Source organism: Staurois parvus, unplaced genomic scaffold, assembly GCF_062004578.1.
Source record: "Staurois parvus isolate SC_StPar_1 unplaced genomic scaffold, SC_StPar_1.0 ptg001335l, whole genome shotgun sequence".
In the NCBI taxonomy this organism is placed as follows: Eukaryota; Metazoa; Chordata; class Amphibia; order Anura; family Ranidae; genus Staurois; species Staurois parvus.
Genome location: NW_028319131.1, coordinates 81,797 through 225,975, shown reverse-complemented (window position 1 = coordinate 225,975; position 144,179 = coordinate 81,797). Strand labels below are relative to the sequence as shown.

The following is a 144,179-nucleotide window of genomic DNA, read 5'->3' as shown; positions in this document are numbered from 1 at the left end:
GATGTGCCAAGTAAATACACACCTAAGATGTCCCACGTGAAAATTGCACTTGGAATGGCAACAAATTACGGAACCTAAAAGTCTCCATCGGCAATTCTTTAAAAGCCCTTTACAGGTTATCAGTTTAGAGTTGCAGAGGAGATCTGGCGCTGGAATTATTGGTCTTTCTATATTGTGATACCTCACATGTGTGGCGTGTTTACTTTTTGCGTGTGTGAACTACATTATGCGTTCGCCTTTGCAAGCAAACATGAGGGGCGGCGGCACTTTATTTTTTTTAATGACTATTTTATTTAAACATTTTTTACACTGCCTCTACATTTTTTAATCAACTTTATTGCTATCACAAGAGATGGAAAACATCACCTGTGATAGCATGAGCTATGACAGGTCCTCTTTATGGAGAGATATGGGGTCTATTAGACCCAAGATCTCTTGTCTGGCCTCAAAAAGCAGCCGATCAGATACAGATCAATCTGACCAACTGCTTCACAGGCCAGTAAGGGCCTGAAACCAGAAGTGACAAAATACTTGTTGTATCTGGTTTCTTAGGCCATAGGGATGATCGGGGACATTCTAGTCCTCAGTCATCTCTATGGTAAGCCGGTGGAACTGCCAGCTTTAGTCCTGGGCTCCATGGTGGAGCAGGAGAGCCCAGGAAGGTAGTGGGAGGGAGGACCCCCTTCCACTTCATGTAAGAGCAACCCAGCAGCTATTTTGCTGCTCGGATTGCTTTTACAGTTTTCAGCATTGCCAGTTGAAAACACTGATACGGGGCCATGGCTCTGGCATGCCCACTTCAACCAGAAGCGGTAGTCTGGTCACATGATCCAGCAGCTCTGGCTCTCCTGTGCCAGGAAGCAGCTGCTGCAGTGGAGAGGAGGGAGCACCGACAATGGATGAACCATGGGAACCTACAGTGCCTGGAAAAAGTCTTCCTCCCCCTTAGAAATGTCTCCCATGTTGTCATGTTACAACCAAAACCGTCAATATACTTCATTGGGATTGGATGTGATGGACCGACACAAAGTGGCACATAATTGTGAAGTGGAAGGAAAATGAGAAATGGTTTTCAACATTTTTTTTTTACAAATAAATATGTGAAAAGTGTGGCGTCCATTTGTATTCAGCCCCCTTTACACTGATACCCTAACTAAAATCTAGTGGAGCCAATTGCCTTCAGAAGCCCCCTAATTAGTAAATAGAGTCCCCCTGTGTGTCATGTGATATCAGTATAAATCCAGCTGTTCTGTGAAGCCCTCAGAGATTTTTTTAGAGAACAATAGTGAACAAACAGCATCATAAAGGCCAAGGAACACACCAGACAGGTCAGGGACAAAGTTGTGGATAAATTTAAAGCAGGGTTAGGTTATAAAAAATCTCCCAAGCTTTGCCCATCTCATGGAGCACTGTTCAATCCGTCATCCGATAATGGAAAGAGTACGGCACAACTGCCAACCTACCAAGACATGGCCGTCCACCTAAACTGACAGGCCGGGCAAGGAGAGCATTCATCAGAGAAGAGCCAAGAGGCCCATGGGAACTCTGGAGGAGCTGCAGAGATCCACAGCTCAGGGGGGAGAATCTGTGAGGAGACCAAAATGGAACTTTTTTGTCCTCAAAGCAAAACACTATGTGTGGGGGAAAACTAACACTGAACATCACCCTGAACACACCATCCCCACCGTGAAACATGGCGGTGGCAGCATCATGTGGTGGGGATGCTTTTCTTCAGCAGGGACAGGGAAGCTGGTCAGAGTTGATGGGAAGATGGATGGAGCCAAATACAGGGCAATCTTAGAAGAAAACCTGTTAGAGTCTGCAGGAGACATGAGACCAGGGCGGGGGTTCCCCTTCCAGCAGGACAACGACCCGAAACATCCAGCCAGACCTACAATGGAATGGTTCCGATCAAAGCATCTTCATGTGTTAGAATGGCCCAGTCACAGTCCAGACCCAAATCCAGTGGAGAATCTGTGGCCAGACCTGAAAATTGCTGTTCCCAGACGCTCTCCATCCAATCTGACAGAGCTTGAGTGACTCTGCAAAGAAGAATGGGCAGAAATGTCCCTCTCTAGATGTGCAAAGAGACATCCCCAAAAAGACTTGCAGCTGGAATTGCAGCCAAAGGGGGTCCTACAAAGTATTGACTCCGGGGGGCCGAATACAAATGCCGCCACACTTTTCACAGATTTATTGGTCACAAATGTTGGAAACCATTTCTCATTTTCCTTCCACTTCACAATTATGTGCCACTTTGTGTCGGTCCATCACATCCAATCCCAATAAATACATTGATGGTTCTGGTTGTCACATGACAACATGGGGGACATTTCAGGGGGGAATACATTGTAACATGACAACATGGGGGACATTTCAGGGGGGAGGGGAATACATTGTAACATGACAACATGGGGGACATTTCAGGGGGGAGGGGAATACATTGTAACATGACAACATGGGGGACATTTCAGGGGGGAGGGGAATACATTGTAACATGACAACATGGGGGACATTTTGGGGGGGAATACATTGTAACATGACAACATGGGGGACATTTCGGGGGGGAATACATTGTAACATGACAACATGGGGGACATTTCGGGGGGGAATACATTGTAACATGACAACATGGGGGACATTTCAGGGGGGAGGGGGAATACATTGTAACATGACAACATGGGGGACATTTCAGGGGGGAGGGGGAATACATTGTAACATGACAACATGGGGGACATTACAGGGGGGAGGGGAATACATTGTAACATGACAGCATGGGGGACATTTCAGGGGGGGGTGGAGAATACATTTTAACCAGGGGCGGACTGACCATTTGGGGACCCGGGCACTGCCCAAGGGCCCTGGGTCAGTAGGGGGCCCTATGAGATGCCCCTGGTACCTTTTTCATAGGCTTTTTTGAATGTGGGTGAGGACACGGGGGCCCAATGATCCCCTATTGCCCGGGGGCCCCTGATTGTAACATGACAACATGGGGGACATTTCAGGGGGGAGGAGAATACATTGTAACATGACAACATAGGGGACATTTCAGGGGGGAGGGGGAATACATTGTAACATGACAACATGGGGGACATTTCAGGGGGGAGGGGAATACATTGTAACATGACAACATGGGGGACATTTCAGGGGGGAGGGGAATACATTGTAACATGACAACATGGGGGACATTTCAGGGGGGAGGGGAATACATTGTAACATGACAACATGGGGGACATTTCAGGGGGGAGGGGAATACATTGTAACATGACAACATGGGGGACATTTCAAGGGAGTTGAAGACTTTTTCAAGGCACTGAATGGGTGATGTAACTGCTCCAGGAATTCACAGCCGCCATCGAGCTCTCCCTTACACAGGGGAGCCAGACCTATTGGGTCATGTGACCAGACTGGATTTTAAAAAAGATCTTTTTTTACAGGCTTTGCAGGATAGGTAGGAGGAGGGGGGAGGGAACATTTTTAAGAACAATTATAGTTAGCCTTTACTACCACTTTAAGTCTTCATAGCAGACTCTGGGCTCTTTTCTTTTTCTTTTTTGCACATCAAAGACTGGAAATCATCCTCTGTCCTGTTCCTTAAGTAGTATAACTGCATTGGATTCAACTTTTGTGTATTAAGAGAGAGTTAAGCTGTCTGTGGATTGTGCTGAATCAGCAAGAAATTATACTTTCAGGACAAACTGGGATCTGTGGAGGTTTGTCAATGCATTCAGTTTGAAACAGAACAGTTTTCATTACATGACAAGACTGAAGGAAAAGCTGGAGTTCATGTTTAAAGCCCAACTCCAGGAAAAAAGGTTTGCCCTTGCAGTGGGGTTGTAAGGGTTAACTGCTCGTTTTTGCCCTGGGGGTTTGAGAAGGTAGGTATACTTACCTAGTCCTCCGATCCTCTCAGCACAAGACTGGTCCATGTGGCTGCTACCCCCTTCCCCCCACGATCTAGCGGTCGCTTGCAGCGGACTGTTCCTGACTTCATCACTCCCATAGACTGGCTTTGGACATGAAGATCAGGAAGAGTCCACTGGCTCGATCACAGGGGAGTGCTGTTTGCTGGTGGAGAGGAGGATCAGGTGAGTATTAGCTTTCTGTTTGCCCCTGGGCCCAGTGCTGGCACGGAGTTGGGCTTTAAACACTCGCTTTAACTACTCCAGCCTGTTCACAAACTAGCCCCAAAACGTCGTCAGTGTACGTATTTAGTACATTCCAGTTTTCAAACGTAAAGTTTTTTAAATCAATTTTCTTGCTTAAAAATTGTTTATGGTGTCACTGCAGCAACTTTTTACTGAATCTGGTTTCAAACGCAAATATGGGCTCCCCTCCCCCTTCCCAGTTGCCCCCCAGCATGGATGTTATGTATATTTATACCGGTCACATAATGCGCAGGATCTGCCCCCCCCCCCCTCCTTTTGTCAGCGTCACTCTTTCTGATCCGTTGTAGGTGAGCTCAGGGTGCCATGGTGAGATTATTCTCCGGCTTCTGGGTCGAATCACTGAAGGGACAGGGGCGAGGAGGTGAACTTTGCGTCCAAAGCTGTTTTTTTTTTTCTTTGAACCCTTAGAACAGGGGCGGACTGACAACTCATGGTGCCCCCCAGGCAATAGGGAATCATGAGGCCCCTATGTCCTTGCCCAAACTCAAAAAAGCCTATCAAAAAGGTACCAGAGGCATCTCATGGGGCCCCCTACTGACCCCGGGCCCTTGGGTAGTTCCAAATGGTCAGTCTGTCCCTGCCTTAGAACAAGGCAGAGATTGGATGCGACTTTAGTGAATTAGGCGGCTTGTCTTCCGACTTTTCTGACCATTATTCCAAACAAAGGGCATGGTACTCCGCTGCCATCTAGTGGACTAAATGCTAACTGCGCAGTCCAAAAATCCTACCATGTAACAAGGGAGCATGGTTCCATAGACTTGCAGTCTGCACAAGCGGAGCGGACATTGACTTGTGATCAGCGGACAGATCCCTCGCTGAGCTCACAGAGTCCGCTCACGAACTACACCCGTGTGAACGGTGCCTAAGAGTTGAAAGAGCTGCAGTTCTAAATAATTTTGTACATTTGCAGGCCTTGTGTCCTAAATAGGTCAGTTTGTTGTTGTTAGCACTCCATGGCTTCATGACTTCAGGCTCAGTTAACACTCGTACGGGTGGAAGCCGCTGCAGGACCCGCACTTCGTCCTACAGCTGCAACCACTGGGACTCACAGGTGGGTGCCATTATTCCTAATGGCACACTGCCCGTACTGGGAACTGCACTGTAGTGTGGCTCCCATGTGGGCTGCAATTTCTGGAAAGATGCAGGGACCCCCTAAGTGAGGGTAATAATACCAATCAGTGAGTGGTAATGATGTGCAGAAACCTCTAGAAACCAGTCAGTGAGTGGTAATAATGTGCAGAAACCTCTAGCAACCAATCAATGAGGGTAATATTGTGCAGTAACCTCTAGTAACCAATCATCAAGCAGAAATTATGTGCTGTAACTTCTAGCAACTAATCAGTGAGCCATAATGTGTGCAGTACCCTCTAGCAACCTATCAGTGAGTGGTGATGATGTGCAGTAACCTCTAGCAACCAGTGAGTGGCAATGATGTGCAGAAACCTCTAGAAACCAGTCAGTGAGTGGTAAAAATGTGTGGAAACCTCTAGTGACCAGTGAGTGGCAATGATGTGCAGTAACCTCTAGCAACCAATCAGTGAGCGGTAATGATGTGCAGAAACCTCTAGAAACCAGTCAGTGAGTGGTAATAATGTGTGGTAACCTCTAGTGACCAGTGAGTGGTAATGATGTGAAGTAACCTCAAGCAACAAATCAGTGAGTGGTAATGATGTGAAAATCCTCTAGAAACCAGTCAATGAGTGGTAATAATGTGTGGTAACCTCTAGCGACCAGTGAATGGCAATGATGTGCAGTAACCACTCGCAACCAATCAGTGAGTGGTAATGATGTGCTGTAACCTCTAGCAACCAATCAGCAAGCAGAAATGATGTACAGTAACCTTTAGCAACCAATTTGTTTGATAGTGATTGGTGTAGCATGAATACTCCAGCATCAGCTCCGAGCGGTGATAGATCCCCTTTCACAGAAACGTGTTCCTGTGCGATTCACATGTGATCCGAGTGCAGTGCGGTGCAGTGTGATTTCAGCACAATCATTTCAAATGGGCTGAAATCACATGCACTGCTTTTGGAAATGCACTGCAACTGGTAACTGGCAATTCCATGTGATCTGGTTCGGGCAAACACGCTGCAATTCCATCCTGCATTCGGGGTGTCCTGAACGTTGCACTGACACTCGCTGCAGATTGCAAGGGCAGTGCGTTTGGAATGCATTGTGGGAAATGTGCATGGAACGCGGGTTTCCCGCACTGCTCCCTGAGAGAGTTCCCTGCTCCACTCAGGGCTATGGATAAGGGGGTACCACTGGTCCTCCTGTATGGGGCCCAGGCAGCTGAGTGACTCGAATGTGGGCAGGGAGGGTGGTCAGTGCAGAGTGTGGAGGAGCAATTACTGGAACCGATCCCCTGTATGGCTCTCTCTGTAGCAGCTGGAAGTTGGCTTCTTCCCTCTCCCTCCCGCTGGCTTTCAGCTGCTGCAGAGAGAGCCATACAGGGGATCGGGTCCAGTAATTGCCCTCCTGCTGCCCAGGGCCCCCCCTGTGTGCCTCCACTCCAGCAGTGCATCCGGCTTCCCTTCTCTTCTTGCCAGCGGCAGCTGCAAGCACACAATAGGATTCATCAGGATGGAGAGTGGGGGGAGGGTCACATTCACTAGCCCCTTTCATTCCCGAATGAACACAAGGAGTGATTGGTACCAATGACTCACTGTGCTAACTCATAACTGAAGCATAGTAAACGTTTTTGTTGGGGCCCTGTCAGGTTGGCTGTCAGGGGCCCAGTGGTTTCTAACAGCAGCCCTGGCTCCACTATCCTGGGTGTTGAAGGGGGGGGGGGGGCGGCTTACAGGTTGGCTGTATGGGGCCCTGTGTTTTCTAACAGAAACCCTGGCTCCACTATCCTGGGTGCTGGATGGGGGCCCCGTCAGGTTGGCTGTATGGGGCCCTGTGTTTTCTAACAGAAACCCTGGCTCTACTATCCCAGGTGCTGGATGGGGGCCCTGTCAGGTTGGCTGTATGGGGCCCCGTGGTTTCTAACAGCAGCCCTGGCTCCACTATCCTGGGTTGCATAGGACTGCTTCACGGTTTCAGGGTCTTTCACACGAGAATACGGTGCCACGTTCCTGCGCAGCTCCCCGCACTGCATGCCAGTTGCACTGTCCTTGCAAACTGCTACGGGTGTCAGTGCAAAGGTAACGATACCACAAACACAGGTTGTAAAAATCATTGGGGGGGGCGGGGTGACACCAACCCTAGTGACGCCACTACATATTCCTGATCTGTGGCTGCTGTCCCATGTACTTGTATGAAAAGAAGTCTCCTGTTCTCTTTGTATTGCTTCCTATGTGCGATATTCCTGGTGTTCCTGCCAGTCCCTCTGCTTTCCTATTAAAAACTGACCACACTGGGCATGAGAGCACAACATGGTCAGTTTGCTGGCTGTGCTGAGAACCTGCTCTCTTCCAATAATTGTAAGGTTTACATGTACTTTAACCCTTACCGCCATACTTAGGTGTCCGTGTATAAACCGTTTACTGTGCACTGCAGAACCGACGAAGTCACAGCGAGAATTCCCCAGATTTTCTCTAATGCATGCAGTTCTTGTATCATCAGCGCCATCTGGGTACTTTTTACGGAAATTAATATTATTATTATACAGGGTTTATATGGCGCCATCAGTCTGCGCAGCGCTTTACAAAATGGTTGGCTGTATGTAGCTGGAGGCGAGCATGGGAGGAGGTGACACGGGAACTAGAGAGCAGAAGGTCTTGGGAGGATGAGGGGTGGAGGACACTGAGTGGAAGCCAGTGGAGGGATTGGCAGAGAGGGGTGGAGGACACTGACTGGAGGCCAGTGGAGGGATTGGCAGACAGGGGTGGAGCACACTGAATGGAGGTCAGTGGAGGGATTGGCAGAGAGGGGTGGAGGACACTGAGTGGAGGCCAGTGGAGGGAATGGAAGAGAGGGGTGGAGGACACTGAGTGGAGGCCAGTGGAGGGATTGGCAGAGAGGGGTGGAGGACACTGACTGGAGGCCAGTGGAAAGATTGGCAGACAAGGGTGGAGGACACTGACTGGAGGCCAGTGGAGGGATTGGCAGACAGGGGTGGAGCACACTGAATTGAGGTCAGTGGAGGGATTGGCAGAGAGGGGTGGAGGACACTGAGTGGAAGCCAGTGGAGGGATTGGCAGAGAGGGGTGGAGGACACTGAGTGGAGGTCAGTGGAGGGAATGGAAGAGAGGGGTGGAGGACACTGAGTAGAGGCCAGTGGAGGGATTGGCAGAGAGGGATGGAGGACACTGAATGGAGGCCAGTGGAGGGATTGGCAGACAGGGATGGAGCACACTGAATGGAGGTCAGTGGAGGGATTGGCAGAGAGGGGTGGAGGACACTGAGTGGAGGCCAGTGGAGGGATTGGCAGAGAGGGGTGGAGCACACTGAATGGAGGCCAGTGGAGGGATTGGCAGAGAGGGGTGGAGGACACTGACTGGAGGCCAGTGGAGGGATTGGCAGACAGGGATGGAGCACACTGAATGGAGGTCAGTGGAGGGATTGGCAGAGAGGGGTGGATGACACTGAGTGGAGGTCAGTGGAGGGAATGGAAGAGAGGGGTGGAGGACACTGAGTGGAAGCCAGTGGAGGGATTGGCAGAGGGGGGTGGAGGACACTGAGTGGAGGCCAGTGGAGGGATTGGCAGAGAGGGGTAGCAGACACTGAACGGTTGGTAAGGTGGATGAGCCTGGCAGCAGCATTCATGATGGACTGGAGGGGGTGTGGCCTATTTAAAGGTCATCCAATGAGGAGGGAGTTGCAGTAGGCGAGGCGAGAGATAACCAGGGAGTGAATTAGGAGTTTTGTGGTATCATTGGTTAAGAAGGGGCGTATTCTGGAGATGTTGCGGAGGTTGAGGCGACATGATTTGGACAGGGCTTGGATGTGGACCTGAAAGGATAGTTCAGGATCCAGGGTTGCCCCTAGCACCTTGGTATGCAGGGATGGGTTGATGGTGGTGCTATTGATCCTGACTGAGAAATCAGGGGAAGAGGAATGTGGGGGAGGAAATATTATGGGTTCAGTTTTGGATAGATTGAGTTTTAGGAAGTGGAGTGACATCCAGCCTGATATGTCTGTTAGTAAATCGGTGATACGTGAGGAAACTGATGGGGCAAGCTGAGGAGTACAGAGATAGATTTGTGTCATCAGCATAGAAATGGTATTGGAAATCATGGGAAGCTATCAGCTGACCCAAGAAAGAAGTGTAGATCGATAATAGACAAGGTCCAACGACAGAACCTTGGGGGACCCCGACAGTAAGAGGAGGAGGACAGGAGGAAATAGAGTTGTAAGTGACACTAAAGGTGCGGTGAGATAAATAAGATTCAAACCAATGGAGAGTACAGTCACGGAGGCCAAGTAAATAGAGTTTTTTGAGGAGGAGGGGGTGGTTAACTGTGTCAAAGGCAGCGAAGAGGTCCAAGAGTAAGAGTACGGAATAGTGACCCTTGGTTTTAGTGGTTAGTAAGTCATTTGTGAGTTTTAGGAGAACAGTTTCTATGGAGCCAAATCCAGACTGAAGGGGATCAAGAAGGTTATTTTCAATAAGGTGGCAGCTCAGCAGGTTGTAGATTAGACGTTCAAGGAGTTTGGAGGCAAAAGGGAGTAAGGAGATGGGTGTTACGTTGCCAAGATTGGCAGGGTCCAGTGAGGCTTCTTTAAGTATGGAGGTGACTAGCGCATGTTTTAGAGTTGGGGAAGATGCCAGAAAAGGGGAAAGATTGAAGATATGAGCTAAAGAATGAAGGATAGAGCCAAATGGTGACCGTAGTATTTACGAAAGAACAGGGTCCAGGGGGCAGGTGGTTAGGTGGGCTTTAGAAAACAGTTTAACAACCTCCTCAATAGCTGGGTTACACAAGGGAAGTATAGATTGTGTAGGTGGACAAAGAGTGTAGGGTGAGGGAGATGTCTGGGGGACAAGGAGCGTAGGGTGAGGGAGATGTCTGGTGGACAAGGACGTAGGGTGAGGGAAATGTCTGGTGGACAAGGAGCATAGGGTGAGGGAGATGTCTGGGGGACAAGGAGCATAGGGTGAGGGAGATGTCTGGTGGACAAGGACGTAGGGTGAGGGAAATGTCTGGTGGACAAGGAGCATAGGGTGAGGGAGATGTCCGGTGGACAAGGAGCGTAGGGTGAGGGAGATGTCTGGTGGACAAGGAGCGTAGGGTGAGGGAGATGTCTGGTGGACAAGGAGTGTAGGGTGAGGGAGATGTCTGGTGGACAAGGAGCGTAGGGTGAGGGAGATGTCTAGTGGACAAGGAGCATAGGGTGAGCTAGATGTCTGGTGGACAAGGAGCGTAGGGTGAGGGAAATGTCTGGTGGACAAGGAGCATAGGGTGAGGGAGATGTCCGGTGGACAAGGAGCGTAGGGTGAGGGAGATGTCCGGTGGACAAGGAGCGTAGGGTGAGGGAGATGTCTGGTGGACAAGGAGCGTAGGGTGAGGGAGATGTCTGTACAGTGGAGATCTCGTCACGAATTGTATCAATCTTATTTTTGAGGTGATTAGCGATCTCCTGGGCAGTGAGCGAGTTAGTGGGTGGAGATAGAGAAGGATGAAGTAGAGAGTTAAAGGTAGAAAAGTGTTGATGGGGATTATCTGAGAGGGTGTTAATGAGAGGGATAAAATAGGTCTGGTTGGCAGTGTGGAGACAAGAATTGTATTTTTCCAAACTGAGGACATACCTCAGTTTGGAAAAAAAACACCTTAGATTGAACCCCTAGCCTTCCTACCTATTTTTTTTTTTTATTTTTCATTAAAAATTCCAATTTTAAGCTTGATACAGCGCCTTGAAAAAGTCTTCCTCCCCCTATGAAATGTTCCCCGTGTTGTCATGTGACAACCAGAACCATTAATGTATTTTATTGGGATTGGATGTGATGGACCAACACAAAGTGGCACATAATTGTGGAAGGAAAATGAAAAATGGCTTTCACTATTTTTTACAAATAAATCTGTGAAAAGTGTGGCGGCATTTGTATTCAGCCCCCTTTACTCCGATACCCCTAACCAAAATCTAGTGGAACCAATTGCCTTCAGAAGTCACCTAATTAGTAAATAGAGTCCCCCTGTGTGTCATGTGATCTCAGTATAAATGCAGCTGTTCTGTGAAGCCCTCAGAGGTTTGTTAGAGAACATTAGTGAACAAACAGCATCATGAAAGTCAAGGAACACACCAGACAGGTCAGGGATAAAGTTGTGATAAGTTTAAAGCAGGGTTAGGTTATAAAAAAATCTCCCAAGCTTTGACCATCTCACGGCGCACTGCTCAATCCATCATCCGGAAATGGGAAGAGTACGGCACAACTGCCAACCTACCAAGACCCATCGCACCCATCCAAAGTTCCATCAAAGTCACATCAAAGTCTCACCCATCAAGTCAAATCAACCCAAATGTTTCCTCAAATTTCAAAGTCGCACCCATTCAAAGGTTCATCCCAGTCGCAAAATTGCAACTGACTGTGTTTCACTAGTTTTGCATTTGGCTCGGGTCAGTGTCACTACTGGTAGCATGAGGCCATACCTGGACCCTACAGAGGTTGCACAGGCAGTCCAACTTCTCCAGGATGGCACATCAATACGTGCCATTGCCAGAAGGTTTGCTGTGTCTCCCAGCACAGTCTCAAGAGCATGGAGGAGATTCCAGGAGACAGGCAGTTCCTCTAGGAGGGCTGGACAGGGCCGTATAAGGTCCTTAACCCATCAACAGGACCTTATCTGCTCCTTTGTGCAAGGAGGAACAGGATGAGCCCTGCCAGAGCCCTACAAAATGACCTCCAGCAGGCCACTGGTGTGAATGTCTCTGACCAAACAATCAGAAACAGACTTCATGAGGGTGACCTGAGGGCCCAACGTCCTCTAGTGGGCTGCCATTTTTCTGCACCCCATTTCCTACGTCTTCCTGCATAGGATGTGGAAACAAGGCTAAGTGACTCAACTAGGCACGAAAAACAGTAGGAACTTCAGCCACTAGAAACTTGGAAAACAATGACTATGGCCACTAGATGGTGCCAGGTATCATGATACATAGAAAACAATGACTATGGCCACTAGATGGTGCCAGGTATCATGATACCTAGAAAACAATGACTATGGCCACTAGATGGCACTAGGTATCATGATACCTAGAAAACAATGACTATGGCCACTAGATGGTGCCAGGTATCATGATACATAGAAAACAATGACTATGGCCACTAGATGGCGCTAGGTATCATGATACATAGAAAACAATGACTATGGCCACTAGATGGCGCTAGGTATCATGATACTTGGAAAACAATGACTCTGGCCACTAGCTGGCACTAGATTCCATGATATTTAGTGCCATCTAGTGGACAAAATGCATGTTTGCAGTTTTAAATCAATTGAAAACATTTGACCAGCACAGGGAACAGCCTAATAAAACGTTATTTTTTGCCTCGTTCGCACAGATTGTAGGTGGACTTTCAATATGCAATTTATTTCTCTTTTAAATATAAATGCACCCAGAAAAGTTTACGTGTTTTTTGTTTTTTTTTACTTTTATCTTTTTTTCTGGCTTCCCCTGCACAGCAGAAATCAGACTGTTAGTGGGAGGTTTTGCTCTGTCAGCCAAACAGGCTTTCCTGTAATAGACAATTCTGCCCGTCTAACATGTTTCAGGTACTGGGATCTGGCAGGAGGGGTGTGTGTAGCTTACAGGAGAGCTTCAGCATCTGAATGATTCTCTTTCATGAAGCAGTAAGGGGAGAAGTGAGGCAGGAACAGGGGCAGACTGACCATTTGGAACTCTTCAAACAAAGAAATGACATTATCTGCAGCACAGGAATACATATGGTGTGGCAGCACCCAAATATTGCAGAATTCCGCTTTAAACTCTAACACTTCCAGCAGCCTCTGTTTGCAAAAGCAAAGTCACCAGCTCACTCCCCCCCCCCCCTTGTTTCCTGTGAAGTAATGTGTTCCAGCTGAAAGCTGGCAGCTGGTATTCAGGGCCATATACTGCACAGTTTAGAAAGTTGTCTGAATGTACAGAAAGTGAAAGAGGAAAAATATGCATTGTGACGTAATTGTTAATATGTATACCCTGTGAGTTGTTTGTGAAGGCAATTAGCTTTGCAGACATGAGTCTGGCTAAGTCTCAACCAGCGCTGGTTAAATAAAAAGTTCGTTTTCCTCGAGTTAGTGTCCGGAGTTTACCTGGTATCCCCAAAGTTGCCGCTACAATGGTACAACTTCTAAACATACCGGGGCACAGTCCCTTTAGATCAGGGGCCTCCAAACGTTCTAAGCAAAGGGCCAGTTTACTGTCCTTCAGACGTTAGGGGGCCGGACTGTGGCCATTAGGAGTAGAAAACGTCCCAACATCAGTGAAAATAGGCAATACTCCATCTTTGGTGCCAGTGGGAGGGATAGTGCCCCATTTTTGGTGTCAGTCTGGGAAGAATTGCTACCCGTTGTGTCAGGGGGAGAAACTGTGCCCCATAGTTAGTATCATTAGGAGGAATAGTGCCCCATCGTTGGTGTCATTGGAAGGAATTGTGCCTCATCATTGGTGTCATTGGAAGGAATTGTGCCCCATCATTGGTGTCATTGGAAGGAATTGTGCCCCATCGTTGGTGTCATTGGAAGGAATTGTGCCCCTTAGTTGGTGTCATTGGGGGGAATTATGCCTCATTCGTGGTATCAGTGGATGAAATAGTGCCCCAAGGGCCAGATAAAAGCAAGCAAAGGGCCGCATCCAGCCCCTGGGCTGCAGTTTGGACACCACTGCTTTAGATGCACAGGGATGTACATAGTGTGGCTTGTAATCAGGGGCGGACTGATCATTTGGAAACTCAGGCACTGCCCGAGGGCCCGGGGTCAGTAGGGGGCCCCATGAGATGCCCCTGGTACCTTTTTCATAGGCTTTTTTGAGTTTGGGCAAGGACACAGAGGCCCCATGATCCCCTATTGCCCAGGGGGCCCCATGAGTTGTCAGTCCGCCCCTGGGCAGGAAGCTGGTAAGCTGGAGGCATGAATGATGGTGCTGCTCTCCAGCTGTGCCATGTAGTAGAGAGCTGCCAATCACAGGACTGGATGAGTTCAACTGTGAATGTGAAGTCGGGTCAGGCGGTCCGCATGGATGGATCTCCCGTCCTCCCATGTGATCGGAGGTGCCGGATCTCTCTCTATAATTGTATCTTTTGTGCTGAGCTTTGCACGTTGTCACTGGAGGGCGACGTTTATATTTGTGCAGCTGCTGAGTGATGATTTGGGCCCCAGACATGATTTCCTCCACCCTTTATCTGATTGGATGGGATGGCAGTCGAAGTGAACTCAGCACAGGGATGGTGGGAACCCCTCATAATGGGCACAGCGGGTGTACAGACCCGGGAACTCGGCACAGGGATGGTGGGAACCCCTCATAATGGGCACAGCGGGTGTACAGACCCGGGAACTCAGCACAGGGATGGTGGGAACCCCTCGTAATGGGCACAGCGGGTGTGCAGACCCGGGAACTAAGCACAGGGATGGTGGGAACCCCTCATAATGGGCACAGCGGGCGTGCAGACCCGGGAACTCAGCACAGGGATGGTGGGAACCCCTCATAATGGGCAAAGCGGGCGTGCCGCCCCGGGAACTCAGCACAGGGATGGTGGGAACCCCTCATAATGGGCACAGCAGGGGTACAGACCCAGGAACTAGGCACAGGGATGGTGGGAACCCCTCATAATGGGCACAGCGGGTGTACAAGCCTTGATGAAGAGTCTGATACTCTGAAATGTGTTGGCTGTTGTAATATTGCTCTTTATTCACCATATATATGTTTTTGTACAATCAGATTGTAAGATGTGTGCTGAGTTTAGAGGTCCAATCTCCTTTAGATCTCCCAGCAGGTATGTGACACACCGACCCGCCTGGACACTGATTGGATGGTTTAGGTAGGTCCTCCTATTACATTGTGTTTGTAGATGTAAGGGGCTTGTATGGGGAGCCTCAGGGGTGTATTTATGGAGAAATGTGCAGAGCTGTGCGGCCTTCCATGTCAGTTCTGTGTGAATAAAGCAAGATCGAACGTTTATAGACTGTATTCTCTGCAGATCGAACGTTTGTAGACTGTATTCTCTGCAGATCGAACGTTCCTAGACTGTATTCTCTGCAGATCGAACGTTCCTAGACTGTATTCTCTGCGGATCGAACGTTCCTAGACTGTATTCTCTGCGGATCAAACGTTCTTAAACTGTATTCTCTGCAGATCGAACATTCCTAGACTGTATTCTCTGCAGATCGAACATTCCTAGACTGTATTCTCTGCAGATCGAACATTCCTAGACTGTATTCTCTGCAGATCGAACATTCCTAGACTGTATTCTCTGCGGATCGAACTTTCCCAGACTGTATTCTCTGCGGATCAAACGTTCCCAGACTGTATTCTCTGCGGATCGAACGTTCTTAAACTGTATTCTCTGCAGATCGAACGTTCCTAGACTGTATTCTCTGCAGATTGAACGTTCCTAGACTGTATTCTCTGCGGATCAAACGTTCTTAGACTGTATTCTCTGCGGATTGAACATTCTTAGACTGTATTCTCTGCAGATTGAACGTTCCTAGACTGTATTCTCTGCGGATCGAACGTTCTTAGACTGTATTCTCTGCGGATTGAACATTCTTAGACTATTCTCTGCAGAACGAATGTTATGTATTGAAAAAGTGTGAATGGGGACAATACTGCAGTATGGCCACCAGATGGAGCTGAGGAGCACACTTTTTCCTCCGTTACTCAGCACCATCTAGTGGCCACAATGCAGTATTGTCCCCATTCACACAGAACATTCCACCTGCAGAGAATAGAACCTCCTATATAGGACAGACTTCCAGACCATTTCATTGGATGATGGATTTGTTTTCTTTGGTTTTTTTTTTTTTATAAATCCACCCCCTTATTTCATTGGTCGGGCACTCCTATCAGACTTGGAATATGTGGATTCCCAATGGGCCCCCCAAATCTAACCCTCTCACTGCCATTGACAATTGTCAGACTTGCACTGCAGACTGGAAGGAAGACTGACAACCCATCACCCAATGGGGAGGAATCTCCTGCTGGATCTCTATACTGACATGGACGGGGGATGGGTGAGGAACGTAAGGACGCCCCATCGTTTGATGGAAATGATCGACCTACAGAGGACTGAATTCACAGACACCCCGAAAATCAAAGTGAAGAAATGATGCAGCAGGAGAGTCCATGTTGGTGAAATGTCATTGCAGCAACTCAGAATGGTCCTCAGTAGTCTGTGTGCCCCCCATGTGCTTGTCTGCATGCCTGACAACGTCGGGGGAGGGTCCTAATGAGACCACGGATGGTGTCCTGGGGGATTTCCTCCCAGATCTGGACCAGGGACATCACTGAGCTCCTGGACAGTCTGAGGTGCAACCTGAGGGCGTCGGATGGACCGAAACATGACATCCCAGAGGGGTTCTATTGGATTTAGGTCAGGTGAGCGTGGGGGCCATTCAGTGGTATCAATTCCTTCATCCTCCAGGAACTGCCTGCATACTCTCCCCACATGAGGCCGGGCATTGTCCTGCACCAGGAGGAACCCAGGACCCACTGCACCAGGAAGAACCCAGGACCCACTGCACCAGGAGGAACCCAGGACGCACTGCACCAGGAGGAACCCAGGACCCACTGCACCAGGAAGAACCCAGGACCCACTGCACCAGGAAGAACCCAGGACCCACTGCACCAGGAGGAACCCAGGACCCACTGCACCAGGAGGAACCCAGGACCCACTGCACCAGGAGGAACCCAGGACCCACTGCACCAGGAGGAACCCAGGACCCACTGCACCAGGAGGAACCCAGGACCCACTGCACCAGGAGGAACCCAGGACCCACTGCAACAGGAGGAACCCAGGACCCACTGCACCAGGAGGAACCCAGGACCCACTGCACCAGGAGGAACCCAGGACCCACTGCACCAGGAGGAACCCAGGACCCACTGCACCAGGAGGAACCCAGGACCCACTGCAACAGGAGGAACCCAGGACCCACTGCCTCAGGAGGAACCCAGGATCCACGCACCAGGAGGAACCCAGGACCCACTGCACCAGGAGGAACCCAGGACCCACCGCACCAGGAGGAACCCAGGACCCACTGCACCAGCGTAGGGTCTGACAATGGGTCCAAGGATTTCATCCCGATACCTAATGGCAGTCAGGATGACATTGTCTATCCTGTAGAGGTCTGTGTGTCCCTCCATGGAGATGCCTCCCCAGACCATCACTGACCCACCACCACAACGGTCATGCTGAACCATGTTACAGGCAGCAGAACGTTCTCCACGGCTTCTCCAGACCCTTTCACGTCTGTCACATGTGCTCAGGGGGAACCTGCTCTCATCTGTGAGGGGGAACATGCTCTCATCTGTGAGGGGGAACCTGCTCTCATCTGTGAGGGGGAACCTGCTCTCATCTGTGAGGGGGAACCTGCTCTCATCTGTGAGGGGGAACCTGCTCTCATCTGTGAGGGGGAACATGCTCTCATCTGTGAGGGGGAACCTGCTCTCATCTGTGAGGGGGAACCTGCTCTCATCTGTGAGGGGGAACCTGCTCTCATCTGTGAGGGGGAACCTGCTCTCATCTGTGAGAAGCATGACAGAGTGACCTCCAGCCTTGTCCTCGTCCGCACTGACTCCGGTGTCACCGGGAGAATCCCCAATGGTGTCAGCTGGTCTTCTCTGCCAGGGCTGGGGATTCTGAGGGATTCTGCAAACAATTGGAAGTCATGTGATCGCTCTTCATGACATTCCGGAGCGGGTGACAATTGGAGGCGGCGGGTGTCATTCTCCAAACGTTGGGCCCCGGCTGTATATATGGGGCTCTTGTCACAGTTCAGACACCTCCAACACTGAATGGGATGCTGGAGGGTCTATTGTTGCTGGGGGTCTATTGATGGTGGAGATCTAAAGTTGCTGGGGGTCTTTGATGGTGGAGATCTATTGTTGCTGGGGGTCTGTTGTTGATGGTGGAGATCTATTGTTGCTGGGGGTCTGTTGTTGATGGTGGAGATCTATTGTTGCTGGGGGTCTGTTGTTGATGGTGGAGATCTATTGTTGCTGGGGGTCTGTTGTTGATGGTGGAGATCTATTGTTGCTGGGGGTCTGTTGATGATGTAGATCTATTGTTGCTGGGGATCTGTTGATGATGGAGATCTATTGTTGCTGGGGGTCTGTTGTTGATGGTGGAGATCTATTGTTGCTGGGGGTCTGTTGATGATGTAGATCTATTGTTGCTGGGGATCTGTTGATGGTGGAGATCTATTGTTGCTGGGGGTCTGTTGATGTTGTAGATCTATTGTTGCTGGGGATCTGTTGATGATGGAGATCTATTGTTGCTGGGGTCTGTTGATGGTGTAGATCTATTGTTGCTGGGGGTATGTTGTTGATGGTGGAGATCTATTGTTGCTGGGGGTCTGTTGTTGATTGTGGAGATCTATTGTTGCTGGGGGTCTGTTGTTGATTGTGGAGATCTATTGTTGCGGAGGGTCTGTTGATGGTGTAGATCTATTGTTGCTGGGGGTCTGTTGTTGACGGTGGAGATCTATTGTTGCTGAGGGTCTGTTGATGGCGGAGATCTATTGTTGCTGGGGGTCCGTTGATGTAGATCTATTGTTGCTGGGGGTCTGTTGATGTTGTAGATCTATTGTTGCTGAGGGTCTGTTGATGGTGGAGATCTATTGTTGCTGGGGGTCTGTTGACGTTGTAGATCTATTGTTGCTGGAGGTCTGTTGATGGTGTAGATCTATTGCCGCTGAGGGTCGGTTGATGGTGTAGATCTATTGTTGCTGGGGGTCTGTTGACGGTGGAGATCTATTGTCGCTCGAGGGTCTGTTGATGGTGTAGATCTATTGTTGCTGGGGGTCTGTTGTTGATGGTGTAGATCTATTGTTGCTGCGGGTCTGTTGTTGATGGTGGAGATCTATTGTTGCTGGGGGTCTGTTGTTGATGGTGGAGATCTATAGTTGCTGGGGGTCTGTTGTTGATGGTGGAGATCTATAGTTGCTGGGGGTCTGTTGTTGATTGTGGAGATCTATTGTTGCTGGGGTCTGTTGGTGGTGGAGATCTATTGTTGCTGGGGGTCTGTTGGTGGTGGAGATTTATTGTTGCTGGGGGTCTGTTGTTGGTGGTGGAGATCTATAGTTGCTGGGGGTCTGTTGTTGATGGTGGAGATCTATAGTTGCTGGGGGTCTGTTGTTGATTGTGAAGATCTATTGTTGCTGGGGGTCTGTTGGTGGTGGAGATCTATTGTTGCTGGGGGTCTGTTGTTGATGGTGGAGATCTATAGTTGCTGGGGGTCTGTTGTTGATGGTGGAGATCTATAGTTGCTGGGGGTCTGTTGTTGATGGTGAAGATCTATAGTTGCTGGGGGTCTGTTGTTGATTGTGGAGATCTATTGTTGCTGGGGGTCTGTTGGTGGTGGAGATCTATTGTTGCTGGGGGTCTGTTGGTGGTGGAGATCTATTGTTCCTGGGGGTCTATTGTTGATGGTTGTAAAGGATCTTGTGTGAAGGTGGACAGGGGGCAGAGACAAGGCGTCACCTGTACGGGGCCCGGTACACACACTGTATAATCTCTGTATATCTACAATTGCCATGTTTTCTCCTTTATTCCCCTTCTGCTGATCTCCTCCGGCCCTTTTCAGGAACTTCTTGCTTGTAACTCCAGCATTGGAAGCATATCATTGGATGGTGACACGACTTGATCACGGGTGTCTGCGAATCATCCTCCTGCATCACAAGCAGGGGGCGTGTCTGGAGATGACCCTCCTACATCACAAGCAGGGGGCGTGTCTGAAGATGACCCTCCTGCATCACAAACAGGGGGCGTGTCTGGAGATAACCCTCCTACATCACAAACAGGGGGCGTGTCTGGGAATAACCCTCCTGCATCACAAGCAGGGGCGTGTCTGGGAATAACCCTCCTACATCACAAGCAGGGGGAGTGTCTGGGAATAACCCTCCTGCATCACAAGCAGGGGGCGTGTCTGGAGATAACCCTCCTACATCACAAACAGGGGGCGTGTCTGGGAATAACCCTCCTGCATCACAAGCAGGGGCGTGTCTGGGAATAACCCTCCTACATCACAAGCAGGGGGAGTGTCTGGGAATAACCCTCCTGCATCACAAGCAGGGGGCGTGTCTGGAGATAACCCTCCTACATCACAAGCAGGGGGAGTGTCTGGGAATAACCCTCCTGCATCACAAACAGGGTGTGTGTCTGGGAATGACCCTCCTGCATCACAAGCAGGGGCGTGTCTGGGAATAACCCTCCTGCATCACAAGCAGGGGGCGTGTCTGAAGATAACCCTCCTGCATCACAAACGGGGCGTGTCTGGGAATAACCCTCCTGCATCACCAGCAGGGGGCGTGTCTGGGAATAGCCCTGCTATAGCACAAGCAGGGGGTGTGTCTGGGAATAGCCCTCCTATAGCACAAACAGGGGGCGTGTCTGGGAATAGCCCTCCTATAGCACAAACAGGGGGCGTGTCTGGGAATAGCCCTCCTATAGCACAAGCAGGGGGTGTGTCTGGGAATAACCCTCCTCTGTATTTTCTATATGACTGCTATTCCCAGGACTGAATGTAATGGGTAGAAAACCAGTTGTCACCAGAAGAGGATATGGGGGAAATCTTCACATGGGGACACCTGTCATGATTCAATTTGCTCCAGTGGTGGAAAGAAATTTCTGATTCCCCCGAAAACAAACATTCTCTGGATCAACCAGCCTGATGTCACGTCCTCTACAGATCAGTATCCAGATATATTCTGTGTATTATGTAGCAGTGCATTTAGGTCCAGCACTGAGAAGGGTATCAGTGTCAGTCCATTATGTATCAGTGTATTGGGCACTGTAATCAGTGTCAGTCCATGATGTGTCAGTGGATTGGGCACTGTAGTCAGTTTGTGTCAGTCCATGATGTGTCAGTGTATTGGGCACTGTAGTCAGTGTCAGTCCATTATGTAGCAGTGGATTGGGCACTGTAATCAGTCAGTGTCAGTCCATGAGGTGTCAGTGGATTGGGCACTGTAATCAGTCAGTGTCAGTCCATGAGGTGTCAGTGGATTGGGTACTGTAGTCAGTGTCAGTCCATTATGTGTCAGTGGATTGGGCACTGTAGTCAGTCAGTGTCAGTCCATTATGTGTCAGTGGATTGGGCACTGTAGTCAGTCAGTGTGAGTCCATTATGTGTCAGTGGATTGGGCACTGTAGTCAGTGTCAGTCCATGATGTGTCAGTGGATTGGGCACTGTAGTCAGTCAGTGTCAGTCCATGATGTGTCAGTGGATTGGGCACTGTAGTCAGTGTCAGTCCATTAGGTGTCAGTGGATTGGGCACTGTAGTCAGTGTCAGTCCATGAGGTGTCAGTGGATTGGGCACTGTAGTCAGTGTCAGTCCATGAGGTGTCAGTGGATTGGGCACTGTAGTCAGTGTCAGTCCATGAGGTGTCAGTGGATTGGGCACTGTAGTCAGTCAGTGTCAGTCCATGATGTGTCAGTGGATTGGGCACTGTAGTCAGTCAGTGTCAGTCCATGATGTGTCAGTGGATTGGGCACTGTAGTCAGTGTCAGTCCATTAGGTGTCAGTGGATTGGGCACTGTAGTCAGTGTCAGTCCATGAGGTGTCAGTGGATTGGGCACTGTAGTCAGTGTCAGTCCATGAGGTGTTAGTGGATTGGGCACTGTAGTCAGTGTCAGTCCATGAGGTGTCAGTGGATTGGGCACTGTAGTCAGTGTCAGTCCATGAGGTGTCAGTGGAATGGGCACTGTAGTCAGTGTCAGTCCATGAGGTGTCAGTGGATTGAGCACTGTAGTCAGTTGGTGTCAGTCCATTATGTGTCAGTGGATTGAGCACTGTAGTCAGTGTCAGTCCATGAGGTGTCAGTGGATTGGGCACTGTAGTCAGTGTCAGTCCATGAGGTGTCAGTGGAATGGGCACTGTAGTCAGTGTCAGTCCATGAGGTGTCAGTGGAATGGGCACTGTAGTCAGTGTCAGTGGAATGGGCACTGTAGTCGGTGTCAGTCCATGAGGTGTCAGTGGATTGGGCACTGTAGTCAGTGTCAGTCCATGAGGTGTCAGTGGAATGGGCACTGTAGTCAGTGTCAGTGGAATGGGCACTGTAGTCGGTGTCAGTCCATGAGGTGTCAGTGGAATGGGCACTGTAGTCGGTGTCAGTCCATGAGGTGTCAGTGGATGAGTGTGAGCTCTTTGTGGCTGCACTCCGGCTCATTGAGGAATGTTGGGTTGGGGGAGGTTGGGGAGGAGAGGGGGAGGTGAGGCTGGGAGGGGGGAGGCTCTATAAATCTGCTCTCAGTGACTCTCTCTATATAACACTTACTGGCTGCTCAGTGCTGTGAGTCTGTGCGGAGCTGTCAGTGCCATGTACCTGTGCCCATTACTCCTGCTGGCCTCATGGCTCTGCCTGGCATCCCCGGCCCCCCACACCAGCACTGCCAGCACTGTGACCAGCACAAACAGGACTCCCACCAGATCCAGCAGCCCCAGAGCTACTCCGGGAGCCAATGGGACCACTCAGCCTCCGGACTATGTGAGTGAGGACCTGGATGAGCCAATACCCCGGGACCGCAGGATGAGGATATCAGAGGAGAAGACCAAAGACAAGACAGGTGAGGATCACCATCACTGCTCACTGCATTCCTGGCTGCCAATTACTTCTCTACCTGACCTGGCAGTGTGAGGGCATCTGGGTCCACCAAGCCTGAGTGGAGGCTGTGTGCAGGAACAGGGTCTACAGGGGGACTGTGTGCAGGAACAGGGTCTACAGGGGGACTGTGTGCAGGAACAGGGTCTATAGGGGGACTGTGTGCAGGAACAGGGTCTATAGGGGGACTGTGTGCAGGAACAGGGTCTACAGGGGGACTGTGTGCAGGAACATTGTCTATAGAGGGACTGTGTGCAGGAACAGGGTCTATAGGGGGACTGTGTGCAGGAACAGAGTCTATAGGGGGACTGTGTGCAGGAACAGGGTCTACAGGGAGAGTGCGTGCAAGAACATTGTCTATAGGGGGACTGTGTGCAGGAACATTGTCTATAGAGGGACTGTGTGCAGGAACAGGGTCTATAGGGGGACTGTGTGCAGGAACAGAGTCTATAGGGGGACTGTGTGCAGGAACAGGGTCTACAGGGGGACTGTGTGCAGGAACAGGGTCTACAGGGAGAGTGCGTGCAGGAACAGGGTCTACAGGGAGAGTGCGTGCAAGAACATTGTCTATAGGGGGACTGTGTGCAGGAACATTGTCTATAGAGGGACTGTGTGCAGGAACAGGGTCTATAGGGGGACTGTGTGCAGGAACATAGTCTATAGGGGGACTGTGTGCAGGAACAGGGTCTACAGGGGGACTGTGTGCAGGAACAGGGTCTACAGGGGGACTGTATGCAGGAACAGGGTCTACAGGGAGAGTGCGTGCAAGAACATTGTCTATAAGGGGACTGTGTGCAGGAACATTGTCTATAGGGGGACTGTGTGCAGGAACATTGTCTATAGGGGGACTGTGTGCAGGAACAGGGTCTACAGGGGGACTGTGTGCAGGAACAGGGTCTACAGGGGGACTGTGTGCAGGAACAGGGTCTACAGGGGGACTGTGTGCAGGAACAGGGTCTACAGGGGGACTGTGTGCAGGAACAGGGTCTACAGGGGGACTGTGTGCAGGAACAGGGTCTACAGGGAGAGTGCGTGCAAGAACATTGTCTATAGGGGGACTGTGTGCAGGAACATTGTCTATAGGGGGACTGTGTGCAGGAACAGGGTCTACAGGGGGACTGTGTGCAGGAACAGGGTCTATAGGGGGACTGTGTGCAGGAACAGGGTCTATAGGGGGACTGTGTGCAGGAACAGGGTCTACAGGGAGAGTGCGTGCAAGAACATTGTCTATAGGGGGACTGTGTGCAGGAACATTGTCTATAGGGGGACTGTGTGCAGGAACATTGTCTATAGGGGGACTGTGTGCAGGAACAGGGTCTACAGGGGGACTGTGTGCAGGAACATTGTCTATAGAGGGACTGTGTGCAGGAACAGGGTCTACAGGGGGACTGTGTGCAGGAACAGGGTCTACAGGGGGACTGTGTGCAGGAGCAGGGTCTATAGGGAGACTGTGTGCAGGAACATTGTCTATAGGGGGACTGTGTGCAGGAACAGGGTCTACAGGGGGACTGTGTGCAGGAACAGGGTCTACAGGGGGACTGTGTGCAGGAACAGGGTCTATAGGGGGACTGTGTGCAGGAACATTGTCTACAGGGGGACTGTGTGCAGGAACAGGGTCTACAGGGGGACTGTGTGCAGGAACAGGGTCTACAGGGGGACTGTGTGCAGGAGCAGGGTCTATAGGGGGACTGTGTGCAGGAACATTGTCTATAGGGGGACTGTGTGCAGGAACAGGGTCTACAGGGGGACTGTGTGCGGGAACAGGGTCTACAGGGGGACTGTGTGCGGGAACATTGTCTATAGAGGGACTGTGTGCGGGAACAGGGTCTACAGGGGGACTGTGTGCAGGAACAGGGTCTATAGGGGGACTGTGTGCGGGAACAGGGTCTATAGGGGGACTGTGTGCGGGAACATTGTCTATAGGGGGACTGTGTGCAGGAACAGGGTCTATAGGGGGACTGTGTGCAGGAACATTGTCTATAGGGGGACTGTGTGCAGGAACAGGGTCTATAAGGGGACTGTGTGCAGGAACATTGTCTATAGGGGGACTGTGTGCAGGAACATTGTCTATAGGGGGACTGTGTGCAGGAACAGGGTCTATAGGGGGACTGTGTGCAGGAACATTGTCTACAGGGGGACTGTGAGCAGGAACAGGGTCTACAGGAGGACTGTGTGCAGGAACATTGTCTATAGGGGGACTGTGAGCAGAAACAGGGTCTACAGGGGGGACTGTGTGCAGGAACATTGTCTATAGGGGGACTGTGTGCAGGAACATTGTCTATGGGGGACTGTGTGCAGGAACAGGGTCTATAAGGGAGACTGTGTGCAGGAACATTGTCTATAGGGGGACTGTGTGCAGGAACAGGGTCTATAAGGGGACTGTGTGCAGGAACATTGTCTATAGGGGGACTGTGTGCAGGAACATTGTCTATAGGGGGACTGTGTGCAGGAACATTGTCTATAGGGGGACTGTGGGCATGAACAGGGTCTATAGGGGGAGTGTGTGCAGGAACATTGTCTATAGAGGGACTGTGTGCAGGAACAGGGTCTGTAGGGGGACTGTGTGCAGGAACAGGGTCTACAGGGGGACTGTGTGCAGGAACAGGGTCTATAGGGGGACTGTGTGCAGGAACAGGGTCTATAAGGGGACTGTGTGCAGGAACATTGTCTATAGGGGGACTGTGTGCAGGAACATTGTCTATAGGGGGACTGTGTGCAGGAACATTGTCTATAGGGGGACTGTGGGCATGAACAGGGTCTATAGGTGGAGTGTGTGCAGGAACATTGTCTATAGAGGGACTGTGTGCAGGAGCAGGGTCTGTAGGGGGACTGTGTGCAGGAACAGGGTCTACAGGGAGAATGCATGCAAGAACATTGTCTATAGGGGGACTGTGTGCAGGAACAGGGTCTACAGGGAGAATGCATGCAAGAAAATTGTCTACAGGGGGACTGTGTGCAGGAACATAGTCTATAGGGGGACTGTGTGCGGGAAGAGGGTCTATAAAGAGACTGTGCTCAGGAACATGATCTATAGAGAGAATGTAGGAACAGGGTCTACAGGAAAATGCAGGAACAGGTTTTATAGGGAGAATGCATGCAAGAACAGGGTCTACATCCATTATGTGTGCAGGAACTGGGTCTATGGGGGACTGTGTACAGGGACAAGGTATATAAGGTGACTGTGTGCAGGAAGAGGGTCTATACAGGGAATGCATGCAGGAAAATGGTCTATAGGGGAACTATATGCAGAAACAGGGTATATAGAGTAACTGTATACAGGAACAGAGTCTATTGAAGGAATGTGTGCAGGAATATGGTCTATAGAAGGACTGTGTGCAGGAACAGAGTCTATAGAAGTACATAGTACCTTAGTCTATCTTCTATAGACTATCTTTTATAGACTTTTTTTCTGCACACAGTCCTTCTATATACCAAATTCCTTCACATAGTCCTTCTATAGTCTCTCTTCCTGCACGCAGCAGGAAGAGAGTCTGTAGAAGGGCTATGTGCAGGAATTTGGTCTATAGAAGGACTGTGTTCAGGAACAAAGTCTATAGAAGGACTGTGTGAAGGAACAGAGTCTATAGAAGGACTGTGTGCAGCAACAGATTCTATAGAAGGACTGTGTGCAGGAACAGAGTCTGTAGAAAGACTGTGTGCAGGAACAGAGTCTACAGAAGTACTGTGCGCAGGAACAGGGTCTATAGAAAAACTGTGTGCAGGAACATATTCTATAGAACTGTGTGCAGGAACATATTCTATAGAAGGACTGTGTGCAGGAACAGAGTCTGTAGAAGGACTGTGTGCAGGAACAGAGTCTATACAAGGACTGTGTGCAGGAACAGTCTGTAGAAGGACTGTGTGCAGGAACAGATTCTACAGAAGGACTGTGAGCATCAAAATAGTCTGTAGAAGGACTGTGTGCAGGAACAGGGTCTATAGAAGTACGGTGTGCAGAAACAGATTCTATAAAAGGACTGTGTGCAGGAACAGAGTCTGTAGAAGGACTGTGTGCAGGAACAGGGTCTATAGAAGGACTGTGTGCAGGAACAGATTCTTTAGAAGGACTGTGTGCAGGAACAGAGTCTGTAGAAGGACTGTGTGCAGGAACAGGGTCTGTAGAAGTACTGTGTGCAGGAACAGGGTCTGTAGAAGGACTGTGTACAGGAACAGAGTCTGTAGAAGGACTGTGTGCAGGAACAGGGTCTGTAGAAGGACTGTGTGCAGGAACAGATTCTATAGAAGGAACAGTGATCTCCTGTAGTATTTATGTAAGAAGACCGTGGACAGCGGGGTGCACATGGAATCTGCAGAAAAGAGGAAGGAACGGAACATTCACAGAGTCTGTATGCAGGAACGGTACATTCACAGAGTCTGTATGCAGGAACGGAACATTCACAGAGTCTGTATGCAGGAACGGAACATTCACAAAGTCTGTATGCAGGAACGGAACATTCACAGAGTCTGTATGTAGGAATGGAACATTCACAGAGTCTGTATGCAGGAATGTAATGTTCGCAGAGTCCGTATGCAGGAACAGAACATTCACAGAGTCTGTATGCAGGAAGGGAACCTTCACAGAGTCTGTATGCAGGAACGGAACATTCACAGAGTCTGTATGTAGGAACGGAACATTCACAGAGTCTGTATGCAGGAACGGAACGTTCATAGAGTCTGTATGCAGGAATGTAATGTTCGCAGAGTCTGTATGTAGGAACGGAACATTCACAGAGTCTGTATGCAGGAACGGAACATTCACAGAGTCTGTATGCAGGAAGGGAACCTTCACAGAGTCTGTATGCAGGAACGGAACGTTCATAGAGTCTGTATGCAGGAACGGAACATTCACAGAGTCTGTATGCAGGAAGGGAACCTTCACAGAGTCTGTATGCAGGAACGGAACATTCACAGAGTCTGTATGCAGGAACCAGGGGCGGACTGACAACTCATGGGGCCCCCAGGCAATAGGGGATCATGGGGCCCCTGTGTCCTTGCCCAAACAAAAAAGCCTATGAAAAAGGTACCAGGGACATCTCATGGGGCCCCTACTGACCCCGGGCCCTGGGGCCGTGCCCGAGTTTCCAAATGGTCAGTCCACCCCTGGCAGGAACGGAACTCTCAGAGCAGCTGCAAGCAGGATTGTCCCCAGGAACGCTTCCTGCAGGAACAATGTCCTCGGGGGGGATATTCGGCACATGAGAATCTTCAGGTTGAACGGAGTGTTTGGGTGAATTACTGCGGATCCATTGGTTGCGTTTCATGCAGGAGCAGAGCGGGTCCTAGTGTCAGAACTGCACAGCTGTGTAAATACAATTCCTTTCTTCTGGTGTTTGTATTGCTTGGCCCCCGGGGGCGGGACTGTCTGCCGGAAATCGCTTTATCTGCAGCTCGGCTGGAAGACAATGCGATTATTTCAGCGCACTGCACAAGTGTTGGTATCATTGCTCCTTTCATTGCACCGCATTCCTCTGCAGATCACATGATTTGTGTGTGCGGTGCGATCGGAGCCGTACATTTTGTATATTTAGTTTATATAGTGAATGTTTGACTTTGTAAAGAAGAATACAAACACTGCCATTTTTTTGAACCGTCTAATATTCACTTTTCTTCCATTTTTTTAGAGGAACAACACAAATTTGATGTATTTTTCTTCATGTTGTGATTTGGAATAGAATGTGTCGTGTTCCCAATGCATTTGTGTGGATGGAAATAAAAGCTATTAGAAGGATTTTCAGCTTTATTCACTTTTTTCAACACACTGCTATTATTTTGAACACAACTGTACATAACTATATAACTATATAACTATGTAACTATGTAACTATATAACTATGTAACTACCGTATTTGCCGGCGTATAAGACGACCCCCCTACTTTTCCTGCTAAAATGTAGTGTTTGGGCTATACTCGCCGTATAAGACTTCCCCTCTTCCAATGCACACCAGTGGGAGGAATAGTGCCCCATCATTGGTGTCAGTGGGAGGAATAGTGCCCCATCATTGGTGTCAGTGGGAGGAATAGTGCCCCATCATTGGTGTCAGTGGAAGGAATAGTGCCCCATCATTGGTGTCAGTGGGAGGAATAGTGCCCCATCATTGGTGTCAGTGGGAGGAATAGTGCCCCATCATCGGTGTCAGTGGGAGGAATAGTGCCCCATCATTGGTATCAGTGGGGGGAATAGTGCCCCATCATTGGTATCAGTGGGAGGAATAGTGCCCCATCATTGGTGTCAGTGGGGGGAATAGTGCCCCACCATTGGTATCAGTGGGAGGAATAGTGTCCCATCATTGGTGTCAGTGGGAGGAATAGTGCCCCATCATTGGTGTCAGTGGGGGGAATAGTGCCCCATCATTGGTATCAGTGGGGGGAATAGTGCCCCATCATTGGTATCAGTGGCAGGAATAGTGCACCATCATTGGTGTCAGTGGGAGGAATAGTGTCCCATCATTGGTGTCAGTGGCAGGAATAGTGTCCCATCATTGGTATCAGTGGCAGGAATAGTGCCCCATCATTGGTGTCAGTGGGGGGAATAGTGCCCCATCATTGGTGTCAGTGGGAGGAATAGTGCCCCATCATTGGTATCAGTGGCAGGAATAGTGCCCCATCATTAGTATCAGTGGGAGGAATGGTGTCCCATCATTGGTGTCAGTGGGGGGTGGAATAGTGCTCCATCATTGGTGTCAGTGGGGGGTGGAATAGTGCCCCATCACTGGTGTCAGTGGGGGTGGAATAGTGCCCCATCATTGGTGTCAGTGGGAGGAATAGTGCCCCATCATTGGTGTCAGTGGAAGGAATAGTGCCCCATCATTGGTGTCAGTGGGAGGAATAGTGCCCCATCATTGGTGTCAGTGGGAGGAATAGTGCCCCATCATTGGTGTCAGTGGAAGGAATAGTGCCCCATCATCGGTGTCAGTGGGAGGAATAGTGCCCCATCATTGGCATTAGTGGCGGGAATAGTGCCCCATCATTGGTATCAGTGGGGGGAATAGTGCCCCATCATTGGTATCAGTGGGAGGAATAGTGCTCCATCATTGGTGTCAGTGGGGGGAATAGTGCCCCATCATTGGTGTCAGTGGGAGGAATAGTGCCCCATCATTGGTGTCAGTGGGAGGAATAGTGCCCCATCATTGGTGTCAGTGGAAGGAATAGTGCCCCATCATCGGTGTCAGTGGGAGGAATAGTGCCCCATCATTGGCATTAGTGGCGGGAATAGTGCCCCATCATTGGTATCAGTGGGGGGAATAGTGCTCCATCATTGGTGTCAGTGGGGAGGAATAGTGCCCAATCATTGGTGTCAGTGGGAGGAATAGTGCCCCATAATTGGTATCAGTGGGGGGAATAGTGCCCCATCATTGGTATCAGTGGGAGGAATAGTGCCCCATCATTGGTGTCAGTGGGAGGAATAGTGTCCCATCATTGGTGTCAGTGGCAGGAATAGTGCTCCATCATTGGTGTCAGTGGGAGGAATAGTGTCCCATCATTGGTGTCAGTGGGAGGAATAGTGCTCCATCATCGGTGTCAGTGGGAGGAATAGTGCCCCATCATTGGTATCAGTGGCAGGAATAGTGTCCCATCATTGGTATCAGTGGGAGGAATAGTGCCCCATCATTGGTGTCAGTGGGAGGAATAGTGCCCCATCATTAGTATCAGTGGGGGGAATAGTGCCCCATCATTGGTGTCAGTGGGAGGAATAGTGCCCCATCATTGGTATCAGTGGCAGGAATAGTGCCCCATCATTAGTATCAGTGGGGGGAATAGTGCCCCATCATTGGTGTCAGTGGGAGGAATAGTGTCCCAACATTGGTGTCAGTGGGAGGAATGGTGTCCCATCATTGGTGTCAGTGGGGGTTGGAATAGTGCCCCATCATTGGTGTCAGTGGGGGGTGGAATAGTGCCCCATCATTGGTGTCAGTGGGGGTGGAATAGTGCCCCATCATTGGTGTCAGTGGGGAAGGGGAATAGTGCCCCATCGTTGGTGTCAGTGGGGGGGGGAATAGTCCCCCATCGTTGGTGTCAGTGGGAGGAATAGTGTCCCATCATTGGTATCAGTGGGAGGAATAGTGTCCCATCATTGGTATCAGTGGGAGGAATAGTCCCCCATCGTTGGTGTCAGTGGGAGGAATAGTGCCCCATCATTGGTGTCAGTGGGAGGAATAGTGCCCCATCATTGGTGTCAGTGGGAGGAATAGTGCCCCATCATTGGTATCAGTGGGAGGAATAGTGCTCCATCATTGGTATCAGTGACACCAATGATGCGGCACTATTCCTCCCACTGACACCAATGACACTTGCTGACCCTGTTCTCGTATGGTGCTGCTGCAGCCAGCATATGTGGTTACAGCAGCACCTCTACACTGACCACTTACCTGCTGGTCCTGCACTCGATTTTCGCGGGGCCGCTCGGCTCCGCCCCCTCTCCGGTGATTGGCCGCCTGCGTGCCTTTCCTGAGCTACAGTTCTGGCGGCCAATCACCGGTGAGGAGGCGGAGCCGAGCAGCCACGCGAACATCCAGTGGCCGAACTGAAGGAGCAGCCGCGCTTCCTGGACCGGATCGTCGTGGGACCGGAACCAGGTAATAAACAGCCCCTGCCCACCCCTGTACTTAGTGTCTCTTCCGTTGGAAGGGGGAGGGGGCGGCGGCGCCACCGCGCCGCCCCCCTAAAAAGTGTCAGTATGCCGTATACCGGCGTATAAGACGAAGCCCGACTTTTGAGAAGATTTTCAGGGGTAAAAAGTCGTCTTATACGCCGGCAAATACGGTATGTAACAATATAACTATATAACTATATAACTATATAACTATGTAACAATATAACTATATAACTATATAACTATATAACTATGTAACAATATAACTATATAACTATGTAACTATGTAACAATATAACTATAACCCTACACCCACAATTGATCCAGACTCCTCTAAAAGGGAGAACTCACCATGTAAATACGTCGTTTTCCTCCTGTGCATGCAGCAAAGTGCAATTCCCCGCATCCTCTACCCAGGACAGCCTCATGTCCCCCAAACTCGGAGCTCTGGCACCCCCCCTCCTAGGAGGAGAACTGAGGACCCATTCATACACCATCAGGAGAAAATATTTTTACAGTTTCAGACCACAACCTATAAAGTATGGGACCCCCATGTATGGAACGGCCGCTCCCGCGTTCTGCACTGACTCTAGATATATATATACGAGGTGTGACCATTTCATTCCCGGAATGGATTGTACGGAAGAAAAGTTTGCCTACCTTTACACTAGCAACTGTTGTCACCTTCAAAGTAGTCTCCTTGTGAAGCGGCACACTTTTCTAGACGACTGTGCCACTGCCAGAAACATCCTGGAATTTGTTTTCTGGAACGCTGCGCGGTATCTTTGTCGCGGTGCCCCGCATGTCCCGAATGCCATCAGATTTGTGTCCTTTTACGGCATTTTTTAGTTTTGGAAACAGCCAAAAGTTACAAGGTGCTAAGTCAGAGGAATAAAGTGGTTGGTCAAGTTTGGAATGGATTTCTAAGCCGGTAACTAGGATACTTAATGCGTCATGTGCAGGAGCATTGTCATGGTGGAGCATCCACTTTTCAGGTCTTTTATCCCAAACAGATTCCCGTAACTTTTTCATTTTCTACATTGACGTCTTTTGGCTGCTGACTGCCATCGTGGACATCTTCCCACCACTACTGCCTATGGCATTCACAAATACTTTACTGAAATGGGAGAACTGGTGCAGCTCTGCATAGAAACCAATCAGCTTCCAGGTTTTATTGTCAAAGCTTAGGTGAACAAGCTGATTGGCTGCCATGCACGGCTGACCCAGATTCTGCACTCTCCAGTTTTAGTAAACCTCCCCCTTTCTTCATGAGCCGGTTGTAACAGAACTAAAGTTTTCACTTTTGCCAATTTTGCTCAACGCACACGCGTGTTATTTCTTCTACTACTCCGTAAAGACCGAGTTCACTGGTCTGCAACCCAGGAGGGTGCAAGTCAGAACATGCAGAACATGCTGGAGTGTGGATGGCCACCATAGTGCGATGCTGCGGCCATTTTGGGAATTATGTCTGGACACTTTCACCCCCTTCCAGTCCGGACACTTTCACCCCCTTCCAGTCCAGACACTTTCACCCCCTTCCAGTCCGGACACTTTCACCCCCTTCCAGTCCGGACACTTCCCCCCCCTTCCAGTCCGGACACTTCCCCCCCTTCCAGTCCGGACACTTTCCCCCCCTTCCAGTCCGGACACTTTCCCCCCCTTCCAGTCCGGACACTTTCACCCCTTTCCAGTCCGGACACTTTCCCCCCTTCCAGTCCAGACACTTTCCCCCCTTCCAGTCCGGACACTTTCACCCCCTTCGAGTTCGGACACTTTCCCTCCCTTCCAGTCCAGACACTTTCCCCCCTTCCAGTCCGGACACTTTCCCCCCTTCCAGTCCGGACACTTTCACCCTTTCCAGTCCGGACACTTTCCCTCCCTTCCAGTCCGGATACTTTCACCCCCTTCCAGTTCGGATACTTTCACCCCCTTCCAGTTCGGATACTTTCACCCCCTTCCAGTTCGGACACTTTCCCCCCCTTCCAGTCCGGACACTTTCCCCCCTTCCAGTTCGGACACTTTCCCCCCCTTCCAGTCTGGACACTTTCCCCCCCTTCCAGTCCAGACACTTTCCCCCCCTTCCAGTCCGGACACTTTCCCCCCCTTCCAGTCCGGACACTTTCACCCCCTTTCAGTCCGGACACTTTCCCCCCTTCCAGTCCAGACACTTTCCCCCCTTCCAGTCCGGACACTTTCCCCCCTTCCAGTCCGGACACTTTCCCCCCCTTCCAGTCTGGACACTTTCACCCCCTTCCAGTCCGGACACTTTCACCCCCTTCCAGTCCGGACACTTTCACCCCCTTCCAGTCCGGACACTTTCCCCCCCTTCCAGTCCGGACACTTTCACCCCCTTCCAGTCCGGACACTTTCACCCCCTTCTAGTTCGGATACTTTCACCCCCTTCCAGTTCGGACACTTTCCCCCCTTCCAGTCCGGACACTTTCCCCCCCTTCCAGTTCGGACACTTTCCCCCCCTTCCAGTCTGGACACTTTCCCCCCCTTCCAGTCCAGACACTTTCCCCCCATTCCAGTCCGGACACTTTCCCCCCCTTCCAGTCCGGACACTTTCCCCCCCTTCCAGTCCGGACACTTTCCCCCCTTCCAGTCCGGACACTTTCCCCCCTTCCAGTCCGGACACTTTCCCCCCCTTCCAGTCCGGACACTTTCCCCCCCTTCCAGTCCGGACACTTTCCCCCCCTTCCAGGCCAATTTTCAGCTTTCAGCGCTATCACACTTTGAATGGCAATTGCGCGGTCATGCAACACTGTACCCATATGAATTGTTTTGCATTTTTTTGAGACAGATAAAACTTTATTTTGGTGGTATTTATTCACCACTGGGATTTTTTTTTCTTTTTTGCTATATAAAGGAAAAAGTCCAAAAATTTTGAAAAAAGTGTTTTTCTTATAAAATTGTGCAAATAAATAATCTTTCTTCAGAAATCTTGGCCTAAATTTATTCAGCTATCTTTTTAGTAAAAAAAAAGTAATAAAAAGTTAGTTTATAACCAAAAATTATAATCTTTCAAATTTTTTTTTTTACATTTTTATTTTATTTTTGATATTATTATTATTTATGGGTCGTTGTTTTTTTTTTTTTTACATACTGTCACCCTAGCAGTACAATGTCACCATAGTGACACTGGACTACTTGTGGAGGGTGATGAAGATTTTATAATTTTTGCTTTTTTTACACTGATTGCTTTTACACCCATAAAGGCTGTAAAAGCAATCATTTCTCCTTCTCTCTGGTTGCATTTCTGCAGCCATTGAGAAATACTGTGAGAGCTGTGATTGGTCACAGCTTGTCACATGGTACAAGGTTGTTGTGAATGGCCCTGTACCATGTGACCTCTGTGATCATTCACAGATTTCACACGTAGTAAGCAATGATGTCAGAAGTGACATCTTGCTTACTACTCTGCATGTGATCACTGATTGGCCAATCAGTGATCACATGATCAGGACCTTGCACAGAGGTCCCGTACTGGATCGTGGTGCCATGCAGTCCCAGGGAGCGCACACAGGCTGTGAATGCGGGCGCCGTTTATGTACACGGGCTGGACAGGAAGAGGTTAAATTGTCACTATCTATATATATACACAAACTGAGAATGGGGGATAAATACATTCTGTGTATATTGTGGCAAAAATAATTGTTTTTATTAAAGGTGAACTCCGGGCACAAAAAAGTATTCAAATATATTCATCAAAAAATCAAAAAGGATGTAAGTCTGTTTTTTTGTGCACCAAATTCATTTGTAAAGCCAGATATTACCTTGTAAAAGGAGCTGTGACATCATCATTGTGCTGTACATAGGCTGTACAGCGAACAGAGCTGTAGAAGGGGCCCGGCAGGCTCCACCCACTACAGGCTGCCTTCAGAAAACTATAGGAAGGGCGAAGACAAGACCAGTCCCCCTGCACAAGGAGAGAGGGCAGCAGTGAGCGGTCTTTATTACAGGAAGTGTCACCCTGAATTACTGCCTGGAGGAAATACACAGAGCACACCGAGGTTCAGGAACAATACACAGAGCACACCGAGATTCAGGAACAATACACAGAGCACATCGAGATTCAGGAACAATACACAGAGCACACCGAGATTCAGGAACAATACACAGAACACAGCGAGATTCAGGAACAATACACAGAGCACACCGAGATTCAGGAACAATACACAGAGCACACCGAGATTCAGGAACAATACGCAGAGCACACCGAGATTCAGGAACAATACACAGAGCACACCGAGATTCAAGAACAATACACAGAACACAGCGAGATTCAGGAACAATACACAGAACACAGCGAGATTCAGGAACAATACACAGAGCACAGCGAGATTCAGGAACAATACACAGAGCACACTGAGATTCAGGAACAATACACAGAGCACACCGAGATTCAGGAACAATACACAGAGCACACCGAGATTCAGGAACAATACACAGAGCACAGCGAGATTCAGGAACAATACACAGAACACACCGAGATTCAGGAACAATACACAGAGCACACCGAGATTCAAGAACAATACACAGAACACAGCGAGATTCAGGAACAATACACAGAACACAGCGAGATTCAGGAACAATACACAGAACACAGCGAGATTCAGGAACAATACACAGAGCACCGCGAGATTCAGGAACAATACACAGAACACACCGAGATTCAGGAACAATACACAGAGCACACCGAGATTCAGGAACAATACACAGAACACACCGAGATTCAGGAACAATACACAGAGCACACCGAGATTCAAGAACAATACACAGAACACAGCGAGATTCAGGAACAATACACAGAACACAGCGAGATTCAGGAACAATACACAGAACACAGCGAGATTCAGGAACAATACACAGAGCACAGCGAGATTCAAGAACAATACACAGAACACAGCGAGATTCAGGAACAATACACAGAGCACAGCGAGATTCAGGGACAATACACAGAGCACAGCGAGATTCAAGAACAATACACAGAACACAGCGAGATTCAGGAACAATACGCAGAACACACCGAGATTCAGGAACAATACACAGAACACAGCGAGATTCAGGAACAATACACAGAGCACAGCGAGATTCAAGAACAATACACAGAACACAGCGAGATTCAGGAACAATACACAGAGCACAGCGAGATTCAGGAACAATACACAGAGCACACCGAGATTCAGGAACAATACACAGAACACAGCGAGATTCAGGAACAATACACAGAACACAGCGAGATTCAGGAACAATACACAGAACACAGCGAGATTCAGGAACAATACACAGAGCAAACCGAGATTCAGGAACAATACACAGAACACAGCGAGATTCAGGAACAATACACAGAACACAGCGAGATTCAGGAACAATACACAGAACACAGCGAGATTCAGGAACAATACACAGAGCACAGCGAGATTCAGGAACAATACGCAGAACACACCGAGATTCAGGAACAATACACAGAGCACACCGAGATTCAAGAACAATACACAGAACACAGCGAGATTCAGGAACAACACACAGAACACAGCGAGATTCAGGAACAATACACAGAACACAGCGAGATTCAGGAACAATACACAGAGCACAGCGAGATTCAGGAACAATACACAGAACACAGCGAGATTCAGGAACAATACACAGAGCACAGCGAGATTCAGGGACAATACACAGAGCACAGCAAGATTCAGGAACAATACACAGAACACAGCGAGATTCAGGAACAATACACAGAACACAGCGAGATTCAGGAACAATACACAGAACACACTGAGATTCAGGAACAATACGCAGAGCACAGCGAGATTCAGTAACAATACACAGAGCACAGCGAGATTCAGGAACAATACACAGAGCACAGCGAGATTCAGGAACAATACACAGAGCACAGCGAGATTCCAGGAACAATACACAGAGCACACCGAGATTCAGGAACAATACACAGAGCACACCGCGATTCAGGAACAATTCACAGAGCACACCGCGATTCAGGAACAATACACAGAGCACAGCGAGATTCAGGAACAATACACAGAGCACACCGAGATTCAGGAACAATACACAGAGCACAGCGAGATTCAGGAACAATACACAGAGCACAGCGAGATTCAGGAACAATACACAGAACACACCGAGATTCAGGAACAATACACAGAACACACCGAGATTCAGGAACAATACACAGAACACAGCGAGATTCAGGAACAATACACAGAGCACAGCGAGATTCAGGGACAATACACAGAGCACAGCGAGATTCAAGAACAATACACAGAACACAGCGAGATTCAGGAACAATACGCAGAACACACCGAGATTCAGGAACAATACACAGAACACAGCGAGATTCAGGAACAATACACAGAGCACAGCGAGATTCAGGAACAATACACAGAACACAGCGAGATTCAGGAACAATACACAGAACACAGCGAGATTCAGGAACAATACACATAGCACACCGCAATTCAGGAACAATACACAGAGCACACCGAGAATCAGGAACAATACACAGAGCACACCGAGATTCAGGAACAATACACAGAGCACACCGAGATTCAGGAACAATACACAGAGCACACCGCAATTCAGGAACAATACACAGAGCACACCGCAATTCAGGAACAATACACAGAGCACACCGAGATTCAGGAACAATACACAGAGCACACCGAGATTCAGGAACAATACACAGAGCACACCGAGATTCAGGAACAATACACAGAGCACACCGAGATTCAGGAACAATACACAGAGCCACCGAGATTCAGGAACAATACACAGAGCACACCGAGATTCAGGAACAATACACAGAGCACACCGAGATTCAGGAACAATACACAGAGCACACCGAGATTCAGGAACAATACACAGAGCACACCGAGATTCAGGAACAATACACAGAGCACACCGAGATTCAGGAACAATACACAGAGCACACCGAGATTCAGGAACAATACACAGAACACACCGAGATTCAGGAACAATACACAGAGCACAGCGAGATTCAGGAACAATACACAGAGCACACCGAGATTCAAGAACAATACACAGAACACAGCGAGATTCAGGAACAATACACAGAGCACAGCGAGATTCAGGAACAATACACAGAACACAGCGAGATTCAGGAACAATACACAGAGCACAGCGAGATTCCAGGAACAATACACAGAGCACAGCGAGATTCAGGAACAATACACAGACAAATATTTACTAACTGTGGAGTTCAGCTTTATCTTCTGTCTCCCGGCAAATCATTTCTCTTTTAGTTTTGAAGGATTAGAACCCCTGTCAGGTTTGTATTGCTCTGTCCCTATTGGGGAGATTCACCCTTCTGTTTTGTACTGGTGACTACTGAGAGTGATGGGAAATCCAAAGCTTTACAGTTGTCCCCAGAACAAGAGGTAAGCAGAAATTGTCCATTGAGGACACCTGTTCCGGGGCAATGGCGGCCATACACGTAACAATCTGATTGCACAATGTGTTTTTTTCTATTTTACGTAAAGTTTTATTTGATGTTTTTTATTTGTTTATTTTTATAATTATTTGTGTATTATGCAAAGTTCCACCTAAAGTTATTATTATTATTATTTTTTGTTTTGTTTTTTAAGATTTTTTTTATTTTTATTATTTAATCATTTATTTATATTTTAAGAAAAGTTTCACTTTATTAATTTTTTTAAATTATAATTCATTTATTTAGTTACTTCTATTTCATGCAATGTTCCTCTTTACATTATTATTTATGTATTCATTTATTTGCCTTTTTATCTATATTTTATTTAACCAATAGCCGCCCGGCTAATATCCGTTTGACGGCCGGGAAAAGGCTGTAGATTTCCGGGTTTTCGCGCTTGCAGAGCCGCGCAGCTGCGCGATCTGTCACCGGACGTGTGACTCGGACACGGCTGATGACAGATCTGAGTACTGGCCCCCATTGCCGGTACCATGTGACCTGCTGTGACCAATCACAGCAGGTCACATGACAGTTGTATACAATGGATGGCTTCATTCATGCCATCCATTGTATACTAGTGCCTAGCTGTGAATGGTCACAGCAGGTCACATGCACATGTCATGTGATTAGCTGTGGCCAAATCACAGCTAAGCACAAAAAAAAAAAAAAAAACCCTGAATGAATCGATGTCATTCAGGTAAATGCTTGCTTATAGCAAAGTAATTCTTTGCTATAAGCAAATTGTGTAAAAAAAAAAAAAAAATACTGATCCCTTCCCCAAAGTAGTACAATGTTACTATGGTAACATTGTACTACTTTGGACATAGTAAAATTTGAAAAAAAAATCTTAAAAAAAAAGAAAACAAATGTAATAAAAAATAATAAAAAAATTAAAAAAAAATTAAAAAATATATATTTTTTTTTTTTTTTCATACTGACACCAGTCAGTGTCCCTGATCACCACCATGCCAGTTATATGATGACGCTGTACTGCACTGGTGACAGGATGTAAAAAAAAAGTGAAAATAATTTTTTTTCATTTTTTCATTTTCCGAAAAATTATGACAAAAAAGTTCCACTTTGTATTATTTATTTCTTTTTTCTTTTTTTAGTTTTTATTTATTTTTATGAAATAACGTATTTATATCTTATGAAAACTTCCACTTTATTATGATTTGTTTATTTTTATTTTATGTAAAAATCCACTTTAAGTTATTTATTTGTTTATTTATTTTTATCATTCTTTATTTATGTATATTTTATGTAAAGTTCCACTTTCCGTATTTTATTTTATTTATTTATTTTTAATCAGTGTTTATTTATTAAATTATTTATTTAATTTTATTTATTAATTTATTTATAGTTTATGTTAAGTTCCACTTTAAGTTATTTATTTATTTGTTTATTTTTATCATTATTTATTTATGTATATTTTATGTAAAGTTCCACTCTCGTTATTTAATTTTATTTATTTATTTTTAATCATGATTTATTTATTTAATTTTATTTATTTATTTTTATTTTATGTAAAGTTTTTTTATTTTATGTAAAGTTCCACTTTAAGTTATTTATTTGTTTATTTATTTTGTTTATTTTTATCATTATTTATTTATGCATATTTTATGTAAAGTTCCACTTTCGTTATTTTATTTATTTATTTTTAATCATTGTTTATTTATTAAATTATTTATTTAATTTTATTTATTAATTTATTTATAGTTTATGTTAAGTTCCACTTTAAGTTATTTATTTATTTTTATCATTATTTATTTATGTATTTTTTATGTAAAGTTCCACTTTCATTATTTTATTTATTTATTTTTAATCATGATTTATTTATAAAATTAATTATTTATTTAATTTTATTTATTTATATTTTATGTTAAGTTCTACTTTAAGTTATTTATTTATTTATTTTTTTATCATTATTTATTTATGTATATTTTATGTAAAGTTCCGCTTTCCTTATTTTATTTAATTGATTTATTTAATTTTAATTATGATTTATTTATTTATTAAATTATTTATTTAATTTCATTTATTTCTATTTTATGTAAAGTTCCACTTTAAGTTATTATTTATTTTTATCATTGTTTATTTATGTATATTTTATGTAAGGTTCCGCTTTCCATATTTTATTTATTTATTTTTTATGATTTATTTATTCAATTTATTTATTTATTTATAGTTTATGTAACATTCCACTTTTTTTTTACATTTATTTATTTATGTATTTATTTTTAAGCACTAATGTAAAAGTAAAGCTACATTCAGAGAAGTTTTGCTGTGCTTGAACGCCCATTTTGTCCGTTGGCTTTGTTCCGTATGTTGGATCGCAGGGGGTGGCTGATGCGTTTTGCACCCAGCTGTATAATTTGTACTGCCTGCGTCTTTATCTGATCTCATATCACGCATGTGTGCTGCATCCCGTCACGTCTTCTCTGCATCGCATGTGCAGGTGATGTAGTGGACGGGGATCTGTGGGGCGTGGAATGGGGTGAAGGGTCCCACTGATGTGTAATATAATGACATTCACTGCCACATGTGCTGTACACCCTGTATAGGGGCCCCCGGAGATCTGCATGATGTCATCAGACACCCACACCATCACCTGCTACTGCCTACTGGTGCATGTCACCTGCCTGTACATGTGTGTATGTATATATGTGTATGTGTGTGTGTATGTGTACACACGGAGTGTATGTAGCGTGTCCTCTCCTTCTGCCCCAGTTGGTACTTGTTGGCAATGATTGGACATTAATATGACAGCCAGGAGATGCTTTGCGAATACAGGAATTGTAGAAGTTACTGCTATCGAAACATTGGACCATCCAGACACCAGATAGAGAGATACAAAGTAACATTGTTTATAAACATCGATCAGACGGGAGATAGAGAGATACAAAGTAACATTGTTTATAAACATCGATCAGACGGGAGATAGAGAGATACAAAGTAACATTGTTTATAAACATCGATCAGACGGGAGATAGAGAGATACAAAGTAACATTGTTTATAAACATCGATCAGACGGGAGATAGAGAGATACAAAGTAACATTGTTTATAAACATCGATCAGACGAGAGATAGAGAGATACAAAGTAACATTGTTTATAAACATCGATCAGACGAGAGATAGAGAGGTACAAAGTAACATTGTTTATAAACATCGCTCAGACGGGAGATGGAGAGATACAAAGTAACATTGTTTATAAACATCGATCAGACGGGAGATAGAGAGATACAATGTTAATAAACAATGTTACTTTGTATCTCTCTATCTCCCGTCTGATCGATGTTTATAAAGAAAAAATCCCAGCGGTGATTAAATACCACCAAAATAAAGTTTTATCTGTCTAAAAAAAAATGTTAAAACATTCATATGGGTACAGTGTTGCATGACCGCGCAATTGTCATTCAAAGTGATAGCGCTGAAAGATGAAAATTGGCCTGGGGGCAGGAAGGGGGAAAACGTGTCCGGACTGGAAGGGGGGAAAGTGTCCGGACTGGAAGGGGGGAAAGTGTCCGGACTGGAAGGGGGGAAAGTGTCTGGACTGGAAGGGGGGAAAGTGTCCGGACTGGAAGGGGGGGGAAGTGTCCGGACTGGAAGGGGGGAAAGTGTCCGGACTGGAAGGGGGGGGAAGTGTCCGGACTGGAAGGGGGAGGAAAATGTCCGGACTGGAAGGGGGGGAAAGTGTCCGGACTGGAAGGGGGGGAAAGTGTCCGGACTGGAAGGGGGGAAAGTGTCCGGACTGGAAGGGGGGGGAAAGTGTCCGGACTGGAAGGGGGGGAAAGTGTCCGGACTGGAAGAGGGGAAAGTGTCTGGACTGGAAGGGGGGGAAAGTGTCCGGACTGGAAGGGGGGGGAAAGTGTCTGGACTGGAAGGGGGGAAAGTGTCCGGACTGGAAGAGGGGAAAGTGTCTGGACTGGAAGGGGGGGAAAGTGTCCGGACTGGAAGGGGGGGGAAAGTGTCTGGACTGGAAGGGGGGGAAAGTGTCCGGACTGGAAGGGTGGGAAAGTGTCTGGACTGGAAGGGGGGGAAAGTGTCCGGACTGGAAGTGGTTAAAGCAACCAGAAAAGTAAAAAAAAAGAAAAAGTTAGTTTTTTTAAATAAACAGTCTGAGAGATAAAAGGGGTAAATATTTCGGGGCAAAGAGGTCGGGCCGGTCAGCGGACCATCTGGTCTATTTCTGCCATCACTTGCTGTGTTTCTATAAGGATTCCTCAGAGCCAGGGGATGGATGGGGCAGCCAGACAACTGGCATTTCCAGCAGGGACAGCCTTAGTGTTTGTGAATGGTAAGGATGAGGCCACACAGAAGGGAGTGCGATGTATCGGGTTACTCCGGCTTGCACTCTGTTTATATACGGCCGGCGCACGCTCGTTAAACGCCAATTTTCTTACATTTGGAGGCGGACTTGGAACCGATCCATGCCTTGTGAGCGGAGATCCGGGCTGCGGAATGCACTGGAACACCCACATGGAGCAGGCTCTGTATATTGTGTACAAATCTATCGATATTAAAGGGTGACCCCGGCTGCCGGTCACTATGGCTCCATTCATATCTGAGCGCAGCATTTTTGGGCATTTTTTTTGCCGTGTTTGCAAACGCTTGGGCGCAATTTGTTCAGGCGTTTTCAGGCTTTTTGAGTTCTGATGTTTTTGTATTAGCCAATAGAGAACATTTTCATTTGCAACGTCAATTGTCGCCATGCCAAAAAACCGCTTTTGGTTGCAAGACAAAATGCATGAATACGCGTGATTTGCGTATTTCTATGGGAATAAAAAAAAACACGCCAAACGCGCATGAATCTGCCTGAACGGAGCTCCAAAATGCTTTTGAGCTTCAGGTGACTTGGAGTGGAGATGTGTCTACATAGAGGAAGTTTGATTTTTTTTTTCTTTTGGAGCTTCACGCTGCAAAACGCTCAGCTGTGAATGGGACCTTATCCAATAGAGGCACTGCAGGCAGCGAGTAAACCATTTAACCCCCTCCCATCCGGCCCATGTATGTAAACGGTCGGATGGTGGCAATGCAGGGGCGGGTTGCCGTTCATAAACGGCGCCCGCCATTTTGGATTGTGCGCACTCCCTGGGAGTTTGCAGCATCGCGATCTGGTGCCACTAGACACAGCAGAACACCGATCGCTGTACGGGACCTCTGTGTGAGGTCCCGATCATGTGATCACTGATTGGCCAATCAGTGATCACATGAATAGGTGTAAGCAAGATGTCACTTCTGACATCATTGCTTACTACATGTAAAATCTGTGAATGATCACCGAGGTCACATGGTACAAGGCCATTCATAACAGCCTTGTACCATGTGACAAGCTGTGACCAATCACAGCTCTCACAGTATTTCTTAATGGCTGCAAGAATGCAGCCAGAGAGAAGGACAGATGATTGCTTTACAGCCTTTATGGGTGTAAAAGCAAACAGTGTAAAAGAAAAAAAAAAAAAAATCTTCATCACCTCCCACAAGTAGTCCAGTGTCACTATGGTGACCCTGTACTGCTAGGGTGACAGTATGTAAAAAAAATAAATAAATAATAATATGAAAAAAAATAGAAATGTAAAAATTTTTTTTTAAAATTATAGTTTTTGGTTATAAACTAATTTGGGTTATTTATTTTTAGTAAAAAGATAGATGAATACATTTTGGCCAAGATTTATGAAGAAAGATTATTTATTTGCAAAATTTTATAAGAAAAACACTTTTTTTCAAAATTGTTGGACTTTTTCATTTATATAGCAAAAAAAAATAAAAAAAAAAAAAATCCCAGAGGTGAATAAATACCACCAAAATAAAGTTTTAGTTGTCTAAAAAAAATGCTAAAAAATCCATATGGGTACAGTGTTGCATGACCGCGCAATTGTCATTCAAAGTGTGATAGCGCTGAAAGCTGAAAATTGGCCTGGACAGTAAGGGGGTGAAAGTGTCCGGACTGGAAGGGGGTGAAAGTGTCCGGACTGGAAGGGGGGGGAAAGTGTCTGGACTGGAAGGGGGGGAAAGTGTCCGGACTGGAAGGGGGTGAAAGTGTCCGGACTGGAAGGGGGGGAAAGTGTCCGGACTGGAAGGGGGGGAAAGTGTCCGGACTGGAAGGGGGGGGAAAGTGTCTGGACTGGAAGGGGGGAAAGTGTCCGGATGAAGGGGTGGAAAGTGTCCGGACTGGAAGGGGGGGAAAGTGTCCGGACTGGAAGGGGGGAAAGTGTCCGGACTGGAAGGGGGGAAAGTGTCCAGACTGGAAGGGGGGGGAAGTGTCCGGACTGGAAGGGGGTGAAAGTGTCCAGACTGGAAGGGGGTGAAAGTGTCCGGACTGGAAGGGGGGAAAGTGTCCGGACTGGAAGGGGGTGAAAGTGTCCGGACTGGAAGGGGGTGAAAGTGTCCGGACTGGAAGGGGGGAAAGTGTCCGGACTGGAAGGGGGGAAAGTGTCCAGACTGGAAGGGGGGGGGAAGTGTCCAGACTGGAAGGGGGTGAAAGTGTCCAGACTGGAAGGGGGTGAAAGTGTCCGGACTGGAAGGGGGGAAAGTGTCCGGACTGGAAGGGGGGAAAGTGTCCGGACTGGAATGGGGGTGAAAGTGTCCGGACTGGAAGGGGGGGAAAGTGTCCAGACTGGAAGGGGGGGGGAAGTGTCCAGACTGGAAGGGGGGGGAAGTGTCCGGACTGGAAGGGGGTGAAAGTGTCTGGACTGGAAGGGGGGGAAAGTGTCCGGACTGGAAGGGGGGAAAGTGTACGGACTGGAAGGGGGGGAAAGTGTCCGGACTGGAATGGGGTGAAAGTGTCCGGACTGGAAGGGGGGGAAAGTGTCCAGACTGGAAGGGGGGGGGGAGTGTCCAGACTGGAAGGGGGGTGAAAGTGTCAGGACTTGAAGTGGTTAAAGAGAACCTGTCCTGAACTTTTAAAAAAAAATTGTAGAGAAGGACACAGAAAAATCCCGAAAATGTTGGAATGCTTACTTTCAGTGATTTCCTTTCCATCGATGTTTTGCTCCCTTGCAATGTACTTGCTAGTAAATGTGACTACTCAGTTGCCGAGCGCAGAATCCTTCCTCCCTGCACAGCATAGCCCTCTCCTCTTCTGGGAGTGTCCAATTTCTATCTATGCTGGCCCAGCTCCTCTGTCGCTTCCATCACCTCCCTACATAACATTTTAGGCAGTAGGGTACAGGAAATTAGAGTCGGCTGAATGAGTCTGCTCAGGGGCATCCCTAGGGTTGGTGTCACCCGGTGCGATAACACTTGGTGACACCCCCTCCGACGATCCCCGCAGAATGGATCAATTCTGCAGATTGAGCATAATGGATTGGACTCCGATCCATAATGCTCAATCCACAGATCCCATCCATCCTGCAGGGATCGTCGGCTTTCTTTACAATTTACCTTTTTTTGGAGTGGGTCTGGTGTCACCCCCGTGCGGTTGGTGTCACCCGGTGCAGAGCGCACCCCCCGCACCTGCCTCAGGACGCCACCAAGTCTGCTGGACTGCCGAGATGCAGCAGTCTCAGGGCTTCTGGATGTCTGGAAGGGAGGAGTTTACGGGTAATAAAATATACAAAATATGTTGGATACACATAGAATCTCATAGGAAGATTGTTGTTGAAATGAATGGTCTGGTGACAGGGTCTCTTCACCGCCCAGCTCCACCCACAACTTCATTCTCTAAGTCTTCCCTACTATATCTAGAACTGATGTTTTATTACTGCCTGTGACCCCGCCGACATGATTCCCCCTACTTCCTCCTCCTGTGACACCAGCACCACAAATGAAGGCAATGGGCCGTAACACTGGCAGCAATAAAAACCGGACAGAAGACATATTGTCTCCCCAATTCTCTATAACAAATTGTTAATGTCTAAGCCTCCAATCACATTGAAGCGTGTCCCATCACTTCCTATGACACCACATATCTGTGCTGTAGTGACAATAAAGCCGATGTCCATATAGTACTGCTACAGGACTTGACGTAAGAAATTCACCTTGATTTGAAATTTCTATCATTTCCCATGAGATCCGCTGCAGCCAGAGTAAGCAGGGCTTTCACAGTGCTCATGGGCAGTCGGCTCCTTGCAGTGGCTTCTGGTGGTGTGTAACGCTCCCGCCTCAGCGATCTACCTCTGTGCATAGGCTGCAGAAATCAATTCCGGAATGAGCTGGAGCTGCTCAGAAAAGTGCCCCTTTCTGGTCGGCGTGATTTCAAGCTCAGAAATGGGGAGTCTCGATGTGAGATGTTTTGCCGTTTGTTTACATTGCAATGGCAGTGAATGTGTGGTGGTGGTACATACAGGTGAAACTCGAAAAATGAGAATATGGTGTAAAAGTTCATTTATTTCAGTGCAGCAACTTAAAAGGTGACACTAATATATGAGACTCATTCCATGCAAAGCAAGATAGTTCAAGCCGTGATTTGTCATCATTGTGATGATTATGGCTTACAGCTCATGAAAACCCCAAATCCACAATCTCAGAAAATGAGAATATTCCATGCAATCAATAAAACACGGATTGTACATAGAACAATATTGGACCTCTGAAAAGTAGAAGCTGCATATGTACTCAGTACTTGGTTGGGGCCCCTTTTGCAGCAATTACTGCCTCAATGCGGCGTGGCATGGAAGCTATCAGCCTGTGGCCCTGCTGAGGTGTTATGGAAGACCAGGATGCTTCAATAGCGGCCTTCAGCTCTTCTGCATTGTTCGGTCTCATGTCTCTCATCTTTCTCTTGGCAATGCCCCATAGATTCTCTATGGGGTTCAGGTCAGGCGAGTTTGCTGGCCAATCAAGCACAGTAATCCCACGGTCATTGAACCAGGTTTTGGTGCTTTTGGCAATGTGGGCGGAGCCAAGTCCTGCTGGAAAATGAAGTCAGCATCCCCATAAAGCTCGTCTGTGGAAGGAAGCATGAAGTGCTCCAAAATCTCCTGGTAGACGGCTGCGGTGACCCTGGACTTAATGAAGCACAGTGGGCCAACACCAGCAGATGACATGGCTCCCCAAATCAACACAGACTGTGGAAACTTCACACTGGACTTCAAGCATCTTGCAGTGTGTGCCTCTCCATTCTTCCTCCATACTCGGGGTTCTTGTGCCTCTCCATTCTTCCTCCATACTCGGGGTCCTTGTGCCTCTCCATTCTTCCTCCATACTCGGGGTCCTTGGGCCTCTCCATTCTTCCTCCATACTCAGGGTCCTTGGGCCTCTCCATTCTTCCTCCATACTCGGGGTCCTTGTGCCTCTCCATTCTTCCTCCATACTCGGGGTCCTTGGGCCTCTCCATTCTTCCTCCATACTCAGGGTCCTTGGGCCTCTCCATTCTTCCTCCATACTCAGGGTCCTTGGGCCTCTCCATTCTTCCTCCATACTCGGGGTCCTTGTGCCTCTCCATTCTTCCTCCATACTCAGGGTCCTTGGGCCTCTCCATTCTTCCTCCATACTCGGGGTCCTTGGGCCTCTCCATTCTTCCTCCATACTCGGGGTCCTTGTGCCTCTCCATTCTTCCTCCATACTCGGGGTCCTCGTGCCTCTCCATTCTTCCTCCATACTCGGGGTCCTTGTGCCTCTCCATTCTTCCTCCATACTCGGGGTCCTCGGGCCTCTCCATTCTTCCTCATTACTCGGGGTCCTTGGGCCTCTCCATTCTTCCTCCATACTCGGGGTCCTTGGGCCTCTCCATTCTTCCTCCATACTCGGGGTCCTCGTGCCTCTCCATTCTTCCTCCATACTCCGGGTCCTTGGGCCTCTCCATTCTTCCTCCATTCTCGGGGTCCTTGGTTTCCAAATGAGATGCAACAGTTGCTCTCATCAGAAAAGAGGACTTTAGACCACTGAGCAGCAGACCAGGTCTGTTTTTCTTTAGCCCAGATAAGACGCTTCTGACGTTGTTTGTTGTTCAGGAGCGGCTTGACAAGAGGAATACGACATTTGAAGCCCATGTCCAGGATCCGTCTGTGTGTGGTGGCTCTTGATGCACTGACTCCAGCCTCAGTCCACTCCTTGTGAAAGTCCCCAACACTTTTGAATGGCCTTTTCCTGACAATCCTCTCCAGGCTGCGGTCATCCCTGCTGCTTGTGCACCTTTTTCTTCCACACTTTTCCCTTCCACATAACTTTCTATTAATGTGCTTTGATACAGCACTTTGGGAACATCCAACTTCTTCTGCAATGACCTTTTGAGGCTTTCCCTCCTTATGGAGGGTGTCAGTGATGGTGTCAGGTCAGCAGTCTTTCCCATGATTGTGATTCCTACTGAACCAGACTCAGAGACCATTTAAAGGCTCAGGAACCCTTTGCAGGTGTTATGGCTGAATGAGCTGATTAGAGTGGGACACTTTGAGCCGAGATTATTCCACCTTTTCACAATATTCTCATTTTCTGAGATTGTGGATTTGGGGTTTTCATGAGCTGTAAGCCATAATCATCACAATGATGACAAATCACGGCTTGAACTATCTTGCTTTGCATGTAATGAGTCTCATATATTAGTTTCACCTTTTAAGTTGCTGCACTGAAATAAATGAATGAATGCACCAGATTCTAATTTTTTGAGTTTCACCTGTATGTTGTGTGTATTATCTGGATGTCTATCAGCACAGAATGACCCTTTATACTTTTCTGCATTTTTCTAGCAAAGGTGGCGAAAAAAAAAGTTAAGATAGTCAAAACGGTGAAAGTCTTGAAGAAGTCCAAAGAAGAAACTAAACCTAAAAATTCAGGAGGACCCCAAGAAGAACGTATGTACTGCATGATCAATGACTACTACGGGGCACTGCACACACCTCCTGCTGGCTTCCTGCCTGTTCACACAGCTTGTTGTATGCCATGTACAGGGCACAGTGTGCATCTCTCCTGCCTGACTCTCTGCCTGTCCGTACCAATCTTTAGCATCCATCTACATGGCACAGTGCGCCTCCTATCCTGCCTGACTCTCTGCCTGTCCATACCGATCTTTATCAGCCATCTACATGGCACAGTGCGCCTCCTATCCTGCCTGACTCTCTGCCTGTCCATACCGATCTTTATCAGCCATCTACAGGGCACAGTGCGCCTCCTATCCTGCCTGACTCACTGCCTGTCCATACCGATCTTTATCATCCATCTACAGGGCACAGTGCGCACCTCCTATCCTGCCTGACTCTCTGCCTGACCATACCGATCTTTATCAGCCATCTACAGGGCAAAGTGCATCTCCTATCCTGCCTGACTCTCTGCCTGTCCATACCGATCTTTATCAGCCATCTACAGGGCAAAGTGCATCTCCTATCCTGCCTGACTCTCTGCCTGTCCATACCGATCTTTATCATCCATCTACAGGGCACAGTGCGCACCTCCTATCCTGCCTGACTCTCTGCCTGTCCATACCGATCTTTACCAGCCATCTACAGGGCACAGTGCATCTCCTATCCTGCCTGACTCTCTGCCTGTCCATACCGATCTTTATCAGCCATCTACAGGGCACAGTGCGCACCTCCTATCCTGCCTGACTCTCTGCCTGTCCATACCGATCTTTATCAGCCATCTACAGGGCACAGTGCGCACCTCCTATCCTGCCTGACTCTCTGCCTGTCCATACCGATCTTTATCATCCATCTACAGGGCGCAATGCATCTCCTATCCTGCCTGACTCTCTGCCTGTCCATACCGATCTTTATCATCCATCTACAGGGCACAGTGCGCCTCTTATATTTAACTAGTTTCTTATTCTGGATTGTTCAATCAACTCTTTACTGCTTTCTACTATAAATATAAAAACAATGCATCTAGATCAGGGGTCTCCAAACTTTATATACAAAGGGCCAGTTTACTGTTCTTCAGACTGTAGGGGGGCCAGACTGTGGACATCGGGAAAAGAAAATGTCCCAGTATCAGGGGGAGCAAAAAATGCTCCATTTTTGGTGCTAATGAAAGGAACTGTGCCCCATCATTGGTGTCACTGGGGAATTGTGCCCCATCATTGGTGTCATTTGGGAGGAATTGTGCCCCATCATTGGTATCAGTGGGAGGAATAGTGCCCCATCATTGGTGTCAGTGGGAGGAATAGTGCCCCATCATTGGTATCAGTGGGAGGAATAGTGCCCCATCATTGGTGTCAGTGGGAGGAATAGTGCCCCATCATTGGTGTCATTGGGAGGAATTGTGCCCCATCATTGGTATCAATGGGCGGAACTGTGCCCCATCGTTGGTCTCATTGGGAGTTATTGTGCCCCATCTTTGGTATCATTGGGCGGAACTGGGCCCTATTGTTGGTCTCATTGGGAGGAATTGCGCCCCATCTTTGGCATCATTGGGTGGAATTGCGCCCCTTAATTGGTGTCAGTTGGGGGAGAATTTTGTCCCATTGTTGGTGTCAGTGGATGAAATAGTGCTCCAAGGACCAGATAAAAGCAAGCAAAGAGTCACATCTGGCCCCCAGGCCACAGTTTGGAGACCACTGCTGTAGATCAGTGTAACTTCGGTAATACCATTGGAACCATACCTAGACTTCAAACTATGGAGACAGCCTGTGATGCTGATTCGGGCCTTGGACCCTGCATGGGCTCTTGTCTTGGTGCTGAGGGCAACAATTTTAGTGCTGTACAGGTCCAGGTATGTGGTCAGCTCCTATGGTTCCCAGACCCTGAAGACCCCTCTGGGGGTATGTCCACCATGCTGGGCGAAGTCTGGACCCATTTAGGAACCAGAGAGATGGAAAGGTAAGACAAGCAACCTGGATATCAGACTGATTCTGTACATTTACAGCAAGTATGGTACTATTGTGCAATACTTCATAATTCCCTAACTGTACAAAAACATTTTTTATAGATATGTACTGCAACCCCTTGCCCTCCTGAGGAAAGCAGAATTTTAGAAAGGTTCAGCCTGGTGGTGGTGGTGTCATGGTGTGGTGGATCCATCCTGCCTTGCATCAATGGTTCAGGCTGGTGACGGTGGTGTCATGGTGTGGGGGATCCATCCTGCCTTGTATCAAAGGTTCAGGCTGGTGGTGGTGTCATGGTGTGGGGGATCCATCCTGCCTTGTATCAACGGTTCAGGCTGGTGGCAGTGGTGTCATGCTGTGGTGGATCCATCCTGCCTTGTATCAATGGTTCAGGCTGGTGGTGTCATGGTGTGGGGGATCCATCTTGCCTTGTATCAATGGTTCAGGCTGGTGGTGGTGGTGTCATGGTGTGGGGGATCCATCCTGCCTTGTATCAACGGTTCAGGCTGGTGGTAGTGGTGGTGTCATGGTGTGGGGGATCCATCCTGCTTTGTATCAACAGTTCAGGCTGGTGGTGGTGGTGTCATGGTGTGGGGGATCCATCCTGCCTTGTATCAAGGGTTCAGGCTGGTGGTGGTGGTGTCATGGTGTGGGGGATCCATCCTGCCTTGTATCAATGGTTCAGGCTGGTGGTGTCATGATGTGGAGGATCCATCCTGCCTTGTATCAATGGTTCAGGCTGGTGGTGTCATGGTGTGGGGGATCCACCCTGCCTTGTATCAATGGTTCAGGCTGGTGGTGGTGTCATGGTGTGGGGGATCCATCCTGCCTTGTATCAATGGTTCAGGCTGGTGATGGTGGTGGTGTCACGTTGTGGGGGATCCATCCTGCCTTGTATCCATGGTTCAGGCTGGTGATGGTGTCACGTTGTGGGGGATCCATCCTGCCTTGTATCCATGGTTCAGGCTGGTGATGGTGGTGGTGTCACGTTGTGGGGGATCCATCCTGCCTTGTATCAATGGTTCAGGCTGGTGGTGGTGGTGTCACGTTGTGGGGGATCCATCCTGCCTTGTGTCAATGGTTCAGGCTGGTGGTGGTGGTGTCATGGTGTGGGGGGATCCATCCTGCCTTGCATCAATGGTTCAGGCTGGTGGTGTCATGGTGTGGGGGATCCATCCTGCCTTGTATCAATGGTTCAGGCTGGTGATGGTGGTGTCATGGTGTGGGGGAGATTTTCTCGGCACTAGCAAGGTGGACCTAATAAACTGACTGGTGAGTGTGTATAATTTTAGTTCTTTTTGCAAATGTATTTTTTAATTTGATAGGAAATATATTCAGAACCACAATACATTCTCTGACTGCTACAGCTCATTACATTCACCAATGTAGAGTCCCGGAGTCCCGTGCCTCTGCTCAGTGTCCAGCTGTTTCTTGTCTTCTAGAAGAGAATTACACGGAACCCCCTCATGTGCTCTGGAGACCCTCACAGAGCTCATTAGACATGAGAGATCATTGTATCTAGCAGAGGATGGAGCCAAGTATCTCAGCAGAGAGCCCTCCTCCTCCTCTTCCTCTCTGGGGCTCTGACTTGTAGAAGATCTGAGATTTGCTACGTACAGTACAATATCACGTCTCCAAGACTCAACTCGGGAAGTAAACCAAAAAAAGTCGTGAGGCCATAAAAAAAACCACACAGCTTGATGCACAACATTCCATCTCCAGGCCCTTTCAGTTCATTGCCCCTCGGCTCCAACCACTGGCCCCCACTGATGCATTCTATTCTAGACTAGAGTGCTACCTTTGTCTTTGACGGGACGGGGAAAACTAGAACCCCCGTTGGGTTTTTATTGTTATGTGTCTTCCTACTGAAGTAGATCACCTTCCGTCCTTATGGTCACTGGAGTTTGTTCCAAGCAGGGGCATACAGCATACTAACACTCATTTTGACCAGTTGTGGACACTAAGGCCGGCCATACATGGGTCGATTTCCGAACAATTTTCGTACGCAAATCGGACCTAAGAATAATCGGACAATTTTTGCTCTGTTAGCGGGGCAATAGCACAGGCCGATTTTCATGGTGCCTGATAAAGGCATGCTGGAAAATGTTGTGAAGTACGACTGATTTTCGAGATCATTGGTGGCACCATCGGATTACAGAACGAACAACATTTTCGATCGAAAAATCGTTCGGAATTTGACCTGTGTATGGCCTGCATTTGAGTGCTATACATGCCTCAAAAATCTTCAAAAAGGAACGCAGGGTGCAGGAACACATGTCCTGCTCCTCCTCATGCTTGTCAGCCATTCCCAGCTCTGGAGTGACTGCACTTGCAAAGTACACAGTCTATTGGCTGTTAGTAAATCAACTTCAATGTTTATAATTATTTTTTAACCACTTCCCCTCCACTCTACCAGATAAATATTGCTACAGGGTGGCAGGGCTGTGCAAAATCACGCGTATATACGTGATTTGCATTTCCAGGTAGGGGGCGTGCACTGCCCTACCCACACCGCCATTGGCGGCTAAGGATGTCAACCACCTTGTCCCTGCAGGAGATTCTCTGCCAGGACCTGCCGATCGCCGAGGAGCACTGACAGGGGAGAGACCTGTGTGTAACTAACACAGGTCTCTCCCCTGCCAGCAAGGACATGCTGCTTTGTATCTCTGCGCAGCATATCTCCCTAGTAAACCAAACACAGCACACAGTTAACCCTTTGATCGCCCCAGATGTTAACCCCTTCCTGCCCAGTGCTATTAGTACAGTGTCAGTGCTTTTTATTAGCACCGATCACTGTATTGGTGTCACTGGGGATGTCAGTGTCACTGGGGATGCGCGCCCCCTACCCGGAAATGCAAAGTCACGTATATATACGTGATTTTGTGCACAGGTGCTGCCCTGTAGCAGTATATCCGCTTTACGCCGGTCCTTAAAAAGTTAAGTACTGTAGTTTGTGGCCATTCCTCAGGAGTATACACCTTTAAAGCGTGACATGTTTGGTATCTATTTACTCGGTGCAATATCATCTTTTATATTTTACCAAACAATTGGGTATTATTGTGTTTTTATGCACTAAAATTCATTGACGTGTATTTTTCCCTCAAAAAAATATTGTGTGACGTAAAAAAATTGCAATGCCCACCATTTTATTCTCTAAGGCTTCTGCTTAAAAATATATAGGAAGCAGGGGCAGACTGACAACTCATGGGGCCCCCGGGCAATATGGGATCATGGGGCCCCTGTGTCCTCGCCCAAACTCAAAAAAGCCTATGAAAAAGGTATCAGGGACACCTCATGGGGCCCCCTACTGACCTTGGGCCCTCGGGCAGTGCCAGAGTTTCCAAATGGTCAATCCGCCCCTGATAGGAAGTCATTTTCTAGCAGAACAATGCTGATTCTTACATGTAGGAGAGAAACATCAGAATTTGGCCTGGTGGGGGGGTAAGTAGTGAAAAAGCTCAAAATTGGGAAAAAAGCAGCATTTAATTAGTCCGTAGGGGGCGCTCAGGGGTGAGAGCTGAACTGGTTCATAGAGCAGGGGAGGGTTGGTCGGTCTGATTTTTTTTGTCTGCTCTTCTGTTGGAAAGATTAGCTCTGACTTCATGTCCCGGAGAGGGAATACTTCTACAAGGGGGGGGGGGGGGGGGGTTAGGTTACAATCCAAGCCGTGCAGAGACTTGAACTGTTCCTTGCTCTACGTGCAACTAAAGGAGAATGTTTTAGCCGGAGTTACACTTTAACCCGCCATTAACATTCTAATACTATTCTATTCTATTTTATTCTTTTCTTTTCTATTTTATCCAATTCTATTCTTTCTAATCTTTTCCTTTATTTTATTTTTTATGTTATGCTATTTTTGTTTTCGAATTTGAATTACAGATGATATGTTGTTTCTTTTTTTTGGATCCGTTTGAATTTGTTACTATTGTAGTTTGGAAATTTGGATACATCCAAATCTCCATATAATGAATAATTTGTCGGAATTTCAATTTGGAATGAAACAAACTGCACATGTCTATTCATCCGTTGTGCCAGCCCACTGGCCACAATGTTTGCAGGTGCTGATCGGGTCAGATACTGGCTCAGACAGTGACGCTGAGGTGTTGGACAACACAGTCTTTGCTGACTTCTCCTCCTGAAAATACCGGTTCCCTGGCTGTCATACCCGGCCATTGGCTTCAATACTGTCATAGAACAAGTTTACAGATTAAGAACTGCACTCATCCTACACTTGCCGCATGCTTGTTCCAGGTGTCTCTGAGTCGTGACGCCTGTGACCCGAGGTAGCCAGAAAATGAGTATTTTCCAGTTTTTATGGGAGCAGATGGCACAAGAAGGCAGTCTCCGATCCAGGATCTCTTGTTCTTATTTGATGTTCAGAGGAAAAATCTGCAAATTTCCTCTCCTGTGCCGGGAAATCATCACCCGGATTTGTAATTCTAAGCAGGACGGTTTGGTTGGGGGGAGGGGGGAGGGAAAGATTTGAGATAATAAAGTGATTCAGCAGCTTTGGGGTCACATATTGTTCACACATGTTCCATCCTCTATATACCGGACCTGAGACTGCTGGAGGGGTGAGTCACCAAAGAGGAGGCCGGTCATCTTCACCCAAAACAGAGAGAAACCGGGAATCAGGACCACGTCTCCATATATATATATATACTGTACAGAGAACACTGAGCCAGTCACATCAGGCTCTGTACCAGAGGAGCTGACACTCTAATGTCCCCTCCCCCACAGTCACATCAGTCTCTGTACCAGAGGAGCTTACACTCTAGTGTCCCCTCCCCCACAGTCACATCAGTCTCTGTACCAGAGGAGCTGACACTCTAATGTCCCCTCCCCCACAGTCACATCAGTCTCTGTACCAGAGGAGCTTACACTCTAGTGTCCCCTCCCCCACAGTCACATCAGTCTCTGTACCAGAGGAGCTGACACTCTAATGTCCCCTCCCCCACAGTCACATCAGTCTCTGTACCAGAGGAGCTTACACTCTAATGTCCCCTCCCCCACAGTCACATCAGTCTCTGTATAGAGGAGCTTACACTCTAACATCCCATCCCCCACAGTCCCCCACATCCCCATGAGATGCCCCTGGTACCTTTTTCATAGGCTTTTTTGAGTTTGGCAAGGACATAGGGGCCCCATAATCCCCTATTGCCCGGGGGCCCCATGAGTTGTCAGTCCGCAACTGGTCAGCATGCATACTGTCGGGCCACAGGCAGCTGGACATGTAAATATATTTTTAGGATCCGCATAGTTGGCAGTGTTGTTGGGGCCCTGAGATCAAGGTACATACTTAAAACCTGGTGAGGTCTGGAGATGGCTAATGGCCAGTGGGAAAAGGTCTTCCTTCCTGGCGGTAAGTAGAGGACACCTCAAATGATACAGGAGTCAGGTGACTGGAGCCCCCATGTCTCATGGGAACTGAGGGTACATGGTTGGATCACCTGAGCCACGGCCTGTAGCCATGAGGAAATGTGAAGCCCTGCTCAGTGAATAGCTCCCAATATTGGGGGGGTCAATGTGTGGTGAACGAGGGGAAGGGCTTAGTGGGGTTTCGAACCAGCCAACCATACACTGCAGAGCAGACTACATTGGGCTTTGGGGTGAGAATGTGCAAGTGCTCCAAACCCTGAGTAGCCCTTGCAACATTTTGATTGCCCAAGAGGATGGAAGGTTTATAAATCGTGGAGCCATCCTCTTTCAGTTACAGTTACAGAATCCCTTCAGAGATGTTAGTCCTTCACACATTCATGGTTGAATCTGTGAATTAAAATCGGTACCCCAGAGTTTTGACAAAAAAATAGCATTATATGTGGTAGACAGATGATGAGTGACCCCCCTAAAGCTTTCTTCCTAAGGGAGCCTGGGTTTTTCCAGGGTTCGGAGATGGTGTTGGATAGTTGATATATGTCTACCCTCTTGGAGGTGAGTAGAGGACCCCTCAAATTGAACATGCATCAAAAATGGTGGAACGATCATCTTCTAGTTACATACTCTCACCCTTGTCAGGAAGGCTTCATAGACCCCCTTTATTTCTAGGGTAGACATCTGCTTGTATCTGGTCAACCTGAGTTAGGTCGCCCACCCACATTACAGTCTGATTGTACAATATCCTTCAACTCTTCCAACAACTATGGGCCTGATTGATGAGATATTGAATGTTAAGGATAGTTTAGGTAGGACTTCAAATTAATAATGTTTCTTTTTGTAAATGCAGAAGGACATTTAACAGATATTGTCCATTCAAACTGGAATATGTATGACCAGCGTGGAGGACTCATCATAGTTCTGCTCAAGGCTCATAGGACTCCAGCATTGACCCGCTGGTTGTGGACATCACATGCCAAGGGGAATGGTTGAGAAGTTCCTGAGCTTGAGCTTGCTTTGGGAAAGAGAAGGACGAACGTCAGCAGACCACAGATGGACACGAGATAATCGCAATCTGAGACTTGCTTAGTAAGTAAACATAAGACCAATGATGGGATCCAGAATTCTCGTAAAGGGGGATGGAGAAATCCTGATGTGCTCTCAGCAGGTTTCAGAGTTTTGGAAAGTGGCCATCCAGCATTCCATGACCATAGTATCACTATCAGAGAGTACCCATAATTCTCTGCGTACCCATAATTCTCTGCGTACCCATAATTCTCTGTGTACCCATAATTCTCTGCGTACCCATAATTCTCTGCGTACCCATAATTCTCTGCTTATCTTATACTGTGGCCAAAGCCAAGACACAGATTTATGGGAAAGCTGCTGAGAAGGGTCACTGTGTGCCGAGGTTTCCCAATATTGGTAAGTCGGCTCTAATCCTCCCGATTATTAGTGATCAGATGTTTTAGGTGCATTAATGAGAGGATTGCTGGCTACCTTCACCTTATTTCCTGCCTTTAAATATTCATATTTGCAACGTTTGCAGCACAAAATTATTCCTATCAGTTCCCACCCCTGAGGAACTTACTCCCTAACCTACAGTGACCTACGCTGACCTCATCTTATAGTTCTATGGACGTCTACATATTCCTGGATTCCCGGGTCTGTACACTTATTGTGGTCATTATGAGGGGTTTACCACCATCCTGGAGCCACGGTACCAGGTCTACACACCCAATGTACCCATTATGAGTAGCCCCACCATCCCTACGCTGAGGTCCTTGGTCTGCACACCTGAGGTGCCCATTATGAGGGGTTCCCACCATCCCTGTGCTGAGTTTCTGGGTCTGTACACCTGCTGTCCCCTTTGTGAGGGGTTCCCACCATCCCTGTGCTGAGTTCCCATGTCTGTACACCTGCTCTGTCCATTATGAGGGGTTCCCACCATCCCTGTGCTGAGTTCCTGGGTCTGTACACCCGCTGTGCCCATTATGATGGGTTCCCACCATCCCTGTGGTGAGTTTCTGGGTCTATACACCTGATGTGCGCACTACGAGAGGTTCCCACCATTCCTGTGCTGAGTTCCCGGGTCTGTATACCTGCTGTGCCCATTATGAGGGGTTCCCACCTTCCCCGTGCTGAGTTTCTGGCACTTGTGCCACATAGCTGTTGGTAGATCTAAAGGAGATTGGACTTTTAAGCTCACCACACATCTTACAATCTGATTGTACAAATACATATATATGGCCTTGGTGAATACAAAACAATATTACGACAGCCAACACATTTCAGAGTATCAGAGCAAGGCTTGTACACCCACTGTGCCCATTATCAGGGTTTCCCACCATCCGTGTGCTGAGTTTCTGGGTCTGTACACCCGCTGTGCCCATTATGAGGGGTTCCCACCATCCCTGTGCCGAGTTCCCGGGTCTGTACACTTGCTGTGCTCATTATAAGGGGTTCCCACCATCCCTGTGCCGAGTTCCCGGGTCTGTACACCTGCTGTGCTCATTATAAGGGGTTCCCACCTTCTCTGTGCTGAGCTCCCGGGCCTGTACACCTGCTGTGTCCATTATGAGGAGTTCCCACCATCCCTGTGCCGAGTTCCCTGGTCTGTACACCTGCTGTGTCTATTATGAGGAGTTCCCACCATCCCTGTGCCGAGTTCCCGGGTCTGTACCCCTGCTGTACTCATTATGAGGGGTTCCCACTTTCCTTGTTGGATTTTTTATTCATATTGTGGAGATGGTGCAAGGAGGAGATAGAACACATAAAGGTAGGTGTGAACACCTAACCCTCCCAGTTGTGCAGGAACAGAGCCAGGAATCTCACTGCTGGGGTCTCCAGTACGAAGTCAGTTGGTGACTGAAATATCTCCTCTTGGTGGTTTGACCCTTTAAGGTTATCTCCAGGTAAAGCTGATGTTTCAGTCATTGGTGGTAACACATGGTCTGGATTTCCTTTGTCTTGCTGCCCCCACACTACCACAGATACTTTGTACTGGTTTAGTGGACTCAGGGGCGGACTGACCATTTGGAAACTCGGGCACTGCCGAGGGCCCGGAGTCAGTAGGGGGCCCCATGAGATGCCCCTGGTACCTTTTTCATAGGCTTTTTTGAGTTTGGGCAAGGACACAGGGGCCCCATGATCCCCTATTTCCCGGGGGCCCCATGAGTTGTCAATCCACCCCTGCTCATCCCTAGACTCATCGTGCTGCATTACCTGCATTTTTGGATGTTCTGGCCTCATGATGTACAGTATTCTCACGCTCTGTAGTCACACTTTCTCTGCTGGGGTCTAATGTTGGACTTCTCACTGTTAGTAATGAATGGCTTATGCTTTTCCCTTGCAGAATGTCCTCCATTGGGATTGGAATCTTTGAGGGTCTCAGACTACCAACTGCGTGCGTCCAGCATCAAACGCTACGGCCTGGGTGCCCACCGTGGACGCCTCAATATTCAGGTGAGAAAGCTCAGAGGGCATAAAGATGTGATGTAAGAAGGGAAATTATGGGATAAGAGCTTGCAGTATATGTTTTAGGTTTTATTAAACAAGCAGCAGTGAATGGATATAATTATTAGAACAGTATTCACTGAGTGAAGACAGGACCCTCATCTCACGACGTTTCCATAATACATCATAGACTATGGTTGTCAGAGAAGGTTCATGTTAGTCTTCAGTAGGCCCAACTGTCCGTCCTCAGTTGTTATATCTGTTGCACCTCATCCCATATGGATAGCATAGGACTTGTGTATGATGGAACCATGCAGAGGCCAGAATGGGTTTAGCTGGGAACACATGAAAGTTGGGACCATGCACAGAAAACTAGATTTGGCTAGGATGGAAACACATGGATGGTGGCACCATACACAAACAACCAGAGTAGGCTAGGAAGGACACACATTTATGGTGGCACCATACACAGACAACCAGTGGAGGCTAGGAAGGACACACATGGATGATGGCACCATAGACAGACAACCAGAGTGGGCTAGGATGGACACACATGGATGGTGGCACAATAGACAGACATCCAGAGAGGGCTAGGATGGACACACATGGATGATGGCACCATAGACAGACAACCAGAGTGGGCTAGGATGGACACACATGGATGGTGACACCATAGACAGACAACCAGAATATGATTTGCATCACTGGAGGTAGAGGTTCTTGTAATGGGCGCCACTGGAGTTGTAGAGGTTCTTGTAATGGGCATCACTGAGGTCATAGATGTTCTTGTAATGGGCATCACTGGAATTCTTGTGGTTTTTGTAATGAGCGTCACTGGAGTCATACAGGTTCTTGTAATGAGCATCACTTGGTTTGTAGAGGTTCTTAAAATAGGCATCACCGAGGTGGTAGAGCATCTTGTTATGGGTGTCATAGGGGTCATAGAGGTATATGTAATGAGCATCCCTTGGTTTGTAGAGGTTCTTGTAATGGGCATCACTGGGGTTCTTGTGGTTTTTGTAATGAGCGTCACTGAAGTCATAGAGGTTCTTGTAATGGGCATCACTTGGTTTTTAAAGGTTCTTATAATTGGCAGCACTGGGGTTGTAGAGCATCTTGTTATGGGCATCACGGGGGTCATAGAGGTTTATGTAATGAGCATCCCTTGGTTTTTAGAGGTTTTTGTAATGGGCATCATGTGGTCATAGCTGTTCTTGTAATGGGCATCACTGGGGTTCTAGTGGTTTTTGTAATGGGCGTCACTGGAGTCATAGAGGTTCTTGTAATGGGCATCACTTGGTTTGTAGAGGTTCTTATAATGGGTATCACCGGGGTTGTAGAGCATCTTGTTATGGGTATCACCGAGGTTGTAGAGCATCTTGGTATAGATATCACCGAGGTTGTAGAGCATCTTGTTATGGGCATCTCCGAGGTTGTAGAGCATCTTGTTATGGGTATCACCGGGGTTGTAAAGCATCTTGTTATGGGTATCACTGAGGTTGTAGATCATCTTCTTATGGGTATCACCGAGGTTGTAGATCATCTTCTTATGGGTATCACCGGAGTTGTAGAGCATCTTGTTATGGGTATCACCGTGGTTGTAGAGCATCTTGTTATGGGCATCACCGGGGTTGTAGAGCACCTTTTGGTATGGGCATCACCGGGGTTGTAGAGCATCTTGTTATGGGCATCTCTGAGGTCGTAGAGCATCTTGTTATGGGCATCACCGGGGTTGTAGAGCATCTTGTTGTGGGTATCACCGGGGTTGTAGAGCATCTTGTTATGGGTAGCACCGGGGTTGTAGAGCATCTTGTTATGGGTATCACCGGGGTTGTAGAGCATCTTGTTATGGGTATCACCGGGGTTGTAGAGCATCTTGTTGTGGGTATCACCGGGGTTGTAGAGCATCTTGTTGTGGGTATCACCGGGGTTGTAGAGCATCTTGTTATGGGCATCTCCGAGGTTGTAGAGAAGGAGAAATATAAGCAGATTACACTTCAGATTTAATAATGATTCCACTTTATAATAGTTATATGATGCAGAATTTCAGGGAAGGAAATGTAGGGCTCAGCAGTGTTAGTCATTTCATGTAACATGGAGGGGTGATCTCAGAAGAAGATTTCCATCTCAGTTCTGGCTGCCCTGTAGCTGGAAAGTTTCTGCAAATAGACCATTTCATCCACTTTCAAGGAAAATGTGAGGGCGACTGTTTTCATTTTTTATAGAACTTTCAGCAAATTTTCAACTCAGCTGACTTATGGATTTACACTCTGCTGATTTTAGTTCTGTGAATGTTTTCAGAAGCAAAAAAAGATCCTATTACTTCAGGAGGGAAAATGGAAAGTGCACAGTCCTCCAACAGTGCAGAGTATTTCAGGAGAGGAGAGTTATAGAGGAAGGAGCGGAGTCCTCCAACAGTGCAGAGTATTTCAGGAGAGGAGAGTTATAGAGGAAGGAGCGGAGTCCTCCAGCAGCGCAGAGTATTTCAGGAGAGGAGAGTTATAGAGGAAGGAGCGGAGTCCTCCAGCAGTGCAGAGTATTTCAGGAGAGGAGTTATAGAGGAAGGAGCGGAGTCCTCCAACAGTGCAGAGTATTTCAGGAGAGGAGAGTTATAGAGGAAGGAGCGGAGTCCTCCAACAGTGCAGAGTATTTCAGGAGAGGAGAGTTATAGAGGAAGGAGCGGAGTCCTCCAGCAGCGCAGAGTATTTCAGGAGAGGAGAGTTATAGAGGAAGGAGCGGAGTCCTCCAGCAGTGCAGAGTATTTCAGGAGAGGAGTTATAGAGGAAGGAGCGGAGTCCTCCAGCAGTGCAGAGTATTTCAGGAGAGGAGTTATAGAGGAAGGAGCGGAGTCCTCCAGCAGTGCAGAGTATTTCAGGAGAGAAGAGTGATAGAGGAAGGAGCGGAGTCCTCCAGCAGAGCAGAGTATTTCAGGAGAGGAGTTATAGAGGAAGGAGCGGAGTCCTCCAGCAGCGCAGAGTATTTCAGGAGAGGAGAGTTATAGAGGAAGGAGCGGAGTCCTCCAGCAGTGCAGAGTATTTCAGGAGAGGAGAGTTATAGAGGAAGGAGCGGAGTCCTCCAACAGGAGAACATTTCAGGAGAGGAGAGTTCTAGAGGAAGGAGCGGAGTCCTCCAGCAGTGCAGAGTATTTCAGGAGAGGAGTTATAGAGGAAGGAGCGGAGTCCTCCAGCAGTGCAGAGTATTTCAGGAGAGGAGAGTTATAGAGGAAGGAGCGGAGTCCTCCAGCAGTGCAGAGTATTTCAGGATAGGAGATTTATAGAGGAAGGAGCGGAGTCCTCCAGCAGAGCAGAGTATTTCAGGAGAGGAGAGTTATAGAGGAAGGAGCGGAGTCCTCCAGCAGAGCAGAGTATTTCAGGAGAGGAGAGTTATAGAGGAAGGAGCGGAGTCCTCCAGCAGAGCAGAGTATTTCAGGAGAGGAGAGTTATAGAGGAAGGAGCGGAGTCCTCCAGCAGTGCAGAGTATTTCAGGAGAGGAGAGTTATAGAGGAAGGAGCGGAGTCCTCCAGCAGTGCAGAGTATTTCAGGAGAGGAGTTATAGAGGAAGGAGAGGAGTCCTCCAACAGTGCAGAGTATTTCAGGAGAGGAGTTATAGAGGAAGGAGCGGAGTCCTCCAGCAGTGCAGAGTATTTCAGGAGAGGAGAGTTATAGAGGAAGGAGAGGAGTCCTCCAGCAGTGCAGAGTATTTCAGGAGAGGAGAGTTATAGAGGAAGGAGCGGAGTCCTCCAGCAGTGCAGAGTATTTCAGGAGAGGAGAGTTATAGAGGAAGGAGCGGAGTCCTCCAACAGGAGAACATTTCAGGAGAGGAGAGTTCTAGAGGAAGGAGCGGAGTCCTCCAGCAGTGCAGAGTATTTCAGGAGAGGAGTTATAGAGGAAGGAGCGGAGTCCTCCAGCAGTGCAGAGTATTTCAGGAGAGGAGAGTTATAGAGGAAGGAGCGGAGTCCTCCAGCAGTGCAGAGTATTTCAGGAGAGGAGTTATAGAGGAAGGAGAGGAGTCCTCCAGCAGAGCAGAGTATTTCAGGAGAGGAGAGTTATAGAGGAAGGAGCGGAGTCCTCCAGCAGTGCAGAGTATTTCAGGAGAGGAGAGTTATAGAGGAAGGAGCGGAGTCCTCCAGCAGAGCAGAGTATTTCAGGAGAGGAGAGTTATAGAGGAAGGAGCGGAGTCCTCCAGCAGTGCAGAGTATTTCAGGAGAGGAGTTATAGAGGAAGGAGCGGAGTCCTCCAGCAGAGCAGAGTATTTCAGGAGAGGAGTTATAGAGGAAGGAGAGGAGTCCTCCAGCAGAGCAGAGTATTTCAGGAGAGGAGAGTTATAGAGGAAGGAGCGGAGTCCTCCAGCAGTGCAGAGTATTTCAGGAGAGGAGTTATAGAGGAAGGAGAGGAGTCCTCCAGCAGAGCAGAGTATTTCAGGAGAGGAGAGTTATAGAGGAAGGAGCGGAGTCCTCCAGCAGCGCAGAGTATTTCAGGAGAGGAGAGTTACAGAGAAAAGAGCAGAGTCCTCCAGCAGAGCAGAGTATTTCAGGAGAGGAGAGCTAGTGAAGTGCAGACTCATCGGTGAAAAGATGGGGTCACATTGGGATGTTGAATGTGTACTCCTCTCCTCATTTGCAGGAATCCTCCAGTTCGGAAGCATAACTTTCTTACACCTTATATTTCTCCTTTCTCCATCAGTCCGGGATCTATGATGATGACTTCTTTGATGGTGCATGGTGCGCTGGGGAGAAGAACAAGAAGCAGTGGTTGGAAGTGGATGCCAGGAGGCTAACCAACTTTACTGGAGTCATCACACAGGGCAAGAACTCCATATGGACGTGAGTATACCAGGCACCTCCAACACCCTGAACCCTCAGAGTACCTTCTGGAGAGCCGTTCTGGAGCCATATACTAATGTGACCGCCTGCCCCAGGACCCCTCCATATTTGTGCATATAATGATTCTTTTTTATTTGTTATTTTGAAAGTGGAAGTAAAGGTTGCTGGGTGGGGGTGGGGTGGGCTCTTGCCATAATGGCCATGTATATGTTGCACTACCCCCTTAGGAGTCGCTAGAAGACTTGGGTACCCCTATATTCCTTCACTGCCAGGCATCACACATCTTCACAAAGACTTGCATCCAGAGTCAGAAATCAGTCCTAGAGCTTTAGTTTTTTTTAGTTGTTTTATTTAGGGGATTGGAACTAGAATAGGGTTTGGAGTGTACAGGATGCCCAGGGGAACTGATAAACTGAGGACAGCTTCCTGGGACTATTCACAAGCCTTCACTGCAACAATGTACCACCCCAGATGAACTCCTCTTCTCCACCCAGCAATCTGGAGGAATCCCTGAACAGAGGATCTGGTTCCTGTCACTTTAAGTGCTGGACAGCCCCAAGTAGGTAGCGAATCTGGTTTCCTACCAGAGTGCTCCTTCCCCCTATTCACCCAGGGGGTGTAGGTGTACTCACTCAGATCCTCTCCTGTACCTCTGGTGAGTTGGTGGCTGCTGCCAGGCCTATCAGCTGGGCCGTTCCTTCCCTGTCATACAGGTGGTCCTTGCTCTGAGAGCCAGTGAAGCTGTGAGCTTTCTTACTTTCCAGCTCAAGGCCTGAAGGTAGGTCCTATCCCACTGGGCCTCCTCACAGCCTCCTGCCTTCAGCTTCACATCTTCCTCACTATCTTCTACCTGAACTCTCTTGCAACTGAGCATGCTCCCTCACTTTTAGGGGTATCCTGGCCCCTTGCCAAACCTCCTCTTGGGGATTGGCAAGGATCCCTAAAGAGTGCAAACCAGCCACTCCTTAGATCTACCCACTGCCTCTAGGCCTTCCTCCAAAGCTCTATAGCAGGGAGAAATTCCACAGTGGCTGGCCTGCAGAGCCTCTCAGCTCCTGACCACAATTTTACCTCCTGGATATTACACCCAGGCTGCTACTCAGCCATCCTTACTAACAATCAGGACTCTAGCTCCCCCTAGCTAGCTCGGAGAGTGCTGCACATACGCATATATCTGAATCCACCATTGCTGCCATTTTCTCTGTGCTACCTGTGTGGAGGACCCACACCTTAATCCAATCAACATGGAATGTGTCAAGGCAGATGTTGATTGTCTAGGAACAGGATGGAAAGTGTGAAAGTTGTGGAACCACCTTATTCTAGTTACATAATCCCATCCTTGGTGTCAGGAAGTCTGCACATGTGATAATCCTTCAATTTCATTGGTTGAAAGTTCAGATTGCTGTCAAATCTTTGAGGTAGAGATGTGAAAACAGCAAATGGTGTTGAAATATTGACTGAATTATTGCAAAGCCCTTAGACCTATATTATATAGGGGTCTATTTATAAAAGGTCTAGACCAGCAATGGGCAAACTACGTCCCGCGGGCCGTATACGGCCCGGCGGACCTTTTAATCCGGCCCGCGGAGCTAGGCTCCCACTAGGCTCCTCTCACAGTCGGCCGTGTAGCATGAAAATCGGTCTCCTATGAGGATCTGTCCCCCTCGACGTATCTGCGCATGTGCCGGAGATAGCCGATCGGCTGCTAATGCCTGAAACTGGCACATGCGCAGATACGTCGAGGGGGACAGATCCTCATAGGAGACAGATTTTCATGCTACACCTGAACGGCGCGGGAACACGGCGAGGGGAACACGGCGAGAGGAACGCGCGGAGCAAAGGTAAGTGAATTGACACAGGGGGGACTTGGGGACTTAATATGGGGAATGAATTACTATAGGGGGGATGAATTACTATGGGGGATGAATTACTATGGGGGATGAATTACTATATGGGGGGTGAATTACTATATGGGGGATGAATTACTATATGGGGGATGAATTACTATGGGGGATGAATTACTATGGGGGATGAATTACTATGGGGGATGAATTACTATATGGGGGATGAATTACTATGGGGGATGAATTACTATGGGGGATGAATTACTATGGGGGATGAATTACTATATGGGGGATGAATTACTATAGGGGGGATGAATTACTATAGGGGGGATGAATTACTATATGGGGGGTGAATTACTATATGGGGGATGAATTACTATGGGGGATGAATTACTATGGGGGATGAATTACTATGGGGATGAATTACTATGGGGGATGAATTACTATATGGGGGATGAATTACTATGGGGGATGAATTACTATATGGGGGATGAATTACTATATGGGGGATGAATTACTATATGGGGGATTAATTACTATGGGGGATGAATTACTATATGGGGGATGAATTACTATGGGGGATGAATTACTATGGGGGATGAATTACTATGGGGGATGAATTACTATATGGAGGAATAATTACTATATGGGGGATTAATTACTATGCTTACTATGGGGGAATATTACTATACTTACTATGGATGACACATACACATCATTCATCTACTCTTGGTCCGGCCCCCGGGTCCAATACATGAACCCATTGCGGCCCTCAAGTCAAAAAGTTTGCCCACCCCTGGTCTAGACTGACGTATCGCCATTTGTTTGGTGGTGGTGGAAAGGAGAATCTCATTTTCAGTAATGCTGATTATTTATAAAGGGTCATTTTTAATGGTAAAAATGAACAATTAATGGCGAAAAGTCTGAGATGTTAGTAAAAAGTAAACGCCATCCTGAACCTAAGCTGCTATTTTCTATGGAAGACAACTAGACAGGGAACCAGATTTGTGCGATTTTTTTCAGTTTTATTTATTACCTGTTTGCTTTTTTTTTTTTTTTACTAGTTTGTACTTTTTTCAACTTTTTTTTCTCACATGGGCACAAAAGTAACCCATAGCAGAATGTTTGAGAAAAAAAATGGGCATGATTTTCCAGCAAAACTGAACAAATACAGACCATGAATGGAGGGGCTATATGATTGGGGGAGTGGAATAGTCCGAAGAAGTTAAAATGTAAGACACGCCTCAGCCTTCTAACCCTGGAGAACCTCTACACTGATCTTCAGGGAACCCCTGCTAAAACAGATTCATGAGGGTACAATGGAAAAATGCCCCTCACATTGGTAGTCAGCAATCCTCCTTTACAGTGTTGGTCAGAATGCTACCCTGACAGCGATAGAGATTATTGGTACCATTACGCTGGTTCTGCCGACTGACGCTGGCCCTAGAATTATACAGGCGCCAGCAGATGGGTGGTCGGTCAGTTACAGCTCAAAGAACTCAGAGCAACCTCTGGAGGAACCCTAGAGTTCCACAAACCCCAGTTGAGCATGGTCAGATCTAGGGGGTGCTGTGGTGAACTATGCCTCCCAGATTTTAGTTGTGCCCTCCCCGAAACCAACCGCCACCCCTCCACCCCAAACACTATGCCCGCTGAGCCATACTGCAAACAGCTGCCCTCTTCTTGCAGCTTTGTAAATGTAGCAGTGACCTCTGTCCTCTGCCCTGCCAACAGTGACCCCTGTCCTCTCCCCTGCCAGCAGTGACCCCTGTCCCCTGCCCTGCCAGCAGTGACCCCTGTCCCCTGCCCTGCCAGCAGTGACCCCTGTCCCCTGCCCTGCCAGCAGTGACCCCTGTCCTCTGCCCTGCCAGAAGTGACCCCTGTCCCTTGGCCTGCCAGCAGTGACGTCTGTCCTCCACCATGCAAGCAGTGACCCCTGTCCCCTGCCCTGCCAGCAGTGACTCCTGTCCCCTGCCCTGCCAGCAGTGACCCCTGTCCCCTGGCCTGCCAGCAGTGACCCCTGTCCTCTGCCCTGCCAGCAGTGACCCCTGTCCTCTGCCCTGCCAGCAGTGACCCCTGTCCTCTGCCCTGCCAGCAGTGACCTCTGTCCTCTGCCCTGCCAGCAGTGACCCCTGTCCTCTACCCTTCCAGCAGTGACCCCTGTCCTCTGTCCTGCCAGCAGTGACCCCTGCCCTGCCATCAGTGACCCATGTCCCCTACCCTGCCAGCAGTGACCCCTGTCCTCTTCCCCGTCAGCAGAGACCCCTGTCCTCTGCCCTGCCAGCAGTGACCCCTGTCCTCTGCCCCGCCAGCAGTGACCCCTGTCCTCTGCCCCGCCAGCAGTCACCCCTGTCCTCTTCCCCGCCAGCAGTGACCCCTGTCCTCTTCCCCGCCAGCAGTGACCCCTATCCTCTTCCCCACCAGCAGTGACCCCTATCCTCTTCCCCGCCAGCAGTGATTCCTATGCTCTTCCCCACCAGCAGTGACCCCTATCCTCTTCCCCGCCAGCAGTGACCCCTGTCCTCTTCCCCGCCAGTAGTGACCCCTGTCCTCTTCCCCATCAGCAGTGACCCCTGTCCTCTTCCCCGTCAGCAGTGACCCCTGTCCTCTGCCCTACCAGCAGTGACCCCTGTCCTCTGCCCTACCAGCAGTGACCTCTGTCCTCTACCCTGCCAGCAGTGACCCTTGTTCTCAGCTCTGTTGTCTCCTGTACACTGCCCTACAACCTAATGGCCTTCGTACACTGCCCTACATAATGCAGACCATTTCTTTGCCCTGCTGACCCCTTGTACACTGCCGTGCTGATCTCCCATCCTCTGCCCCCTGACATTTTTTTACTGAACCCCCACATCAGACAGGCTAGATCTGGCTCTGCAGTGTAGAATGGCTGACATAAGAGGGCAGTGTAGGTCCAAGATTTTAAACCTAACTGGAGGTTGACTGTCAAGCAGTTTGGAGGAGCTCCAGGGGAAGGAGCTGTGGGAGATTGTCTAGGAGACTATTTTGGAATCATGGAAAGGAGAACGTTGCCCCAACCAGCCCATTTTTTGTGCACCAACTGGGTCAGGTTATAAGAATTGGATATCTTGGCAGGTAGAGGGTCTTTGAAGTGGGAGGGTTACCAAATGTGGTCCCCCTCTGGTGGTATGCTGCTTTCACTTTTGGTTGTCTTTATTGCGCCCAAGCCATGTAAAGGTAGAAAATAGTCAATCTGAAGCTGTTCTTGTGATGGTGGGTTTCAGTTGGGAATATGCTTGGTCCATAGTCAATCCTTTTGGCTAGTGGACACCAAAGACCCCTTCTTAGAATCCAAAAGTTTTAATGTTATGCATCACCCTCCAGGTTAGATTGAGGATTTTTGTTTGTCAGCCAGAGGCTTGCTAGAAGCCTGGTATTAGTCAGCCTGGAAGTGAGGCAGTGGGGTTACCTCCGGTCAGGCTGGGATGTGCTACAGGTCCAAGCTTCTGGACCCCTCCCACCTTTCTAGAAGGCTCTGGTATTTTCCAGAAAAGGGGTGGAAGAGGCCTGGATTTACATGTTTGAGGGAACCTGCCCAATCCCCAGGCAGGAGTCCAAACATGGTGGCTAGGGCAACCCTTAACTATGGGAGAGACTGCACAGCAGGGGAGTTGGGTGGAAGATGGAGTGAAGGAAGGTGCTGGTGTGTGGAGCCTGGGAGGGGGCTCAAGAGGAGGGGCACCGACCTACAGGCTGAAGTTGGACAGAAGGATCTCCACTGTTCTATAGTCTACTGGGAAAGGCAGCCTGTCAGCATGGAAGAAGCCAGCCCAGCATAAGGCCTGAAAGCAGTTTCAACCTTTAAAGCTACAGGAACAGGACAGTGTGAGTACTCCTATACCCCCTGGGCCAAAGAAGGGAGAGGGCAGTCAGGTGCAATACCCAACTAGTTCTCCCTGGGCCTACTTCATTTTAGATCTCAGAACAGCTGGTGGATGAGATTTTCATCTGGGATCTAAGGAGGTCCACCAAAGGGGACCAAGTGCTCCTTACAGATATTGATTGCTGAATTCTGTCCATTTTTGCTGAGAGGGTCGACCTCAAAGCTGTACAGTTCCTTGGGCATCCCATATACGCCTATACCCCATCCATGTTGTTAACCCCTAATAAAAACAGCAAAACCAAGCTCAAAGACTGTTTTACTGACTTCAGATGAGAGTGTTTGGAAAATGTGTGTTGCCTGGCTCTGCGGAATTAAGGGGGGACCCTAAAACTTAGCAGCCCTCGAAGCCCTTAGCGCTACAGTTATTTATTTCTGGTTATTTATTATTTTTACAAAACAATTAAAAAAAAGGGGGGAGATAAGGGAGAGCAGCAGGGACGGACTGACAACTTATGGGGCCCCCGGGCAATAGGGGAACATGGGGCCCCTGTGTCCTTGCCCAAGCTCAAAAAAACCTATGAAAAAGGTACCAGGGGCATCTGATGGGGCCCCCTACTGACCCCGGGCCCTCGGGCAGTGCCCGAGTTTCCAAATGGTCAGTCCGCCCCTGAAGAGCAGGTTGCCCTACAACAGAAAGGGATTGCAGTATGATGAACATTTAATGAGGAACTCTCCAGAACAGTTGAAGGAAGATGAGACATAGTCAAGCTCTGGGAGGAGAGCGATATTTCCTAACACTACATGAGGGTTCCCCGTATGGCCATGGGAAAAGGGCCAAAGTAAAAGAGAGAGAGGAGGGGAGGAGGATAGGAAAGACCAGAGGAAGATACTGAGAAGGAGGTGGAGAGATGTGTGACTTCTGGGAGAGAAAGGGTATTCTCGGGACCAAACCAATGTATCATTTAAATGTAGATGGTAGTGCCGTCACAGGGAAAGGCAAGATAGCACTAAGGGAGAAGCAGCGTATCATCAAAGTTCGGTTGAAGGAACCGGTCCTCCCATGGGGTCCATATCGACAGGAACTTGGGGACTGACTCTAGGATGGTAACTTCCACATTGGCATGGATCATTCCTTGGGTAACTTTATGCTGAACTGCAAGAATACTCAGAGATGGGGACTTCCATGCTTTGGCCATGATCTGCTTAGCTGCTGTGGTGATTTGTAGAAGAAGCTTAAATTGGGATTTAGAGATAGAGGAGGGATGAAGATTTAAGAGGGCTACAATCGGGCCTGGTGGTAGTGGTTTAGCAAATAACAGGGATAGCATATGAAAATTCCGGTCCAGAAGGTTTTCGGGCAACCGGACAAGACCACCAAATATGAAAGTAAGTTCCAACCATCACACAACCCCTAAAGCAAGTAATTTATGATTTTTTAATTGTTCTATTGTTAAAGTACTACTGTGGCCATTTCAAATCCATAAATCATGGTCAGTGTATTTATTGGGATTCGCGGGGATGGAGGGGGAATGATGAATCCAGCAGTCGTGTTCAATGTATTTTAAAATGACATTGGGTCATACAGTATGTGCTGTGGGTTTTCCTTTCCAGGGATGACTGGGTGACATCGTACAAGGTCCAGGTCAGCAATGACACTCATACATGGAAGACCTGCAAGAACGGGACCGAGGATGCGGTAAGAAGATAAAACCCATGTGGTTTATGTTGGCCCTACGTATGCCGGCAAATCATTACATCGATATTCTAATGAAGTCTAGCGATTAACAGGGGCGGACTGACCATTTGGAAACTCGGGCACTGTCCGAGGGCCCGGGGTCAGTAGGGGGCGCCATGAGATGCCCCTGGTACCTTTTTCATAGGCTTTTTTGAGTTTGGGCAAGGACACAGGGGCCCCATGATCCCCTATTGCCCGGGGGCCCCATGAGTTGTCAGTCCGCCCCTGGCGATTATCAATTGGATTTCACTACCAATAGGCTTTATAGACTGGTTTTGCAGAATCAGATAAGAAAAATGATTGGACAGGTTGCCGCATTCTGATCATTTTCAAACCAGTCGCATGATGTACGGATCAACTAAATAATTGCTTTCGATTCTTGTCTACGTTTCCCGTAACGTTTTCACAATCGGATTGATGCCGACACGCGTACTTACTGACTTAGCCCACCAAGCCCTACTTGTAAAGAAAATCAAAAAATTTGTCTTTTGATGGAGCGACCCTCTAAGAGAAAAGCAACATGAGAGCTTCCACCTTAGATTAGATGTTCGAAAATTTATGGTGCGGATAAAGAATACATTTTTGAATTTCTATCTCAGTGTCTTATGAAGAACCACAAAAAACTAATGGGACTTTACTGGTACAGAAAACGGACAACCTCATATTACTGAATAAAACATGTTTATTGAAAAATATACCATAAAAACAGTATTCAGCTAGTCAACCCAGTAGATTGCAGCATTATTATTACATCGAGTTTATATAGCGCCAAAGGGTTTGATCAGCGCTGTACAATAGGGGGGGGGGGGACAATACATGGCACAGTACAACAATAACAAACAACGTACGAGGGGTAAGAGGGCCCTACTCTTTCGAGCTTACAATCTAGGAGGGAGGGGGTAAAGGTACAGTAGGAAGTGGCTGAGGGGTGGGAGGAATGAGGGAGGATGGCCGTTAGGTGAGGGTGGGGTAGGCTTCCCTGAAGAGATGGGATTTGAGGGAGTGCCTGAATGTGAAGAGGGAAGGCGACAGTCTGATGGATTGGGGCAGTGAGTTCCAGAGGATGGGGGAGGACCTGGAGAAGTCCTGCAGTCGTGCATGGGAGGAGGAGACAAGGGAGCAGGATAGAAGGAGGTCCAGTGAGGAGCGAAGGGTACGGGTAGGGCGGTACTTGGGGATCAGGTTGGTGAGGTAGTTAGGGGCAGTGTTGTGAATGGCTTTGTAGGTCAGAGTTAGGAGTTTAAATTTGATGCGTTGGGCAATCGGGAGCCAGTGGAGGGAGAGGCAGAGGGGGGTGGCAGAGGTGGAGCGGGTGGTGAGGTGGATGAGTCTAGCCGCTGAGTTCAGGATGGTCTGGAGCGGGGAGAGCCTGCACTGGGGTAGGCCGGTGAGAAGAGAATTGCAGTAGTCAAGGCGTGAGATGATGATGGAGTGTACTAGAAGTTTGGTGGTGTCAAGGGTGAGGAAGGAGCGTATCTTGGCAATGTTGCGGAGATGGAGCCTGCATGTGTTTGTGAGTGATTTGACATGCGGTTGGAAGGAGAGGTTCGAGTCAAGAATGACGCCAAGGACTTTGGCTTGCGGGGCGGGAATGATAGTGGAGTTGTTGGTGATGATGGATAGGATGGGGGGGGAGTGTGTGCAGGGGGAAAGACGAGGAGCTCGGTTTTGGAGAGGTTGAGCTTGAGGAAATGTAGCGACATCCAGTCTGAGATGTCATTTAGGAGGTGAGTGATGCGGGCGGAGATAGTGGGGGTGAGGAGAGGGATGGAGAGGTAGATTTGGGTGTCGTCAGCGTAGAGGTGGTAGTTGAAGCCGTGGGAGTGTATGAGTGTGCCCAGGGAGGAGGTGTAGATGGAGAAGAGAAGGGGTCCAAGGACAGAGCCTTGGGGGACCCCAACAGAGAGGGGGAGGGAGGGGGAGGTGGCACCATTGTAGGTGACACTGAAGGAGCGTCGGGATAGGTAGGATGAGAACCAAGAAAGAGTGGTATCTCGGAGGCAAAGAAATCCAATGCCTGAGATGTTAACATGAGTGGTAATATAGGGCAGCATCATCCACACAGTGGGCAAAATGGTCATGGATGAACATCCGCACGGTCAACTCCCCTCGTACCCCACAAAAGTATGCCCTGGTTATCCCAACACAAAGGTAGAAGTAGGAAAGGTCCACCATCGGAGGGGAGGTGACCGTATGTGCGGATGTTCATCCATGACCATTTTGACCGCTGTGTGGATGCTGCTGCCCTATATTACCGCTCATGTTGACATCTCGGTCATTGGACTTCTTTGCCTCCAACTCTTTCGGGGGCCTGAGGAAGCTAATAAGCGAAACGCGTCGCCCTCTGGAGGACTTAGAGGTCATAATACATAATGCTGTCACTTATTCTGCTGACTAGCTAAATACTGTTTTTTATGGTAAATTTTTGGAAGATATGATTCAATGAACATGTTTTCTACAGTAATATGAGGTTCTCCGTTTTCTGTACCAGGAAAGTCCCATTCGTTTTTTGCGGTTCTTCTTACGATATATTAAGGATGAGGTACGTTTACAGTCTCGTTTATATAATATCTCAGTATCTTATGTCTGTGGCCGAGATGTCCTGAACAATAGAGGATTATGGACTGCGAGGTTCTGGTTACACCGAAGTCTGTTTCTCATTTGTTTGTGGGTGAGCGCTGTGTGCTCAGATGGAGCCGGGATAAGACGGGAGGGGGAGGGGAACTTAGTGTGTGATTTGGTCTCCTTCCTTGGCTGGGATTCTCAGGATTTCTGCTCCGAGTTATTCCAATTTCTGCTTAACTTGACAGTTCCCAGTGTGGCCTCTCCCAACACAGCTTATGTAAGAGTCATGTCCTCAAAGAAGCAAAAATGTCAGACTGTATATTCCAGTTTACATTAACGTGGAATTATGGTGTAGACTGTCCCCCCCCCCCCCCCCGTAACATCATATCATTACCTAATCATCCTTTTCCACTTTCTGTAATAGGGTGACAACGCTGTTCCTTCTGCAGTGAAATCAGAGAAGTGTTGTCACCCCGTGGACAAGGCGGTCTTACCCTGGCCATACACTATGTGAGCTTTCAGTTTAAAAAAAAAAATGTAAACTTTTTTATTTGAGTAAAAAAAACTCACAAAAACGTGCAACAAAAGACGCGAATATGCGCAAATCTCACGTTCCATTTCATTTCTATGTAAATAAAAAGGCTGAAAAACACACAAATCTGCCCGATTTGTGCAACAAAAAAAAGCTCCAGAACTTGTTTGACCTTCAGGTGACTTGGAGAGGAGATGTGAACCATCTCCATTGAGAATAATTGATTTCTTCTTCTCAAGCATTTTGGAGCTTAAAGCTACAAATCACTCAAGTGTGAATGGGACCTTCGTTCTGCACTTCTGTGACTCAGATTCAGCCAACTAGTAACCAAATCATTATTTTTTTCTGGGGGGGTTCAGCTCGCAGTTGAGCTGCATTTTTACCCCCCCCCCCCCAGCTTCTCTCCCTTGAGCTCTAAAGGCAGCTGACGGGGGCAATAGCTATAAATGCTGTTGCACTGAGTGGGCAGTAGCACCCATCAAATGTGACTCATTCACTGTGCGGCCATGGTGGAGGTTTTTAGGGGTTAAACAGGTGACAACATTAACCACTTCCTGCTCGGCCTATAGTCAAACGATGGCCGGGCGGGACATTCACCATTCAGGGTGGATGTGATATGATGTCCTCCTGGAAAGGGCCACGCTGTGGCGAGATCTGTCACCTGCTGTATCCACCAGAAACAGCGGATGACCAATCAGTGTACTGGCCACTGCCAATATCATGTGATCACTGTGACCAACCACAGCAAATCCCATGACAATTATACACAATTTATTCATGCCATCCATTGTGTACTATCGTGCTGATTTCTGTGATTGGTAACAGCAATCACATGGTACAGACAGTGCCAATCAAAACTAGCCATAATAGTAAACATTGAATAAATCAATGTCATTCAGTAAAAAATGGTTGCTTATAACAGTGAAATCCACTGGTATACTGTAAGCAATCATAAAAAAAAAAAAAAAACAATTCTTCATTTTCCAAAAATGTGTGACAAAAAAAAATGACAACTTCAAAAAACTTGCTATGCCTCTTACTACTTACCTCAGACTGTCTACTGTCCAAAAAGAGGCCATTGGGGGGGATTTGTACTGTCCTGACATTTGGGGGATATCTGTACTGTCCTGACATTTGGGGGATATCTGTACCGTCCTGACATTTGGGGGATATCTGTCCCATGCTGACATTTGGGGGATATCTGTCCCATGCTGACATTTGGGGGATATCTGTACTGTCCTGACATTTGGGGGGGGATTTTCACCGTCTTGAAGTTTGGGGGGATATTTGTACTATCCTGACATTTGGGGGAGATTTTTACTGTCCTGACATTTGGGGGGGATTTTTACTATCCTGATATTTGGGGGGGATTTTTACTGTCCTGACATTTGGGGGATATCTGTACTGTTCTGACATTTGGGGGATATCTGTACCGTCCTGACATTTGGGGGATATCTGTACTGTCCTGACATTTGGGGGATATCTGTACTGTCCTGACATTTGGGGGATATCTGTACTGTCCTGACATTTGGGGGATATCTGTACTGTCCTGACATTTGGGGGGTATTTGTACCGTCCTGACATTTGGGGGGATCTGTACTGTCCTGACATTTGGGGGGGGGGAATTTTCCTGTCCTGACAATTGGGTATATATACCATAGTTTATGGACTCTAACTTTCCTACAAAGTAAACGCTGCACACTGCTTTGGGTTATTTTCTGTAGCAGAAAACAGTTTGACCTAAATGTATGAAAAAAGTTGGGGGGGGTTAGTATTTTTTTTATTTAGCAAAAAATAAAATGGTGGTGATTAACCACCAAAACCAAGCTCTATGTGTGTGGGAAAAAAAGGATAGAAATCTCATATGGGTACAGTGTCGCATGACTGAGCAATTGTCCGCCTCCTTAAACCCTGCAAAAAATTTGGGATGGGGTGAGACTGGGAAGCACGGACGTGAGGGGAAAAAGAAGGGGTGTGGGTAGGAGATGGGGGGATGGGTAGAGAAGAAATGGAGTGAAACTAGCGGATTCTGGTCTGTATAGGAATAAAAAAGTGGGGAGGATTTGTGTTAGCATGAGGGAAGGGGGAGGGGAGAAAAATAGATGGGAATCAGGGGGACTGGAGAGGGATGGTCAGGGAAGGGCATGGGGAACACTGTCAGCTGGTAAGGAATAGCCACAGTGTGATAAAAGCAAAAAGGAAGTGTGGAAGGAAGGAAGGAAGGGAGGGAGGCAGGGAGGGAGGAAGGCAGGGGGGAGGGGTGGAAGAAAGTGAGGGAGGAAGGCAGGGGGGAGGGGTGGAAGGAAGTGAGGGAGGAAGGCAGGGGGGAGGGGTGGAAGGAAGGCAGGGAGGAAGGAAGGGAGGGAGGGGTGGAAGGAAGGGAGGGAGGAAGGCAGGGGGGAGGGGTGGAAGGAAGGCAGGGAGGGAAGAAGGCAGGGGGGAGGGGTGGAAGGAAGGGAGGGAGGGAGGGATGGAAGGAAGGGAGGTCGGACTCACATGCTCAGTCAGAGGCAACAGAGCTGTCGGTTGCTCTGTATTCAGTTTCCCGCCCACACATCCTCTGAAGTTGTATGAACTGGAGTGTGGGCGGGCACAGGGGGAGGCAGAGCAGATCTAGCCTCTCTCCCCTCTTCTCCTATTGGTACAGAGGATGAGGTGAGGGGCTGGGTACTGAGGAGCACACATTGGGGGGGCCCAGAAAGAAAATAGAACATTCAGGGATGACCAGTGGGGGCAGTGACAAGCAGTGATCTCCTGTATGGCTTTCAATGAAGCAGCTGAAAGCCGCTTCTCCTCCTTTCCCTCCTGCAGCTTTCAGCTGCTTGTCAATGCCCCCACCCCTGCCCCTCCCACACACCCCTAGTCCTGGCACTGCTCACCCCCACCTTATTTCCACTTGCCAATGCGAGCGGGCGAGTGGAAATTTTGAGGGCTGCTATAAGGGATGGTTGGCAACTCTCCTCTGGGGGGGTTCAGACCCCCCTGACCCCCCTCCCTTATCTACATCCCTGCAGCTAACAGCAGGCTAAAGTCCACTGTCGGCTGATGTCACTCAGCCAGGCCAGGTTCTGGAAGGATCTGGAAGGATGCATTTAAGGCATCTTAAAGTGGAATTAACCTCAAGAACAAAAAAAAAGTGATACAGTTTACACATCCTTTGACGAGGTGACTGTATTAGTTTTACATTTTTAGGCTTTTTTTCTTTATTGTCACCTGGTGATCCTACCACTAACACACTTACTGCCTTAGAGTGACAACACTCACTCACTGTACTGCATCTACGGAGGAGCAGTGTTGTCACCTTAGCACAGGAACGGTGTGTTGGGGCTTCAGGCCAGCTCCTCCTTGCCCCATCTCCATAACATACAAATATTAGCGCTGTCCTTATCTGTTGGCCGGGAGTTCTGCTTCAGCCTCTCTTTTATATAAGCGATGATTTTATAATAAGTGAACAACAACTTTGCAATTTTTTTGTATAAAGAGCAAATTCCTGCGGGGGACGTAACGGGGTCTGACTCCAGTCCCGCCGACAGATGTTCCTCAGATCTCAGGGTGTTTTAATGTTTATAAAAGTATCACAAGATGTTGCATTTCCTGGAAATGGATCTGTGGTATCTGTGTCCTATTACTGCGCACATCTGTGACTCAGCATAGACAGAATTGTTTTAAATATATAAATATATACACGTACTGCTCAAAAAAACTAAAAGAAGACTTTGTAATCCGAGTCTAGCATCAAGTCAATGACACTCCTGGGATATGGATCTGGTCAGGTAAGTCGCAGAGGGGGATGTTCAGCAGTTTCAGCTGCTTTGGTGTTAATTAAATTAACAACAGGTGCACTAGATGGGCAACAATGAAACAACCCCCAAAACAGGAATGGTTTTACAGGTGGAGGCCACTGACATTTTTTTCCCTACTCATCTTTTTCTGACTGTTTTTCACTACTTTTGCATTTGACTAGGGTCAGTGTCACTGCTGGTAGCATGAGGCCATACCTGGACCCTACAGAGGTTGCACAGGCAGTCCAACTCCTCCAGGATGGCACATCAATACATGCCATTGGCAGAAGGTTTGCTGTGTCTCCCAGCATACTCTCAAGAGCATGGAGGAGATTCCAGGAGACAGACAGTTCCTCTAGGAGAGCTGGACAGGGCCGTAGAAGGTCCTTAACCCATCAGCAGGACCGGTATCTGCTCCTTTGTGCAAGGAGGAACAGGATGAGCCCTGCCAGAGCCCTACAAAATGACCTCCAGCAGGCCACTGGTGTGAATGTCTCTGACCAAACAATCAGAAACAGACTTCATGAGGGTAGCCTGAGGGCCCGACGTCCTCTAGTGGGCCCTGTGCTCACTGCCCGGCACCATGGAGCTCAATTGGCATTTGCCATTGAACACCAGAATTGGCAGGTCCATCTTTTCACAGATGAGAGCAGGTTCACCCTGAGCACATGTGACAGACGTGAAAGGGTCTGGAGAAGCCGTGGAGAACGTTCTGCTGCCTGTAACATGGTTCAGCATGACGTTGTGGTGGTGGGTCAGTGATGGTCTGGGGAGGCATATCCATGGAGGGACGCACAGACCTCTACAGGCTAGACAATGGCACCCTGACTGCCATTAGGTATCGGGATGAAATCCTTGGACCCATTGTCAGACCCTACATTGGTGCAGTGGGTCCTGGGTTCCTCCTGGTACACCACAATGCCCAGCCTCATGTGGTTAGAGTATGCAGGCAGTTCCTGGAGGCCCCCATTGAATGGCACCCATGCGCACCTGACCTAATCCAATAGAACACCTCTGGGATGTCATGTTTCGGTCCATCCGACGCCACCAGGTTGCACCTCAGACTGTCCAGGAGCTCAGTGATGTCCCTGGTCCAGATCTGGGAGGAAATCCCCCAGGACACCATCCGTGGTCTCATTAGGACCCTCCCCCGACGTTGTCAGGCATGCATACAAGCACGTGGGGGCCATACAAACTACTGAGGACCATTCTGAGTTGCTGCAATGACATTTCAGCACAATGGACTCGCCTGCTGCATCATTTTTCACTTTGATTTTCGGGGTGTCTTTGAATTCAGTCCTCTGTAGGTCGATCATTTTCATTTCCATCAAATTATGAGGCGTCCTTACGTTCCTCACCCATCCCCCGTCCATGTCAGTATAGAGATCCAGCAGGAGATTCCTCCCCATTGGGATCTGATGGGTTTTCAGAGTCTTCCTTCCATTTTTTTGAGCCGTGTATATTAGTGAATGCACACCAAGAGGTTTTTACATTTCTGATGATTGGCTTTCTATAGGAGATGGAAGTGATTTAAAGCATCTTCATTTTTTTTTCAACTTCCTTGGACAAAGCTTTCCTGCGTTTTGCTTCAGTAAATCACTGCTAATCCAGACATAGATATTGGGGGATTTGCTTTGTTCCTCCTAAACTGCCAAAGAGAAGTGTGAAGGACGAGAGCACCGCAAGTCTATAAGTGATGTAGCAAAAATGTATCCATTCAGATAGGTACAACCAACGCGTTTCATGATGTCTGTCCCTGTCATCCAGTATTTCCTCCAATCACCAACATCATAATATACCACCCAATGACGGGGGATTTGTAGAAACCATTGGCTGTACCTACTGACTTCATATAAAGATTTGTACCGGACCCCTTCTAGTCTCGTGGTACTCTCACCCTTCACACTTTGATTGGATGTTTCGGGAGACCCATAGACTGGCCATACACTACTAGAATTTCATTCAAAATTTCTTGTTTTAAAGCTGGACAGCTTGGCCCGCATGCTCCACCTAAAGTGAATCTACAGGCATGACCATGTGTACCTTCCTGCACTCCCTGCATTAAAGTGACTCTAAAGGCTTGTTTTTTGTTTTTTTTTTATAAAAAAAATAACACACGTCTATACTTACCTGTTCTGTAGTGGTTTTCAACAGAGCAGCCCAGATTCTCCTTTTCTCGGGGCCCCTGCAGGCACTCCTGACCCTTCCCCACTTCAGACTGCTGGTACAGATTTAACAGTTTTGGGTGAAGTGGCCCCCAGGTTCATTTGTGGGTTAAGTGGCACCTGATTCAGTTTTGGGTGAAGTGGCCCCCAGATTCAGTTTTTCTGTTAAGTGGCCATTAGATTTCGTTTTTGGGTTAAGTGGCTCCTAGATTCAGTTTTGGGTGAAGTGACACCCAAATTCAGATTTGGTGAAGTGGCCCTCAGATTTAGTTTTGGGTGAAGCGGCCCCCAGATTTGGGGGAAGTCGCCCCCAGATTCATTTGTGGGTGAAATGGCACCTGATTTAGTTTTTGAGTGAAGTGGTCCACAGATTCAGTTTTGGGTGAAGTGGTCCCCAGATTTAGTTTTTGGGTGAAGTGGCCCCCAGATTCAGTTTTTGGGTCAAGTGGTCCCCAGATTCAGATTTAAGGGAAGTGGCCCTCAGGTTCAGTTTTGGGGAAGTGGCCCCCAGATTTGGGGGAAGGCGCCCCCAGATTCATTTGTGGGTGAAATGGCCCCCAGATTCAGTTTTTGGGTGAACTGGCCCCCAGATTAAGATATAAGTGAAGTGGCCCCCAGGTTCAGTTTTGGGGGAAGTGGCCCCCAGATTTGGGTGAAGTCGCCACAGATTCATTTGTGGGTGAAATTTCACCCAGATTTAGTTTTTGGATGAAGTGGCCCCCAGATTCATTTGTGGGTGAATTGGCCCCCAGATTTAGTTTTTGGATGAAGTGGCTCTCAGATTCAGATTTGGGTGAAGTGGCCCCCAGATTCAGTTTTTGGGTGAAGTGGCCCCCAGATTCAGTTTTTGGGTGAAGTGGCCCCCAGATTCAGTTTTTGGATGAAGTGGCTCTCAGATTCAGATTTGGGTGAAGTGGCCCCCAGATTCAGTTTTTGGATGAAGTGGCCCCCAGATTCAGTTTTTGGATGAAGTGGCCCCCAGATTCAGTTTTTGGATGAAGTGGCCCCCCAGATTCAGTTTTTGGATGAAGTGGCCCCCAGATTCAGTTTTTGGATGAAGCAGCCCCCCAGATTCAGTTTTTGGATGAAGTGGCCCCCAGATTCAGTTTTTGGATGAAGTGGCCCCCAGATTCAGTTTTGGAAGAAGTGGCCCCCAGATTCAGTTTTTGGATGAAGTGGCCCCCCAGATTCAGTTTTTGGATGAAGTAGCCCCCCAGATTCAGTTTTTGGATGAATTGGCCCCCAGATTTAGTTTTTGGATGAAGTGGCCCCCAGATTCAGTTTTGGATGAAGTGGCCCCCAGATTCAGTTTTGGATGAAGTGGCCCCCAGATTCAGTTTTGGATGAAGTGGCCCCCAGATTCAGTTTTTCGATGCAGTGGCCCCCAGATGTAGTTTTTGGGTGAAGTGGCCCCCAGATTCAGTTTTTGGATGAAGTGGCCCCCAGATTCAGTTTTTGGATGAAGTGGCCCCCCAGATTCAGTTTTGCGATGCAGTGGCCCCCAGATTTAGTTTTTGGGTGAAGTGGCCCCCAGATTTAGTTTTTGGGTGAAGTGGCTCTCAGATTCATTTGTGGGTGAATTGGCCCCCAGATTCAGTTTTTGGATGAAGTGGCTCTCAGATTCAGTTTTTGGGTGAAGTGGCCCCCAGATTCAGTTTTGGATGAAGTGGCCCCCAGATTCAGTTTTCGGATGAAGTGGCCCCCTGCAGATCTTTATGTAGGACAATGACAGCACCTGCAGGGATGAATGTTCCTGGACAGGGACGGTGCAGCGTGGACTGCGGGGCGGCTCTTACATAATGCTGCCACCTGTATATGTGAGTCAATGGCTCCTCTGTTCACGGGCCCCGGGAGGTTATGCTGGGACATGGCAGACATCTATCCCTGGCTCCTCGTTCTCCGCTGGCAGCTGCCCTCTCCTCTCTGTGGGACCTGAGCCGCCCCTGGCCTGCCTGCAATAACAACACACAGAGGAGGGGGGCGGTACGACTGCAGTAAAAAGGAACTTCCATCCTTCTTGTGCTCTTTCTTTTGGGATACACACATGTGGCCGACTTAAAACTGACATTTACTCCACTTATATTTTGCCTTCTCTGGTTCCGGCTGCATGACATTATTAACACCGCGCTGAGTTCATTTTATAACATACATAGAACCACTGATACCGTTACTGCGTCTCTGTGCTTCTCTATGCAATACAGGCAGATCATAGCTGGTGGAAGAGTCTGCATATAGCTTCCTGAAGTTGCTAGATTGCCCTAGGTAACGCCCACATGTGGTGCCGAGCCTCCATGAGTAAAATGCCTGAAGTCCAATGAATGAAAGGGGGCGGGACAGGGCTGGAGAGAAAGCAGCTAGATGATGCTGGGTGTCCTCAAGCCAGAAACGAGTTGGAGCTCTATCTGACTTGCTGCAGCTTCTAATGCACATTGTGAGAAGCTCCCAGTGTGCGGGGAAATCAGAGGAAGCTGTTTCAGTCCGTTAGAGGAGCCGGTACACCTGTGCAAGACTGAGGGGAGGAGCCGGTACACCTGTGCAAGACTGAGGGGGAGGAGCCGGTACACCTGTGCAAGACTGAGGGGGAGGAGTCGGTACACCTGTGCAAGACTGAGGGGGAGGAGTCGGTACACCTGTGCAAGACTGAAGGGGAGGAGCTGGTACACCTGTGCAGGAATGAAGGGGAGGAGCCAGTACACCTGTGCAAGACTGAAGGGGAGGAGCAGGTACAACTGTGCAAGACTGAAGGGGAGGAGCCGGTACACCTGTGCAAGACAGAAGGGGAGGAGCCGGTACACCTGTGCAAGACTGAAGGGGAGGAGCCAGTTCACCTGTGCACGACTGAGGGGGAGGAGCCTCTACACCTGTGCAAGACTGAAGGGGAGGAGCCAGTTCACCTGTGCACGACTGAGGAGGAGGAGCCTCTACACCTGTGCAAGACTGAAGGGGAGGAGCTGGTACATCTGTGCAAGACTGCAGAGCAGTCCGGAGGTCAGAATTAATGCCGTTTCAAAAGTTGTTTTCAATATTTTTGAATTTTCGTGAAAATCCTCCCTTATGATCCTGCAATAGAGATCCTTGCTTAGGCACCTCCCATTATAGAGTGACAACACTCGGTCCCCGTCCCTCAAATACTCTCATGCGTTGTCACCCTGTCACATGGCTTTCACCACACATTACAAAGGCATGATCTACTGTTATCCAGGTGCGTATTCACCACAAGGCAAACAAGACGTTTTCCTAAGGCGGCATTTTTCAGGGGGGCGGCAGAAGAAGGGACAGAAGAAGAGACACGAGGCATGAGGTCCACGTAGGATCCGTGAGAGATTGCGGGCTGCTTGACTGTGTATGCAGAGCCTGATTCTCGTTCCTGGGGATGTCCGGAGCTGTGAAGGGGAATATTTCTCTCTCTCTCGTCAGGCTCTCTCTGGGGGAAGAGAGAGCTTTTGATTTTTGTGTTGCCTAGAGCAGCACAACACCTAAATACACCGCTGCTGTTGTCACCTTAACCCCTTCCAGTCCGGACACTTTCCCCCCCTTCCAGTCCGGACACTTTCCCCCCTTCCAGTCCGGACACTTTCCCCCCCTTCCAGTCCGGACACTTTCCCCCCCCTTCCAGTCCGGACACTTTCCCCCCTTCCAGTCCGGACACTTTCACCCCCTTCCAGTCCGGACACTTTCACCCCCTTCCAGTCCGGACACTTTCACCCCCTTCCAGTCCGGACACTTTCCCCCCCTTCCAGTCCAGGCCAATTTTCAGCTTACAGCGCTATCACACTTTGAATGACAATTGCGCGGTCATGCAACACTGTACCCATATGAATGTTTTAGAATTTTTTTGAGACAGATAAAGCTTTATTTTGGTGGTATTTATTCACCGCTGGGATTTTTATTTAAAATTTTGAAAAAAAGTGTTTTTCTTATAAAAGTTTGCAAATAAATAATCTTTCATCATAAATCTCGGCCAAAATGTATTCCGTTATATTTTTAGTAAAAAAAAAAATAAGCCAAATTAGTTTATAACCAAAAATTATAATTTTTAAACATTTTTTTTACATTGTTACTTTATTTTTTTATATTATTATTTATGTTTTTGTTTTTTTTTTACATACTGTCGCCCTAGCAGTAGGGTCACCATGGTGACACTGTACTACTTGTGGGGGGGTGATGAAGATTTTTTTTTTTTTTACAGTGATTGCTTTTACACCCATATAGGATGTAAAAGCAATAATTTCTCCTTCTCTCTGTCTGCATTCCTGCAGCCATTGAGAAATACTGTGTGAGCTGTGATTGGTCACAGCTTGTCACATGGTACAAGGCTGTTGTGAATGGCCCTGTACCATGTGACCTCTGTGATCATTCACAGATTTCACACGTAGTAAGCAATGATGTCACAAGTGACATCTTGCTTACTACTTTGCATGTGATCACTGATTGGCCAATCAGTGATCACATGATCGGGACCTCGCACAGAGGTCCTGTCCGACGATCAGTGTGTCACTGTGTCCGGGACACAGCGGGCACCGTGTCGCGGTGCTGCGCGCTCCTAGGGAGCGCGCACAGCTAGAAATGGTTTATGAACAGCAACCCGCCCCTGGAGTGCCACTGTCCTTCCGTTTATAAACAGCAGTCAGACAGCAAGTGGTTAAGGAAACCCGCTGTGAGAAATACCATAAAGCTATCGCTGGAGTGTTTGTGGGAAGAAAGGGCTGCAAAGAGGCTGCAGGAGATCAGCAACACTGAGATGCAGCAAGGTGAAAAATAAAGTGAAAAGAGAATTTTAACAATAAAATAATAATAGTAATAATAAAATAACAAGAACAATACAATAATAATAATAATAGTAATGACAAAATAAAAAACAAAAATATAATAATAAAAAATAACAAACATATAATAACAACAATAATAATAACAGTAATTATACAATAATAACAAAATATAACAAACCTATAATAATAGTAATGATACAATAACAAAATATAATAATAAAATAATAACAAACCTATAATAATAATAATAACAGTAATTATACAATAATAACAAAATATAATAATAATAGTTATTATACAGTAACAAAAATAATAATAATAAAATAAAAAAACTATAAAAACAGTAACTATACAATAACAAAATATAATAATAATACCAATTTATGTTCCACAGGGATTTAGCAAATGTCATTCAGCGCTCACATGTTACATTCACCATGAAGGTTTTTTTAAATTTTAACAGCCACCCCTGTAGTTGGCCCCTTTCCTGGCCAGTCTGGGGGAAATGCCAATTGGTGCCATTTGTGTCACGCAGGGCGGATCTCTGCCAGGTCAGGCGTGTGAATATAAACACACATGGAGGATGTAGTGAACTCTGTGACCTGACCCCGGAGACGGAATTATAGATGATTGGGGCATTTCACAGCAGTCAGTAAACCTGACCTCTGACCTACACTGTGCTACATGGAAATATTCCACACTATGAGGATCTGCCTTCTCTATAATGACCCGGGGGTGGCGCTCTGCAATACAGTTAACCTAAAATGTAAAGTTCACTGAATTGTACAAATGTGGACTGCAAAAAAAAAAAAAAAATGAAATGCGGTTGCAGTTTGTAACAGAGGCATACTCCAGTAGCTGGTATCTTCAGGGTGAACCTCAAGTCTTGAAGGATTGACATCTTGATGGCCAGCTGTGTCTTTCTGACACCTATCTAGTTGTTTCTCTCTTTGGGGAAGAAGGTAGGCGGGCGAGACCAGGAAAACGGACCAAGACTAGGTCAACAACAGCAACAGATCTTGGACCTTTGGACTCTGACTCCGACAAACCCCTGGACCCAGCCCACTGTCCCCTTTTATTCTCACAGGTGCAGTGGGGCAGACCCAAGGACCCTGCTAAAAGCCAAAGAACTGGTTCAGAAGGCCAGTTATAGACTGGGGCAGCGGCCATTTTTTGTACTGTTGAATTGTTGGTCAAGGGGGCGCACTAAACACCTTAGCTGCCATTGTGCTACATGCTGGGTGTCCAGTGCGCTCCTGTACCTTTAAGGAGGGGTGGGCTCCCTCAGGTCCATCTGCCCTTGGTCTATCCATTAAATACATGTGCCTCTACTATGGGGGCTCTTAAAATTGGAGAGTTAGGAACTACAGAACATCGGGGTGCCGTGATGAGGCTCTGTAGCTTACGCATGTCCAGGAGAGGACTGAAGGCAAGGTTGCAGTTCAGCTTTCAGGAAAATAATATCTCCTTTAACCACCTCCCGCATATAGTAACATGACGGGCGTAAGGCGGTTCTCTTGTTCTGGGAGGACGTCATATGATATCTCCTTTAATTGTAGGACTGGATGGTCTTCCTCTTTCAGGCAACATCCGATTGTCATTCCATTGGTGCTCATTGCTCAGGACTTTCCTGGAGGCCTCTATCATCCTATGAGACACCAAATAGAGGAAGCTGATCTTCTATCAGACATCATAAGGACAATCATGTATCAATTAAGGACTTTTCTTCAGATCAAAGTGTCCTCCTCACCCCCCCCCCCCCTCCATAGGCAGTGACACATGTCAGAGGCCTTCTGCAGGATGCAGAGACAGATGGCGGGTCCCTTTAATGTGGTCACCACCATTGATGGTTGGTCGGTGGCTCTGCTCCTTCAGTAATAGTTTGTTTGCCTTGTGTGGAGGGTGTTGTACAAACATTAATAAGTCTCATCCTTCTCCTCCGCTGACACCCCAACTTGTTTGCTCTGCACTAAGCACTTCGGCTTGTGGTTCTTAGCTTGGCGCTCTTCCCATTCCTGGAACGAATGTTGGCCCCACGCCAGCGGCGTTCGCTCTCCTGCTGATCTTGGCCGGAGCGAAGTTTGCAAAAAGGTTAACTCCCGCCTGCCTGGATAGAGATTCATATACTCATGTGCAGTAACCACTTCAGCCGTTACCCCCGGTACACCCCCACCATGAATCTATCCACCTTTAGATGATCCCTCAAAACCCTTCTCTTTAACCCCTCGCCCTCCTGAGGATTTCCCCCCTTTCCTGACCAGGACATTTTTCGTGTTACGGCACTGCGTTACTTTAACTGACAATTGCGCGGTCATGCAAAGCTGCACCCAAATGAAATTTACGTCCTTTTTTTCTCATGTATGGAGCTTTCTTTCGGCGGTATTTGATCACTGGTGGTCTTTTTTTTTATAGCACAAAAAATAAAAAACGCGACAATTTTGAGAAAAAAAACCAAGATTTTGGACTTTTTGCTATCAAACATGTCCAGTAAAAAAATGTAACAAATCAAATTTCATCATAAATTTAGGCCAAAATGTATTCTGCAACATGCTATAAAAAAAATCCCAATACGTGTAAATTAATTGGTTTACGTGAACGTTTTAGCGTCTACAAATGGCGGGATAGAGACCGGGATTTTAATTTTTTTTCTACTAGTAATTGTTGCAATGACAAATGTTTTGGCATTCTCATGTGTTTGCAATGTTGCGCACAGTGGACACAGGAACATGAAGATCTCTGGAGATGGTCTTGTCACCTTGAGACTGTCCATGCTTTTCCACCATTTTTGTTCTCCAATCCTCAGACAATGCTGCTTTTCTCCTCCATGCGGTACAAAGAGACACACAACAGAAAGGTGGAGGCCATTCCTCGCCATTGTTACAACGCCCCTTCTTTATTAAGCCGATCCCACTTACTAGCCGCTTCCAGCTGCCCTATAGAAGATATACTGCTACAGGGCGGCAAGGGTGCACAAAATCACGTATATTCACTGCCTCGGCTGTCAGTCGCCGGGTACTGGCCCCTGATTACTCACCGGCATCCGATGATCGGGGAGCATTTCCAACGGAGGGAGAGAACTGTATGTAAACAACACAGATCTCATCCCTGTCAGCTCCGGCACACTGCTTTGTATGGCTCTGCATAGCAGCATGCTCACAGTGAAGCACACACAGCACACAGTTAACCCTTTGATCACCCCTCATGTTAACCCCTTCCTGCCCAGTGCCATTAGTACAGTGTCAGTGCTTTTTATTAGCACTGATCACTGTATTGGTGTCACTGTATTGGTGCATTGTATTGACATACAATTGAAATGCTACAATTTTGGCCATATTCAATATATTTATATATATATATATATATATATATACACACACACATTGCATTTTGAAAAGCGTTTTTATTATAAAATGTATAAAAATATTTTTAAAAATACATTTCAAAATGGCAATGGACCCAGAGAGCGGACTTAAGTGTGAATATTTTCATTCCTCCCAAATTTCTGAGATGGGAACAAATGACACCTATTGGCAAAAGAATGTGAAGTGTAGGACACACGCCCCCCCCGAAAGGAGAATTATACAAAAAAATTTCCATATGGAAGAAAAACATATTTGAAATATATTTTTAAAAAATTCTTCCCAAATATATTGCCATATATTTGAAATACTACAATTTTGACCATATTCAATATATATATATATATATATATATATATATATATATATATATATATATATATATATATATAAAAATGTTGAAATGTGTTTTATTACAAAATATCTGAAAAATATTTTTTAAAATACATTTCAAATATCCTGTATGTCTTTAAAAATACAAATCTACATTTTTGGAACGCATTTAAATATATGTAAAAATATATGTTAAAATGACTTTCTTTATATGTTAAAAAAATATATAAAGATAAAGATATATATATATATATATATATATATATACATATATATATACATACATACACACATATATATATACATACATACACACACACACATATATATATACATACATACATACATACACACACACATATACATATATATATATTTATTGAAATATATTTTGAAATGTATTGACTATGGCCAAAATTGTAGCATTTTCAAATATATGTCAAATATGTTTTTCTTCCATGTGGGAATGCCCGCCGCAGTCCCGCGATAAGTCGCTGATTGCTGCCATTACTAGTAAAAATTAAAAATTAAAAAAAATCCCAGTATCTATACCGCCATTTGTAGATGCCATAACTTTCACATAAACCAATTAATTTACATGTACAGTACTGGAATTTTTTTTTAGCAAAGAATACACAGAGCAGAATACATTTTGGCCTAAATCTCTGACGAAATTTTATTTTTTAAATTTTTTTTTTACTGGACATGTTTAATAGCAAAGTGAAAAATATAGTTTTTTCTCAAAATTGTAGTTTTTTTTTTTTTTATATAGCGCAAAAACATTTTTTAAAAATGCAGAGGCGATCAAAGATCACCGAAAGAAAATTCTATCCGTGTGGAAAAAAGGATGTAAATGACATTTGGGTGCAGCGTTGCGTGACCGCGCGATTGTCATTTAAACGAACGCAGCGCCGTATCGCAAAAAAAAAAAAATGCCCGGTCAGGAAGGGGGGAATCCTCTGGAGGGCGAGTGGCTAGAGACTAATCCAGCAGATGTCAATATGTAGAAGAGATACTCAGGAGAGAGACAAGTGTGGCCCTGTACTCCGGTAACGTGCGCACATCGCCAGTACATTCCCAGTTGGAGGACAGAGCTGAGATTCAGCAATAAATACTCCAAGAGCCCGGCGGGGCCCGTGGAAGTCAGCTAAATGTTTATGTAGAAGGAACAGAAAGGGCGCTCAGTCTTGTAGCAATATTATCATTGAGGATAATCCACCCTTCATGCTGGGGAGATGATAGGAAAAGGGTTTTCAAAGAGCTGCTCCGGGGCTCCTGCACACGGCTGAGAAAACCGCCGCATTCCTAGCGTGATGGCATTTTTTTTTTTTTAAAGAGATCTGAAACAGGTGCATTGTTGCCCATTGATCCCTATGGCCCCTTTCACACGAGCGGACCGATGGGGTCCCAGGCAGACCCGATCGGTCCATCCATAGACCTCTATGGACTGCCGGGTGACATCCGCCAGCATCCGATCCGATCCACCAAAAACAGACCGATGGGGATCCCGGTTCCCATCCGTCCAGTGGATTGGATGACAGTCGGGTGGATACGGACAGGCGGTCCTCCGTTTCCATCCGACCGCCCCATTGAAATCAGTGGTCAGTGTCCGGGCCTGCAGCAGGGATCTGTCATCCACCTGCTTAGCACGGATCAGCGGAGAGATCCCCCCCACTGATTGGTTCCACCCCATCTGAAAGGGACCTATGGCAAATCAAATAACTCCCCACACTCCGTGCCTTTTAGCATCACCGGTGAAGATTTCTGAGCATTTCCTAAAATAATTTGTTTTCCAATTATGTGCCTTAAAATACAAGCTGAGATTTTATTGGATTATATTTTACCACCCCCCATCTTCCTCTCAGGCCCTCCCTCTTCTCCTCAATCAACCAAGAAATATCCGATTGCCTCTCGGGGGATCAGGAAAGAATTTTTTCCCCTGCAGCAGCAGATTGGATCGTGCTTTGCTGGGTTTTTTTCCTTTCTCTAGATCAACTGTGGGTGTAGGATTATAACTTTTTTATTTTAATGGTTGAACTGGGTGGACTTTTGTCTTTTCAGCCAGACTAACTATATAACTGTGTAACATGCGATGCACACTCCATGCCGGGGGCGATGCACACTCCATGCCATGCATGGGCAGCTAAAGCAAGGGGAAAAAATGGGCACAAGGTGGTATACCGATTCGATGGCATAGAAGGGAGCAGGGTTCTGCCACCTTGCATTGGGTGCTGGGTGAACCTGTCCCAGTACTGGCAGTAGGCTGGTTCTTGGGAGGAGTTATGCAAATACCAGAATGCCAAGATTGTTAAGGCATTAGAGGGAGGCGTGGTTATGCCTCCCACCCTTGGGTGCTGGGCGAACCTGATCCGGTACTGGCAATAGGCTGGTTCTTGGGAGGAGTTATGCAAATACCAGAATGCCAAGATGGTGAATGCATTAGAGGGAGGCGTGGTTATGCCTCCCTGCCCTGGGTGCTGGGCGAACCTGACCCGGTATTGGCAGTAGGCTGGCTCTTAGGAGGAGTTATGCAAATATCAGAATGTCTTGATGGTGGATATCAATCTGGGGGAGTGGACATTACTGGGCAGGCTGTATTTGTATGTAGTATTGCAGGGTCCTCCCAGAGCTCTAGAGCCCATAGATGAGACCACCACTGCAGACCAGCCAGCAACAAGTATGGTAGAGCCCACCCAGGGCTCTAGAACCCATTGGTGAGACCACCACTGCAGACCAATACACTACAAGTATGGCAGAACCAGGGAAAGCCCACCAAGAGCTCTAGAGCCCATGGGTGAGACCAGCACTGCAGACCAATCCACCACATGTATGGCAGAACAAGGCAGAGTCCACCCAGAGCTCTAGAGCCCATGGGTGAGACCACCACTGCAGACCAATCTACTACAAATATGGCAGAGCCCACTCAGGTCTCTAGAACCCATGGGTGAGACCACTACTGTAGTCCAATCTGCAACAAGTATTGCAAAATCATGCAAAGCCCACTCAGAGCTCTAGAACCCATGGGTGAGACCACCACTGCAGACCAATCCACCACAAGTATTGCAGAGCCCACCCAGGGCTCTAGAACCCGTAGGTGAGACCACTACTGTAGACCAATACACTACAAGTATAGCAGAACCATGCAGAGCTCATCCAGAGCTCTAGAACCCATGGATGAGATCAGCACTGTAGACTAATCCAGCACAAGTATGGCAGAACAAGGCAGAGCCCACTCAGAGCTCTAGAGCCCATGGGTGAGACCACCACTGCAAACCAATCCACTACAAGTATGACAGAGCCCACCCAGAGCTCTAGCACCCATGGGTGAGACCACCACTGCAGACCAATCCACTACAAGTATGTCCGAGCCCACCCAGAGCTCTAGTACCCATGTGTGAGACCATCACTGCAGACCAAATCACGTCAAGTATGGCAGAGCCCACCCAGTGCTCTAGCACCCATGGGTGAGTCCAACACTGCAGACCAATCCACTACAAGTATGGCAGAGCAGACGCAAAGCTTTAGAACCCATAGGTGAGACCACCACTGCAGTCTACTCCACTACAAGTATGGCAGAGCCCACCCAGAACTCTAGAACCCATGAGTGAGACCACCACTGCAGACTACTCCACTACAAGTATGGCAGAGCCCACGCAAAGCTCTAGTACCCATGGGTGAGACCACTACTGCAGACTACTCCACTACAAGTATGGCAGAGCCCACCCAGAACTCTAGAACCTATAGGTAAGCACCAACAAGCCAACTCTGGATGATGGGGGGGATTCAGTTAATTCACTCCTATCATTGAGAGTGTAGCTACTACTCATCCTGATGATAAATGTATATAGGATGGATGCAGATGTCCATTGTGTCACCAGGTGTGTACTATCGAGCAGAGCCAACATTACTCCTCCATTGATATCTGGGGGCCACAAGCTCTCCTTCATAGAAGTTGTTTCCATGCACTGCACTGATGGCCAATGAGCTGTATGCAGTTTTGACATAACTTGCTGCATAATATCCGGGTGTATCCATGCTGTAAATCAGCCATTTTGGATGAACGTTTGACCAAAATCAGGCACAGAAGGCATTTACAAGTCTTGTCTTTAAGGCTCTGCAGTGTCTTGCCTGGTTCAACGGAGGGAGTTTTAGTTCCTCCAAGTGTGGTACAAATAACATGGAGATTTTGTATTTTATTTCCCAGCCCCAGAATGAGGGGCCCTGACACCATCTAGGACCCCTGCATACAAAGTCTGAGCCCCCTGGAGCTCAGCGTGTCAGTGCTGACGCATGGGAAAAATCAGGTTGAGGATTTTGGATTCCGCAAGATTTTCCCAGTTTAAGGACCTGCCAATGAGCAAACATTGCGCCCACAACTGGGTCCAGTGTCCATATTTGCAGCACTCGGCACTCCGAGAATTATTATTACAAACCGCGCGATGTGCCCAAGTAAACACGTCTTCTCCAGGCTTTCTTCTGCTTTTCAGAAAGTATAGTCCTGTGAAAGGCAATAGAACACCAATTCTGATTTTTCCTAAATCAAGGTTCTCCATTGACCCCCTAGGCTTGATGAGACTATCCACGAGGCCAAAAAAGAATGGAAGCCAAAAGGGGTCAGTAATTAATAGGTTGATAGGGGTCAATTAACTTTTTGCGATTGCTGTAGAGTTCCACACCCAGGGGTGTATTTAGTTCTTGTGCTGCCCTAGGCAACACTAAAATTGGGTGCCCCCCCACAACCCCCAGCACCCCCTCTTCGGCCTCCATAACTCTCCAACACTCTGCTGCCCCCTGAAAATTGCTGCCCTAGGCAAACGCCTTGTTTCCCTTGTGGTGAATACACTGTTCTCCACACCAGTCACTAGCCCAAAAGTTGAGGTGGCTAATGGCAAGTCAGTGTTACCCCGGGTAGGATGGTCAGGTGACTATCACCTGGGTGTTGTCATTGGCCGTGTGCACACCCACCTCAAACTCTGTTGGAGAGCCACACAATATATGATAATTTGGCTAAATGGTTAGCACTTCCATCTGGCAGTACTCGGGTCATTGGTTCAAATCCCAACCACGGCACCACCTGCCTGGAGTTTGCATGTTCTCCCTGTGCCTGCGTGGGTTTCCTCCGGGTAATCCGGTTTCCTCACACACTTCAAAGACATGCTGGTAGATGAATTGGATCCTGTCTAAATTGTCCCTAGTATGTGTATGTATGAATGTGAGTTAGGGACCTTAGATTGTACGCTCCTCGGGGGCGGGGACTAATGTGAATGTACAATATGTTTATGTAAAGCGCTGCAGAAATTGACGGCAATATATAAGTACCTGAAATAAATAAATCATTTGATTCAGTAGTCACCTACATGTATTAGATAGACTTCAGGTCTATCTAATGCCGGCTATAGACGGTTCGTTTATTGGCCGAATTTTAGGCCGAAAAATGAAAAATCGGTCATTCTGTTGCCACCAATGCTTACAAAAATCGACCGTTTTTCATAAGTTTTCCAGCATGACCGATAATAGAAACGAGGAGGAAAGTCTGCTGACGACATTGCCCCACTAACGGTGCGAATATTGGCCGATTATTCTTTTGGACGAAAATTCGGCCAATAAACGAAGCGTCTATGGCCTGCATTAATATTAGTTTCCTCTTATAGCTTGCAGAAGAAGATAATGTAAGGGAAAGCCAGCTGTGTGGGACAAACAGGTTCTATTTCATTGCACTGTGCTGTCGGTCTAACGCTGGTGACTTGCTGACAGGAGGGGACAGCAAAGTGGTACCCTCATCAGCCTGTGATACTTCGCTGTCCACCATTAATGACATGATTCCAGTATATTTGGCGTTATGCGGCCATATTTTATGTATTCTAGCTGGATGACATTTAGCCCGGGCTCACACTGATGCGGAGCAGAATTCGCACCGCTTTCTATACAATTTCCGCACCGCATCATGATTGCACGCCGTTCATGCGAACCGCTGCGGGTGTGTATGTTGAGTTAACAACACCCTGAAATCGGTTCGCAAAACGCGGTGCAATGTGCAGAATCGGATGGCCTGGGTGTGAATACTCGTGCAATCCGATTCTGGTGCGGACAAGAAAACAGGGTCCTGCACTACTGCTGCGCATGCGGTGCGATCTGAGCCATGCAACATGTACGGCTCAAACTGCACCGCACAGAAATCGCATGTGGTTTGCACAGGAATGAGGTGCGGTTTCTGTCCGAATCACATGCGATGTGCCGCACCGCATCAGTGTGAACTCAGGAATGTACAATATATATGTAAAGCGTAAATTGACGGCAATATATAAGTACCTATAATAAATAAATAAAGTCAGGCTCAGTTTTCACAGTATTGTGTATCGTAGATGTTCTCCACTTTGTTTTAGAAAATGCCTGTTTTTTTACCTTCCTTCATTATTGTGTTGCTGATCTCATGCAGCCTCTTTGCCGCCAATTCCTGTCCACATGCAATTGCCCCCGTGGTGGCTGCACATCATTGCTCTGGGACGACTCTTTTGGAATTGACAACGAATGGGACCGTGCCTGTGCAACGAGCATTGGCATTGCCACTTGTAGTGTAACAAGGTGGCAACACAGAAAAGCAATTTGGAAACAGGGACAGAGCGTTGTCACCCCATAATAGGAAATGTCTGAACCAGGGGCGGACTGACAACTCATGGGGCCCCCGGGCAATAGGGGATCACGGGGCCCCTGTGTCTTTGCCCACACTCAAAGCACACCCAAAAAAGCCTATTAAAAAAAAAAGGTACCAGGGGCATCTCATGGGCCCCCTACTGACCCCGGGCCCTCTGGCAGTGCCCGAGTGCTTGAATGGTCAGTCCACCCCTGGTCTGAACAAGAACCTTCATGGCAGGATCCTCAGGGATCATTGAAATGAATGCTGCAGATCAGGGATGGACTGACAACTCATGGGGCCCCTGTGTCCTTGCCCAAACTCAAAAAAGTCTATGAAAAAGGTACCAGGGGCATCTCATGGGCCCCCTACTGACCCCGGGCCCTCTGGCAGTGCCCGAGTGCTTGAATGGTCAGTCCACCCCTGGTCTGAACAAGAACCTTCATGGCAGGATCCTCAGGGATCATTGACATGAATGCTGCAGATCAGGGGTGGACTGACAACTCATGGGGCCCCCGGGCAATAGGGGATCATGGGGCCCCTGTGTCCTTGCCCAAACAAAAAAAACTATGAAAAAAGGTACCAGGGGCATCTCATGGGGCCCCCTACTGACCCCGGGCCCTTAGGCAGTGCCCGAGTTTCCAAATGGTCAGTCCTCCCCTGCTGCAGATTTACCAAGTGTAGCACTACCTTCGTGAGGGACGCTGTGTGGTGGGTACCCCTAAGCTCTGCGCAGCCAGGCAACAAGCATTTTCCACACTTTCATCCACCGCCAGTGAGCAGTCCATGAACTTGGTTATTTTGTTTTTTTAGGAGAAATAACTTGGATAGGGAGATAGGGATTATGGGATGCCCAGTTGGCTTGAATCAATAAGGAGGGTCACTTCCTTCCTATGTACAAAGGCAGATCCTGGACTGATCTTTTCCTGAAAGCTGTCAGTTGTTGTGGATCAGTAGCAGCCGCCCTTTATGGGCGAGGAACTAGCAGCCCCTCAAAAATCAGCTTAGCTTCTTGTAGCTACATATAGAGATGTCTCCTCTCCCCGTGCAGAACTGCTCCCAGCTCCACAGACTGCAGATACTGCCAGCCCTCCTGGCTGCTTGGAAGATCTCCCAGGACAAGGATCAGGGACTGATCCCATTGTTGTCCTTAGACAGCTTGCTACATGTAGCGATCTCTCCCCTTGTAGATCCTAGGGTGTGCTGCTGAACTCACTCTGTCCCCTGTGCTCCCACTCCTCCAGGTCTGGATCCCATTCATGCCTCACTGCTGAATGTATCCTCCCGAGCCAGCCTGAGCCCAGCCTGGAGGCCACCCCCCCCCCCCAGACCCAGGGGACCCCTCCCAGGAACCATTTCTTCAGCACTCCATCTTCTAACTGACTCCCCCGTCAGCCTGACTCTCCCACATTTATGGGCCATTCTACCACTCTACCCGGGCCTCCAATCCTGGGATTGGCCAGACTCCCATAAACATGCAGATTAAATCTCCACCCCTTTCTGTTTACCGACTTCTAGAAAGTTCTATGGTCCTCCAGAGTCAGGAGGACGATCCTCGGCCATGTTTAATTTTTAAACCATTAAGAAGCATTGACGCTTACATTTTTGTATTATGCCAGATTTACAGAATTCAAAAAAATCTTGTTCATTTTTCAGATCTTTAAAGCAAACAAAGACCCGGACACACCAGTCCTGAACCGACTGACATCCCCGATGATTGGACGCTACATAAGGATCAATCCGCAGAGCTGGTTTGAAAACGGCACCGCCTGCCTGAGAGCAGAGATTCTGGGATGTTCCCTTCCAGGTGTGCTATCTGGGGCTGGTCAAGGCTGAGTGGAATCGTAGTTGTTGTCTACTTCTTATTATTAGCATGACGGTACAATTTCCATTATGACAAGACAATGAATTACGATAGGTGGGTTCAAGTTACATGTTGGTGTTGGACATGACCATGCTGAGGCAGAGCCAGAAGAGGCACCGGCCTTAGGAACCCAGATTTAGGGGGCACATGTGGGGCAGGAGCCCCTCCTGTCTTTGTATAGCCATCTCCTGCACTGTACAGGACTGTGTTGTCAAACAGCTCAGTGCTGCCGATTGCACTGGGGTTGGTTTACTAAAGCACAAGAGTTGAAATGGTGAGAGAGGAGCTCAACGGCACCACATCCCATAGACAAGGAAAAAGGGGGGAACCTCCCCAAAATTGTGGAATTTTTAGGGTGCCAGTAATGATAAACACAACAAAAAAAAATAAAATTGGCAATTTTTATTGATCCATAGAGAAGTTAAAATTCATAAAATAACAGCAAATACGTTTCTCCTGCGCTGGGAATGGACTCAGTGAAACCAATAGGAATGTTCTGGAATAATTACTGCTTGCTGCCCTCAACAGTCCGGGGTGGTCCAAATTCACTAAATGCAAATGGAAAAAAACAAAAAAGAGGGCACGCCTGAATCCATATGATGGAACCCTGAATGACCAACTGGCTAACGGTTTCGAGGCTCTGAGGAAGAGGTTGTGTCCTCGAAACGCGTTAGCAAGTTGGTCATCCAGGGTTCCATCGTTCTTCAGGCTTCTTCAGGAGATAATTTACTTCTCCTAAATATTTAACCAGCTCACCTGTTAAATAGGTCATAAATGCTTTTGATCGACTTTCACCGACAGATTTCCAGGGATTTCTCCTCCTCTGTGATGCTTCTCTTGTGAACAATTCTCGAGAGAACAAATCACAAGGAGCTTCCCGTAGTGTAATACGCTCTTGCTTTAATAACTATAAGCCAGATAAAAACTACTCACATTAAAAATTGGGTCCACAGATCCTTACAAGCATGCGTATATAATATAATATAGGGGTGGGTGTACCAAGATGGCGGCTGCCATCCAAAACCAGAAATGACACCACCACACGTCTGCTCAATGCGTTGCGTCACGATTCACATGACTGCCTCAGGGACAGATTACTAACCCAGAGACAGAGTGGTAATTGGAGACCAGTAGATTAGCTCCTGATCACATGATCACTGTGACAGCCGATCACCTAAATAGCATGCCCATAAATTAGGTCAAATCAAGCGCTGGGTACACATAAAAGTAGGGTACAAGGCTACCTGCTGACATAAAAGGTAACCTCAAAAACCTTCACATAATAAATCATGAATAATATAATGCAGCGCTAATAGCCATAAATGATATCAGAAATCACATCAAAGTAAAACCAGTATACACATATCATTTTAGGGTGAAAAGTGAACGCTGTAGAAAGTCAGTAGGTGATGAAGCAGAATATCCGTGACTCCTGTGCTGGTGAAACTGAGAATAGATTGCACTAACCAGATAGAAGAAATGCTTGCGCATGGAGTATATAAGACCTACTCCCGGTACTCTGGATGTAGGACTCTGGAATGGGTAGTAGTCATCTAAACTGCAGCCACCAGGAATCCATAGAAGACCTCTGGATATGTCAGTTACAGCCACCGGGGGAGGGGGGGGGGGGGTCATCACAAACCTCAGATGTCAGATGAGTAGGATTCAGGCAAGCCTTCAAAAAGCATGGGGCTCCCAAACAAAAAAGGGCCCCAGACAAAGAACTCTGATAGTGTAGTAGCTTTAATGGTGATGATACACATATGAAACAAGCACTTACAGAGTAATGTACAATGACTGCCGGCCGTTCTCAAAAAGCCATGCGGTGTGGTAGATCAATGGGGGGCACCTCCCCGACGCGTTTCGTGTGTAAGACACGTTTTCATAAAACCCCTCCCTCCTATCTCGTTCTTCTCAGAACATCCCAGCTGCCAATCCAGAAAGCAGTTGAACTGGGTGTAGCCAGGTGTTGATTGACAAGCTACTGAATGAATAAGCAGTGTCAATGTTAATAGCCACACCCCCCCTTCTCCTCCCACTGTAATGCAAGGAGGCTCCTCCTACATGAGTGACAACCCTGCTCTGGATTCAGGAACAGTGCGGCGTTGTCCTACCATCACAGGACGCTGAATTAAGTGGACTTTACTGGCAGGATCAGCAGGGATGCGTGGATCTTTGCAAGGGGACTAAGAAAAAAAATGTGTGTGTGTATATATATATATATATATATATATATATAAATTATTTTTTTTTTTAATGGGAGGCCGTAGTTCTACTTTAGCTGTTCAGTGTGGGGATACATTTGGGTTTTGTATTGAAAGCTAAGCTTAGGATAAGGGGTTGGGTTAGGGGTTAAGCAGACACCTATCCCACTAAAGTCCCCAGCCAGCGTAACCACGCGACAAACCGGGCTGACCGCAGTCCGCAGGGACACTAACACTGAGAGCACTATGTGAAATTGTGGTTTCTGTCTCTCCACAGACCCAAACACTGTATTCATGTGGGAACACGAGCCACTGCCGACCGATAAACTGGAGTTCAAACATCACAACTACAAGGAGATGAGGAAGGTAATTACAAGACAAGACAGGCACACTGCGGAGACAGAGACGGGACAGACTGCCAATCCTTTGATGTGATATCAAATCAACTCTTACATTGGAATGTATTTTTAATGATAGAGACACACTCTCTCCTTCCCCTCTCTCTTCCCCCCCCCCGCCTCCCCTCTCTCTTCCCCCCTTTCTCTCTCCCCCCTCTCTCTCCTTCCTTCTCCCCCCCCCTCTCTCTCCTTCCCTCCCCCCCTCACATCCTTCTATCTCTCTCCCCTCTCTCTGTCCTCCTCTCTCTCTCTCTCTCTCTCTCTCTCTCTCTGCCCCCCCTCTCTCTCCTCCCCCCTCACATCCTTCTATCTCTCTCTCTCTCTCTCTGCCCCCCCTCTCTCTCTCCTCCCCCCTCACATCCTTCTATCTCTCTCCTCCCTCTCTCCACCCTCTCTCTCTCCCCTCTCCTCCCACTCACATCCTTCTATATCTCTCCGCTCTCTTTACCCCCACCCCCCCAACCATCTCTCCCCCTTTCACTATCCCCCCTCTCTATCTCCCCTTCTCTCTCCCCCCTTCTCCCTTTCTTTCTCCCCCTACTCTCTCTCATCTGTTTATCTCTCTCCCCTCCCCCTCCTCTCCCCTATCTCCTTCTCTCACCACTCTCACCCCCCCTTCCCCCATTCTCTCCCCCTCCTCTTTCTCTCACCACTCTCTCCCCTCCTCTCTCCCCCTCCCCTTCTCACCCCCCCTTCCCCCTTTCTCTCCCCCTCCTCTTCTTTCTCTCACCACTCTCTCCCCTTCTCCCCCCCCCTCCTCCTTTCTCTAACCACTCTTCCACACCCCTCTTCTCCCTTTCTCTCTCCCTCCCCTTCTTTCTCTCACCACTCCCTCTCCCCCCTCTCTGTCCCATTACTCCCCCCCCCCATCTCTCTCACTGCCCCCTCTTTCTCTTGCAGAAATCTGCATAGAGCTTTAGGATGTGGGCATCCTCAGCAGGGCCACTGATAAAGGGGTACAACCAGGCCTCCTGTAGGGGGACCCATCACAGAACAGGGGGGCCCGGACAGCAGCTTCAGGCTTCATGTAGGATCATGTGTAGTCAGTGCATACATACTGTCCCCCTGGGTACATGGCTCCCGAGTGGTGGTAATATTATTCCTGGGCTGGGGGGGCCCCATCACTTCATCCCGAGGGCCCGGAGACAAGGGGGACTCTTCTTCTTTCTCTGGCACCTGCGGACTTACACTATCCTGGGCCGGTCCACATTTGAGAAGATGAAGTCCCGGCTCCCTCGGTCCCTGCTGCTGGCTGGCGGAATGATTCGACTTGAGCCCGCATTCACACCGGTATGATTTGTCATGTGACTTGACTGTTCCAAATTGCATGACAAGTCGCACCCCATTGCTGGCAATGGAACCGTTCAAATCGCAGCAACTCTTGTCACAGCGACTTTGAGCCGGGTTCACAATTGTGCAGTGCGGCACATCGCATGTAATTCGCACAGGAACCGCTCCTCATTCCTGTGAAAATCACATGCAAATTGCGTTCGGTGCAATCGGAGCCGAACATTTTACATGGCTCTATTCGCACCGCACCCGCACCAAAAAGGTACGAACCCTTTTTTTGCGATCCGATTTTGCACATCGCACCGCGTTTTGCAGACCGATTTCGGGGTGTTGTTAACATTCACACCCGCAGCAGTTCGCATGAATGGGGTGTGAATGTAAGGCGGTGCAAAATTCGCACTGGAAACGCTGCAAATAACGCACCGCATGAGTGTGAACCCGGGCTGAAAAAGGTTCCTGCGCTACTTTTTCCCGAATTCATTGCGACTTGCGTTGACTGTTAAATGGAGTCGCAATCCGCTGCAAAATCTTCGGTAATCTCTCTGACCTGAGACTTGGAAATCACACTGAAGCAGGGGCGGATTGACCATTTGGAAACTCGGGCACTGCCCGAGGGCCCAGGGTCAGTAGGGGGCCCCATGAGATGCCCCTGGTACCTATTTCGTAGGCTTTTTTGAGTTTGGGCAAGGACACAGGGGGCCCCATGATCCCCTATTGCCCGGGGGGCCCCATGAGTTGTCAGTCCGCCCCTGCACTGAAGTAGCGCAATTTCAAAGCCACGCTGGTGTGAGTCCGGGCTGAAGGATCCGTAAGCCAGCCATAGATGTCGATGGGGGAATTGAGCGACTTTTGTGAAATTTGCATCATGTATGGCCTGCCTACAACAGGCTGGGGACAGATAACGATCCCTTATCCCGGGTTCACACCTAAGCGTTTTGCAGAAACGCACTGCAGATCATTTAACATGATTTCCTATGAGACACGTTCACATCTCTGCGTTTTCACCCGGTGCGGTTTTTTTTTGGAAAGAGCCAGGGGCTTTTTTTTAAACGCAAAATGTTGCATTTTTTTGGTTCTATAGACTTCAATGGAAACGCTGCAGAAAAGCATGTTGTGCGTTTTTGGTCCATTTTGCATTTTTAATCTGCCTAGCAACAAAAAAAAAAAGCAAAACGCGGCAAAAACGCACTGCAGAAACGGATCAAACTCAAATTGCATAGGTGTGAACCTAGCATTAAAGACAAAGCTGGTTTTTTTTCAAGGTGGGTAGTCAGGGTCTTGGGGGGGAGGGTTGGGGGCCCCATCAGGCTGTATGGGGCCCCATGATTTCTAACAGCAGCCTTGATCCCCAACACTGCAAAGATGTTACATGTTTGCCATGATACCTAGACATAGCATGTCTAGAGGGGTACATCATGTCCAGGGGCAGACTGACAACTCATGGGGCCCCCAGGCAATAGGGGATCATGGGGCCCCCTGCGTCCTTGCCCACACTCAAAGCACACCCAAAAAAGCCTATAAAAAAGATACCAGGGGCATTTCATGGGGCCCCATACTGACTCCGGGCCCTCAGGCAGTGCCTGAGTGCTCGAATGTTCAGTCTGCCCCTGATCTTACATCGCATGGGACCGATTATATAAGGGGTGTCAAACTCCATTTCACCGCTGGCCATATCAGCAGTATAGTTGCCCTCAAAAGGCCAGTTGTATCTGTGAGACTAGATGTCCAGAGCACCCCACCCCCCCCCCCATTACATCAGATGTCAAGAATCCCACACCCACATCACAGTGCACCCCCCTTTGGGGGCAGAGCTGGAATGCAGAAAGTGCCGGGTCTGGAGGAGGACCAGAGGAGGAATGGAGTCAGGTACCAGAGTCTGCTGAATGCTGAGACCAGGGGAGGCAGAGGTGAGGGTGTGCGGGGATGGGTTGGATTTGGCTGATTTGTTCTATTCCCTTCTCTGCTGAGGACTGCTGAGACAAGGTCGGGGCAGAGACCAGGGGGTAACTGCAGGAGAGGTGCAAGGGCCACAAGAAATGGCCTGGAGGGCCTTGTGTTTGACACCTGTGGATTATATGACCATAGTAGAATGGATCCTCCCACATGGCGCTCTTGTAGAAAGATCTTACCATGTGCCCTGGAATGGTCTATCTCCCTAGCTACAGGCCAGAAGCAGGTAAGAACCTCGCCACAATCCAAAGCGGATCTGAGGTCTCATTTTAGCTCAGCAAGACCAGAGATTCAATTCAAAAGACATGAAGACATAGAGATCATTAGTAGAGGTCAGGGGCAGACTGACCATTCGAGCACTTGGGCACTGCCAGAGGGTCCGGGGTCAGTAGGGGGCGCCATGAAATGCTCCTGGTACCTTATATAGGCTTTTTTGGGTGTGCTTTGAGTGTGGGCAAGGACACAGGGGCCCCATGATCCCCTATTGCCTGGGGGCCCCATGAGTTGTCAGTCCACCCCTGCTAGAGGGCTTGGTATCAGGACAATTGGGAATATTTGGGACATTTCCAGGGACACCAGATGGCCAATGACAAATCTTGCGATGCGATGAAGGCCAGTTGGGAATCAGGAGATTAGCGGTTTTACTAACATCTCACCATCTTTCCAGCTGATGAAGAGGGTGAACGAGGAATGCCCAAACATCACCCGGGTCTACAGCATCGGCAAGAGCTACCTGGGCCTGAAGATGTACGTCATGGAAATCTCCGACAACCCGGGACAACACGAGCTGGGTGAGGACCCCATCCACCACTCCAACCCTTCCCAATCTTTGTATCCAATCGAAACCTGCTCTGTCCTCTCTACAGGTTTCCCTGCGTAACGCGGCCCGCGGCTGAACCCTCCAATCCTGCAATACGTCAGGCTGAATGTAAATCTTGACGTTTTAAGCCCGCGTTCACACTGACGCGGTGCGCAATTCGCAGCGTTTTCTATACGCATTCTGCACCGCATCAGAATCGCACCCCATTCATGCGAACCGCTGCGGGGGTGTATGTTAACTTAACAACACCCCTAAAGCGGTGGGCAGAATCGGATGGTATAGGTGTGAATACTCATGCGATCCGATTCTAGTGCGGACCAAGTCCTGCGCGTTTTTGGTGCGGGTGCGGTGCGATTAGAACCATACATAATGTAGACTCCGATCGCACCGCACACATCGCATGTGATATACCGCACCGCATGTATGTGAACCCGGGCTCACCCCTCGCCCTCATGTCCAATAAAAAAATTTAACAAATCAAATTTTGTCATGAATTTCAGCCAAAATGTCTCCCGCTCCGTGTCTTTGCTATAAAAAAATCCCGATACGTGTAAATTAATTGGTTTATGTGAAAGTTATAGCGTTTACAAATGGCGGGAAAGATACTGGGATTTTTATTTTTACTAGTAATGGCGGTGATCAGCGACTTATGCCATGACAGCAGGACTGCGGCGGGCATTCTGACACTGGGGGGCAACTGACTTGGTGTCACTGACATCCCCAGTGACACCAATACAGTGATCAGTGCTAATAAAAAACACTGACACTTGGCGGGAAGGGGTTAACATGAGGGGTGATCAAAGGGTTAACTGTGTGCTGTGTCTGTGTTTCACTGTGAGCATGCTGCTATGCAGAGCTATACAAAGCAGTGTGCAGGAGCTGACGGGGGAGAGATCTGTATTGTTTACATGCAGGTATCTCCCCCCTGTCAGTAATACTCAGCAATTGCTGGGTGCCGGCAGGGAATCACCTGGTGATTGACAGCCAAGGTCACGAATGGCAGCACGCACCCCCCACCAGAAGCTGCAAAATGATGTATATATATATGTGATTTTTCTCAGTCGTGCCGCCCTGTAGCAGTATTTCTGCTATAAGGCGGCACGGAAGCAGTTAAAGTGTTACTAAACCCACAACAGTACAATCAGTCTGTAGATGCAGTAAAGTGTGCTTGTTATACTCACTGTAGAACCTAAGGGGTTAATCCTCCGCATTCTGTAAAAAGGCTGTTTGATCCTGTCTTCTCTGATCCTCTTCTTGTTCAAATGTCTTATCTCCTCATAAGACAGACTGAACCCGTAGCCATTCTGCACATGCTCAGTTTGGTGTGTATTGCTAGAGAGGTTTTTTTTCCTTGGGAGAGTGCATGTGATCAGCACAGGACCAATCAGCACCGGTCCGAGGAGAGCAGATATAGTGAATACAGGGTCCGGGGAGAGCAGATATAGTGAATGCAGGGTCCGGGGAGAGCGGATATAGTGAATGCAGGGTCTGGGGAGACCAGATATAGTGAATACGGGGTCCGGGGAGAGCGGATATAGTGAATGCGGGGTCCGGGGAGAGCGGATATAGTGAATGCGGGGTCCGGGGAGAGCGGATATAGTGAATGCGGGGTCCGGGGAGAGCGGATATAGTGAATGCGGGGTCCGGGGAGAGCGGATATAGTGAATGCGGGGTCCGGGGAGACCAGATATAGTGAATACGGGGTCCGGGGAGAGCGGATATAGTGAATGCGGGGTCTGGGGAGAGCGGATATAGTGAATGCGGGGTCTGGGGAGAGCGGATATAGTGAATGCGGAGTCCGGGGAGAGCGGATATAGTGAATGCGGGGTCCGGGGAGACCAGATATAGTGAATGCGGGGTCTGGGGAGAGCGGATATAGTGAATGCGGGGTCCGGGGAGAGCGGATATAGTGAATGCGGGGTCCGGGGAGAGCGGATATAGTGAATGCGGGGTCCGGGGAGAGCGGATATAGTGAATGCGGGGTCCAGGGAGAGCGGATATAGTGAATGCGGGGTCCGGGGAGAGCGGATATAGTGAATGCGGAGTCCGGGGAGAGCGGATATAGTGAATGCGGGGTCTGGGGAGAGCGGATATAGTGAATGCGGGGTCCGGGGAGAGCGGATATAGTGAATGCGGAGTCCGGGGAGAGCGGATATAGTGAATGCGGGGTCTGGGGAGAGCGGATACAGTGAATGCGGGGTCCGGGGAGAGTGGATATAGTGAATGCGGAGTCCGGGGAGAGCGGATATAGTGAATGCGGGGTCTGGGGAGAGCGGATATAGTGAATGCGGGGTCTGGGGAGAGCGGATATAGTGAATGCGGGGTCTGGGGAGAGCGGATATAGTGAATGCGGGGTCCGGGGAGAGCGGATATAGTGAATGCGGGGTCCGGGGAGAGCGGATATAGTGAATGCGGGGTCCGGGGAGAGTGGATATAGTGAATGCAGGGTCCGGGGAGACCGGATATAGTGAATGCAGGGTCCGGGGAGAGCGGATATAGTGAATGCGGGGTCCGGGGTTTAGTAACGCTTTACATTAAAGCAGAGTTCCTGTTGAATTAAAAAAATAAATAAAAGTCAGAAGGTACAAAAACTGTATTTGCTGACTCTTAATATACAGCCTCTTCCCTGTCCTTCGGTCCAGAGGTGTCCTCACCAAGGTTGGTTCCACTGGCCGTCTTCTCTCCCTGGCACAGGCATATTCAATGTGGGCAGCTTGCGGCCTCACAGCTGGGTGCCCACTGCACATGTGCGAGAAGCGCTGCGCTTTGTGAACGGTCCTGTAGTCTTCTAGGACCTGTCATGTTTCCCAGCAGACTATGGGGAGGGAGGGGGGAGGACAATCCCCTTAATTCCCAGCCACACCGGTGCGATTTCAGGTATATTGTGCAAATTGAAATTGCACCTGAAATCACATCTAATGAATGTCAGTGTCCTAACGTGCGCTTTGCTGCATCACGATCTCTACAGTAGTTCTTGCTACAACTTTTTCTGCAGTTTTGTTGCGATTTCACATACATAGAATATAATGGAAATCACACTGAAAATGGCAAGAAATTGTTGAAAATCTTCACAAGTAGCAATGAAGTCTTCAGAAATCGCACTGAAATTGCACACAAATCACACGATTTTAAATCGCAGCGGTGAGAACGATGACTTAAAAATGTTTCTTTCAATATATAAAAATTTAAAACTTTTGAAATGATTGCTGGAGCGCTACGGGGTCGATTCATGAAAGGTTACCGCATGCGATATGTAGGTCACGTGACCCATTTTTCAGAAATATCGCAGGAGATAAATCAAAAAGTCAAATTGTCAAAATGAAATATTGAATGTGAGGGAAATACCACAAAAAAAAGAGATAAATGATTTATCGCTGGTTCACACCGAATGCGACTTTGAAATCAAGTTACTTCACTTAGTAGGCTGATTTCAGAGCCAGCGGTCAGTGCGATTTCATGTGCGGCTCGCCTGATTTCTGTGTGACTTCATGTACAGATGTCTATCAATGTCACATATGAAATCACCAAATATAGTGCAGGAACCTGTTTCAAAATCAGTGCAAGTTGGAGTGGCACCAGTTTGAAGGGTTCCATAAGCACAAATACGGTGCGACTTGTCATGTGATTTTGAACTGTCAAATCGCATGACAAATGGCATTGGTGTGAACGGGGAAAAAGTCAGGTCACTAAAGAACACTTTCAGTACTTATCACCCGCCGGTAGGCAGGCGGCCATTCAGCAATGTACAAAACAACAATCAGGGGGACTCTGCAACGGCCAGTAAATTAAAAGTATATAATGTGTCCGTGTGAGGAGCGTACGTGTCGATGTGAGGAGCGTACACTTTTTTTTTTTTTAACACGCTAACACTGGACCAGAGGAAGAAATCAAGGCACACTGATACATTGTACGCTCATCACACTGAAGCATTGTACGGCGCGTCGGTGTGAGGAGCGTACGGCGCGTCGGTGTGAGGAGCGTACGGCGCGTCGGCGTGAGGAGCGTGCGGCGCAACGGTGTGAGGAGCGTGCGGCGCGTCGGTGTGAGCAGCGTGCGGCGCGTCGGTGTGAGGAGCGTGCGGCGCGTCAGTGTGAGGAGCGTACGGCGCGTCGGTGTGAGGAGCGTACGGCGCGTCGGTGTGAGGAGCGTACGGAGCGTCGGTGTGAGGAGCATACGGCGCGTCGGTGTGAGCAGCGTGCAGCGCGTCGGTGTGAGGAGCGTACGGAGCGTCGGTGTGAGGAGCATACGGCGCGTCGGTGTGAGGAGCGTACGGCGTGTCGGTGTGAGGAGCGTACGGCGCATCGGTGTGAGGAGCGTACGGTGCATCGGTGTGAGGAGCGTACGGCGTGTCGGTGTGAGGAGCGTACGGCGCATCGGTGTGAGGAGCGTACGGCGCGTCGGTGTGAGGAGCGTACGGTGCATCGGTGTGAGGAGCGTACGGCGCATCGGTGTGAGGAGCGTACGGTGCATCGGTGTGAGGAGCGTACAACGTATCAATGTGGAAGTGAGCTCAGGAATGGAAATAAAAGGTAAAATTTCACCAGAGGGCGAGGGTTCTGTGAATGAAAGCACACTAGAATGTCTTCGGTGTGAGGAGAGTACAATGTATCGGTGTGATGAGTGTACAATGTATCGGTGTGATGAGAGTACAGTGTATCGGTGTGATGAGTGTACAATGTATCGGTGTGATGAGTGTACAATGTATCGGTGTGATGAGAGTACAATGTATCGGTGTGATGAGTGTACAATGTATCGGTGTGAGGAGCGTACAATGTATCGGTGTGATGAGTGTACAATGTATCGGTGTGATGAGAGTACAGTGTATCGGTGTGATGAGTGTACAATGTATCGGTGTGATGAGAGTACAATGTATCGGTGTGATGAGAGTACAGTGTATCGGTGTGATGAGTGTACAATGTATCGGTGTGATGAGAGTACAATGTATCGGTGTGATGAGAGTACAGTGTATCGGTGTGATGAGTGTACAATGTATCGGTGTGATGAGAGTACAATGTATCGGTGTGATGAGAGTACAATGTATCGGTGTGATGAGTGTACAATGTATCGGTGTGATGAGAGTACAATGTATCGGTGTGAGGAGCGTACAATGTATCGGTGTGATGAGAGTACAATGTATCGGTGTGATGAGTGTACAATGTATCGGTGTGATGAGAGTACAATGTATCGGTGTGAGGAGCGTACAATGTATCGGTGTGATGAGAGTACAATGTATCGGTGTGATGAGTGTACAATGTATCGGTGTGATGAGAGTACAATGTATCGGTGTGATGAGAGTACAATGTATCGGTGTGATGAGAGTACAATGTATCGGTGTGATGAGAGTACAATGTATCGGTGTGAGGAGCGTACAGTGTATCGGTGTGATGAGTGTACAATGTATCGGTGTGATGAGAGTACAATGTATCGGTGTGATGAGTGTACAATGTATCGGTGTGAGGAGCGTACAGTGTATCGGTGTGATGAGTGTACAGTGTATCGGTGTGAGGAGCGTACAATGTATCGGTGTGATGAGTGTACAATGTATCGGTGTGAGGAGCGTACAATGTATCGGTGTGATGAGTGTACAATGTATCGGTGTGATGAGTGTACAGTGTATCGGTGTGATGAGTGTACAATGTATCGGTGTGATGAGAGTACAATGTATCGGTGTGATGAGAGTACAATGTATCGGTGTGATGAGAGTACAATGTATCGGTGTGAAGAGAGTACAATGTATCGCTGTGATGAGAGTACAATGTATCGGTGTGATGAGAGTACAATGTATCGGTGTGAGGAGTGTACAATGTATCGGTGTGAGGAGCGTACAATGTATCGGTGTGATGAGAGTACAATGTATCGGTGTGATGAGAGTACAATGTATCGGTGTGATGAGAGTACAGTGTATCGGTGTGATGAGAGTACAATGTATCGGTGTGATGAGTGTACAATGTATCGGTGTGATGAGTGTACAATGTATCGGTGTGAGGAGCGTACAATGTATCGGTGTGATGAGAGTACAATGTATCGGTGTGAGGAGCGTACAATGTATCGGTGTGATGAGTGTACAATGTATCGGTGTGATGAGAGTACAATGTATCGGTGTGATGAGAGTACAATGTATCGGTGTGATGAGTGTACAATGTATCGGTGTGAGGAGCGTACAATGTATCGGTGTGATGAGAGTACAATGTATCGGTGTGAGGAGCGTACAATGTATCGGTGTGATGAGTGTACAATGTATCGGTGTGATGAGAGTACAATGTATCGGTGTGATGAGAGTACAATGTATCGGTGTGATGAGAGTACAATGTATCGGTGTGATGAGTGTACAATGTATCGGTGTGATGAGTGTACAATGTATCGGTGTGAGGAGTGTACAATGTATCGGTGTGAGGAGCGTACAATGTATCGGTGTGATGAGAGTACAATGTATCGGTGTGATGAGAGTACAATGTATCGGTGTGATGAGAGTACAATGTATCGGTGTGATGAGTGTACAATGTATCGGTGTGATGAGTGTACAATGTATCGGTGTGAGGAGTGTACAATGTATCGGTGTGAGGAGTGTACAATGTATCGGTGTGATGAGAGTACAATGTATCGGTGTGATGAGAGTACAATGTATCGGTGTGATGAGTGTACAATGTATCGGTGTGATGAGAGTACAATGTATCGGTGTGAGGAGCGTACAATGTATCGGTGTGATGAGAGTACAGTGTATCGGTGTGATGAGCGTACAATGTATCGGTGTGATGAGAGTACAATGTATCGGTGTGATGAGTGTACAATGTATCGGTGTGATGAGAGTACAATGTATCGGTGTGATGAGAGTACAATGTATCGGTGTGATGAGAGTACAATGTATCGGTGTGATGAGTGTACAATGTATCGGTGTGATGAGAGTACAATGTATCAGTGTGAGGAGCGTACAATGTATCGGTGTGATGAGAGTACAATGTATCGTGTGAGGAGCGTACAATGTATCGGTGTGATGAGTGTACAATGTATCGGTGTGATGAGAGTACAATGTATCAGTGTGATGAGAGTACAATGTATCGGTGTGATGAGTGTACAATGTATCGGTGTGATGAGAGTACAATGTATCAGTGTGAGGAGCGTACAATGTATCGGTGTGATGAGAGTACAATGTATCGGTGTGAGGAGCGTACAATGTATCGGTGTGATGAGTGTACAATGTATCGGTGTGATGAGAGTACAATGTATCGGTGTGATGAGTGTACAATGTATCAGTGTGAGGAGCGTACAATGTATCGGTGTGATGAGAGTACAATGTATCGGTGTGATGAGAGTACAATGTATCGGTGTGATGAGTGTACAATGTATCGGTGTGATGAGTGTACAATGTATCGTGTGATGAGAGTACAATGTATCGGTGTGATGAGAGTACAGTGTATCGGTGTGATGAGAGTACAATGTATCGGTGTGATGAGAGTACAATGTATCGGTGTGATGAGAGTACAATGTATCGGTGTGATGAGAGTACAATGTATCGGTGTGAGGAGCGTACAATGTATCGGTGTGATGAGTGTACAGTGTATCGGTGTGATCAGTGTACAATGTATCGGTGTGATGAGAGTACAATGTATCGGTGTGATGAGAGTACAATGTATCGGTGTGATGAGAGTACAATGTATCGGTGTGATGAGTGTACAATGTATCGGTGTGATGAGAGTACAATGTATCGGTGTGATGAGCGTACAATGTATCGGTGTGATGAGAGTACAATGTATCGGTGTGATGAGAGTACAATGTATCGGTGTGATGAGCGTACAATGTATCGGTGTGATCAGTGTACAATGTATCGGTGTGATGAGTGTACAATGTATCGGTGTGATGAGAGTACAATGTATCGGTGTGATGAGAGTACAGTGTATCGGTGTGATGAGAGTACAATGTATCGGTGTGAGGAGCGTACAATGTATCGGTGTGATGAGAGTACAATGTATCGGTGTGATGAGTGTACAGTGTATCGGTGTGATGAGAGTACAATGTATCGGTGTGATGAGAGTACAATGTATCGGTGTGAGGAGCGTACAATGTATCGGTGTGAGGAGAGTACAATGTATCGGTGTGATGAGTGTACAATGTATCGGTGTGAGGAGCGTACAATGTATCGGTGTGATGAGAGTACAATGTATCGGTGTGATGAGAGTACAATGTATCGGTGTGATGAGAGTACAATGTATCGGTGTGATGAGTGTACAATGTATCGGTGTGAGGAGCGTACAATGTATCGGTGTGATGAGAGTACAATGTATCGGTGTGATGAGTGTACAATGTATCGGTGTGATGAGTGTACAATGTATCGGTGTGAGGAGTGTACAATGTATCGGTGTGATGAGTGTACAATGTATCGGTGTGAGGAGTGTACAATGTATCGGTGTGATGAGAGTACAATGTATCGGTGTGATGAGAGTACAATGTATCGGTGTGAGGAGTGTACAATGTATCGGTGTGAGGAGTGTACAATGTATCGGTGTGATGAGTGTACAATGTATCGGTGTGATGAGAGTACAATGTATCGGTGTGATGAGAGTACAATGTATCGGTGTGATGAGAGTACAATGTATCGGTGTGATGAGTGTACAATGTATCGGTGTGATGAGAGTACAATGTATCAGTGTGAGGAGCGTACAATGTATCGGTGTGATGAGAGTACAATGTATCGGTGTGATGAGAGTACAATGTATCGGTGTGAGGAGCGTACAATGTATCGGTGTGAGGAGAGTACAATGTATCGGTGTGATGAGTGTACAATGTATCGGTGTGAGGAGCGTACAATGTATCGGTGTGATGAGAGTACAATGTATCGGTGTGATGAGAGTACAATGTATCGGTGTGATGAGAGTACAATGTATCGGTGTGATGAGTGTACAATGTATCGGTGTGAGGAGCGTACAATGTATCGGTGTGATGAGAGTACAATGTATCGGTGTGATGAGTGTACAATGTATCGGTGTGATGAGTGTACAATGTATCGGTGTGAGGAGTGTACAATGTATCGGTGTGAGGAGCGTACAATGTATCGGTGTGATGAGAGTACAATGTATCGGTGTGATGAGTGTACAATGTATCGGTGTGAGGAGCGTACAATGTATCGGTGTGATGAGTGTACAATGTATCGGTGTGAGGAGCGTACAATGTATCGGTGTGAGGAGCGTACAATGTATCGGTGTGCCTTGATTTCTTCCTCTGGTCCAGTGTTAGCGTGTAAAAAAAAAGTGTGATAAATATCGCTAGTTCTGAACATTGAACGCATTCCATAAGCAGCGCGTGTCTTTTAGTGAACTGACCACCATTGAGACAAATATTGCTGAGTTATTGTAGCTCAGAAATCACGCAGTATTATCTGTTAGGGCCGGTTCACACCATAGAAACACAGTCCGCGTGCGTCTCTGCTTGTGCATTTTTAATGCATTCCAGTTCATTTCTCCCCTCGCTTTTTCTTCACATTAAATAGGGACATGTGCGTTTGGGTGCGTTCTGGTGCGTTTAGGTGCGTTCTGGTGCGTTTAGGTGCGTGAATTGACCACAGTGAGTTTTTAAAAAAAAAAAAAGAGCGAGAGCCAAGCATAAATCTTTACCTTTCAGGTTGGCTGCCTTTTGAGTAAAACTTCAACCGGAGCTTTACAAAAGGAGGAAGAGAAGTGAAGATATGTGCTGTTTTCAGCTTGAGCTATTGAGATCTGTTAATAAACTGATTCACCTGCTCGCTGCCTATGAAATCATTCCTAAATTATAACAGATTTATAATAAATTCTAATAAAAAAATACAAAAAAATGAAATGTACGCACTGTATGTAGATGGCGTGTGCTGATCTTTGTCCTGTTCCAGGGGAGCCGGAGTTCCGCTATGTGGCCGGCATGCACGGGAACGAGGTGGTAGGTCGGGAGTTGATGCTGAACCTGATGGAATATCTGTGCCAGGAGTACAAGAACAAGAACCCCAGAGTAGTGCGGCTGGTCACCGAGACCCGCATCCACCTCCTGCCCTCCATGAACCCCGATGGATACGAGATGGCCTACAAGCTGGTAATACCCTTCCCCCATCCTGAGACAGTCATCCTCATCCCCATCCTGAGACGTTCCCGCAACACCTGAGTTCGGCACTTTTCTAGACTTCTTAGTTGTGTATATTGTTTTACTGAGTGTTTTTCGATCAGATATTCGCTCAGCTAAGTCATGTTGATTGGAAATAGCTCAGAAACATTTTAAATCTGATCTCCAAATGTTGTCATAAATTTCGGCCAAAATGTCTCCCGCTCCGTGTCTTCGCTATAAAAAAATCCCGATACGTGTAAATTAATTGGTTTACGTGAAGGTTATAGCATTTACAAATAATGGGATATATACTGGGAGTTTTCTTTTTTTTTTTTACTAGTAATGGCGGCGATCAGCGACTTATAGTGGGACTACAGCGGGCATTCTGACACTGGGGGGGGGAACTGACTTGGTGTCACTGGCATCCCCAGTGACACCAATACAGTGATCAGTGCTAATAAAAAGCGCTGACACAGTACTAATGGCACCGGGCAGGAAGGGGTTAATGTGAGGGGCGATCAAAGGGTTAATTGTGTGCTGTTTCACTATGGGGGCTGTGTGTGTGCTTCACTGTAAGCACACTGCTTTGTATGGCTGTGCTATGCAGGAGCTGACAGGGGAGAGATCTGTGTTTATACATAGGTCCCCGTCCCCCCCGTTGGAGATATTTGGCGAACGCCGGGTGCTGGCGAGTAATCACCGTCCGGGACCCGTGGTTGACAGCCTGGGCCGTGAATTCCCATTGCGCACATGCCCCCCTCCCAGAACTGCATATCACATATATATATGATTTTGTGCACCCGTGCCACTCTGTAGCTGTATTTCCGCTATAAAGCGGCGTGGAACTGGTTAATGCAGTAGTACATGGGGGGGGGGGGTGCAAATTGAATAGCAGGCTAACCCACCACACTGCAGTTTGTACATTAGGCTACATGCAAACTATTTTAAATGACACAGCGGCTACGTGGTTAGCACTAGAGATGAGCGAATCGAAGTAGGCGAAGTGGAATTCGTTTCGAATATTAGGAAAATTTTTCCTAAAATGGCGGCGACATGTGCGGCGACGGAGCGGGGATGTCTGGGAAGGCGTGCAAACAAGGCGCGCTGACCCATAATGCATTCATTCATGACATGTGATCGCATTAGCCAATCAGCAGCCAGCCAGCCAGCACTGTGTAATGGTCGAGCTATAAATGGCGGCCATTTTAGAATTCTTCATTTGCCTCCAGTCATTCAAGAGAGGCAGACCTGTCTGTATTCAGGGAGAGAGTTAGGGACACAGAAACGTTACTTAGGGACACAGAAACGTTAGTTAGGGACACAGAAACGTTACTTAGGGCCACAGAATCGTTACTTAGGGCCACAGAAACTTTACTTAGGGCCACAGAAACTTTACTTAGGGCCACAGAAACTTTACTTAGGGACACAGAAACGTTACTTAGGGACACAGAAACGTTACTTAGGGACACAGAAACGTTACTTAGGGCCACAGAATCGTTACTTAGGGCCACAGAAACGTTACTTAGGGCCACAGAAACGTTACTTAGGGCCACAGAATCGTTACTTAGGGCCACAGAAACGTTACTTAGGGACACAGAATTGTTACTCAGGGACAGACACAGAATTGTTACTGAGGGACACAGAATTGTTACTGAGGGCCACAGAACTGTTACTTAGGGCCACAGAAACGTTACTTAGGGCCACAGAAACGTTACTTAGGGCTACAGAAACGTTACTTAGGGCCACAGAATGGTTACTTAGGGCCACAGAATCGTTACTTAGGGCCACAGAAACGTTACTTAGGGCCACAGAAACGTTACTTAGGGCCACAGAATTGTTACTTAGGGACAGACACAGAATTGTTACTGAGGGACACAGATTTGTTACTGAGGGCCACAGAACCGTTACTTAGGGCCACAGAAACGTTACTTAGGGACACAGAATTGTAACTCAAGGACAGACACAGAATTGTTACTCAGGGACACAGAATTGTTACTCAGGGACACAGAATTGTTACTCAGGGACACAGAATCGTTTAATTAAAGAGTATGTCAGACAACATGCAGAGGAGTGGCAGAGGAGGCAATGTTTCAGGAGCGAGCAGACGTGGCAGCAGAGGAAGGGGTCGAGGCAGCACTATTCGCAGCCAGAGGCCAGTGCTCCCGGTGTCATCCAGAGGTCGTGTCTCCACCGACAACCCTGCCGTCATCGATTGGTTGACTCGGTCGTCTTCCTCTTCCCAGGTCACCTCTGACACCTACAGCCGACCAACGGTCGGTGGGTACGTCAGACACAACCGTTAGTTGGCATGGCCCGGGAGCAAGCCCACTGAAATCACGTGTCCTCTACCTGCCCCTGTCCTTTGGTGTTCCCTCACCAAGCGAAGTATCGCATGCTGTGGGCTCAGCCCCACTGTACAGTGAGGAAGAGCTAACAGAGGGCGGTCAGGAACGGGGGGAGACATCCGCCTCTTCAGCAGCCAGGCGAAGAAGTAGTGGCGAGGAGAGTGGCTCGGTAGCCGGTCTAGAGACAGGTCTGTCTCCTGACCCACACGCAGCCGAGGGAGCTAGTAGTGAGGCGGAGACCCTAATTGATGATGATGAGGTTGATCGCACTTGGCAGCCTCGTCGTCATCAGGCTATTGCTTCCGCATCATCAGGAGAAGAGGGTGGCAGCTTGGCAGCGAGCGAAACAGTCGGTGGGTTGCCCAGGAGGCAGCAGGGTCGCAGCAGTGTCAGTGGAGGCAAACAGCCACGGAGTAGAGCACCAGCTCCACTGCAGCCTACCACCACGGCCAGTAGTGGTGCCGGTGCGCACGGAGGAAGTAGCAGTCAGCCAGTGAGGAGTATCGGGGGCAAAGTTTCCTACTCGGCGGTGTGGCAATTTTTTGTCAAGCCGCCCGAGGAAGTAAACGTAGCCGTATGTCGACTATGTGGCCAGAAAGTCAAGCGTGGCCAGGGGGCCCATGTTGGGACTACAGCGTTGCGTCAGCATATGCAGCGTCGCCATTTGGTGGCCTGGGAAAACCGTGATAAAAATACGGCGGTTCTGCCTGCCCCAGCCCCCGCTCCATCACCCGCTCCGTTACTTGCTCCGTCACCCGACGTCAATCGCCCTCTATCAGCCAGTCAAGGCTCCAACACCTCTGCTGAGGGGAGTTGTCGCTCGTTGGCATCTTCCGCTCGTTCAGATGCTCCTTCTCCTGCTACTCCTCTTCACGGATTCCGTCAGCAGTCTTTCTTGGAATCCGTTTCCAAGAGACAACAGTTTGCGAGCACGCACCCGACGGTGCAAAAGCTGAACGTCCTCCTGTCCAAGTTGCTGGTGCTGCAGTCCCTCCCTTTCCAAGTGGTGGACTCAGCACCTTTCCGAGAAATGATGGCTTGTGCCGAGCCGCGGTGGAGAGTGCCAAGCCGTCATTTCTTCGCCAAAAAGGCAGTGCCAGCCCTGCATTCACATGTAGAAGAGATGGTGGGCCAGTCTTTGAGCATGTCGGTCTCTGCCAAAGTGCACGGCAGCGCCGACGTGTGGAGCTGTAACTACGGTCAGGGACAGTACATGTCATTTACGGCCCACTGGGTGAACGTGGTGCCGGCACAGCCGCACCAGCAACTTGGACAGGTCACGCCGCTTTTGCCTCCACGTTTGCACGTCCTTGGTCCAGCAAAGATGTCCGCCTCTACCACCTCTTCTTCCGCCGTGTCCTCAGCCGCCACCCCCGTGCCAAGTCCCATTACCCGACCGGCATATCACATGTGCAGGGCGCAACGGTGTCACGCTGTGCTGCACCTGGTATGCCTTGGCGAACGTAGTCACACAGGGGAGGAACTTCTGAGTGTAATGAACAGAGAAATCGACAGATGGCTGTCTCCGCGCAAACTCAAAATCGGAACCATGTTGACCGACAACGGAAAGAACATGGTGTCTGCTCTGCGTCAAGGAAGGTTGTGCCATGCGCCATGCATGGCTCACGTGTTCAATCTGGTTGTCAAGCGGTTCCTAAAATCCACCATCCCACTGCAAGACATCCTTAAAATGTCACGTAAAATATCGTACTATAAAAACCACCTATGTAGTCAGTTGGTCTCTGCCTTTGTGCGCCAATGTCCATCCTCAGACACTGTGGGCCCTGTGCGCTCGCGTTCCGCTGCCATGGCAGCAGGGGAGGGGTGGGGTGGTAGGAGCAGTGGCAGCTCCACCAGCAGCGGCTGCCTCAGTCTGCAGTCGATGATGAGTAGCTTTCTTCACCAGCGCAGTGAGGAAACTACTAACCAGCCGCAGCAGCAGCAGCATCAGGTGGACCTGGAGCAGGACCTCAAACAACAGGCTTGGGCCTACTTGGACAGCACCCTGCCAACCGAGGTAGACAATCCCCTTGACTACTGGGCAACGAAACTTGACCTTTGGCCCCAACTAGCTGAATTTGCCCTTGAAAGGCTGTCATGCCCGGCCAGTAGCGTGTCATCGGAGCGCGTGTTTAGTGCGGCAGGAGGTATTGTAACTCCGCGATGGACACGACTGTCCACCCAAAGTGTGGAGAGACTCACGTTTGTGAAAATGAATCAGGCGTGGATTAGTCTGGATTTCAAACCACCAGTTCCTGACACAACTGACTAAATCCGCCATGAATCATGCCCCAAACATGTGCCACTTTCAGGTCTCCTCACACTGCTGGTGTGTTACATTTTTTGTCATAGGGTGCTGGCAGATTACGGGCCTCCCATAGCTGCTGCCAGGCCCCTAATCTGCCATGGGCCCCTGTACCGCCTCCTCATGCTGCTGCCAGGTCCACAGTGTCTCATGCCATGTGCCACTTTCAGGTCTCCTCACACTGCTGGTGTGTTCCATTTTTTGTCATAGGGTGCTGGCAGATTACGGGCCTCCCATAGCTGCTGCCAGGCCCCTAATCTGCCATGGGCCCCTATACCGCCTCCTCATGCTGCTGCCAGGTCCAGAGTCTCTCATGGGTCCCTGTACGGCCTCCCATTGCTGCTGTCTCCATCGCCACACTCTGCCATGTGCCACTTTCAGGTCTCCTCACACTGCTGGTGTGTTCCATTTTTTGTCATAGGGTGCTGGCAGATTACGGGCCTCCCATAGCTGCTGCCAGGCCCCTAATCTGCCATGGGCCCCTATACCGCCTCCTCATGCTGCTGCCAGGTCCAGAGTCTCTCATTGGTCCCTGTACGGCCTCCCATTGCTGCTGTCTCCATCGCCACACTCTGCCATGGGCCACTTTCAGGTCTCCTCACACTGCTGGTGTGTTCCATTTTTTGTCATAGGGTGCTGGCAGATTACGGGCCTCCCATAGCTGCTGCCAGGCCCCTAATCTGCCATGGGCCCCTATACCGCCTCCTCATGCTGCTGCCAGGTCCAGAGTCTCTCATGGGTCCCTGTACGGCCTCCCATTGCCGCTGTCTCCATCGCCACACTCTGCCATGTGCCACTTTCAGGTCTCCTCACACTGCTGGTGTGTTCCATTTTTTGTCATAGGGTGCTGGCAGATTACGGGCCTCCCATAGCTGCTGCCAGGCCCCTAATCTGCCATGGGCCCCTGTACCGCCTCCTCATGCTGCTGCCAGGTCCACAGTGTCTCATGCCATGTGCCACTTTCAGGTCTCCTCACACTGCTGGTGTGTTCCATTTTTTGTCATAGGGTGCTGGCAGAGATTACGGGCCTCCCATAGCTGCTGCCAGGCCCCTAATCTGCCATGGGCCCCTATACCGCCTCCTCATGCTGCTGCCAGGTCCAGAGTCTCTCATGGGTCCCTGTACGGCCTCCCATTGCTGCTGTCTCCATCGCCACACTCTGCCATGTGCCACTTTCAGGTCTCCTCACACTGCTGGTGTGTTCCATTTTTTGTCATAGGGTGCTGGCAGATTACGGGCCTCCCATAGCTGCTGCCAGGCCCCTTATCTGCCATGGGCCCCTATACCGCCTCCTCATGCTGCTGCCAGGTCCAGAGTCTCTCATGGGTCCCTGTACGGCCTCCCATTGCTGCTGTCTCCATCGCCACACTCTGCCATGTGCCACTTTCAGGTCTCCTCACACTGCTGGTGTGTTCCATTTTTTGTCATAGGGTGCTGGCAGATTACGGGCCTCCCATAGCTGCTGCCAGGCCCCTAATCTGCCATGGGCCCCTATACCGCCTCCTCATGCTGCTGCCAGGTCCAGAGTCTCTCATGGGTCCCTGTATGGCCTCCCATTGCTGCTGTCTCCATCGCCACACTCTGCCATGTGCCACTTTCAGGTCTCCTCACACACTGCTGGTGTGTTCCATTTTTTGTCATAGGGTGCTGGCAGATTACGGGCCTCCCATTGCTGCTGCCAGGCCCGTAATCTGCCATGGGCCCCCGTACCGACTCCTCATGCTGCTGCCAGGCCCGTAATCTGTCATGGGCCCCTGTTGTCGCTTGTTGGCATATTCCGCTCGTTCAGATGCTCCTTCTCCTGCTACTCCTCTTCACGGATTCCGTCAGCAGTCTTTCTTGGAATCCGTTTCCAAGAGACAACAGTTTGCGAGCACGCACCCGACGGTGCAGAAGCTGAACGTCCTCCTGTCCAAGTTGCTGCTGCCAGGCCCCTAATCTGCCATGGGGCCCCTGTACCGCCTCCTCATGCTGCTGCCAGGCCCGTAATCTGCCATGGGCCCCCGTACCTACTCCTCATGCTGCTGCCAGGCCCGTAATCTGTCATGGGCCCCTGTACCGCCTCCTCATGCTGCTGCCAGGTCCAGAGTCTCTCATGGGTCCCTGTACGGCCTCCCATTGCTGCTGTCTCCATCGCCACACTCTGCCATGTGCCACTTTCAGGTCTCCTCACACTGCTGGTGGTTTCCATTTTTGTCATAGGGTGCTGTATGGCCTCCCATTGCTGCTGCCTCCACCGCCACACTGTGGCTCCACACTCTGGTTTTGGCCCCGTGACTGCCCAAATGAGTGAAGTGTGCGGTGATTCTAAGATCGACGGCACTCATCTGCATGTCATACTGACTGACAGTATTATTTCTCTTCCCCAGCAGACTCCAAGGGCATTTAAATTAAAGGTACAGTGTTCTGCACTAATATAAAGGCTCTCTGAAGCCTAGAAACACCCTTTTAGAAGTTAAATTCACAGCGAATATATTCGCCTCGAATCGAAATTTTTTCACGAATTCGTCGAATCGAATTTTTGAATAATTCGCTCATCTCTAGTTAGCACTTCTGCCTGGCAGTACTCTGGTCATTTGAATCGCAACCACGCCACCACCTGCTTGGAGTTTGCATGTTCTCCTTCCACACTCCAAAGACATGCTGGTAGGTGAATTGGCTCCTGTCTAAATTATCCCTAGAATGTGAGTTAGGGACCTTAGATTGTACGCTCCTCGGGGGTGGGGGACTGATGTGAATGTACAATATATATGTAAAGTGCTGCGTAAATTGATAAGTACCTGAAATAATAATAATAACACTCCTAGCAGAAGCGTTTTGAGGTTTTTTCTGCCTCTAGAAGCAGATGATGTTCTCCTACGTGTCATACACACTTTGTAGTCTAGAGGTGTCTATTACGCTGAGGATTTAGGAGCAGTAAAAACAATGCTCTCTGGTTGGCGTTTTTGAGAGCAATTGTAAGACAGAAAAAAATACTAGAAAAACCAAAAGAAAAAGAAAGTAGACTACACACCTACATGGCTTCCTTCAAACTGTCATTTATAGGGAAAGTGGATCCAGGGAATATCCGATTGCCTCTCGGGGGATCAGGAAGGGATTTTTTTCCCCTGCAGGAGCAGATTGGATCGTGCTTTGCTGGTTTGTTTTTGCCTTCTTCTGGATCTATTGTGGGTGTAGGATTATAACTTGTTTTTAACGGTTGAACTGGATGGACTTTTGTCTTTTTTCAGCCAGACTAACTATGTAACTATGTAACTATATAACTATGTAACTATGTAACTATGTAACTATGTTATTTGTTGAATGTCAATAAACCAGACAAAGTAAAAACACGTTGCATCGAAGATCCAGAAGCCTCTCTCGACCATACAACCCCCCCACCTCCCACACAGGAGAGAACCTCCCAAAATGAACACCCCCAAGATGGCACCAAGGGAAGGGGCTGGGGGAGCGTGGTATTTGGGTGGTCCCGAAAGGTTGTTGGGGGGCTTTTGGGGGAGTTGGTAGGGGGGTTGTATGTGGCTTAGGGGGGAGGAGGGTCAGTTTGTAGGGGTGGTGGGAATGTCACGTTTACGCATCGGGGCTGATTGGGCACCTTCCCTGGGTGCCATCTTGGGGGTGCTCATTTTGGGAGGTTCCCTCCTGTGTGGGAGGGGGGGGGGGGTTGTATGGTCGGGATGGCTTCTGGATCCTCGATGCAATGTGTTTACTTTGTTTGGTTTATTGACATTCAATAAATATCTGTCTGAGGGAAGCCTTTTAGGTGTGTAGCCTACTTTCTTTTTCTTGTATTGCCTTAGGCAACATCCTACCAGGTATATCTGGGCAGCACAGCGGCTAAATGGATAGCACTTCCGCCTGGCAGTACTCGGGTCATTGGTTCAAATCCCAACCACAGCACCACCTGCCTGGAGTTTGCATGTTCTCCCTGTGCCTGCGTGGGTTTTCTCCCAGACTCCAAAGACATGCTGGTAGGCTAATTGGCTCCTGTCTAAATTGTCCCTAGTATGTGTATGTATGAATGTGAGTTACAGACCTTAGATTGTACGTTCCTCGGGGGCGGGGACTGATGTGAATGTAAAATACAGTATATATGTAAAAGCACTGCATGAATTGATGGCGCTATATAAGTACCTGAAATAAATATCTGGTGGCACCTCACTATAGTTTACACTTCTGGTGGGCTCCCCGGTTTTTTTTCTTTTTTGTATAGAAATAAATACTAAACGCTCCTAAAGGCTCCTCACCGCTGATAAGTAGCGGGATGTTAAGAATCGGGCTGCCGCCACATCCCTGGCCACCCATGAATGATCAGCTGTCGGTGGGATTCCCCTGCTAACAGCTGAATGTAAAAAAATGAATGGTGTCAATAAAAAATGTAAAAATCAAAGGCGTGGGGGTCCCCCAATGCATACCAGGCCCGTCTGGGTTGGTATGGATTTTAAGGGGAACCCCACACCAAAAATGTTTTTATAAAGGGCGTGGGGTCCCCAAAATCCATACCAGGATCCAAACATGCAGCCCAGCAGGACAGAAAAGGGAAAGGACGAGTGAGCGCCCCCCCCTGAACCATACCAGGTCACATGCCCTCCACATGGGGGGGTGGTTTGGGGCAGGGGGGGGGCTCCCCCCAAAGCACCTTGTGCCTATGTTGATAGGGACAAGGCCTCTTCCCCACCACCCAGGGTGGTGGTTGTGGGGGGTCTGCAAGAGGGGGGCTTATTGGAATCTAGAAGCCCCCTATAACAAAGGGGCCCCCAGATCCCGGCGCTCTCTATGTTACTGAGTTTGGGGTACATGGTAGCACCCAAATGAAATTCATGTCCTTTATTTCCCCACAAACTTTCTTTCGGTGATATTTGATCGCCTGTGCACTTTGAATTGTTTGCACTATAAACAAAAACAGAACGACAATCTTGACAAAAAATATTTTGGACTTTTTGCTGTTAAACATGTCCAGTAAAAAAATGTTATCCACCTCCCATCCAGCCCATGCATATAAACGGCCTCCCCGCCCCCTGCTTGTGTGCGCTCTCTGGGAGCTCTCAGCACCGCGATCCTCCGGACACAGTGGAACACCGATCGTCGAACGGGACCTCCTGTGTGAGGTCCCGATCATGTGATCACTGATTGGCCAATCAGTGACCACATGCATAGTAGTAAGCAAGATGTCACTTCTGACATCATTGCTTACTACGTGTGAAATCTGTGAATGATCACCGAGGTCACATGGTACAGGGCCATTCACAACAGCCTTGTACCATGTGACAAGCGGTGACCAATCACAGCTCACACAGTATTTCTCAATAGCTGCAGGAATGCAGCCAGAGAGAAGGAGAAATGATTGCTTTTACAGCCTTTATGGGTGTAAAAGCAATCAGTGTAAAAAAAAATAAAATCTTCATCTCCACCCACAAGTAGTACAGTGTCACCATGGTGACACTGTACTGCTAGGGTGACGGTATGTAAAAAAAAAAAACATAAATAATAATATAAAAAAAAAAATAAAAATGCAAAAAAAAAATGTTTAAAAAGTAGAATTTTTGGTTATAAACTAATTTGGGGTATTTTTTTTTTGTTACTAAAAAGATAACGGAATAAATTTTGGCCAAGATTTATGAAGAAAGATTATTTATTTGCAAAATTTTATAAGAAAAATACTTTTTTTCTAAGACTTTTTCATTTACATAGCAGAAAAAAAAAATCCCAGCGGTGAATAAATACCACCAAAATAAAGTTTTATCTGTCTCAAAAAAAATGCTAAAAAATTCATCTGGGTACAGTGTTGCATGACCGCGCAATTGTCATTCAAAGTGTGATAGAGCTGAAAGCTGAAAATTGGCCTGGAGAGGAAGGGGGGGAAAGTGTCCGGACTGGAAGGGGGGGAAAGTGTCCGGACTGGAAGGGGGGGGAAAGTGTCCGGACTGGAAGGGGGGGGGAAAGTGTCCGGACTGGAAGGGGGGGAAAGTGTCCGGACTGGAAGGGGGGGGAAAGTGTCCGGACTGGAAGGGGGTGAAAGTGTCCAGACAGGAAGGGGGTGAAAGTGTCCGGACAGGAAGGGGGGGAAAGTGTCCGGACTGGAAGGGGGGGAAAGTGTCCGGACTGGAAGGGGGGGAAAGTGTCCGGACTGGAAGGGGGTGAAAGTGTCCGGACTGGAAGGGGGTGAAAGTGTCCGGACTGGAAGGGGGTGAAAGTGTCCGGACAGGAAGGGGGGGAAAGTGTCCGGACTGGAAGGCGGTGAAAGTGTCCGGACTGGAAGGGGGTGAAAGTGTCCGGACTGGAAGGGGGGTGAAAGTGTCCGGACTGGAAGGGGGGGAAAGTGTCCGGACTGGAAGGGGGGGGGAAAGTGTCCGGACTGGAAGGGGGTGAAAGTGTCCGGACTGGAAGGGGGGGAAAGTGTCCGGACTGGAAGGGGGGGAAAGTGTCCGGACTGGAAGGGGGGGAAAGTGTTTGGACTGGAAGGGGGGGAAAGTGTCCGGACTGGAATGGGGTGAAAGTGTCCGGACTGGAAGGGGGGGAAAGTGTCCGGACTGGAAGGGGGGGAAAGTGTCCGGACAGGAAGGGGGGGAAAGTGTCCGGACTGGAAGGCGGTGAAAGTGTCCGGACTGGAAGGGGGTGAAAGTGTCCGGACTGGAAGGGGGGTGAAAGTGTCCGGACTGGAAGGGGGGGAAAGTGTCCGGACTGGAAGGGGGGGGGAAAGTGTCCGGACTGGAAGGGGGGGAAAGTGTCTGGACTGGAATGGGGTGAAAGTGTCCGGACTGGAAGGGGGGAAAGTGTCCGGACTGGAAGGGGGGGAAAGTGTCCGGACTGGAAGGGGGGGAAAGTGTCCGGACTGGAAGGGGGGGAAAGTGTCCGGACTGGAATGGGGTGAAAGTGTCCGGACTGGAAGGGGGTGAAAGTGTCCGGACTGGAAGGGGGGGAAAGTGTCCGGACTGGAAGGGGGGGAAAGTGTCCGGACTGGAAGGGGGGGGAAAGTGTCCGGACTGGAAGGGGGGGAAGTGTCCGGACTGGAAGGGGGGAAAGTGTCCAGACTGGAAGGGGGTGAAAGTGTCCGGACTGGAAGGGGGGGAAAGTGTCCGGACTGGAAGGGGGGGAAAGTGTCCGGACTGGAAGGGGGGGGGGAAAGTGTCCGGACTGGAAGGGGGGGGGGAAGTGTCCGGACTGGAAGGGGGGAAAGTGTCCGGACTGGAAGGGGGGAAAGTGTCTGGACTGGAAGGGGGGAAAGTGTCTGGACTGGAAGGGGGGAAAGTGTCCGGACTGGAAGGGGGGAAAGTGTCCGGACTGGAAGGGGGGAAAGTGTCCGGACTGGAAGGGGGTGAAAATGTCTGGACTGGAAGGGGGGGAAAGTGTCTGGACTGGAAGAGGGGGGAAAATGTCTGGACTGGAAGGGGGTGAAAGTGTCCGGACTGGAAGGGGGGAAAGTGTCTGGACTGGAAGAGGGGGGAAAGTGTCCGGACTGGAAGGGGGGGGGGAAGTGTCTGGACTAGAAGGGGGGAAAGTGTCTGGACTGGAATGGGGTGAAAGTGTCCGGACTGGAAGGGGGGGAAAGTGTCCGGACTGGAAGGGGGGGAAAGTGTCCGGACTGGAAGGGGGGGAAAGTGTCCGGACTGGAAGGGGGGGAAAGTGTCTGGACTGGAAGGGGGTGAAATCAAATTTCGTCATAAATTTCGTCCAAAATGTATTCTGCTCCGTGTCTTTGCTAAAAAAAAAAAAATCCCGATACGTGTAAATTAATTGGTTAACATTGGAAAGTTATAGCCTTTACAAATGGCGGTATAGATACTGGAATGTTTTTTGTTTTTTTTACTAGTAATGGCGGCGATCATTCCCAGTGACACCAATGTAGTGATCAGTAGATGTAGCTGCTGACTTTTAAAAAATGGACACTCACCTGTCCCTTGATCTCGCGGTGTCTTCACACCGGGTGGGTTGATCAGCCGTCCTGTCTCCTTCAGTGTGGGCACCCGGCTGTGACAGTTTGCGGCTTCACAGCCGGGTGCCCGCTGCGCATGTGCGAGTAGCGCTGCATTTTGTGAATGGACCCGTAGTCTTCTGGGACCTGTCGTGTTCCAGAAGACTACGGGGAGGACAACTTTTGCTTCCGATCACCCTAGACGATCACAGAGGAAGTGTCAAATTCAGGTACCCCCTCCCTGCTCCCCAAAATGCCAGTCCTTAAAAGGGAGTGGGGGACAAAGGCTTAAAGCAGAATTTCCCCTTTTGGGTGGAGCCCCGCTTTATCCCGCTATTTGCTGCTAAACACCGACACAAAAACGCCGATGTTGAGCCCCAATATAACACATGGGAGTGCATGCGACCATAATGTATAGACATGAACAGGGGCGGACTGACAACTCATGGGGTCCCGGGTAATAGGGGATCATGGGGCCCCTATGTCCTTGCCCACACTCAAAGCACACCCAAAAAAGCCTATAAAAGTTACCAGGGGCATTTCATTGGGCCCCTTACTGACCCCGGACCCTCGGGCAGTGCCCGAGTGCTCGAATGGTCAGTCCGCCCCTGGGTATGAATAGTCCTACAGACAGATCGTATGGAAAACCTTCAATCTATAGAACAGAAATAAGAATCTACCATCTATTATAGGGGCCTCCAAACTGCGGCCCGCAGGCTGGATGTGGCCCTTTGCTTGCTTTTATCCATCCCTTGGGGCACAATTCCTCCCACTTACACCAATGATGGGACACTTTCTCCCACTGATACCAATGATGGGACACTATTCCTCCCACTGACACCAATGATGGGGCACTATTCCTCCAACTGACACCAATGATGGGACACTATTCCTCCCACTGATACCAATGATGGGGCACTATTCCTCCCACTGATACCAACGATGGGACACTATTCCTCCCACTGACACCAATGATGGGGCACTATTCCTCCCACTGACACCAATGATGGGACACTATTCCTCCCACTGATACCAATGATGGGGCACTATTCCTCCCACTGATACCAACGATGGGACACTATTCCTCCCACTGACACCAACGATGGGGCACTATTCCTCCCACTGACACCAATGATGGAGCACTATTCCTCCCACTGACACCAATGATGGGGCGCTATTCCTCCCACTGACACCAATGATGGGGCACTATTCCTCCCACTGACACCAATGATGGGGCACTATTCCTCCCACTGACACCAATGATGGGGCACTATTCCCTCCACTGACACCAATGATGGGGCACTATTCCTCCCACTGATACCAATGATGGGGCAATATTGCTCCCACTGATACCAATGATGGGGCACTATTCCTCCCACTGATACCAATGATGGGGCACTATTCCTCCCACTGACACCAACGATGGGGCACTAATCCTTCCACTGACACCAACGATGGGGCACTGTTCCTTCCACTAATCTCAACATTGGGGCACTGTTCCTCCCACTGATCCCAATGTCGTGGCACTGTTCCTCCCACTGACACCAATGATGGGGCACTGTTTTTCCCATTGATCCCAATGATGGGGCACTGTTCTTCCCACTGATCCCAATGTTGGGGCACTGTTTTTTCCACTGATCCCAGCGACTGGACACCATTCCTCCCACTGACACCAGCGACGGGGCACTGTTCCTCCCACTGACACCAGCGATGGGGCACTGTTCCTCCCACTGACACCAGTGACGGGGCACTGTTCCTCCCACTGACACCAGCGAGAGGGCACTTTTCCTCCCACTGACACCAGCAATGGGGCACTGTTCCTCCCACTGACATCAGCGACGGGGCACTTTTCCTCCCACTGACACCAGCAATGGGGCACTGTTCCTCCCACTGACATCAGCGACAGGGTACTGTTCCTCCCAATGACACCAGCGACAGGGTACTGTTCCTCCCAATGACACCAGCAACGGGGCATTGTTCCTCCCAATGACACCAGCGACGGGGCACTGTTCCTCCCACGGATACCAGAAATGGGGAACTAATTATGCCACTGACACCAGTGATGGGGCACTGTTCTCCCCACTGACCACCAAGCCTAGGGTGTTTTTTTACTCCCAATGGCCACAATCCAGCCCCTCCTAGAGTTTGAAGGACAGTATACTGGCCCTTTGTTTCAAATGTTTGTAGACCCCCTGATTAAGTGTTCCTGCATAGCAAGACCACTTCCTGTTATCTCACATATATATTCTTATTATTATAGCCATATTTGCCACGCTAACTCCTCCCACAGTGTTTACACTACAAAGACAAGTAATATACCGAAACGCGCGGATTGTTCCCGATCGGATTGCTATTACTTTGTGGAACGTTTCGCCAAATGGTTCACGAAATATCGCGGTTTTTGTGGTGAAATTTTCCCATAGGAATGAATGATGCATCTAGAGTGGGAGCAGAGCAAAGCTAGAGTGTGGAAGGAAAAATCAGAACATGATTTGTAAACTGCCATCACTCTGTCATTTTCAAGCCCACCTACACATATCTTATATCAAAACGTTCAGCTAACCCTGCTGTCACTAAAAATGTTCACCGCTAAGCCAGTCCTGATAGTTTTCACAATATGACCATTTGTTTGCACCTCACCCCTCCCATTAACTTTCATTGAAACTTCACTCACAGCCACCTGAAATTTGAAGGGACGTTTTTAAACTGCGACTGTGCCTTCATTTTTAATATTGCAGAGACATACTGTCAGGGATCTCCGCGATCCCTGCCGCGATGGTCCCGGCGCAGGCGCACTGCTCCACCCAGTGCACGGGCACTAGGTCCGGGCCGGCCGCGGCGTTCGAGTTCGCGCATGCGCAGTAGAAGCCGCGGCCGCCCGCTGGGCACCAATGGCAGCGCAGGGCGGGATATTTAAAGGTCCCTGAGCTGTCATTTCGTTGCCTTCTGGTCTTTCCTGCTCCCTGTGATCCTGTACCTGTGCCTAGTAAGTTATTGACCCGGATTGCCTTTGACCTTGCTGCTTTCTCCTGCCCAGACCCCTGCTTGCCTGACCTCTCTCCCTGGATGCCCCTTATTAGATCTGACCTCCTGTTGCTGACCTGGCGTGTGACCCGACGATTCTCTGCCTGCTCCCTTGTACCTTACCGTCCTCTACATTACCGACTCGGCCTGTCTGACTACGCACCTGCTCAGCCATCCATCCATCCATCCCATCGGGCTCACCCGACCTCCTCACATCTGGCTCTCCCTGGTTGGAACCCCTGGCGAACACCCCTACCACTGACAGGTGTGCTCAGTAGAGGCGACCTGGTCTCGGGGTACTACAAGTCCATCCCCACCATCAGGGGCCCTGGTGAACAAGTACCCCGGGGCTTAGACTCCGCGCTCTGGGCACGCCTGACCAGTGGAGTGCTAGTGGTGCCGCTCGGCGGTCCCTCACACATACTATACATCAAAATGTAGGTCTGTTTCTTGTGATTCTTCCAATATCGAGCTCTTTGCTGTAGCATTTATACAAGTGTTTGAAGATGGCAATCGGCAGTGAAGTTGGCAAGTTGGAGCAGTGTGTTTAGAAAAGCCTGTCAGCTTCCTGACTGAGTGAGTTGCTATAGCAACCAAACATGACTGACAGGCAGATGAGTCACCAAGCTGAAATCCATTTCTCAGTCTATCAGGCTTGCCATGTGCACTGCTTACATTTCATCAATCACTTGGTAAGGGTTGGCTGCAAGAACACTTCACACAATTTCCCCAGAAATTGTAGATTTTCTAGTTTTATAATTACCTTTGCAATGTTGTTTTATATATTTGTTTGTTTGCTTTCTTTCTTTCTTTTTGTTTTTTTTGCTTTTCTTATAAACCCTGATCTAATGTTGCGTGTACGTGTTCCGTGGTGTGCTCCGTGTAATTACTGCCTGTGCCCCCTCTGTAGGGCTCGGAGCTCTCCGGCTGGGGCATCGGTCGGTGGAACTACCAAGGACTGGATCTGAATCACAACTTCGCAGATCTGAACACTCCGCTGTGGGATGCCGAGGACAACGAACTAGAGTTTCCCAATCACTACATCCCCATCCCGGAGTATTACACCCTGGAAAATGCCACGGTCGGTAACAATGGAACATCCGTAGAACATACCATCTGTAGGGGGGGATTGGACAGTCTCTATATCTCCTTTAATTAAGTCCAGCAACCAATTATTTAGAAAAAACATCATAAAAATATCAATTACGACCTCATATTTTATATTGACCACTTTGCAGGTACAACTTATGTAAGAGGATTTATTCGATTTTTGTGTATCACCTGAGGCCAGTCACTTTAACCCTAGAGCCAATGAAATGTCATGGGTGCATTCTGGGAAATCTCTGCTGTCCTTAGATCTGGTTTATGAATCCCCAGGTGGCCCCAGAGACTCGCGCCATCATTGACTGGATGCAGAAAATCCCCTTCGTCCTCAGCGCCAACCTCCATGGAGGAGAACTGGTGGTCAGCTACCCCTTCGACATGGCTCGTTCTTATTGGATGGCCAAGGAGCTGACCCCGACCCCAGACGACTCCATGTTTCGCTGGTTGGCCACAGCCTACGCTTCCAGCCATCGCATCATGGCGGAGGACAACCGCCGCATCTGTCACTACGACAACTTCATGAGAGTCGGCAACATCATCAACGGGGCCAACTGGCACACTGTGGCTGGGAGTGAGTAGAAACTTGACTGTGAGCATTTCTATTATCATGTTATCAAAGGGAACATGTCCACCTGCTGTGCCCATTATGAGGGGTTCCCACCATCCCTGTGCTGAGTTCCCAGGTCTGTACCCCTGCTGTGCCCATTATGAGGGGTTCCCACCATCCCTGTGCTGAGTTCCCGGGTCTGTACACCCGCTGTGCCCATTATGAGGGGTTCCCACCATCCCTGTGATGAGTTCCCGGGTCTGTACACCCGCTGTGCCCATTATGAGGGGTTCCCACCATCCCTGTGCTGAGTTCCCGGGTCTGTACACCCGCTGTGCCCATTATGAGGGGTTCCCACCATCCCTGTGATGAGTTCCCGGGTCTGTACACCCGCTGTGCCCATTATGAGGGGTTCCCACCATCCCTGTGCTGAGTTCCCGGGTCTGTACACCCGCTGTGCCCATTATGAGGGGTTCCCACCATCCCTGTGCCGAGTTCCCAGGTCTATACACCTGCTGTGCCCATTATGAGGGGTTCCCACCATCCTTGTGCTGAGTTCCCGGGTCTGTATACCTGCTGTGCCCATTATGAGGGGTTCCCACCATCCTTGTGCTGAGTTCCCGGGTCTGTATACCTGCTGTGCCCATTATGAGGGGTTCCCACAATCCCTGTGCCAAGTTCCCAGGTCTGTATACCAGCTGTGCCCATTATGAGGGGTTCCCACCATCCTTGTGCCAAGTTCCCGGATCTGTACATCTGCTGTGCCCATTATGAGGAGTTCCCACCATCCCTGTGCTGAGTACCTTGGTCTGTACACCCGCTGTGCCCATTATGAGGGGTTCCCACCATCCCAAGGGGGCACCCAAACCTCCTAGGTGGACAGGATCAGAGTCAGGTTTATTGGTAGGGTGATCTCTCTGTTAGAACATCCAAGACAACCTCACCAGGTCCCTTCTATCACTATAATCACTTCTGGGATGACACATCCTTCATTGAATATCTATCAATACCTTTTCATATGATTGATCGATCGATCAGTAGATAGAAGCTCTCTCTTCTACTCTCACTGTATATAGAACATGAATTCTGATTTGTCCTCCAGCACCACCTCCATGGCCCCCATTGTCTTCCCTTCTGCTCCCTCCAGGTATGAACGATTTCAGTTACCTTCACACCAACTGCTTCGAGGTGACGGTGGAGTTGTCCTGCGATAAGTTCCCTCACGAGGTGGAACTTCCGACAGAGTGGGAGAATAACAAGGAGTCTCTACTCATCTACATGGAACAGGTTGGTCTTGTACACCCCCAACCAAGGGACTGCAATTCTACAGATAAAGGCCAAGTACTGCACGACCGTCCACCCCATTGTGGACTCTAATCATCAATGAATCATTGGAGTGACACTCAGAGCTCAGATTACACCCACCAACTGGGGCTCATATGTAGATATCTCCACAGCTAATGATAGGCACCCTTCCAAAATATTGGTGTCAGCAGTGGGATTTGATTGATGTGCTGTATGAGTATAGAGCCCATACAATGACACCATTGACACCATGATAGCATCTTTATAGACTGGTGCTGTTCATATGTCAGATCACTGACTGTATTGTGGGCGGAGTTTTCCCTGCCCACAGTACAATTAAGATCCCAGCCTGGGGGGAGGGAGCGGAATGGGAGTGTGTGATGGTTAAGTGTGATCACCAATGGGGCGCTCGTTAACACTTTTACTGTCATGGACCACAAATACAGGTGGGGGTTTAACATATTCACTGCCATGACTATCAATATAGGGGGTTACCTTTCATTGACATGACTACCAATACAGAGGGGGAAGGGTATTAACTTTTACTGCCATGAACACTAATCAGGGGCAATGGGAGGGTTAACTTGCCATGACCCCCAAAGCGAGAAGGGGGGTTTACATGTCACTATTGATGCAGGGTAGGTGGGGTTAAATTTCACTGCCACTGACCACCAATGCAGGGGAGGGGTGTGATATTAACTTTCACTGATGCTGATCACCAATTTGTGTTATTGTTAACAGTACTGACATCAATGCTGGGGGTTATTATTGCTGGCACTAATGCTGGGGGTTGTTATTGCTGGCACTAATACTGGGGGTTGTTATTGCTAGCACTAATACTGGGGGTTGTTATTGCTGGCACTACTGCTGGGGGTTGTTATTGCTAGCACTAATACGGGGGGTTGTTATTGCTGGCACTACTGCTGGGGGTTGTTATTGCTGGCACTACTGCTGGGGGTTGTTATTGGTGCCGCTAATGCTGGGGGTTGTTATTGCTGGCAGTAATGCTGGGGGTTGTTATTGCTGGCAGTAATGCTGGGGGTTGTTATTGCTGGCACTAATGCTGGGGGTTGTTATTGCTGGCACTAGTGCTGGGGGTTGTTATTGGTACCACTAATGCTGGGGGTTGTTATTGCTGGCGCTAATGCTGGGGGTTGTTATTGGTGCCACTAATGTTGGGGGTTGTTATTGCTGGCACTACTTCTGGGGGTTATTGCAGGCACTAATGCTAGGGGTTGTTATTGCTGGCACTAATGCTAGGGGTTGTTATTGCAGGCACTAATGCTAGGGGTTGTTATTGCAGGCACTAATGCTGGGGGTTGTTATTGCAGGCACTAATGCTAGGGGTTGTTATTGCAGGCACTAATGCTAGGGGTTGTTATTGCAGGCACTAATGCTAGGGGTTGTTATTGCAGGCACTAATGCTGGGGGTTGTTATTGCAGGCACTAATGCTGGGGGTTGTTATTGGTGCCACTAATGCTGGGGGTTGTTATTGCAGGCACTAATGCTAGGGGTTGTTATTGCAGGCACTAATGCTAGGGGTTGTTATTGCAGGCACTAATGCTAGGGGTTGTTATTGCAGGCACTAATGCTAGGGGTTGTTATTGCAGGCACTAATGCTGGGGGTTGTTATTGCAGGCACTAATGCTGGGGGTTGTTATTGGTGCCACTAATGCTGGGGGTTGTTATTGCAGGCACTAATGCTAGGGGTTGTTATTGCAGGCACTAATGCTAGGGGTTGTTATTGCAGGCACTAATGCTGGGGGTTGTTATTGCAGGCACTAATGCTGGGGGTTGTTATTGGTGCCACTAATGCTGGGGGTTGTTATTGCAGGCACTAATGCTGGGGGTTGTTATTGCAGGCACTAATGCTGGGGGTTGTTATTGCTGGCACTACTGCTGAGGGTTGTTATTGCAGACACTACTGCTGGGGGTTGTTATTGCTAGCACTAATACTGGGGGTTGTCATTGCTGGCACTACTGCTGGGGGATGTTATTGCAGGCACTACTGCTGGGGGTTGTTATTGCTGGCACTAATACTGGGGGTTGTCATTGCTGGCACTACTGCTGGGGGTTGTTATTGCTGACACTAATGCTGGGGGATGTTATTGCTGACACTAATGCTGGGGGTTGTTGCTGGCAATAAGGCTGAGGGTTATTGTACTTCAACTTTGCACTGCGATACACTGCAAAAAAAATGGGCGTTGTGGTGCAAAAATACGATGCTATTGCATGGCCCTTGGGAAGTGTCGGTATCTGCACTTGAGGCCTTCAATATATTTCCAGTTAACCACCACAGATGTACACAAATGAAACAGAGCAAATATAAAAGTAACAATGTTACTTTGTATCTTTCTATCTCCAGTCTGATTGATATTCATAAACAATGTTACTTTGTATCTTACTATCTTCCATCTGACCAATGTTTATAAACAATGTTACTTTGTATCTTACTATCTTCCATCTGACCAATGTTTATAAACAATGATACTTTGTATCTCTCTATTTCCCATCTGATCAATGTTTGTAAACAATGTTACTTTGTATCTCTCTATTTCCCATCTGATCAATGTTTATAAACAATTTCTTTGTATCTCTCTATTTCCCATCTGATCGATGTTTATAAACAATGTTACCTTGTATCTCTCTATCTCCCATCTGATCAATGTTTATAAACAATGTTACTTTGTATCTATCTCCCATTTGAATGATGTTTATAAACAATGTTACTTTGATCAGACGGGAGATAGAGAGATACGAAGTAACATTGTTTATAAACATCGATCAGACGGTGGATAGAGAGATACAAAGTAACATTGTTTATAAACATTGACCAGACAGGAGATAGAGAGATACAAAGTAATATTGTTTTTAAACATTGATCAGATGGAAGATAGAGAGATACAATGTTTATGAACAATATTACTTTCTATCACTCTATCTCCTGTCTGATCGATGTTTATAAACAATGTTACTTTGTATCTCTATCTCCGGTCTGGTCAATGTTTATAAACAATGTTACTTTGTATTTCTCTATCCACCGTCTGATAGATGTTTATAAACAATGTTACTTCGTATCTCTCTATCTCCCGTCTGATCGATGTTTATAAACAATGTTACTTTGTATCCCTCTATCCCCGTCTGATCAATGTTTATAAACAATGTTACTTTGTATCTCTCTATCTCCCGTCTGATCGATGTTTATAAACAATGTTACTTTGTATCCCTCTGTCCACGTCTGATCAATGTTTATAAACAATGTTACTTTGTATCTCTATCTCTCCCGTCTGATCGATGTTTATAAACAATGTTACTTTGTATCTCTATCTCTCCCGTCTGATCGATGTTTATAAACAATGTTACTTTGTATCTCTATCTCTCCCGTCTGATCGATGTTTATAAACAATGTTACTTTGTATCTCTATCTCTCCCGTCTGATCGATGTTTATAAACAATGTTACTTTATATCTTTCTATCTTCCGTCTGATCAATGTTTATAAACAATGTTACTTTGTATCTCTCTATCTCCCTCCCAATCAATGTTTATAAACACCATATCAGATGGTCTGCTTTTTGACAGCAGCGGGTTCTACATCTCCCGCACTACACTCCGCTGTGTAACACTTCAAAGAAGTGTGTGGGTGTGTGTAGCACGCTGAACGCCTACAACTGATCAAAGTCCAATCTGTCCCAAGAAAAACTTGTATAGTATGTTTGGGTGGCCTATAAAAGCCGAAAGGTATAAGGTCCAGGATCGAGACACCCCTGAAGTGCAAAAAGTTTTCCGGAACTGAAGTAGTCTGTAGAGGGGAATGGGCTCAGGGGCTCAAGTGGCAATTAAAGTGGACAAAATCAGTTCACTCCCCAGGCTATGTTGTCTGGAAGCAAGTCCATGAATATTCCAACTGTCTCTCTGTATGTCCTGAGTTCAGCTTTAATCAGTCGGCGGTTGTTGTGATTCTTCTCTACTTGTAGGTCCATCGTGGTATTAAAGGAGTGGTCCGGGACAAGGACACAGGCAAGGGTGTTCCTGAAGCCGTCATCGCGGTAGATGGACTCAACCATGACATCCGCACAGGTGACGGTGTAGAAAGTTCCTGTGACAATGGCAACTGAAAACAAATATGGCCAACTCAAGACTCTTCCAAATGTTAGATATCCAGGAGTGTTTATCTTCTGGTCCATCACTGCTCTCAGGGGTTCCCCCCACCAACCTCCATGCCACCTCTTGTAGTGTTCAGGAGGAACCTCTGAGCACAGTGTTCTGTCAGGAGAATGACACTCCCGGAAGTTTCAGACCCTGAAAAGTCTTCACCTCGAAGTTTCTCTTCAGTACCATGGGATGTAGTGGAGCATGCAGCAGGAAGGATAATTAATTGATATTTTTTTTTTTTTAATTTTGAACTTTTGTTTGGATATCTCAATAAAATATCATTTTACTACCACCTACGGGAAACAACTACATTTCCTAAAATTGTCCCAAAATTTTACAGTACAGCATTGTCTAACACTTAGCGGTGTTATTTATTAATAATTCTTCTTGGTTTGTGTTTTTCTTGGTTAGTTTGCATCCCTCTGAACCGAATCAGTATGCTGTAGACCATGTAATTCTGTAGACCACCTGGTTTGGCCTGGAATAAGGGTTAAAAAAAAAAATCTGTTTCTCTTTCTCCAGCTCTTGATGGAGACTACTGGAGGCTTCTCAATCCAGGAGACTATGAAGTCACCGCTAAGGCTGAGGGCTATCACTCATCTACCAAGTCTTGCCACGTCTCTTACGAAGATCGACCCACCATCTGTGATATTTACATCTCCAAGACACCCAAACAACGTTTGAAGGAACTGCTGGCCAAGGGAGGAAAATTACCCAAAGAGCTCATTTTACGCCTGCGCCAGATTCGAACCCGCCAGCTGAAGGCCAACGCTAAGAAATCCAAGTGAAAGAGGCCAAGAAATGACTTTGTCTCTGGTCACCCAGTTCCGGAATCCTCCATCTGCTATAAAAAAGATTTTGTCCTTTCAATCCATAGTACCATTGGTGGGACGTTCTGAAATCATCATTGTGTACATTTACATACGATAGAGAAGTCTGAACGGTAACATAAAAACCTTTCAGATTTGCTGTAGGTGGAAGGACATCTAAAGGTCTTAAAGTTGAAAGCCATCACTAAAGAGTTTGATTTTCTCTACATATTTTATGAAATAAAGTAAAATCTACTCTTCTTGCTGGAACAATCCACCAAATGTGGCTCTAACATTTAGAAGTTAGTAGTAGTTGGTCACAACCAACTGGACATGTTCTGTAATATTGAAGATGTTTCATAGCTTCTCCAGACCAGTTCTAATGAGTGTCAGGAACATACCACAGCATTATATCCACAAAGGTAGCTCAGACCCCAATCGCCATGGAATGTGCAGATGGTGATTGTCCAAGAACAGGATTGAAGGTGTGAAAGTCATGGAACCACCCTGTTCTAGTTGCATAATCCCATCCTTGGTGTCTGCCTAGGTTCTAGTCACATGGCTGAAGTTGTGAATTGTCTTCAAATGGCTGGGACAGAGATGTTAAAATGGATTACACATAAATGGAAAGTGTTGAATGCCTTCACCCTTGTTCAATGCCTTCACCCTTGTTCAATGCCTTCACCCTTGTTCAGGGTTGGTTGTTCCAGTTTGACGTAGACGGCCTCTTTCATGCCAGTTGTCCTCTTTGTCCAAAATGTGCGCCTTACTCCCCTTTTCCTTAAGGGTTAGGTAATCTGTTGAGTCTTAACCTGGGATGGACTTGGATTCAGTCATAACCAGGTTCAGTTCAAAACCAGAAGTTAGCTGTCATGGCTGGGCCAATGAGGATTCCTCACCCCGCACCTGACATACACAAAGGGGCGGGGATGTTCATGACATCATTGGCCTAATATTTGCTCATTGCCATTGACCTATTATGGTCATGTGCTCATATTAGGTCAACGATGCCCCACCCAGCTGCGGGCCTTCCACCGCTCATCGGGCAATCAATGGCGGCTAACTTATGGGTTTTGGACAAGCTTGGGTTTGGATTGAACCCAGGCCTTAACCCAAGCTCCTCACTAGTCTTGACCTGTAGAATTTATCCTCCTTTGTTGGACCCTTCTTTGTTCAGAAGTTGTTTTGTTTCTCCAATGCCTGGGTATGTTCCAATGACTCATTAGAACCTGAAGAAGTGGCTTGGATAGGCTACAAAATGTTCTCAACATTACGGAAGAAGTAACGTTCAATGTGACTAACTACTACTAGCTCGATCACGACCTGTAGAAATGAGAACCTTTTGAAGGTTTTTATTTCAATATTCGTAGGATCGATAAGGGCCAATCTCCTAGCAGTTGTACAAACGACGGCAATATGAATACATTTGATCATCTGCGGGAAGTTTTGGATCCTTAATTAGAACATGAAATGGAAGTGGATGCAAATAGCACCGGTCTATTCACGTTCACCCGGATATTGGTAGTAAATACCTGCAGATTTGTTGCTGCTATACATCGACCTTTGTGTTTAAGTGTATCTAATGCCAAAACATTTTTTTCCTAATGCAGGCCACAGATGGGTTGAAAACCGTCAGTTTAAAAAAAAAAAAATGAAAAATCGGTCGTTCAATAGGCCGACGTTACCGCCAACGGTAAAAAAAACCAGCCAATTTTCTTCCCGTCTACGGCCGGCATTTAATTACTTCTGTCCCTGCAGAGAGCTCCGCTATTATATTTGATATGAAAAAGTATTGCAGTTGCAACAATGTATCCATTTGTATCCATTTCGGATACAGATGTTTTTATTTGGACACAAATAGATACATTGTTGCAACCGCAAGACTTTTTCATGTCAAATATAATAGTGGACTGGAATTCTTATTTTTCTTCTTTTTCTTCTTCTTCTCCTTCCTTTTTCCTTTCTTCTTCTTCCTTTCTTCTTCTTCCTTTCTTCTTCTTCTTCCTTTCTTCTTCTTCTTCCTTTCTTCTTCTTCCTTTCTTCTTCTTCTTCCTTTCTTCTTCTTCCTTTCTTCTTCTTCTTCCTTTCTTCTTCTTCCTTTCTTCTTCTTCCTTTCTTCTTCTTCTTCCCTTCTTCTTCTTCCTTTCTTCTTCTTCTTTTTCTTCTTCTTGCAGGTCCGGGCTCATGCACAGATTTTTTATCGGTAAAAATATCGACCGATTTGCCCATCATTGCTGGGAAAATCGGCCGATCGGCAAAATCGGATGATTTTTTTCCAACTTTACCGATAAAAAAACTGTGCCAAAACCCCGAAAAACGGCTGACCAATTAACCCACTAACAGTGCGAAAATCATTTGATTTTCGACCCGTCTGTGGCCTGCATTAGTTTTGAGTTGTCACCAGAAGTGATGGGAAGTCTTCTTTGGGGACAAGTGTCTAAAAGAGATTTCTTCTGTATACAGGACGGAAGTGAAGAAAAATCTCCCTAATGAGGCACAGAGAACAAAAATAAAACCTCGCCCGGGTTCTGACCAATCCCTACTCCCATCCAAGAAATACGTTTTAGGTTTAGATATGATTTGAAGGGGATGTCCACATCTGACATTTCTTTTCACTGAAGACATTTTTATGGCAATGTAATGCTCCTGTCAGTCGGGAGATGGTACTTCTTGAAGGGTCAGTCCATGAAAAGATGATATTTAAATGTTTGGTAAATGTCAGTTGGATACGTGGCTTCCAGATTTGAACTGCGGGAATTCTGACTAGACGTGTGCAGAACCAAAAAAAAAATTTGGATCGATTTGTTAAGTTACTAATTTTGTTTCGTTGCATTCATTTTGGACTGGAGTCAAATTTTTCCAAAAAAAATTGTAAGTATTTGAATCGAGAATATTGAATTGATCCAAATTCATTGTGAAGAATAGTTGGTTCTATTCCATTCGAAATTTGAATTGCAGAAGACGGCTATATTCATTCCATTCTATTCTGTTGAAAATGTGGATTTCGGAAGATGGCAATATTCTATTATATTCTGTTCTATAGTTTTTCTATTCTATTCTTTTATTTTCTATTCTAGTCTGTTATATTCTTTTTTCTGTACTGTTCCTTTATTTTCTAATCCATTCTTTTCTTTTGTATTCTATTCCATTCTGTTTTATTCTATTCTTTTCCAAATCCGAATTTCAGAAGATGCTGTGTTTTTTCTACTCTGTTCTTTTCTATGCCATTATTTTCTATTCTATTCCATTCTTTTATTTTTGTTTATTCTATTCTATACTACTCTATTCTTTTCCATTCTATTATATTATTTTATTTCCTATTCTATTCTGTTCTACTCTATTATTTTCCATTCTATTATATTAATTTATTTTCTATTCTAGTCCATTCTTTTATTTTCTATTCTATTCTGTTCTACTCTATTCTTTTCTATTCTGTTCTACTCTATTTTTTAATTTTCTATTCTTTTATTTTCTATTCTTTTCTTTTATTTTCTATTCTATAATATTCCTTTATTTTCTATTCTATTGCATTCTTTTTATTTTCTATTCTGTTTTATTCTCTCCTATTCTTTTTGAAATTCAAATTTCTGAAGATGTCTATATTCATTCTATTCTATTCAATTCTTTTTTTTTATTCTATTCATTTCTATTCTTTTCTTTTCTATTCTATTTTATTCTATTATATTCATTTATTTTATATTTTATTCTTTTATTTTATATTTTATTCTGTTTTATTCTATTCTTTTCCAAATCCAAATTTCGGAAGATTCTGTGTTTCTTCTATTTTATTCTTTGCTATTCCATTATTTTCTATTCCATTCTTTTATTTTTGTTTATTCTATTCTGTTTACTCTATTTTTTTATTTTCTATTCTATTCTTTTATTTTATTTTCTATTATATTATATTCCTTTATTTTCTCTTCTATTCTGTTTTATTCTGTCCTATTCTTTTCGAAATTCAAATTTCTGAAGACGTCTATATTCATTCTATTCTATTCAGTTTTTTTTTCTATTCTGTTAATTTCTATTCTATTTATTTATTTTCTATTCTATTTTATTCATTTATTTTCTATTCTATTATTTTATTTTCTATTTTATTATGTTCTATTCTACTCTTTTAGAAATTTGAATTTCGGAAGACAGCTATATTAACACTAATACACCCAGACTTTGGAGGAAATCAGAAATAGTCAGTAATATGTTCACATTTTGAATTTGTTATCGAATTAGTTTCAAATTCAATTCAAATCCATAATTTGTTATTTCGGAAGAAATTGCGTTTCTTTATTTTGGATTTTTTTAAATTTGTTACTTTTTGATACATCTAAATAATGAAAATTTTGTCCGCATTTCGATTCAGAACGAAACCCACATGTCTAAGGGTGACGATTCTGCACCCACGTTCCCACAACCATTGAAAGAATTTACTCTCCCCCTCGGATTTTGATGTTTGTCATGGTGGAGAATACATCACATGAATGAGGTGCCTCCTGCGGCAGTTGGAGGAACAATGGCCAGAGTACAGGCAGGCAGGGACAAGCACTTCTGGTGTAGAGCTCCAACCAGCTGCAATCCCAAGCGATCTCGGAGGACAATGATAAGTCAAGTTATCCGCTCCTACTAATACCACAAATATGACTTTTGGTGGACTGACCCTTTAAAAAATAATTTCCACACTTGCTGCCTTTTTAATATATGGGATTTGTTTTCCCTTTCTTTACCACATGACCCCATGGAGAACCATCTTCTATCTTCAGTTGGTGGACATTGAGGTGGTGGCCGTGTGTTTGGAAGATGTTCTTTCAGGCTGGGACTGCTTAGAACAAGTTGTGTACATAATGGAACCTCTAATCCTTTATATACTTTGTGAGCTGTTGTTGAAATGCTGGCATTCATATATACTTGCTAGTCAAGTGACATCAGTATGATCTAATAAAGTAGAGTTGCGGAAAAAGTGTCTGATTTGTGTTTTACGAGCAAAATATTCAAGAGCTAGTCAGTGGGATCTTCATTGGAGCACCAGGGGCCTTCTACTCTACAAAGTACAGTACTTCCTGCTGGATGACTATGGCTGGGCAGAATATTTCCTTCTGGACCATCAGAGATTGGGCAATATGGCTTCCACTGGGCAATATAGCTCTACTGGGCCACTAGGGACTGGGTAATATACTTCTACTGCGCCACCATGACTGGGGAGACCGGGCAATATGCTTTCTATTGGGACACCATGTCTTCCCAATATAACTCCTACTGGACCCCC

The 144,179-nt window shown here is 47.8% G+C and overlaps 1 protein-coding gene across 2 annotated transcripts; it reads left to right on the top strand.

The window, feature by feature from the left end:
* Positions 1 to 22,553: 22,553 nt before the first annotated feature.
* Positions 22,554 to 143,873, top strand: LOC149436815 (inactive carboxypeptidase-like protein X2). 2 transcript variants are annotated; one of them, XM_089661415.1, is made up of 14 exons: positions 22,554 to 22,830; positions 49,551 to 49,655; positions 60,348 to 60,457; positions 65,131 to 65,270; positions 72,567 to 72,651; positions 98,483 to 98,633; positions 101,172 to 101,260; positions 105,200 to 105,323; positions 115,209 to 115,405; positions 131,911 to 132,081; positions 132,378 to 132,675; positions 133,799 to 133,938; positions 137,933 to 138,035; positions 138,633 to 143,873. In XM_089661415.1, exons 1-14 carry the CDS (start codon positions 22,584 to 22,586, stop codon positions 138,896 to 138,898), a joined length of 2,226 nt encoding a protein of 741 aa, XP_089517541.1. In that variant the 5' UTR covers positions 22,554 to 22,583; the 3' UTR covers positions 138,899 to 143,873. The 2 variants fall into 2 exon arrangements, with proteins under 2 accessions (XP_089517541.1, XP_089517542.1); XM_089661416.1 differs by lacking the exon at positions 49,551 to 49,655.
* The last annotated feature ends 306 nt before the right edge of the window (positions 143,874 to 144,179 follow it).

Excerpts from the sequence above, each read along its gene's own strand:
- LOC149436815 (XM_089661415.1), top strand. The coding sequence starts at position 22,584 with ATGTACCTGTGCCCATTACTCCTGCTGGCCTCATGGCTCTGCCTGGCA. Across the intron at positions 60,458-65,130 it reads GTGGACGCCTCAATATTCAG|TCCGGGATCTATGATGATGA; the intron begins GTGAGAAAGCTC and ends TTTCTCCATCAG. Across the intron at positions 132,082-132,377 it reads ACACCCTGGAAAATGCCACG|GTGGCCCCAGAGACTCGCGC; the intron begins GTCGGTAACAAT and ends ATGAATCCCCAG.